General features: G+C 38.8%; 2 long non-coding RNA genes and 4 gene segments (V, D, J or C); 4 read left to right on the top strand and 2 right to left on the bottom strand.

The window, feature by feature from the left end:
• Nucleotides 1-26,797: 26,797 nt before the first annotated feature.
• LOC139364348 (uncharacterized) lies at nt 26,798-130,983 on the bottom strand. Its single transcript, XR_011626024.1, has 3 exons — nt 130,545-130,983; nt 127,591-127,798; nt 26,798-28,063 (listed from the first exon to the last, which is right to left on the bottom strand). It is a non-coding gene; the product is annotated as an uncharacterized lncRNA (long non-coding RNA).
• LOC105499655 (T cell receptor alpha variable 26-2-like) lies at nt 28,756-30,903 on the top strand. The segment is given in 2 exon segments: nt 28,756-29,325; nt 29,785-30,903. Coding segments are annotated over 2 exon segments (390 nt in total).
• Nucleotides 51,746-52,545, top strand: LOC105499641 (T cell receptor alpha variable 36/delta variable 7-like). The segment is given in 2 exon segments: nt 51,746-51,971; nt 52,125-52,545. Coding segments are annotated over 2 exon segments (405 nt in total).
• LOC105499642 (T cell receptor alpha variable 38-1-like) lies at nt 68,705-72,597 on the top strand. The segment is given in 2 exon segments: nt 68,705-68,825; nt 69,062-72,597. Coding segments are annotated over 2 exon segments (363 nt in total).
• LOC105499643 (uncharacterized) lies at nt 85,676-91,612 on the bottom strand. Its single transcript, XR_011626023.1, has 3 exons — nt 91,453-91,612; nt 88,021-88,173; nt 85,676-87,317 (listed from the first exon to the last, which is right to left on the bottom strand). It is a non-coding gene; the product is annotated as an uncharacterized lncRNA (long non-coding RNA).
• Nucleotides 113,198-113,909, top strand: LOC105499645 (T cell receptor alpha variable 40-like). The segment is given in 2 exon segments: nt 113,198-113,290; nt 113,401-113,909. Coding segments are annotated over 2 exon segments (480 nt in total).
• Nucleotides 130,984-134,949: the final 3,966 nt, after the last annotated feature.

Raw genomic sequence — 134,949 nt, 5'->3', positions numbered from 1 at the left:
AACCTGCGTCTTCACAGGAGGAATGGGCGTGCTCCTGGGGGCATCACTGCTGATTCTGTGGCTTCAGCCAGACTGTGAGTTGCGCATGGGAGGTTTGAATATAGTAGGAAAAGCTACAAGGAACACAGTAAGGCTGGGAGCTAATTGGAGAAGTTTTGTTTTGTTTTCCAAATCATGATGGTTTCCTGTGGGGACATTAAAAATAAAACTGAAAATCTGTTATTCTCTTTCCAAACAGGGGTAAATAGTCAACAGAAGAATGATGACCAGCAAGTTAAGCAAAATCCACCATCCCTGAGTGTCCAGGAAGGAGGAATTTCTATTCTGAACTGTGACTATACTAACAGCATGTTTGATTATTTCGTATGGTACAAAAAATACCCTGCTGAAGGTCCTACATTCCTGATATCTATACGTTCCGTTAAGGATAAAAATGAAGAGGGAAGATTCACAGTCTTCTTAAACAAAAGTGCCAAGCACCTCTCTCTGCACATTGGGGCCTCCCAGCCTGGAGACTCTGCAGTGTACCTCTGTGCAGCAAGCGCACAGTGCTCTCCAGGCACCTGCAGCCCATACTCAAACCTGCTTTGGGGACTCAGACTGGGAGGCACACAGACTCTCTTCCATTTACACACGGCAGTGTGAGAAATTATGCTTTGAAGTAAGTGAGGCAAGTTGAGCTTAAAGAAAGACTGATACATGACAAGCCTTACAAATAAGAAAGTTCCCTGAGTTTTAGAGTGTTTAAGAGTCTAACCACTCTCCTTTTCTACTTTCAGAAAGAGGTTGCTGATTTAGCTAAAGCATAAATCTCTGGTGATGCTTTGTTTGTGCTAGCTTCTGGAATGAGGGTGCCCAGTCTCCCTTGTATACTAGGGGGCAAGAATGTGTGTTTGGAAAGGGAAAACCAAGATCACACTGTAGATTCTTTCAGTGATGAACGTTTCCTGAGATGTCGTTTCTTTTAGTTTTTCTCAGTGTACAGGCATTTCTGAGCAAAGAATTGCATATGTGAATACTAACCTATGTATATCTGCATATCTATAAATATTTCTATATGTAGCATAACCATCAGTATCTATATTAAGTTAAACATTCGTTCTTGTTGATGTCTCCAATGCTAAATCATTACCACATGGATCACACTAGCCTCCTCCCCTTGCTTATCCATAAATTCCCATTACAGGGGTGCACAGCCTGGCTCTCACTGTTAACAAAAAGTTATTCAGTAATACTTGTTACAACATGGTGAGGCAGAATTTATTTAGGACCACCATGATAGGTACAGAGACCACTGCAACAGGACTTTGCAGTGAGGGAGAGGAATCGAACTCAACTCCGAATACAGCATAAACAAGTGGAGATTTCTAGCCAAGGGGCAGATTAGGGGTCAGTGAATGGGAAACTACTAAGAGGAAACATCAGAACCAAGGGATATTCTGGCTAGACTGGCCAAACATGATTCTTGCTGAAGACAGGTCAGGGTAATCAGACATCAATCACCTGGGGGATGAAAGAGAATGAGGAACCCAGTTAGATACGGAGTGTAATCAGATATCAAGCGGAGGATGGCCCGGGCAGCAGGGGAGGGTGTGGTTCTTGCTAAACTGACCTGGAAGGATTCTTGTTAAAGACTAGATTTTACAAGAAAATGCAGAGATGAGCTTAGGAGAAACTTCAAAAGCCTGACTAAAGTTTGGTCAAGCAAATAATTTTTGTCATCACCACCCACTATTCATTTACATCATAGTCCAATTCCATTAAACATGTACAGTGGTATCAGAATTGTTACTTGTAGCTCCATGAGAAAGAATTTTATCACTTAAAGCACATTGCTGTATAATGGTAATAATGTCTAGATTATGTTGAACTTCTATTATTCCACCTGTTTTGTATGTATTACATTAACTAATTCTCCTAATAATTATTTAAGACAACTATTAGAATAATCCATGTTGTAGTAGAGAAAACAGGCTGTGGGAGTTCAGGGGTTTGCTCAGTATCACTAACTTTGTGAGAAAATAGAGTTCATGGTCACTCATGCTCCAAACCACCAAGTATGGGCCCGTCTTACAGAAGCTATTAACAAGTCATGCTTTTGAAACGCTAGCAATTTCTAAAATTCTTTTCTTTCTTTTCTTTTCTTTTCTTTTTTTCTTTTTTCTTTTTTTTTTTTTTGAGACAGAGTTTCGCTCTGTCCTCCAGACTGGAGTGCAGTGGCGCAATCTCGGCTCACTGCAAGCTCCGCCTCCCGGGTTCACACCTTTCTCCTGCCTCTGCCTCCCGAGTAGCTGGGACTACAGGCGCCCGCCACCGCGCCGGCTAAATTTTTGTATTTTTAGTAGAGACGGGGTTTCACCGTGTTAGCCAGGATGGTCTCGATCTCCTGACCTCGTGATCCGCCAGCCTCGGCCTCCCAAAGTGCTGGGATTATAGGAGTGAGCCACCGCGCCCGGCCTAATTTTTAAAATTCTTAGCATGCATTTCTTCATCATTGACCTAGAGAAGAGTGTGATTATCACTCGTAGAAAATTAAAAACTGAAATTATGGTTTTATATGTATATTGCATTTGTAGGTAAATGATTAGAACTTGTTCCTCATTGGCTGATTTTCTGAAGCTGAAGATCTTTACAGTGAGAAGATACAGAAATTCAGGATGCTTCCCAAGAAGCATGCAGAAGCCTCTGTAAGTCTCATCACTTATGGCTTAATCTGAACAGTGACTTGAGGAAGTGATTTCAGGAATGCTGAAGACATTTTTGATCAGAATAGGAGTGATGCATAGCTTGACTTAGCTTGGTTCATCTAGGGATCCTCATGGGGTTGGTTTAACTATGAGGTAAAATCTATAGGTTGATTAATTCTCTCATATTTAATTTTATATTCCTGAACATGGATGTAAAGCTAACTCAGTGTGAATTAGATTTATTACCCCTCCATATCCGGGAGCACCAATATCACATGCGGTATTTTTTCTGTTGTTTTTATGGCTTATATTGGTATAGGCAGGAAAAATTCCAAGATCCTTTTCGTAATGCATGTAGATGAGAATGAAAAGCAGGAAGGAATATTAAACATCACTCTTCATACTTAGGGTGTTCCATGCACATCTCGGGTTCCCACTCTAGAGCCTCAGCTACTCTGAATGGATAGTCTGCTGTGCATATTCATTGCTCACAGGCATCCAGAGCCTGTTCCCAAATTCAGAGCTGTAGCCACAGATCCCAGCAAAAGTGCAGGCACATGACAGTTGCTGCTGTCTTCTAGCAGGGTGTAGAGAAATGTAGCTATGATGAATCATTTCATTTCAGTTTCAAAAAATATGGAAATTCAGGTGAATAATCAGTCCAGTTACTATACATCCCTGCTCTTAACAAAACTATTTCAAATACCTTAAGACAATAAATCAGTTTTTCTTATTTTCAGATATATTTAACATGATTTATAAATTATTGAAATCCATTATAAATTTCTGTTACAATGGACATTTTTCACTCTAACTGCTGTTACATTTACCCCATTTCACGTCTTGCATAATGGGGAGGGAATATATTAATGCTGTTTTTATCCTTCTAAAGCAACATAGAATCATACCAGAAAAAGGCACACTGCATCCAATGTCATCCCTGCCTTTTTGTTCAAGCTCTTCAGGCTGCTTCAACTTCCACATTTCATTCATTCCTACAGCTATCTATTTATATTCTTTTCTTATCTAGTATATTTGGGAAACAGCATTGGAAAAAGCTACTTTCTAGCATTTTTCTAGCCATAAGTGTGTTATATCTTCTAGAGCAAGTGAATCAACTTCTTAACATTTTATATCAGGACCTTCATCTGTAATGCAAGGACAATGATTTCCAGCTAACATTGTTCTCAAGTTTTATTCATCTTCCTCAATTAGCAATTGTTAACTGGGTGCCTGCTGAGTTCTGCATAAATGTTGCATGCTGGGAAAAAAAGAGCTATGGAAAAATACATAATATCTTCTTTCACTAAATGTGTAATCTAATTAGTTATGTAGGCAACTAATCAAACAGAGTAAAGTGAAATGAGGCCAACCTTGGGAAAGCAAAGGGAGGTATGAAGGCATATGGAAAGTCCCACCTCCATCTTAGCCTTAGAGTTGAGTCAGGGGCAGCCTGGAGTATGTCTTGCCTATGCTGAGACCTAAAGAGTTAGTAGGAGTCAATCAAGTTTAAAGACAGAGAAGGTAAAGAAGATAGAAACAGCATGCACAAGGCGACACAGAACATAATGAGCCTGAGGACTAAAAGCCAGAATGACGCTATAATTAAAATCATATATGTCATAAAATGTTCAAACTACTACTGCAAATTAGTTGTACCTTAATTCTCAGTTTTATAAATGAGTAACCATAATATTTGTGGGGTTACCAAATATGTTTTCTATTTACTTGAGATTTTACTTAATAAGGTTATTCATTTGATACCTAATATGTGTCTTAGACTCGAAAACAATAGATGCAAATGAGAAGAATAAGGCATTGTTTCTGCCTTCAGAGAACATGTAATATTGCAGAGTATATTATAATATCGTATAATAAAAGCTATCATAGGAGAAGCATAGAATATGACCATCTAACAGTGGCATTTAACTTGGAAACTTGAATGTAAGGGAAAACCACCTATGGGAGGTAGTATCTAAGTTAAGATTTGTAAAACAGTTAGCCAAAAATGGAGTCAGAGAAAGGGTATCATAGAAAAAGATACATAGAATGTACAAAGACATGAAGTCAATATTTAGTTTAAGAGGATGACATTAAACTAATTCAGAATGGCCAGAGCATACAACTCACAATGTATATCGGTAAATATAAAACTAAAGCAATAAGCAGAAACCACTTTGTGAAAATAATTAAAAGCCATTATGAGATGTTTGTATATTACATTATCTTGAAGACAATGATGAGCACTCGAAGAAATCTGCACAAATAAATAGTATCATGAAATGTCACCATTTGAAATATTACTCTGAGTTCACATACTTATATATTATATCCATGTGCGGGTATCTATAGAAAATATATATGTAAAGTAAAAAATACATATATAATAAATTTTCCCTTGATACTTCCTTTTTCTCTTAATTCTGAAGTAATTCTTTCTGTAAAACAGTATATGGATAGGCCCTTCTTATAGCAAGAAAAAAGCCTATCCTGGATGAAAACTTACTCAAGAAAAGCCAAAATCCACAGTTTAATCAACATTCCTCAGTCTGGCCACAGGGGAGAGCTGTTTAAAAAGTATTCTAGACAGATGCATTTAGCTCTGTGCAGTTAAACTGTTGTGATGTGTCTCTGATTGGTTGCCCCCAAAGTTACAATATCCTGGAAACAATTACAACAGACCTTATTCTGAGTTCAAAGCAACTCCTACTAAGGAAGCCCATTCAGAAGCTGACTGGACATTCTGGCAGGCCGAGGATGGAGACTCTCCTGAAAGTGCTTTCAAGCATCTTGTTGTGCCAGTTGACCTGTGAGTACACGATTCAGTCTGGGAGAGGTTGTGATATGACACCATCTTCATGACAATAGCTTTCTGTCTTGGGAAGGGCCCTTTTAAGAACCAGACCTAAGAAGCAAGGAAAATGTACTGTAATTATGTGGTGATGCTTAATGTTTTAAATAAGGAAGGAAGGAAGAAAATCACCCTTCCCTTCATGAGACTGAGCGTCTCATTCTATTGTCTTTCTGATCAGGGGTGAGAAGCCAACAACCAGTGCAGAGTCCTCAAGCCGTGATCCTCCAAGAAGGGGAAGATGCTATCATCAACTGCAATTCCTCAAAGGCTTTATATTCTGTACTCTGGTACAGGCAGAAGCATGGTGAAGCACCCATCTTCCTGATGATATTACTGAAAGGTGGAGAACAGAAGAGTCATGACAAAATAGTCGCTACGTTTAATGAAAAAAAGCAGCAAAGCTCCCTGTACCTTATGGCTTCCCAGCTCAGTTACTCCGGAACCTACTTCTGTGGTGCAGAGACACAGTGATACCCAGGCCTCCAAGACCTGTACTCTAACCTAAAGCTGAGCCACAGGTGCTCACCTAGCACAGATGCTCACCACAGGAGTATGGGGAACTTACCAGAAGGCTCATCCATGATAAAAGAGAAACCTAAAGGAAATTCAGTTGCTTCAATATATAACACAAAAAGCAAGCCATGGCCTTGAGATCATATCTAATTTGGCATTGTTTTCTTGATAATTATTTAATTGCTTGGTAATTATATGACAGATAACTTAGATTCAGAGAAAATTACATAGATTTCAGTTTCAAAAACCAGAGTGAATTACTATTTGACTGAAGCTACACATATAAACTCCTTTTGGATTTCTGCATTCCTATCTGAAAGTGAAAAGTAACCTCTCTTTCTTCTCCTAGGTACCCATAGCTTGTCAATAGAAAGACAGCAAAAAAAAAAAAAAATGTGTCTGGTTCTTTCTTGGACATGAGGATTGTACACGGTAAGTATTTAGATTGTTAATCTTGTTACTTATCTGGAAAGGCCACTAGCAGTATTTTTTCCAAGGTTTTAAATATCTGTTTTGGGGAAATAGCATTTAGAAGTACTTCGATTTTATATTGGCCTTGACTTCTCTTCTCATTGTGCTTTATTCTGATTGATTCTTACTAGTTTGCCCAATGGTCAAGATCCTTCCTTAATTGTTCCCTTACATCAACCCAGCACAACACTTCATGTAGGAAACACTCAACAAGTTTTGATTGATTCATATATTGATAAGAATTGAGAATGGCCAGGTGTGGTGGCTCATGCCTATAATCTCAGCACTTTGGAAGGCTGAAGCGGGTGGATCACTTGAGGCCAGGAGTTCAAGACCAGCTTGACTAACATGGCGAAATCCTAACTCTACTAAAAATACAAAAATTAGCCAGTCATGGTGACACACACCTGTAATTCCAGCTACTTGAGAGATTGAGGCATGAGAATCACTTGAACCTGGGAGGTGGAGGTTGCAGTGAGCCAAGATCACACCACTGCACTCCGGCCTGGGTGACAGAGTGAGACCCTGTCTGAAAAAAAAAAGAAAAAGAAAAAGAAAGAAAAAACAGACGAAATAATCACACACAGAATTCCTTCCATAAGATGAGTTTTCCACAAACATTCTACAGCTTGCTTGAATCTTTAGTCTTGTCCTATCAGTCTACCCTAGAACAAGAATTTAATTTTTCAACTTTCTATATTCATTTAGTTTTATCCATCATTTTTTTAATCAAAAAATTTTAAAATTAATTTTTAAAACCTTAATTTAAAAAATTAATTTAAAAAGATCTCTATGCTGGGAAAAAATTACTTTCTCTTTAACAGAAGCCAGATTCCCATGCCTTCTTAGAAGCTTTTTATCAAAAACACAAACAACTTTATACACTTTGCCTATAGAATTGTTTCTCTTATAGCTAGTAGTTTGTTGTTGTTGTTTGGTTTTGTTTTGTCTTGTTTTGTTTTTGAGGCGGAGTTTTGCTCTTGTCGCCCAGACTGCAGTCCAGTGACGCAATCTCAGCTCACTGCAACCTCCGCCTCCTGGGTTCAAGCAATTCTCCTGCCTGAGCCTCCTAAGCAACTGGGATTACAGGCACACACCACCACACCTGGCTAATTTTTTGTATTTTTAGTAGAGATGGGGTCTTGCCATGTTGGGCAGGCTGGTCTTGAACTCCTGACCTCAGGTGATCCACCCACCTCAGCTTCCCAAAGTAATGGGATTACAGGTGTGAGCCACCGTGGCTCGCCATAGCTAGTATAATTACATATATTAATTGTAATGTTACTTCTTAGTAACTCTTATTCTTAGTGAAAAACTGAGGAAGTAAGTAACTAATTAAGCACCAGATACAGAGTCCAAAGGACAATCCCTGGAGCCAGGCTTCACTATATCTTAAAGGCCCAAATCCAAAAACATAGTTTATAGACAAGTTAAGTGTCAAAAATTGTCATAAAAACACATTTTATTATCTTAAAACATCTAGCAGAGATAATATCTGAACAATAGTCCTATGGACGCAGACAAAATGTCTAAATTCTGAAGAGGTTTCTATTTTATTTCACCAATAATTTTTAAATTGCCTTTATGTGTTAAAGATTACTAAAGTCACATGAACTTGAAGGTGTTTGAGTTAAGGTTTCTATTTTTCTCATAAAATATTTAAGTGCTTACTTTTTCTGTAAGCCAATTAATTAGAGCTCTTTCACACATTTTGATAGTGAAACATCACATACACATAACACATATAAATATATAGACACGCAGACACACAGACAGAAGCAGATCTTATAGAACTATATGATTTATTTACCAGTTTTAAGTAGTTGTTTTTATTCACTGTTCCAATTACCTATTTTATTGCTCTAGGCAACTGTTAGCTAGGCAACCCTAAATTTGCATTTCTAAAGTGATAACTCTCAGGTGAAACGAGATAGAGGATTTGCATCTCAAAATATAGAGAGAGACAGGGAATTTAAGCTTTTTAAAGTTGGTTATGTTAGAGGAAGATTGAAAACATGGATGCCAAGATAACACAAAATTATATAAATTTATCATAGGCTTTTATAAGGTGACCAATTTCATTTAGATAGGTGCTTTTAATTTAGTCTCTTTTTTCTATCTGGACCATTGAATTCAAAGCATAACTCACACTAAATCTTGGATCGCCCAAAAGAGGTAAACGCCATGGGGATTAGGACATGCCATGTTCTCACTGTGCATTTCGCTGCAAATACATTCCCCCTGAGGCTGGTGGGCAACCCATTGCCAATCAGCCCCCTCTGTGATCAGCCCATTCCCGAGCCATTATACACACCAAAGGCAAGTTTTTCACAATAAAAAGAAATATCGAGTAACTCCAGAAGCAAAAATTTCTGGTAGTGCAATGCAAAGGAGAGCAGAGTTTTACATCTGAAAGCACCCTGTCCATTTTCAACTCTTGGGATTCCCTGAAAGAAAAAAAAAGCAGTTTCTGCCATAAATGAGTCTGTGGCACCTTTTCTGTTTTTTCTTAAGGAATCCTAGGCTGTTAGAGTTGTTTATTTTGTTTGTTTGTTTGTTTTTGTCTTCTTATGTGGCACTGAGGGTGGCAAGAAGAAGGAAAGGGCAATGGAAACAGAGAGACAGAGGGAGTGCACACGACTAGCAGGGCTTTAAGAAGAAATTCAGTTGCCTGAGAAATTTTTACAGAGAGAGAGAACAGAGGCCTTAAATCAGTAAGTAAATACATACAGAGCCTAAATATCAGTTTTAATTAAGTCAACTTTTGACTATACAGCCCTTTAAAGAAATCCTTTCAAATCTCTTATTATCAGATTTTAGCTGGGACAAATAGTTGATATTTCTGACTTTTGAACTTATTTACCAAAAGATATCCCCCCAAGTGCCTCAACCAAGGTTATTACATAACCATGGGTACACAAGCTGTCTCCAAAGAGTTGGCAAGTATTTTTTAACAAGATCCAGAATTACCCCAAAGATGGCTCAGCGAAGGAAAGTTTCATTACCAATAAATGGGGTATAACCCATATTTCTGTCAGGCCATGTTTTTAGAGTCTTACCTTCTCAGTTGACCATCTACACACTAAGGGAGGAGACCACCCCTCATATTGTCTTATGCCCAATTTCTGCCTCCAAAGAAAGAAGAAATAAAAACTAAAAGGCAGAAATGAAATCCACAAGCAGACAGCCCAGTGCCACACCCTGGGCCTGGTAGTTAAAGATCGACCCCTGACCTAATCGGTTATGTTATCTACAGATTACAGACATTGTATACAGAAGCACTGTGAAAATCCCTGTCCTGTTCTGTTCCATTCTAATTACCGGTGCATGCAGCCCCCAGTCACGTTGTTATGCCCAGACCGTTTATTCCCCGAAGAAGACCACCAGAGTCCAGAGTCAAAGCTAAGCAGCAAGGATCTTTATTACAGGTTCGAACCTGGAACTCTCCCTCGCTCGTGAAACGAGACGGGCAGGAGAGCTCCCCCACTGATCTCGGAGCAGTGTTATATAGTCTAAGAAAAGTGGGCATAGAGTTATTATACAAATCAGATATATGATTGGCTAGTGTTTGAACAAGGCGATTTGGCTAACTATGATTGGTTCCCGCCATTTCTGATATTTTGGTTCAAACTTTGAGGCGGGAGAGCAGGTTTATGGCAGCAAGAGTTTATCTTACTTAAACACATCTTGTGACCTTGCCTCAGAACTTACAAAATCTCTGGTATGTGCAAAACAAAATCTCTGGTACGTGCAGAAAACCAGGTACTCACAGAACTTACGAAATCTCTGGTATGTGCAAAGATTAGAGAGCAGAACAAGGGTGTAGCGGGTGGGGGGCGGGTACACATCTATCTTTGTGTCCTTTCAACGTACCCCCTGCTTGCTCAATCGATCACGACCCTCTCACACAGACTCCCTTAGAGTTGTGAGCCCTTAAAAGGGAGAGGAATTGCTCAGGGGAGCTGGGTTGTTGAGTCTTACCGAAGCTCCCAGCTGAATAAAGTCCTTCCTTCTTTAACTCAGTGTCTGAGGGATTTTGTCTACGGCTTGTCCTGCTACACATACAAAAGCCCCAAAGCCTCATGCACCCCCAAAAGATGAAAAAAGACAGGAAACATAAAGCTAAGGAAGTGGGAAAGATCAATAATAAATTTCATATTCATGAAATTTACCAGAAGATGCCAATGGGAAGATTATTTTCCTCATTTATCAGCAAACAGATGCAATAACCAATGCAACACAGAGTCAATATTCAGTGAGCTTCCAGAAAGCAACTAAAACTATTCAGCTTTTCATATCATCGTCTGAGACAACAGAAATATGTTGCAGAGTCTTCTGGCTGTGATGATGATATGAAAAGCTGAATAGTTTTAGAACCCACTGTGAAGAAAATGTTAGAAGAGCCTTACAAAAAGGTCAGAACTCAACCTGAGACAATTGCCTATTCCCACATTCTCAGGAAAAACTCACAAACCTAACCCAGGCATTTGTTAGCAGCTGGTGGTTAGGGTGTGTAAGATAAGACCCAGAAAGGAAGTCATTTAGTTCATTCCAGGAAGCACACCCTCACAACTGCCTTAGAAACCATACAGGACCACATGTAAAGGCCATACTGCTCGGATAACACCACATCTCTATTTCTTCCCATGGAGTATGCCATTTTAAAAAGCAACATGTGAAACATGGAATTTTAAAGCTATAATTGATTGTACAGGACTTTATATCTGCTCAACTAAGTCTCTTGAGGAGAACAGCATGGAAGACACTAGGAAAAAAAAAACATGCATACAAAATAAAGATTTTTATGGCAGGATCCTTAAAGACTGGCCAGAGAGATGCAATCTTGGTGAGACTAGTACTTTGGACTATGTAGAACAGCAGCCTATTCTGGATCAGATGCATTTTTCTATCTCCTTGGCTAAACTTCACTCTAATCCTTGGCAACTCCAGCTTGGCTTATCATGCTTTTTGATTCTCATGTTCCTTGCAGCTGGATCTGCTAGTTGGGTCTTCCCTACAGTCACATGCCTATCACAAGATTTGGTTAACCACAACAGAGAAAGGAGATATGTGGGGAGACACTGCTACAGATGCTAGGATCTGTAGTTAATCTTGTAGCCACCTAATTCATGGAAACTCCAGAAATGAGACTGTAGCTTCTAAATCCCCTATTTATTTATTCAGTCCCCAAACTCAGTTGTTTTGGTCGAGCACATAAGACTAGTCTTCTGACTCTGATGAATCATTTTTCTTCCCTACAGATTTTCCTAAAAATCCCTCCTGTGAATCCTCTGCTAAGGATGCTAAGTGAACCCTATCTCATATGGCTGCAGGCCTGACACAGTGCCTAAGCCTTAACCTTCCTCTTCTCTTAATTCTGTGCTCTCAGTTAAGGTTTTGACAACTTGCCAGAACCAAAACAGGAATACACAAAGTATCTGCTCTTTCTTGATTGTTACCTATTTTAGAGCAAACTGGACATTCCTCCTCTAACATTTTATCGATCTGAATTCAAAATAAGATTGCCATACTTGGATTCTTACTCTCATTGGTTCAGTCAATCACGTGTTCATTCAGGAAAAGAAAATATGTCCTATGCAAAGCTCTTCAGTTGCTTCTAATTGTTTCAAGAGAAACATCCAAGTTCTCTTGGATGGATTAAAAAATGTTTCTCCCCATATGTTTTTATTAAAACCAAGGTAGAAAAAATGTGGAGACTGCTCTGTAGATATTCATAATATCCATAAACTCATCTTCAAAATCTATTAAGAGCTCAGAGGAAACCCATCTGAACCAAAGTAAATTGTAATTATATGATTCCTCAGCCTTGCTACCTTCCTTGGGATTTCTCCTTATTGAGTCCAAATTTACTACCAAGACTCATAACTTAACTGAAGCCACAGAATCAATAACTCAGGCACTTGCCAATTCTTCCATCAACATAAGCCCAATAAAGACTCTAGTCTCTATGAGACTTTTAACAATTAAATATAAAATTGTCTCAACATTTTTTAAGAAAAGACCTTACTCTTCTTTTAAAAGAAAATGGGAGGGAAAACAGTACAACAGAAGGGACAACAATGCCCTCCTTCTCAGACTGAATAGGAAGGAGGCATTTCAATTATGATCTGTGATTTACAATGATATTATGATTTGCAATGCTTCTTATGGTTCAGAGAGAATACTGACAAAGGTCTTGCACTTCTGATGCCAATATTTCAATTTTAGATGCAATGGAAGATTGCCAGAGTTCACATTCCTGCTAGAAAAGAGTGTTGCTTCTACCTCAATAAGTAAAGCTGGATAAATAGAAAAAGTATAACTTTGCTTTAACCCATCAGAGACCTGAGATTACAGGGCAAACAAGTAGGCTGGATTCCAAGTAGGAAAGGCTTGGAAACAAGTAGGAAAAGGAAACAAGTAGGAAAAGGCTCCTTCAAGGGGAGACAGACAGCTTATGGACTGGCACAACTTCAGCAGAGCATAGAAAAAGAAATGTTGTCTGCCACACAAGCAAGAAAAAGAAACTGGGTAAAAGATTGAGTGAGAGCTATCATCAAAATATAGAACTGCTGGGAGTTGCAGACACAGAAGGAGTTTACATTCACTGGTAGGGCCATTTCACAGATGTTGGAAGAAGTAATTAGGGGCAGGGTGGGACACAGAGAGAGCCCCAGCAAAAGTGTAGGCTTACAAGACATGATCGGCAAGCACTGCAGGAAAGCACAAATCCCAGGATTCTTGCTTAAATCAGTCTCTTGCAGGAGGAAAAGCTTTAAGCTGTTGGGGATGGGGCTAAAGAGCTGACAGCACGTTCTGTCATCCCCCAGAGCACAGGTTAAGATCCACAACAGCAAAAAAAAAGAGTCAAGGAAAAAACAAACAACTTCTACCTTTGGGTAAGAGACAGGAAACCATTCTGAGCTGAAGACCCTGTAACAATACCATTCTAATTTTGCTACCTGTAAGAAAGAAGCAGAAAATTCTCTCACACAACACCCACAGAGAAACACGGCAGTGTTTGGCTGCCACAGGGAGGAAAGGTATGAATGCTGAGAAAACCCTAAATCCAAGATCCAAGCACATGGGGCCAGTCTAAGATTGAAGCTGAACCAAGGCAATAGAGAAGTCCACCTACCCACACAGTGAGTCTAGTGAGTCACACAGTGACTCTACTAAATAACAAGCAACGGCAATCTATTGCTAGAGGAGTGAGGGGTGAGGAACAGAAAGAGAGATCCTCTTTGTGCTGCAGGAATTCAGGGACAGCTAAAAGTTGAGGTAGAGTACTCTAAAAAATAGAGACTCGACCATCCTGGCTAACACGGTGAAACCCCGTCTCTATTAAGAAATACAAAAAACTAGCCGGGCGAGGTGGCGGGCGCCTGTAGTCCCAGCTACTAGGGAGGCTGAGGCCGGAGAATGGCGGGAACCCGGGAGGCGGAGCTTGCAGTGAGCTGAGATCCGGCCACTGCACTCCAGCCTGGGTGACAGAGCGAGACTCCGTCTCAAAAAAAAAAAAAAAAAAAAAAAAAAAAAATAGAGACTCATAAATCAATAGCAATTCAAGAAGCCAGATTTTAAGTGGCTCACAAAGCAGTAAGAACGTTTTGGGAAAACTTTTATACTTAAGGATAGTATTCCAGACCTTCTATTTTCAGATACTTCTACTTCCTACTTTCTATTCCTGGAGACAACATGGTTGGATACCACTATCAGAGCCATATTAGGCTGAGTGAACCACCATTGTGACTTGCATTATATTATTTTCTCTCAATTCTTTATCTCTGTGGAGCCTTACCTTAAAAGATGTTCATTCATATACTTTCATTCACTAGGTATAATTATAAGGAAGCTGATAAAAAGGGACATTTCTTATTAGTCTTTTGTTTATCTAAGATTTGTTGTAGGTTCTGATACATTAGCAGAATAATATAATCAAACTTTGATTTGTTTATCAGATCTATCTAGGTTCATATGCTGCCTCTTTGTGTTCTTTAAGTTCTTCTAGTCTTTGAGGATTAAATGAAAGAATTGATATAAAATTAAAAGCACAGTGGTTGGCATGTGGTAGGCACTAATAAGCCACTAATAACAGATCTTGAAATACGTCATATCCTTTCATTGCTGCATTACCACGTTGACTTTATAACAGGGAAAAAAGTAAATATTATTGCACAGACTCCAAGAGACTCTGGATTGGGACTCGAGTGCATCACATTTTTCACTTGCAACGTACATTGCTGAAATCTAGACACCCCAAACTTCCTGCATCTGCTTAGGCTTTTCAATCATGGAAGACCACTGCACTCTGGCAGGAAAAATATCCAGATGCCTAACTTGGAAAATAAACTAAATGAGGCCATCTTGGGAAATGGCGTATAGTTCTTTGGGGGGCAGCTTTATATTTACACTGTCTTCCGATATGTTGAATAAAAGTAGTTTAAATGAGACATCTGCTTTAGTATTTGGCATATTGATATAGGTGAGCTCTTACACTATCAAAGTATATTGGAAAGGATATGACAAAGAATATGCTGCTAAAATCCCTGAAACTCATTCACACTTAAAACTGGTTGATTTCAATAATAAATTTCAGGCATCTCAGGAACCGATTTCCTCAAAAGTATGATTTATAGCCATCTGATTGTGAAGGCATGAACATCCTCATTCTTTGACATTAAAGGAGAAACTTGGCGATTAGAGGGAGATGCATGGGCTTGATTCTAGCCAGTAAATGGTTCAGGCAGAGACACTGACATTAATCTGGAACTCTTTATATTGGAAAACACAAGCCAAGAAAGAAGATGCAAATATTTTTGCCATAACAATGCTGGTGTTATGATTTCACAAGAAGTAGGTGTGAATATGTTTTACTAATGAAAAAAAACATTCATTCCTCAGACTACAATGATTGGACTATCAAAGGGAAATTAGCTTTTTAAGTACTAAGTTGTATGTTTTCATGTACAACATACACAAGTCCTGGTTGTAGCTTTACTGATACAGAGAAAACAAACTGAAATTGAAGCACTGACAATTTTCACCTATCCTCTACTTTTTTCATGGCAGCAGAGCTCACCCTGCCTTGCAAAGTTGTTAATAGTTAAAGCAAACAAAGATCCCATTGATATCTAATATATGTGCAAGACATTAAAAAGGGACTTTGATCTGAGCTTTATCATCCTATAGAATGGAGTGCTATGTCCTGAAGTACAATGGAGCCAGTATACCAAATATCATGAGCTTAAGAACCAATAAAGATTGAAAAAAAATGAGAGACAAAGAAACAAAAATTGTGATGTGTGATGGATTCTATTGGTCTATCCATTGAAACCTTGCTGTATCAGGATACCTTTTAAATTTATACTGTTCAGAACACATATTGAAACTGTCAGTAAAAAAGATCTCTGTACTCTTCCAACAGAGTCCAGTGTATATTTGGTACAAAAATAAAACATGTAAGGTTGTATTCCATTCTTTTGAATGGAAGCTCAGATTAAAGTCCCTTTTAATGTCTTGCACATACATTAGATATCAATGGAATCTTTCTGCCAGCCAGCAGATAATTCCCCAATGTGGATGAAACCTGTTTTAAATAGTACTTCTACTTCAGCAACTAGTTACTAAAAATCTCTTTGGGAAAAAGTCAGGCACATAATTGTGATGTGATGGATTTCCTTGTCTCCCAATTTTTTCCCTACTTATTGGTTCTTAAACCGATGACATTTGGTATAACAGCTCCATGGTACTTCAGGACCATGGACATCAATCCTTTCTACAGGATAATAAAGCTCAGATTAAATAAAGTCTTTTTAAATGTCTTGCACATATATCAGGTATCAATGGTATCTTTCTGCCAGTTAGCAGATAATTCCTCAATGTGGATGAAACCTGTTTTAAATAGTACTTCTACTTGAGCCTGAGAGGCGGAGGTTGCAGTAAGCCGAGATGACACCACTGCACTCCAGTCTGGGTGACAAAGTGAGACTCAGTCTCAAAAAAATAAAAAATAAATAGCACCCCTACTTCACAAAGTAGTTATTAAAATCTCTTTGGGACAAAACTAGGCACACTGCTCTAAATACTTCATGAAATAATAATTTTTCCAATGCCTTTCTGAGTCAAGTGTTCCTGGTGTTACTAGATACTTGGTCAATTCTGCACAAATTTACCTAATTTACATCCTAAAATGCTCTACTTTTTCTTTCCAATAGCCATCAATTATGCCCCAATGTTTTTTAAATACATCTATTGATAATATCAAGGAACTGGATGAGGAACTCTAATATTAAGTCTGCATGCCAATTCATCTAATTACTCAGTAGAGGGAAGTCTTCCAATTGAACTTCATTGTGTGCCTGCTTTTGCGCTTCTTTTATTTAAGCATTTTGAATATATGAGACTACTTTAGCCCTTCTACTCCATTCTCATTTCCTTTTCATCCAGTTAAACTTATTGAGAGCCTAAAATAGAAAATTCAACACAGGCAGTCCTAAATTTCCGAAAGAAGATTTGCAACTAATAGTAGAACAGAGAAGCAATAATTTTATTTATTTATTTATTTATTTTAGACAGTCTCGCAGTATTACCTGAACTGGAGTACAATGCCACAATCTCGGCTCACTGTAACCTCCACCTCCCAGGTTCAAGCGAGTCTCCTGCTTCAACCTCCCAAGTAGCTGGGATTACAGAAGCCCACCACCACGCCTGGCTTATTTTTTGTTTGTTTTTTTTTAGCAGAGATGGGGTTTCACTATGTTGACCAGACTGGTCTCAAACTCCTGATCTTGTGATCTGCCCACCTTAGCCTCACAATGTGTTGGGATTACAGGCATGAGCCACTGCGCCCAGCTGGAAGAAACAATCTTTATAATGTTTCTTAGGAACACCACCTGGGCTGGGCGTGGTGGCTCACACCTGTAATCGCAGCCTTTTAGGAGGCTGAAGTGGGTGGATCACTTGAGGTCAGGAGTTCAAAACCAGCCTGGCCAATATGGCAAAACCCTGTCTCTACTAAAAAGAAAATACAAAAATTAGCCAGGTGCGGTGGTACATGCCTGTAATCTCAGCTACTTGGCAGGCTGAGGTAGGAGACTCACTTGAACCCAGGAAGTGGAGGTTGCGGTGAGCTGAGATCATGCTACTTCACTCCATCCACCCTGGGCAACAAGCAAAACTCAAAAAAAAAAAACAAAAAAACAAACAAAAAAAAACACCATCTGTAAGACAAGGTTGACCAGAAACAGAATAATCCAAGGTTGGCTAACATAGCCAAACTCTCCTAAGCCATGAGATCTGCCTCTGTCTCATTCATTGGTGCCTAGCTGCTAGAGTTTGGTGATAAAAATGAAATCAAAGGCTATACATTATTTATTTTCTTTGACTATGAGTTTATCTTTCCTGCCAGATCCAAAATGTCTAATAAAATGAGAGACTCAGTCAGTCTAGACTCGAACCAGGAAGACTCTCCAAAATCCAAATGAGTAACTCTAATGGTCTCTCTGAAGACTCTGCACTGTTGCTTCTTTAAACATAAACATTAAAATAGAAATTTGCATCTCTAATAAAATATTTGTCTTTCTCTCCAAGGCTTTCTTGAGAGTGAATCTGGAGTGACCATTTTGTGGTAACAGACCATCATTTGGGGCTATTATTTAAGCACCAGTTCCCTCATATTTGTGCTGTCAGTCATTTACTCAAACTTTTCCATTCAGTATGTTTTAACTTAAGACTCAGAAGAACATGTTCATGGTAAGAACTTTCTCAGTGGGTCTGAAGCTTAGCTCCAACACTGCTTGTCTTAGAATAGAGACTTCGTCTTACTAGGACACCAAAGAAGACTGTTACTACATGGCAAGAATATCTACTTGCTTCTTTATTTAAAAAAAATGCAGAAGGCATCAATGGATAACATTCTCTGTGTTTTCATTTGAGTCTAGTAGTCTTCTGTTCTTACTTTGTACTGTCAGGCTTTTTTTTTTAACCTTATATCTACCTTAAACCCTATAAAGGACTACTACAGAACAGAAACTTTAAATGCAAGATCCATAACTTAATCACCAGAAATAGAAACTTTATGACTTTCTACTAATTTCCTACTTGTGAAGTAAGATGTTCTAAGGGATAGGCAGACATGCCAGCTCTCCTTCTAAAGACAGAACGTATGAGCGTTGTACACGTTGCCTTGGCAATTAGAGGTCTGCACACAAGATGGCAGCACTTCATTTTCACATGCAGGGAAGTGGAATGTTCAACTCTGCTGGGCAGAGCATAGCTTGTCTCCTATTGGCTTATAGCCAGGTTAAGAAAGAGCAAGAACACGCTGAGAATAGACTATGTTCTCCTTTCCAGATAGTGTAGATCATTGATGATTCTAATGGCAAGAAGAATGGAAAAGCCCCTGGGAGCCTTATTCAAATTCAGCTGAACCGTAAGTGCAGGGCTTCTGGAGGGGTCCATCACAAGTCTGGGGAAGGAGGGAGGGTCATTTTAGTACTCCCCAAGTTTCCTGCAGATACTCTGCAAAGAAAATGTACGTTCAGAAAATGACCCAGTAACCCATTGTCCTTGTTTCAATGGTGATGAGTGGCCAAGAAAAGGATGTGATACAGAGTTATTCAAATCTACATGTCTAGGACAGAGAAATGGCCATTGTCAATGACAGCTATACAGATGGGGCTTTGAATTATTTCTGTTGGTACAAGAAGAAAACAGGGAAGACCCTACTCTCCTAATGGAGATTTGTTCAAATGTGGATAGAAAACAGGACAGAAGGCTCACAGTACTGTTGAATAAAAATGCTAAACATGTCTCCCTGCATATTACCGCCAACCAACCAGGAGACTCATTCCTGTACACAGAACTCTTCAGGCACCTGCAACCTGTACTCAAACCTGCAGCTGGGAGTCCAGTCACATTCTTTGTCTTTGAACAGGTTTTGGGTTAGAATGGTTTACCATAATGTGCTTGTCTCTAAATTGAAATGAATGCAGAACTCTAATAATTGTGATCACAAAATCATTACTCTTAAAGTAACTCAGAATGAGTTAGTATAATTTGTACTAACTCCAATGTATTCAAGAGGAGAAGTAGTGTTGTTTTAAATAGATATGTAAATAATAAAGATAACCTCATTGGAATATCTGACGTTCTTTCATTGAGATCTTACACTTCCATAATAAAACAAAGACATCTAAAACTCTTCTGGGTGGCAATCTGCTGGCCTTCAGGAAAAAAAAAAAACTATTCATTTTTGAAAAAACGTATTTTAAAATCATCACACACTCATTATTTATTATAAGCATTTTCATTCTAGGTGTGTCTGCATATGCCTTAATTCATAGCAACTTAACATATCAAGTGTATTTATCATATAACATTTATGTCCATTCTCCTGTGTACATCCACCTTCAGAGTATTGGTATTCAGTCATAAAAGCTATAATTCAAATATCCACCAGAAGAATTCCTGCAAAGATTTTCATCTTGCAACTGTTCTACATTCAGAAAATATTTACCACTGCCTACTGTGTGCCAGACATTGTTCTTGGTGTAGAGGATTGAGCAGGATGAACAGAAAGGAATGACAAAATTTTTTTCTATTCTCCCTCTCTCCTCCAATGGATGTCTACTCACTAGAAATTAACTGGGGAAATGTTTTGATGACAGTGTATATCCCAGAGATCAATGACACAACCTAGGAGTTTTAGGATTTTCCCCAAATGCACCAATTCCTTCATACCTCATAGGTCTGTATATACAGTAGCAACAGTGTGATCTTTCTCTTTTTTCCAATGTTCCTTCAAGAAAGGAAGATAATAGTTATTTTAGTCAAACTGTTCAAAATAGAGAAAAAAACCTACCAACTCCCACATGAGGCAAAAAACATAAATAAAATCTGTAGAGTTAAGAGTAGTGAGGCTGGGCACTGTGACTCACGCCTGTAATCCTACAATTTTGGGAGGCCGAGGCGAGTAGATCACTTGAGGTCAGGAGTTTGAGACCAACCTTCCCAACATGGTGCAACCCCATCTCTACTAAAAATACAAAAATTAGCTGGGCGTGGTGGTGTGGGCCTGTAATCTCAGCTACTCAGGAGGCTGAGGCTGCAGAATCGCTTGAATCTGGGAGGCAGAGGTTGCAGTGAGTTGAGATCGTGCGACTGCACTCCAGACTGGGTGACAGTGCAAGATTCCATCTCAAAAAAAAAAAAAAAAAAGAGAAAGTATTTTTCATATAAATTATTCTCGGATTTTTGAATAGGTAATAAGTACACATGGTGTACAATAAAAATTATACAAAAGGATACATAGTGAAAAGTAACTTTTTTCTTTACCTCTATCCACACTATCCCCAACAGCCTAGTATAACCACTGTTACACTGAAATTTTCTTTGAACATTATACATATATATATGGTATATGTATATATGTATATATTAAAATGACATATGTATATATGCTTATGGGTATATTATAACATATATATTAATGGTAGCATACCATCCACACTGTTCTCTTACCATGCTTTCTTACTTAAACTACATCATGGGAAACCATCATTGTCAGTACATGAAGACAGCTACCTTATTATTTTTAATCTAAATTTTCAAACACACACAAACTAGGAAAAATTGTATAATGAGCTCCCTTGTGTCTGTCATTCAGCTTTAACAACTATCAACTGGCTATATCCTTCTCTTTAAAGTTTCAAATTTTGCCATTGTGTGACTATACCACATTTTATTTAGTCAATCTCTTGTTGATGGACACAGATTGTGTTCAAATTATTAGTTTTGTTTGAACTGTAGCATAGTTTATGTACAGTAAGGTACACAGATCTTAAGAGTACAGTTCAATGAGTTTTGACAAATGTATATGTCCATTCAACCATCACCGAAACTAAAATATAGAACGTTTCCCATAATCCTGAAAACTCTCTCATGTTTCCCCCCAGACAACGCTTCCCCTAAAGTAAGAATTGTTCTTATTTACATAAAACTGTAGAATAGTTCTGCTTGTTCTATTTTGATAAATTGAGATATAATTCACATAGCATACAATCCATGCTTTTGAAGTGTACCATTCAATTATTTTTAATATTGTTACAAATCTGTGCAACCATCACAACTAATTCCAAAACTTTATCATCACTTGCCAAAAAAAAATACATACCTATTATAAATCACTTTCATCCCATCCTCACCACATCAGCCCCTAACAATGCCTTAATCTGCTTTCTGTCTCTATAGCCTATCCTAGATATTTCATACAAATGGAATTGTACAATATGTGACCTATCTTGTCACATATTGTATCATTCACATATTCACATATTTTACTGACTTTTTCACTTACCATAATGATTTCAAGGCTGAATATTTGTGACCAAGTTTTTGTGTGGACATACGTTTTTAGTACTTTGGGTATATGCATACAAATGGAATTGTGGGTCATATAATAATTGTATGTTTAACTTTCTGAGGAACTGGCAAACTATTATTCAGTGTGGCTTCACTATTTTACATTACTGTCAGTAGTATGGGAGGATCCCAATTTTTCCACATTCTCATTTGTTATTGTCTGTCTTTTTAATTATAACGATCTTAGTAGGCATAAAGTAGTATCCCTCTGTGGTTTTCACTTGCATTTCCCTGATGACTAATAAGGTTAAGCATATCTTCACATGCTTAATGGCCATTTGTGTACCTGCTTTAGAAAATGTCTACTCAAGTATTTGGGCTGTTTTAATTGGGTTGTCTTCTTATTGTTGAGTTGAAAGAATTCTTTATATGTTCTGGATACCAGACTTTTACGAGACATATGGTTTGCAAATAGATGCTCCCATTCTATAGATTATGTTTTTTTGCTTCTTAATAGTGTCTTTTGAATGGAAGAGTTATAAATTTTGATGAAGTCTAATTTATCTATTTTTTCTTTAGTTGCTGGTGCTTTATATGTCATATTTTTAAAAACCTTGCCTAATTCAAGGTCACAGATAGTTATATCTATGTTTTCTAAGAGTTTTATAGTTTCAGTTTGTACACTGAGTTATTGCTCCACTTCAAGTTAATCTTTGAATATGGTGAGAAGTAGGGATGCAAGTTCATTCTTTTGCATGTGAATAATAAGACATTTGGAGTCCCCAACCAAACGAAAGTTGGGTAGCTATACTAGTATCAGATAAAATTGACACTAAACCAGGAATTACTACTAGAGACACAGAGCAACACATCAAAATGATTAAGACTACAATATACCAAGAACAAATTCTATTTTTATATACACCTAATGGCATAACTTCAAAATATTTCAAACATAAATCAGTAGAGTTGACCAGTAGAATTAAATTGGTAGAATTTATTGATTAAAAGATCAATAAATAATTTTCCAACCATCGTGTCAGGCATTAACACACATCTCTAAGTAGAAACATATTGAAATTATGACCAACACAACTAATATCCTTTACCTCACATATATAGATTGAATACTTTACCTTAAAAGAACAGAATACACATAGAATATTTAGCAAAATTGACTAAATTCTGAAACATAAAGTAAGCCTTAATCAATTTCAAAGAACTTAAATCATTCAGAATAGTCATAGTCTCTGACCATATGATATGAAGCAAAAATTCAATAACAAAAAGATTATTAAACTTTATTCATGTGCCTTGCTAGATATAAGGTTAATTTTTCAAATGTATTGCCACAGAAAAACACCAAGACAAAACAGAGATTTGGGGTAGGGTATATTTTTCAGTCTCTGAATAGAGCAATGTAGCATACTACTTGCAAACTTTATTTCCTATTTGGAGGCAGAAACATTGAACATCTCCAGGGACTGTGCACTAAGGCACTCAGAGAATCATTTGGTTTCCAGGCTTGAGTGAAGAAGCAAATTTCAACCATAAGAAGAAATTCTATCATGCCCTGCCCTGGCCTGCTGTGGGCATTCGTGGTCCCCTTTGGGTTCAATACATATGTGCGGCCCCAAACGTGGGACTGCAGTTTCCTCGAGAGTGGAGCTGCACAAATTGGAACTGGTGGAGTATTAAGTAAGAGGTAAGGGAAGTGGGGAAATGAAACACTATTTAATTATTTTATTTGTCCTTTTGCCATAAATTAATCTAGTCCTCATGACCCATCTGAGACATTTAAGGGAAGCAACTCTGTTTTCTCCTTTTTCCCATAGGATCCAGCATGGCTGAGAAAGTAACCCAAGTTCAGACCACAGTAACTACGCAGAAAGGAGTAGCTGTGACCTCTGACTGCATGTATGAAACCAGATGGAATACGTACACTTTACACTGGCACAAGCAACCTCCCAGTGAAGAGATGGTTTTCCTTATTCATCAGGGTTATTCTAAGTCAAATGCAAAGCAGCATTGTTACTCTGTGAACTTTGAGAAAAAGAAAAGATTCGTCAACCTCGCCATCAATTACTTAAAACTGACTCAGCCAATTACTTCTGTGCTCTCAGGAATCCCACAGAAGTAGAAATGACAGTGGAAGATTAAAAAAAAAAAACCTTAGCACTCCATAAAGGAAGCCACCTGCTCAGGAGCTTAGGGAAAATGCATGAACCACAGACAGGAAGAAGGCACATTAGCGGCACAGTTGAGACCTTATAATGTAAACATTCCTCTGTAAAAAATGTTTCCTTATTGAGTTTGTATCTCAAGCAGCATTCTTTCTTGAGATTTCCAAGTATTACGTTTCTATCTTGGGTTAAAGTAAATCACAAAGTGTATTAGTCAGGGTTCTCTAGAGGAACAGAACTAATAGGAGAGTTGTATGTTTGAAGGGGAGTTTATTAAGGAGTATTGACTCACACAATCAAAAGGTGAAGTCTCACAATAGGCTGTCTGCAAGCTGAGGAGCAACAAAGCTAGTCGGCGTACCAAACCCTCAAAAGTAGGGAAGCCGACAGTCCAGCCTTCCATCTGTGGTCGAAGGTCCGAGAGCTCCGGGCAAACCACTGCTGTCAGTCCAAGAGCCCAAAAGCTGAAGAACTTGGATTCTGATGTTTGAGGGCAAGAAGCATCCTGCATGGGAGAAAGATGAAGGCCAAAAGACTTAGCCAGTGAAGTCCTTCCACATTCCTCTGTCTGCTTTTATCCTAGCCGAGCTGGCAACTGATTACATGGTGCCCACCCAGATGAAGGGTGGGTCGGCCTTTCCCAGTGCAGACTCAAATATTAATCTCCTGTGGCAACACCCTCACAGACACACCCAGGAACAATACTTTGCATCCCTCAATCCAATCAAGTTGACACTCAATATTAACCATCACACAAAGTGCTTTTTGAAATTGTTCCTGAACAATAAATAAGATTAAATGAAGCTATATATTTCATGAAATTCAGAAGCAGTTTGCTGATTCTCATCTTAAACTGTTGGATTTTCAGATTTGAAATAGCACTAAAAATCATTTTACCTTCCAATTTCAGGTTGATTTTGGCAGTTTTTATAACTATTATTTTATTTATTTATATATTTTATATATAAACAAGTTTCATAAATACATAAATTTATTTTATATATTTTAATACATAAATACATGGTTTTTATTGTAATCAGATAAATAAGAAGGCAATTAATGTTTTGAAAGAAATGAATGACCAAAAGAAGTTTTGACTAGAACAAACTATGATTGTTAGAGATACAAAATAATTCTTGGGTGCTTCATAAGCCCAGCAGAAGGTGGGCTGAGAAACCAATTTATCCACCAAGGCAGGCATATTCCTTAATATGTGGTCAAAGGAGATAATAGAAAAAGAATATTACGGAGGACTGAGCCAGAGAATGTAAAAAACAATGGGCAAAATAACTCCCTGTGTAGACTGCAATCAGAGTCACATCAAAGCAGGGTAGGGGTCTTCATAATAATCCAAGATGAACTAGGTATGTGCAGAAAATAAATAACAGTTTCTGTAACCCACTGAGATTTTGGAGTTGATTATTGTAGCAGAATAACCTAGTCACTCAACTTAATCTAAATACAGAGAAAAAAATGAGAAAATGCTTTCCCAATTTATTTTACAAGGCCAGCATGATTTTGATACTAAACCTGAATAAAGAAGTATTTTTGAAAAAATTGTTATGGGATAATCTCACTCAATGAACATAAATTCAAAAATTCTAAACAAACTATTAGTAAAAATAATTAGCAGCTTATAAAAAAACAACATATCACAAGCAAGTTGGGTTTTATATAATATTTATTTAACATCTTAAATGAATTAAAGTAATAATTCTCATTAATAAAAACATGATTTAATAATCTCAACAGTTACATAAAAGTTTTTAATAAAAATTAAATATTCATTCATAATAAAGAGATAAATTTATGGCAAATTGGGAATAGAAAAAAAAGTCCTCATTCTGGTAAATTATATGTATTACAACAAAGCAGACAGGAAACTTAATGAAAAATGTTGAATGCTTTATTTCAAGAAAGCCAAAAAAACACTATCCCTATTAAAAAAGTATACTGAGGGTCCTAACCAGTATTTAAGGAAAATAAAGAAATAAAAGTTTTAACAATTAGAAACGAGACTATAAATAACATTAGCCACAGATGGCATGACTGTGATATATACAATTCCAAATCATTTGCAAATATATATTACATTGATGAGTTTAGCTATGTAGTATTAAAAATTACATTTTATGTTCAAGCAACCAGAAAATTTAAATGAACTTTTAAAAACTATCCTTAAAATAGGTGGGGATGGGCTGGGCATGAAGGGTTACACCTGTAATCCCAGCACTTTGGGAGGCCAAGGTGGGTGGATCACGTGAGGTCAGGAGTTCAAGACCAGCCTGGCCAATATGGTGAAACCCCATCTCTACTAAAATTACAAAAATTAGCCAGGCATGATGGCACATGTCTGTAATTCTCTCCTACTCAGGTGGCTGAGGCTGGAGAATCTCTTGAACCTGGCAGGCAGAGGCTACAGAGATTACATAGCCGAGATTACGCCACTGCACTCCAGCCTAAGAGACAGAGCAAGACTCCCTCTCAAAACATAAAATTAAAAAAATAGGTGGGGATGATTAATGGGGCAAAAAAAATACAAAGAACGAATAGGACCTATCATCTGATAGCACAACAGGGTGTCTATAGTTAATAATCTAATTATATATTTTTAAATCACTAAAAGAGTACAGCTGGATTATTTGTAACACAAAAGATAAATGCTTGAGGGGATGGTATCCCATTCTCCATGGTGTAAACTTTTTTTTTTTAAAAACAGTCTCACTGCATCACCCAGGCTGGAGTGCAGTGGCGCCACCTTGGCTCACTGCAACCTTCGTCTCCCAGGTTCAAGTGATTCTGGGGCCTCAGTCCCCTGAGTAGCTGAGATTACAGGCAAATGCCACCATGCCCGGGTAATTTTGTATTTTTAGTAGAGACAGGGTTTCATCATGTTGGCAGGCAGGTCTTGAACTCTGACCTCAAGTGATCCTCATGCCTCAGCCTCCCAAAGTGCTAGGATTACAGGCGTGAGGCACATGCCCAGCCTCTAAGATGTAATTATGCATTGCATGCCTATATCAAGACACCTCAGGTACCCCATAAATATATACACCTACAATGTACCCATAAAAATTAAAATAAAAAAATAACATGTATATATCCTTAAAATATATCTTTGTTTTTGTTACATTTGCTTTTGGGTTCTTGGTCATGAAGTCTTTGCCTAAGCCAGTGTCTAGAAGGGTTTTTCTGATGGTATCTTCTAGAATTTTTATGGTTTTATGTCTTAGATTTAAGTCCTTGATTCATCTTGAGTTGATTTTTATATAAGGTGAGAGATGAGGATCCAGTTTCATTCTTCTACATGTGGCTAGCCAATTATCCCAGAACCATTTGTTGAATAGGGTCCCCTTCCCTCACACTATGTTTTTATTTGGTTTGTCAAAGATCAGTTGGCTGTAAGTATATGGCTTCATTTCTGGGTTCTCTATTCTGTTCCATTGGTCTAGGTGCCTATTTTTATACTAGTACCATGCTGCTTTGGTGACTATGGCATCATAGTATAGCCTGAAGTCGGGTAATGTGATGCTTCCAGATTTGTTCTTTTTGCTTCGTCTTGCTTTGGCAATGTGGGCTCTTATTTGGTTCCTTATGAATTTTAGGAAATAATTCTAAAACCCCAAAGTGACTGAAAATAATTTGATCTTTCTTAGAGAATTATGGTAGGAAGCTTTTTGCTGAGCCTCATCACTAGAGGGAGGTAGCACATCCAAAATAATCTATCTTTAGACCTGAAACACAAACCCTGAAAGATTACTAACTGACTAGGTTCCTAGTTCTATTTAAGAGTTGACATATACAGTCACAAGAGGGAGCTGTTACAGCTGCAAATCCAAGCTCCATCCAGGGTGAGAGAGGTTGTCATTGAGTTGTATAAGGAATTTATGTTCATTCTCTTTGTCACCTTATGCTTTATTATCTCTTTTTGAGTGTGTGCACAGCTTCGAAGTCATGGTGAGCCCCTTCACAAATGTAGAGCAGAAGTGACCCTGAATGGGAAAAACAGAGAAGTGATTGATACATAGCTCAATTTTAAACGGTGAAATATTTTTCACTATAATGGACTGACAAGCTTAGTTATTGTAGCAGAGATAATGAGTAATTTTAATTTTATTCCTTCCCATTTCTTTAATAAGCATTTTTGAAAATAACTAGAAAAACCCCTTCATAGTTACTTCTACCTCTCTTATCAAATGGCATCATTTGATTTCCCTCTCCAAACCTCTTCCCATTTCTTCCTTTCTCCTCAGTGTCCTCGATGTATGCCACTCCTAGGCATCATGAAGATGAGAAAGCATGTGTTAAAGAGGAGTTCAGGTGGCATAGAAATAGGGACCACTCAAGCCATTGGCTCCTGTCTCAAAACCAGAGGCACAGGCAATGTCTATCTAGAAGACACTTAGGACATTATTCCAGGAGCCAGTGTGGGAGACCTGAGTACCAGGAAACTTGGTTTTTAACCTGAGTTCTAACTTTATTCTTTCCTTTCACACTTAGCACAACAATATGATACAATTATGAAATTACTTTTGTTATATATGTTGCAAATAACTTCTTTCATTGTGTCATTTGATTTTCAATTTTGCTTATGGTAATTTTTTTTTTTTTTACCAGAAAGAAGTTTCTAACTGTTGAAATTAAATTATATGCTACTGCTTCTAAGACTTACTCACCATGAAGATGTGGATAGAAATGCTCTTCTTTCCCTTACAGCACAGGGCTCACATAGACTTCTTGGAATAAAGGGTATTTCTTACCAGCTCAGTGGGTTGTCAAACCACCAATTAATGGTGGATTTTGTCTTTACCAAAATAAGAGATGGGTAATCCCATTGTGAATGGTTTTACTCCTTTAGATGTAGCCTACGTGAGTTCCAACCTTGAAAACGATCTTAATGGAAACTTTCTGAATTAAAGCTAGATTTAGAGAAAATATTCTTCCCCTCTTTTTAAAGTTTTATTTTTTTAATTAACAAATAATAATTGTATTTTATCTTCTTTTAAAATTTATGTTTAAACCTGGGGATGGGCTAGACCTAACCAGGAAGCTGCTCTGTCTTTAGCTGATGATTTCTGGAGAGCACTCAAATTGAAACCTGCCTGGTGTGGGATGTGCGGTGGCTGCTGCTTTGTTGCTTGAGACCTCCCCCGACCTAGGATCAGACTCAGATTCTAAGTTCTGGGGCCTGGAACCTCAGTGTGCACTTGAACAATGAAGTTGGTGACAAGCATTACTGTACTCCTATATTTGGGTAAGTATTCTGGGCCTAAGAAAGGGTAGTTTTGTGGCTAAGGACAAAAGAGAGTTATCTGTTGTCTCCACGTCTTCTGCCATGATTTACCAATTGCTGGAAAGAATTTGTATCTATGTGTTTCTCAAGGGTGTCTGAGCATCAGTGTGAGGAGCTGGTCATATCCACTACTCAGAGAAGATTCCCCAGGTCTCACAGCTCTCAAGCTGTAAGGAGTTTTAGGTTCACTGAGCTCCAGGGTCATGGAAGATGGGAAATTGATTTTTGGCCTTGTGGCTCTGCATAGCTCAGGAACAAATAAATACAAGTAATATTTCTCTTGTCCTGTGCAACACATATAAAAATACCCAAATACGGAGTAGGGCAGGGAGGACAGTTCTGGAGCGGTGGTGAACCTGACCTTCAGATGTACCAAGAGCTGATGATCCAGAGCTAATCTGCTGTTTTTCAACCCCATAGGTATTAGGGGTGATGCTAAGACCACACAGCCAAATTCAATGGAGAGTAACGAAGAAGAGCCTGTACACTTGCCTTGTAACCACTCCACAATCAGTGGAACTGATTACATACACTGGTATCGACAACGTCCCTCCCAGGGTCCAGAGTATGTGATTCATGGTCTTACAAGTAATAACAACAGAATGGCCTCTCTGACAATCACTGAAGACAGAAAGTCCAGTACTTTGATCCTGCACCATGCTACCTTGAGAGATGCTGCTGTGTACTACTGCATCTTGAGAGACCACAGTGGGACAGATGGGGCTGCAGCTGTGCAATATCTCCCTGGTGGTGAAAGGGAAGGCATCTAATGAGGCCACTGCACAAGAAGGAGCAGAAGTTTAACAGAGGAAGAAGAAAATTTAAAGAAGAAAAGGGAAAAGAAGTAAAGAGGAGGTGGTAAGGAAATCAATGAGAGGATTAAAGGAATGAAGAAACTGAGAAAGAATAGCTAAGAAGTCTTGAAGAAAGGACTGAGAAGCTTGGCGAAGAAATGAAGAATCACAATTGGAATTCTGCAAAGAAGAAGAAAGGAAATAAGAATTTTCCAGGACCCTTTCTTTTAATCAACTCTTGCTTTCCATGTAGAACTCACTATAAAAGATGAGAACCATCATCTGGTTGTCCCAAAGCGTTTCTTCATCTAACCCCAGGGAAGTGCCTGGGCTTTGAATATTATATTAGTCCTTCCAACCTCTCAATAATTGAAATGAATTTCAGAAATTGACTCATTTGCCCTTACGAAAAATTTGAAGTTTTATTTGTTACTCATCCATAGCACATACTCTTGGGATACAGATAATTTCTGGAAGGAAACAAGAAAGTGGTCGATATGTGAATATTGATTTCACCTTTTAAATCTATGTTGAAATATCTCTATTATTACACAAAAATACACAAATTTTTTTCATTGTAAAAGATTCAAACTATTAAGTATGTGAAGTAAAACCTTAAAGACCCAAACTGACTGTCTCCATCTCCATCCCATTTTCTCTTCAATTCCTACAATAAACCATTTTGACAACTTGGAGTGTGTCCTGATGATCATACTTCTTTTCATTTACATGGATACTCACATAAATATCTACCCAATTTTATTACATAAATTGGATCATACCATGTGTATTTGTCTGCAACTTGCTTTTATTTTTATTTAAAAATGGTTTTTTGAGGTGTGTTCATACCAAGATACGTGTGTATGCATGTGTGTACAAACTGGCCTTATTCTTTTCAATATCTACAAATATTCACAGTATGGTTGTATAATAATTTTACTTACCTCACCTATATCATCGCTACATATATAAATATATATGACGTGTGTGTGTGTGTGTGTGTGTGTGTGTGTGTGTGTGTGTACATATTTCTCATAGATTCCTAGAAGTGGAATTACTGGATCAAAAGATATGCCTATTTTATATTTTTAGGATATTGAAAAGTCGCATTCCAAAATGGCTTTAACAATCTAACCCAAGCAGGAACATGGCAAAAATGTCTACTCTCACCGTTTCTATTCAACATTATCCTAGAGAATCTAACCAATGCAATGAGACAAAAAGAAAAAGGAAACTAGGCTTTACCTATTACAGATTTGTGAATTTTTCTTTTTTGGAGGATGGAGAATGAGGTTGGTGTGCTATTTGAATTTTGCCCACAGAGCTAATCTGGTATTTGCCTTTACTTTGGATACTTCTGTTCAATTTGTTTTCAAAAAATTGGAAGCTTTTTTGGAATAATTTCAAGAGTCATTCCACATAACTTCTCCTAATAATGTTATGAGTAAATAGTAATTAATATATTCACCCAACAAATTAAATCTTTAATCTGTGCCAAATCCTATGTTGTACAATGAATAACATGGGCTTTGGAAACTGCCTTCAAATATGGGAAGAACAAAATACCACGGAAAACAAAAGGAATATAATAATTGAGAAAACAACACAGAAATAATTCTAAAAGCTCCAAAGTGACTGAAAATAATTCCATCTTTCTTACAGAATTGTGGTAGGAAGCTCTTTGCTGAGCCTTGTCCCTAGAGGGAGATAGCACATCCAAAATAATCTGTCTTTAGACCGGAAACACAAAACCCTGAAAGATTGCTAACTGACTTGGTAAAGGAAACCATATTTAACTTTTTAAAACGTAACTATCATTTTGCAAACAATAGAATTGTCTGTGTAGCAAATCCTATAGACAAAAAAACTACTGTAACCAATAAATGAGTTAGACAAAATTGCAAGATACAAGCTCAATATACAAAATAATGCTGCTTCTATACAGTAACACTAAACAAGCAGAATTGAAATTTATATATATATGCACATATATGCATAAAAAACTTTTAACAAAATTTTAGCAGACTGACTCTAACAATATATAAAAAGGATAATACATAATAATGAAGTGGGGTTCATCTCAAGAATGCAATTTATATGAATATAAATTTCAATTCTGGGCCAGGCACCATGGCTCATGCCTGTAATCTTGGCACTTTGGGAGGCTGAGGCAGGCAGATAGCTTGAGGCCAGGAATTCAAGACTAGCGTGGCCAACATGGCAAAACCCTCTCTCTACTAAAAATAAAAAATTAGCTGGGTGTGATGGCACACACCTGTAATCCCAGCTACTCAGGAGGCTGAGGCACGGGAATCACTGGAACCTGGGAGGCAGAGGTTGCAGTGAACTAAGATTACACCACTGCACCCCAGCCTGGGCAACAGAGTAAGACTCTGTCTCAAATAAATAAATAAATAAATTTCAATTATGGTGTGTGTGTGTGTATGTGTATGAATACATTTGACAAAAGATGTCTAAGGCCTGTACACTAAAAGACACAAAAAAATTCTGAGATAAATTTAAGAATTAAATAAATAGAAAGAGTTATTGTGTTTGTGAATTAGAAGACTCATTAAGATTCTTTCCAAATTGACCTATAGATTCAATGTCATTCCAATCAAAATCCCAACAGAAATTTTCATAGAAATTGACAAGTGGGTCTAAGATTTATATGAAAATACCAAGGGACTATAATAGCAAAAAAAAAAATTCTTAAAAAAAAAACAAATTGAGGAACTTACACTACTGATATTAATACTTTTATAGTTACAATAATCAAGAGACTATGATAGTGATATAAAGATAGACAAATAGAACATTGGAACACAATAAAGGGTCCAATAGTAAGCCAACACATACATAGTTGATTTTCAACAAAAATACCACAGCAATTTGTTATGAACTGAATATTTGTGTTCTTCCCTGCAAATTCATGTGTTGAAATCCTAACCCCCAGTGTGATGGTATTAGGAAGTAGGTTTTTGAGGAGGTGATCAGGTCATAAAAGTGTAGCCCTCTTGAATGGTATTAGTTCCCTTGTAAAAGAGACCCTAGAGAACTTTCTTGTTCTTTCTGTCACGTGAGGACACCACAAGAAGACTGCCATCTATGAACCAGGAAGCAGGCCCTCACCAGACATGAGATCTTCCAGCACCTTGATCTTGGACTTCCCAGCCTCCAGAACCATGAGAAATAAATTTCCATTGTTTTAGTCACATAGTCTATGGTATTTTGTTATGGCAGCCCAAGCTAACAAATACAATCTCAAAATAAATATGCTGAAAGGAATCAGATGACAGAAAGCAGATACTGTATGTTTACATAAAACTCTAGAAAATCTATAGTAAGAGAAGGCAGACTAGAGATTGCCTGGGATTGAATAGGCCTTAGGATGATATATTGGAAAGGTATACAGAAAGGATTAACAAGGAACACAAGGAACAGAGACACAAGGAAACTTTGGGGAGTGGTGCATATGTTCTTTATTTTGTTTGTGATGATGATTTCACATTTGTATGACCATGTCAAAAATTATCATATTGGACCTTGAAAACATATGTAATTTACTATATGCAACGTGTACCTCAGAAAAGTAGTTTTTAAGAAGGCTCAAAACAAAAGCAGGCAGAGATAAATATTGAAAAATAATCACTCTGTATTATAGAGAGCAGAATTTTTTACTTTCTTTTAATTATGAAGGGCAAACTTTCTCAAGCATGTGAGGGTAACATATGTTATGAGATTATATTTTCTTTATCTCATAAGTGGCATATTTTATGGCAATAAATAGATCTATGTCATATATAAGTTAACTCCAGAAAACCTGTCCATTATTCGCATTTCTCAGTCTGGTCAAAGAGTGGCAGTGTTAAAAAAGTGTTTGAGTAAGATCGTACAGTGCTGAGCAAACAGGAATCCAGGTATGGCTTCTGATTGGTGTCATCTCCTGCACCAATGAGCAAAGTAACTTCTGCTGGGGAAGCCCATTCAGTAAAATCTGATTTAACTGTGTTTTCTAAGTAGCCAAGGGATGGAGACTGTTCTGCAAGTACTCCTAGGGATATTGGGGTTCCAAGCAGCCCGTGAGTATGTGGTTAGTCTGGGAGAATTGTGGGATGATGACAGCATCCTGAGGGCAAGAGTCGAGTCATCCTCCAACCTGGGAAGGCCTTTTTGAGAGCCAGATATATGTTAAAAAAAAATGACAATACTTGGTTTTAATGTGACAATTTTGCTTCCTAGGGGGCATGGGGAGGGGGGGAGAAAAATCATCCCTACCATGACCATGAAAATTTTGTGAGGGCCTTCTGTATTTTCTTTACATTGTCTTTTTGAACAGGGGTCACTAGCCAAGAACTGGAGCAGAGTCCTCAGTCCTTGATCGTCCAAGAGGGAAAGAATCTCACCATAAACTGCACATCATCAAAGACATTATATGGCTTACACTGGTACAAGCAAAAGTATGGTGAAGGTCTTATCTTCTTGATGATGCTACAGCAAGGTGGGGAAGAGAAAAGTCATGAAAAAATAACTGCCAAGTTGGATGAGAAAAAGCAGCAAAGTTTCCTGCATATCACAGCCTCCCAGCCCAGCCATGCAGGCATCTACCTCTGTGGAGGAGACGCACAGTGATCTTCAGGCCTCTCTCAGCTGTCTTGAAACCTGCAGCTGGGCCGCATATGCTCTTCTGACATGGGGCTCCTGAGATGTGGGTGGGACCTTTGCCAAGACATGAAGCCTCAGAACATTGCAATTGTCTTATTGGAAAAAAAAGGGGGAGGAGAGTAGGAATGATACAAGGGGGAACTATATCACTAATCCCAAATTTAATTTGACTTTATTGTCTGGTAGTTATGTTACTTTTTAGTAGGAACATCAAATTAGAACAAGAATGGCATGAATTTCAGTGATTTATGCAAGAACTACTCACGAATATTGTGTCCCTGTTGTGCCAAGGAACTTCTTTCCCTTTGCTATTTACCCACCTTGTTAATAAAAAGAAATTGTGCATTGTTTGACAGATTCTTTGTCACATATTAACATTGTACCAAGAGTATTAGAATACCCATACTGAGGAGTCATGGGCAGTAGTTTTTTTCTAAGTTAGTAGTATAGATATGGAAAAAGACAAATGTTTAGATAGATAAATAGGTGATAGATTATAGGTAGCCAGATTATTAGATAGATAGATAGATAGATAGATAGATAGATAGATAGATAGATAGATAGATAATAGGTAGATTAGATAGATAGAGTGAGCTAGAGAGAGGGGAATATATTAATAAATATCTAATGCAGTCTTAGACTGGCCTCCACTTCTCTTCTCATTGTGCTTTTATTCATATTCTATTCTCAGTATTCTTCTGGCCACTCCAAATTATCATCTTAAAGAATGTTTCCCAGTTGTACCAGTATGAAGTGGAGAAGATCTTACCTTCATCATCCACTCCACATTAGACTAATGCTGGCCTAACGTGGGTTTTTAGAAGTATTAAACTGATACTGAATAACCGATAAGATCATAGGTTAGAGAGAAATAATTCACATGTTTCTTAAACGCTATGTGATATTGACCAATAACTTTAACCTTCCAAGTCTCTATTTTCCTTCTGTAAAGATGATACAATCATATTATTTCATTCATATGTTCTTGTCAGGATGAAGTAAGGTTATAGATTACATACATTAAGTATCTGGTATATTACAAGCCCTCAATATTTGAAATAGCATTTTTACTATTAATCAAACAATGATAATCTCAAGTAAGTCAAAATTCTTAGATAAAAGTAGGGAAGTTGATCAACATGATACGGCTCCAACCTAACTAGGAGATGTTCTATTCTTTAAATTTAGAAAAGAAAGGAGGAATATAATGGTCTCCTGTCATCAGAAACTGCCTAGTGACCTGGTTTCAAAAGAAATTTCACGTAAAATGGGAATGATCATTTATGTTGGCCAAAGTCAGGGAAGATTTTTAAAAATCAAGTCGAATCAGATTATTTTCTGTTTTAAAGAAATGTTACCTATACCGCCCACTGAGAGAAAAGTTTGCTAAAATAACCAGGAAAGAGAGAAAAGAGAGAAGCCCGTGAAAGAAAATGTTTGGCAAAGTAGAGGATAAGAGGAAAAGTAGGCAGGAAAGAAGAACATAAGTTTCTGATTTTCATGAAATGTTCCGAGTAAAGTGACACTTACCTGTGTGTGTAAATATGCATGTACATACACAAATCTCAAACTAAAGAGTGTACATATTTGCATTTTAACCTAAAATCAAATTTTTCTAATTGGGAAATAATATAAAAATATTGTCTCCAATAGAATGCTAAGAATATTAAGGATTGAAAGTATAAAGATAAATAGTCATAAGGATGTTTAAAGATTAACCTGCCATGTCGCACAAGACTGGTAAACCAATGTTATCAGGAGAAAGACACAGTTAAATTCACAGCAGCGTCTTAGGTCAGCCTAAGCAAATACGTTATATGACATGCAACTTACCCTTCTCCTCTTTCTTTCTCCCCCATCAAAAGCCAATTTCCTATTCTATAATCCACCTTTTCCAGTGATTCTGCTTCAGAATGTCTAACAAACTGAACAAGGCTGAGCTCCGGACGTTGGTTTTGATTCTGGGCAGCAAAAATTTCCCTACGGGACAAGATGCCAGCATGACTTTTCCTAGTGTGCAATGAGCAGGACCAGCTCTGTCTGCCTCCTTAGGGATAGCCCCTGATAGGAACGCTGGGATTGAGTAAGTGGAAAGAGTGAATGATTAGAAGAAAGAGGGCAGGACCCAAGTTTTTTTTACCTCCTGACTTGAGTGTACGGTTTAGTTCCTTTTCGAACAACTCTTGGCAATTCCATTATAAATCAGGTGGAAGAATTAGTCTAGTTTTTGTTTGTTTATAGGGCCTAACATGTCCCAGAAAGCCAGTTAATTCTAATCAGCACTATCTGGACAGTAAGGGAGATTGTGAACTCAGTTTTCTTACAGGACATAGGTATTATAATTATTATTGTGGTAAAAATGGCCTCCTAGCAGGAAGATAATTTTTTTGTGCGCTTTGGGAATCGCCCAAAAGTTTTCCACTGCAAAAACCAATGAAATAAGGAACAGATATTTTCTAAATCTTCAGTAAGTGGCTAAATCTATCAAGCTTATCTATTCACCCCCATAGTGAGAATACCTTGCAATATGTGTTTGTGCTATTCTTATAGATACCACAGTCAGAAAAAAAAAGGGGGATGGATTAAAATATGCAGAAAAAAATTGCCACATTCTGTGCTAATTTTAACCCCATATAAATGCTGTCTTATAAGTAGATCTATTAAATAGGGCCATCCATAGCCACAGCCTTTCATATTTTAAGTAAATATCATAACATAAGATTTTCATCAGAACACTTGTCTCCAATTTCTAGAGCCTTTTGTTACTCTTGCCACTACCTTAGTAAGACTTTAGTGTGCCAGATATAAGCCTGCTAGATTTAAGTCAAATAATTATTTATTCTTATGCCCACTTCTCAACCGTGTTGATCAAATTCATAAAAGAAATCTTAGCCTTAAATTCCTTACTTCACTTCCTTGTCTTCACTTCCTCTGGAACCTAGTCTATTATGCTGCAGCCTTGACAACTTGCCAAGACAAAAAGTTGAGAGTTACAATAGTAGGAGGAAGAGCTACAGAGAATAAACAGAATGAGAAAGTATAAAATATGATTAAATTTAGTTCCAGAAAGAGAGGAGAGAGGTGAATGAAGCAGAAATATATGAAAAGATAATGAACAGTTTTTAAAAAAGGGACGAAAGACATCAATTCACACTTCAAGAAGACAAAAGCATTCCTGGGCAATTTATATAAAAAGAAGTGTGGTGTGTGTGTATGTGTGCATGTGTGTGTGTGTGTGTGTGTGTTCAGAGTAAAACAGCAGAGAATCTTAAATCAAGAAAAAAAAATCTTAAAAATCAGAGGGGGAGGGAGAAAAAAGACTGTCTTCAGGGAAGTCAATTGAGAGCTGACTTCTCAAAAATAACCGTGGAAACCAATTGAGACTGGAATTACATTTCCAATGTGCAGAGAGAAAATAACTAACATCAAATTTCGTATAAAACAGAGCAATTCTTTAAAATAAGAAATGAAAGCATTTAAGAGAAAATCTGCAGAATTTAACAGTATATTTTCTCTAAAGGAAACTCCACAAGTAGATGGAAAGGATGAGGGCCTGGATTATACCTCACCTACCACCTGTGTAGTTGTGCTCAAAGGACAGAACCTCTTTGGGATGGTTTCTAAATTTCAAAATAAAGATGATGTATTCTCAGCTAGTCTCACTGTATTTTATTAATTGAAACACCACATGTGAAACAGAAGACTGTAATGCAAATGTAAAGAGATTCATTACTAAAACCTTAGGCCAAGCTTTGGATGTTCTTAAAAGGGCAATGGCAGGAATGAGAATGGGGAAAATGATCTATCGTCAGTGAGTTGTAGGACTTAGAGAAAGCCTCAAGGGCTGCCATGTGTTTTATCGTGTCCTGAGAAATAGGTTTACAAATATTAGCACCTCCTTACTGTGCTGGATAATTCTATTCTGATTCCTCCAGCAGTTTGTGAGACCCCCTATGTGTAGAGTGGGTATGTAAAGGGGAAACAAAGGGTTTTCCACTCTCAACAACCACATGCCTCACCTGTTCTTGCTGCCTGCAAGCTGCAGCCACATCCAGTTGGCTCTCACCTCCCAAATAGCTTCAAAGAGAAGCAAATCATATTCAACAGATTTTGTGGCAGAACTCATCCTGCAGACTTTTTTAAAAACGTGTTTTATCTGCCTTTGATAAAAGTTCTGAACCCAGGGCCAGTTTCCATGGTAGCCGAATTTGGACATATGAAAAAATCTGCCTTTAGTCTCTTGCCATTCCTTCACCATTGCCTCCCACCTATTCTACTGCTCCTGCTTTTTACCCATCCCCTAGTAGTATTCTGTGACCTTTTAATACTCTGTTAGCCTGCCCAAAGCCTGATATTTCTAGTCACTGAATTGCTGTCCAGAATCTTCTCCTACACTGTTAAGTAGATATATATCTCTCCACTCAATCTCTAAAATAAAGTGGTTTATAGCCTAACTTATATCTCAATGTAATGTTCTAGGTTAGGTCTCCCTGGACTGTTTGTATTTGAAAAAGAGATGTTAGAGGAGATTCCAAGAAAGTCTCCTCAAAGATACATTCTCAGTTATGGTGACAGTAGGATAGAAAAGATGTTTTTATTGTAAAATATTGTTTCCCACACTTCTCAGCCATAGTGTAGGCTGCCAGTGTTTGGTCAGTTCCCATCAGCAGGGACGCAGGCAACATACTGTCAGCAATTCTTTTTTTTTTTTTTTTTTGAGATGGAGTCACGCTCTGTCACCAGGCTGGAGTGCAGTGGTGCGATCTTGGCTCACTGCAATCTCCGCCTCCTGGGTTCAAGCCATTCTCCTGCCTCAGCCACCTGAGTAACTGGGATTACAGTCATGTGCCACCACATTCTGCTAATTTTGTATTTTTAATAGAGACAGGGTTTCACCATGTTGGCCAGGATGGTCTCAATCTCCATGTCAGCAGTTTTTAAAACATATGTTTTTATTCCAATTCATGTAGAAAGATAACATAATTCAGAGGAAAAATTAAAGATTCTATTGCCTGACAATACATAGAATAATATTCTATTAACTATACCTTGTCTATGTTTAGATACACAAAGACTTACCGTTGTTACAATTACCTACAGTATTCAGTACAATAACATCCTGTGCAGGTTTCTAGCCCAGGAGCAATAGGCTACATCACATAGCCTATCGTGTAGCAGACTATACCATCTACACCAGTACTCCCTTATAATGTTTGCACAATGTCAAAATTGCCTAATGATGGATTTCTCAGAACTCCTGCAGTTGAGCAAGGCATTACTATATCAGCAAAACTTCTACATGAAAGAATAGGCAGAGGAACTAGTGTGTCTAAGAAAACATGAAAATTGAACTGTCTCAGAGGCAGCATAGTCAAAACAGTAACGGTGTGTAATCTTAGGTATCACTCAAATACTAGTCCTCCAACCTCCAAACTGGATAACGTTGGACATGTGACTGAACTTAGATTCATCTAAAAAATGAATAACATCTATTGCCTAAAGTGGTAAAGAATCCCATATACTATGGGACTTAGGATTGTTTAGGATTGCTAAGGATCGCTTTGGCTATTCAAGCTCTTTTTTGGTTCCATGTTAATTTTAGAACTGTTTTTTCAAATTCTGTAAAACTGATGCTGGTAATTTGATAGGAATTACATTGTATCTGTATATTGCTTTGAGTAGTAATTTTAATGATATTGATTGTTCCAATCCGTGAACATGAAATTTTTTTTATTTGTTGTATCATCCGTGATTCCTTTCATCAGTGCTTTGCAGTTCTCCTTGTAGAACTTTCATCTCTTTGGTTAAATGTATTTTAAGTATTTTATTATTTGTATGTGTGAATATCATAAACGGGATTGAGTTTTTGATTTTTTTCTTAGCTTGGTTGTTATTGGTGTATAGAAATGCTACTAATTTTTGTATGTTGATTTTGTATCCTGAAAGTTTACTGAAGTCATTTATCAAGTCTAAGCATCTTTCAGAAGACACGTTAGGGTTTTCTAGGTATAAGATCATGTCATCAGTAAATAGATATATAATTTTAGTTTCTCTTTTTTAATTTGGATGCAATTTATTTCTTTCTCTTGCCTGATTGCTCTGCCTAGGACTTCTGGTAATATGTTGAATAGAAGTGGTGAGAGTGGGCATCCTTGTCTTGTTCCTGTTCTTAGAGGGAATGCTTTCAAATTTTCCGCATTGGGTATGATGTCATGGATGGCTCTTATTTGTCACAGTTGTTTTTTTTTTTTTGAGATATGTTCCTTTGATGCCTAGTTTGTTTAGGGTTTCTATCATAAAAGGATGTCAGTTTTTATTGGATGCTTTTTCTGCATCTATTGAGATGATCACATGGTTTTTGTTTTTAATTTTGTTTACATGGTGAATCACATTTATTGATTTGCATATTTTGAACATAGACCAATGGAACAAAATAGAGAGCCCAGAAATAAAACCATATACCTACAACCAACTGATCTTTGACAAAGTCAACAAAAATACACAATGAGGAAAGGACATCCAATTCAATAAATGGTGCTGGAAAAACTGGATAGCCATATATGGAAGAATAAAACTGGACTGGATGCATATCTCTCACCATATTAAAAAATTAAGTCCAGATAAAATAAAGACTTACATGGAAGACCTGAAACTACAAAAATCCTGGAAGAAAAACTAGGAAAAATTCTTCTGAACATTAGCCTAGGCAAAAAAATTATGACAAGATCTCAAAAGCAAATGCAACAGAAGCAAAAATAGACAAGCAGGACTTAATTAAACTAAATAGCTTCTAAACAGCAAAAGAAATAATCAACAGTATAAACAGACAACCTACAGGATGAGAGAAAATGTTTTCAAACTATCAACCAACAAAGGACTAATATCCTGAATCTATAAAAAACTCAGACAACTCAACAAGAAAAAAACAAATAACCCCATTAAAAAATGGGCAAGGGACATGAACAGACATTTCTCATAAGAAGACACACAAGCAAGCAAAAAGCATGTGAGAAAATGCTCAGCATCACTAATCATCAGAGAAATGTACATCAAAACCACAATGAGACGCCATCTCACACCAGTCAACATGGCTATTATTAAAAAGTCAAAACACAAACAGATGTTGGCAAGAATATAGAAAAAAAAAGAGAATGCTTATACACTTTTGGTGGGAATGTAAATTAGTACAACATCTATGGAAAACAGTATGGAGATTTCTCAAAGGACTACAAATAGAACTAACATTCGACCCAGCAACACCACTACTACCCAAAAGAAACAAAATTGTCATATCGAAAAGACATCTGCTCTTGTATATTTATCACAGCACTATTTACAATAGTAAAGTAATGAAATCAACCTAAGTGTCCATCAGTGTAAGATTGGATAAAGAAAATGTGGTGTATATACACCGTGGACTACTACACAGCTATAAAAAAGAATAAAACCATGTCTCTTGCAGCAAGATGGATGGAGCTGGAGGCCAGTATCCTAAGTGGAATAACTCAGAAACAGAAAATAATATACTGCATGGTCTCACTTATAACTGGGAGCTAAACAATGGGTACACACGGACATACAGAGTGAAATAACAGACAGTGGAGATTCCAAAAGGGGGAATGATGGGAGGGTTGAAAATTTACCTGTTCAGTACAGTGCTCACCATTCAGGTACACTAGAAGCCCAAACCTCACCATTATGCAATATATCCATGTAACAAACCCATACACGAATGCCCTGCCTCTTAATAATAGTAATGATAAAGATTAAAATTATATGCTTGCCTAAGGCACTTACAATGAACAGGGTTTGCAGGACTGGAAGGTGCTCTGTGTAATTCAGGAAGTGAGTAAGGGGTCAGTGAATATAAAAGCCTAGGACAATATTATACACTGCTGTAGACTTTATGAACACTATATACTTAGGCTATAGTAAATTTATTTAACAATAATTTCATTTTCTCAAGAATAAATTAACCTTACCTTACTGTAGCTTTTTTTACTTCATAAAATTTTAATTTTTTTAACTTTTTGTCTCTTTCATAATAACTTGAAACACAAACACATTGTACAGCTATACAAAAGGATTTTCTTTTTTATATCCTTATTTATATCCTTTTTAATATCCTTATTATTTTTCTCTATTTCTAATTTTTTTCTATTATTTAAACTTCTACACTAAAAACTAAGACACAAACACACATATTAGCATAGGTCTTCACAGAGTCAGGATCACCAGTATCAACGTTTTCCACCTGCACATCTTGTCCCACCGGAAGGTCTTCAGGGGCAATAACATGCATCAGCTGTCATCTCCTATGATAGCAACGTCTTTTTCTGGAATATCTCGTGAAGGACCTACCTGAGGCTGTTTTACAGTTCAGTTCTTTATAAGTAGAAAGAATATACTCTAAAATAACTATTAAAAGTATAGTATAGTAAACACACAAACAGGTATTACCGTTTATTATTATCATCAAGCACTATGAACTACACAAAATTGTATGTACTATACTTTTATATGATCAGCAGTGCAGTATGTTTGTTTACACCAACAACACCACAGACATGTGCGCAATGAATTTGTGCTACAATTTTACGATGGCTCTAATGTCACTAGGTGATGGCAATTTTTCAGCTCCATTATAATCTTATGGGAGTACTGTCGTGAATTGTTGATGGAAATATCCTTATATGGTGCGTGACTGTATAATAAAACCTGTTCCAGTTTGGACCATTGGCCAGAGACACCAACAGACACAATGTAATCAAGATGTAGACCCCAATGTCAGCCTTCTAGACACAGATGAAACAACACCCAACTTAGCTCAAGAACACTTTCTAAAAGCAGGAGGCTCCGGTTCATCAATCTGTGGGAACAAGGAGAACCACAGTAAGTGCAGAGGAAAATCATTATCTCTGAACTTGTCAGAAGAAAAAACCCATGAAGGATTGCTTTTGAGAACTTGAATTCTGGGGAAGGCCACTGGAGGCCACAGCCACTCCAGAAATATGGAGGCCACTACTTCCCAACCTGTGGTGAGTCCACATCTCCACTCACTTCCTGTCAGTAGGTGTCACTTGAACAAATTTTCTCACATCCTGGCCAGTCACCTGGAACCTGGAGGCAGGTCTTGCTTTGCACACACCTCTGTCAAAATGCGTATCAGACAATTACGTTATGGACTGAATGTCTTAGGTGTTACGGAGTAAGTGTTATGGAGTGAATATTTCTGGATCCTCCAAAGCGCACTCTCTCTTTCTCTCTCTCTCACACACACACATATATACCCCAAGGAAAGGCCATGTGATATCTTAATTTTTAACTTCCAGCCTCCAGAACTGTGAGTTAACAAATTTCTCTTCGTTAAGTCACCCAGTGAGTGGTATATTGTTATGGCAGCCCAAGTAGACTAATACACTAGGTTATTCTGCTCCTGACCCAACTTACTGAGCTAGACCTTCTTTGGTCCCCACATCTCTCCCCAGGGACACTGTATGAGGCCTGGAGCTGTGTCAATTTTCCTGTACTCAAAAGTAGTGCCCTCCTGTATTTACTTCTTGTTTGTTTTATTGGAGTTCCTGGTAGGTATCTTCCTTCTCTTTGAACTGTAAATAGAATAATCCTCCTTTTTGAAGTAGGATTTTCTTTCTGAACAAGCTTATTAGAATAATTTCCTACCATTGATCTTCTGGCATGGCAATTTCAATTAAAAGATCATTTGAATAATTATGTTAGAATACACAGCAGCTATATTTCTTAGGTTAGTGTAGTTTGCAAACAAAAGGCATATATGTTTTCCCAGCAACCTCAATGTGTGTGTGTGTGTGTGTGTGTGTGTGTTTTAATTTCCCTACAAATCACTGCTAACAGCCAAGGAAAGTGAGGCTATATTCTTGAAGGTCTGGGAGATATAGTCCCCTGTATGTGTATGACATTTGTTTGAAATCTCATGTACTATATTTAAAATTCATGTTACTTTCTATTATGTAATATATTCTCATTTGTTTCAATACACACAAAATACTGTAAATTGATTATTTAAATGTATGCCATGTTCATCCCAGAGCTTAATGTCACCCTTTATACATTCATACACTACTACTTAGCTTATTCTTCTTAAGGAGAGAGAAATGTATTGCCAGTATTCTCAATAGGGACACTTTCAAGGCTGAGACAGCAGGGCTCATGAAGAACTGGAACAATATAAACCATTGCTGAGACTGTAATAGCAACCATAATGACCACAAGGAGGCAACAGATCTAACGGTAATGGAAAAACACAACCTTTAGAAATTGGTGAGCCCAGCCTGTAATCCCAGCACTTTGGGAGGCCGAGACGGGTGGATCACGAGGTCAGGAGATTGAGACCATCCTGGCTAACACGGTGAAACCCCGTCTCTACTAAAAAATACAAAAAATTAGCGGGGCGAGGTGGCGGGCACCTGTAATCCCAGCTACTCGGGAGGCTGAGGCAGGAGAATGGCCTAAACCCGGGAGGCGGAGCTTGCAGTGAGCTGAGATCTGGCCACTGCTCTCCAGCCTGGGCGACAGAGCAAGACTCCATCTCAAAAAAAAAAAAAAAAAAAAAGAAATCAGTGAGCCCCTGTCATCTCTGTGCCTCCCAAGTGCCATTAAGAGAATATAGAATTAATGCATTTTTTATCAGAATTAAAGTGTTTTGCTGTTTTTTTTTTCCCCAAAAATAAGTGATTTTATTTTTATTTGGTAGAGAGCAGCAATTCATTTTAGGTAACATGCCACCACATAATAGGAATAGAGAAGGTAAGAAAGGTAAATATACACACAGAAGTAAGTCATGGGTAAACCTAAACAACTAAGAAAATAATTAGCAATGAAATTAAAAGGAGAAAAATGCCCAGGGAAGCAGAAATAGATTTTCCTGCTCTCCTACGTCTAAAGAACACAATGAGATAACAAAACACAAACACTAGTAGATGGCAGAAGCTATTTACCTAAATCAGGATTGAAGCTAGGAGGCATAGCTTAGGCACTCGGTCCAGATCCCAGGCATTTGAAACTCCAAGTTGCAGAATCAATTTTAATCTTAAAAACCAAACTTCTTCGAAATTCCATTCTGTAAAAGTGAGATTGGCTACTATTCAGTTTTATTCGCTTCTTAAAGAAAAGTCAGAATGTTCCTACCACTGTGTTGATAAGCAAAGGTAACATTGCCTCCATCAGGGGCTTTTTCTCTTTTATTTATGTCTCTGCCTTTTATGTTAAGGGATTCTTTTTAATGTCTAATGATCCTGGGATGCTCATTGAAACTTAGTAGGATATAAATCTGAGATTCAAGCAAAGAAAAATAGCTCCAGTTTCTATTTTTAAATACTTCTTCACTTCACTCTCGACTAAGCCTGACAGCCCAGAATTTCATGTTATTTATTCAATATCTTCAGAAAAATAGTCTTTTTTCCACAAAAGTGGTTGGAAAGGAGTGGACACCTGACTATTCCAGGTGAAATGGGAAATCTGAGAGTATAACCGCACTTTATTCAATTGTACTTTGTGTTTTCTGTATAAAGTCTCCTACTCCTACCCTCTCTCTGATCTTCTGAGGTACCAGGTATCCTCCTTACTGAGACTTTTGGTGCACCTTCGTTTCTGTTGGCATTTGCCTCTGTGGGCCCTTAGAATTTGTCTTTCTTCAGTTCATTTAAGTCAGTCACCACTTGTTCATTCACTTGCATTTTCCAAAACATCTCCCATGCTGTTATCCTTTGCCTGTTCTATGTGTCCTTTGGGGTTCATAACTTTTAAAAACAATTTTACTCTCATGTCAGTAGGTACTCAGAAAGGAACAGAGAAGTATGTTTCCAATTCACCATACTTAATTATCAGTCTAGCTTTCACTGATATTTCAGAGCAATCACAAGGTGCCCAGGGGCAGAGTTCCCATCTGTCTTGTTCACGTCTCTATATTTCTCTAATATATGGTGAATACTCATTAAGTGTGTTCATCAAGTGAAAGGGAGAAATAGGAAGAAACTGAAAAACTGGCATGAAAGGACAAAAATTTAGCATTTCACCACAGGGGGGCAGTGTCTCTATTCATAGCTAACCTTCAAGGTTAGCTCAAAACCCTGGGAAAACATCTGATAAGAGATCCGATTGGCTGATATCTGGAACAGAGATTTAAATTTCATGGTAGTGTTTTTAGTGTCACTCTAAGCTCAAGGGAGTTTCTTGAAGCAAAAAAAAACCATTCAGGAAATAATTCTTTGCTGATAAGGATGCTCCTTGAACGTTTATTAATAATCTTGTGGATGCAGCTGACATGTGAGTCTTGGGAGTTTCTGACTCTTCCTTAGCGAATTCTAAAGGGGAGGAAATTCTGTGAGAACAGGTGAGGCTTTATCGGAGACTATGAAAAGAGGACTACAGAAGGAAAAAAGCTAGAGAAGGAGGAAGGAAAGGAAAGACATGGATGCAGGGCTGGGAAGTTTGGGGATAGAGCGTCCAACACAGCTCTGAAAAAGGTGATCTAAAGATAACCTTAACCACTTTCTTTTCTCTTTCTAAACAGGGGTCAGTGGTCAACAGCTGAATCAGAGTCCTCAGTCATTGTCTGTCCAGGAAAGAGAGGATGTCTCCATGAACTGCACTTCTTCAAGCACATTTAACACCTTTCTATGGTACAAGCAGGACCCTGGGGAAGGTCCTGTCCTCTTGATGGCCTTATTTAAGCCTGGTGAATTGACCTCAAATGGGAGACTGTCTGCTCAGTTTGGTATAACCAGAAAGGACAGCTTCCTGAATATCTCAGCGTCCGTGCCTAGTGATGTAGGCACCTACTTCTGTGCCGGGCAACACAGTGCTCCCCAAGCACCTGCAGCCTGTACTCAAACTTGCAGCTGGAACTCCAGTCTCTATGCTGTCTTCAGATCTTAGTCCTCTTGGCACGAAATGTGATTATGCATGCCACCTTTGCCCCTGTCATTCCATTACTACAAACTCTCCTTTATCCAAGGATTCGTCCTCCAAAGATTGTGCTCTTTGCTTGATAAACTTGCCCCTCTGAATTCATTTTTAGTGTATGTAACAGATTTTCTTAGTTATTTCTGCCATGATATGAGGAGAATTGATCAATACACAAATACAGTAGAAGATTTTAGTAAGTTTCTCTTTTAAAATGGATGATATCAATAAAGTAAAAATGAGAGTCCAGAAATAAATCCATAAATCTATGGCCAATTTATTGCAACAAGACCATTCAATGGGAAAAGAATAGTCTTTTCAACAAGTGACGCTGGGACCACTGGATAGCCACCATTTGATCTCTACCTCACACATGTACAAAAGTTAACTCAAATGGATTAAAGACCTAAATGTAAGATCTAGAAGTACAAACACTTAGATGAAAACATAGTTGTAAATCTTGGTGACCTTGAACTATGCAACAATCTCTTACATACAACACCAAAAAAAGCAACCAAAGGAAAAATAGATAAATTGGGCTTTATCAAAATTAAAATCTTTGTGCATCAAAATTCACAAAATTTTCCACAAAGGAAAATGAAAAGATAACCCACATAATAGAAGAATATATTTGCAAGTCAAGTATATCTGATAAGGATTTAATATCAAGAATATATATTTTAAACTCTTACAACTTACCAATAAGATAAATGCCAATTTTAAAACGGTCAAATGATTTAAACTGTCATTGCTCCAAAGAAGACACACAAATGGTCAAAAAGTATGTAAAAAGATGCTCAACATTATTATTCATTGGGAAAATGCAAATTAAACTAAAATGAGCTGCCACGTCACACCCACTAGGATGTTCATAATTTTTTAATAAGGAAGAAGAAAATAGAGAAATGGAAGATTCTAAGTGTTGGTAAGGATGGGGGAAATTGGAATCGTCATCCACCGCTGGTAGGAATGTAAAATAGTACAGACATATTAGAAAATAGTTTGGCAGTTTCTCAAATGACTAAACACAGAGTTACCATTTGACCCAGCAATTACAGTCCTAGATATCTAATTAAGAGGTCGAACATGTGATTTATTTCATTGGACAGAACCACATCATATGGCCAGCACTAATTGCAAGGGAGGTTGAGAAAGGGAACATTTAATTTGTCTAGCCTCTAAAAAAGAGATGAGCATGAAAGATATCGATTGCGGATAAGTGTTGGTTTAACTATCCAAAAACATCTGCCACATCATACAAGGTCCTCATTCCCCAGAAGAGACTCTGATGATACATCTTGATATTCTTATTACTGTTATTATCCTAACAGCATGTGCCAAAGGAAGCTGAAGTCTGTTAAGAGCTCTACAGAGCTGTTCAAATGTAGTATTGGTTTTGCTCCAAAAAATACACTGTAGGTTTTCTTCCTTGCAAATGTTCTGCGGGAAATCAGTATCTCTCAAGAGGCATCAGCTGATGTTTCAGAGGAAAGATGGTCCACTGCCCCTGACAGTGATATGGGCAGTTCCAGGCAGTTCTTAAAGCTAGCCGCTTTAATGTCTCACAGAGATCATCATGTTCTTAAACGTCAATACGGAATTCACTTCCCTCTCCCTAAGAAGCAGTCCCCTGAAGACCCAGCACAATATTTCCATGGGTCCCACATGTGCATATGACATAGCCCTCAAAATCCTAGGAATGTTTTAATTGAGGTAATACTTTTACAGCTATTTATAGGATCTCCAGTACTATTCTTTTCTCAGGAACTTAAAAAATGGGTATTAGCTAACCATGGATAACCATGTTTTCTTCTCCCTTCCCCATTCCTGTTCAGCTGTGTGTAGGCAAATCTACCATCCCAACTTTCTCGGTGTTGAAGCCATGGTTTATTTTATAGCAGGCTTTCTATTTTATGTTATTTTTAACTTTTATTTCAGGTTCAGGAGTACATATGCAAGCTTGTTATGTAGGTAACCTGCATGCCACGGGGGTTTGGTGTACGGATTATTTCGTCACCCAGGTAATAAGGACAGTACCTGATAGGTTTTTCAATACTCACCTTCCTCCCACCCTTCATCCTCAAGAAAGCCTGGGTGTCTGTTGTTCCCTTCTTTGTGTCCATGTGTACTCAATGTTTAGCTCCCACATATAAGTGAGAACATGTGATATTTGGTTTTCTTTCCTGTGTTAATTTGTTTAGAATAATGGCCTTCAGCTCCATCCATGTTGCTGCAAAGGACACGATCTCATTCTTTCTCATGGCTGTGTAGCATTCCATGGTGTATATGTATCATATTTTCTTCATCCAGTCTACCATTGTTGGGCATTTAGGTTGACTCCGTGTTTCATTAATGTGAATAATGCTGCGATGAACATAGGTGTGCATGTGTCTTTCTGGTAGAAAATTTATATTCCTTTAGGTTTATACCCAATAATGAGATTGCTGGGTCAAATAATAATTCTACAGAAGGCTTTCAAATTGTGGGCTAGTATTGAAGGTAAAGATTGCTTTATTCATTTCTGTATGCTCCTCTGTTCCTGGCACAAACAAGACAGTCAATTAAAAATGTTTACATGAGAGGCCGGGCTCAGTGACTCACACCTGTAATCCCAGCACTTTGGGAGGCCAAGGCAGGCAGATCACAAGGTCAAGAGTTCGAGACCATCCTGGCCAACATGGTGAAACCCCGTCTCTATTAAAAATACAAAAAAAAAAAAAATTAGCCGGGCGTGATGATGCACACCTGTAGTCCCAGCTACTTGGAAGACAGGAGAATCACTTGAATCCAGGAGGCAGAGGTTGTAGTGAGTCGAGATCACACCACTGCACTCCAGCCTGGTGACAGAGTGAGACTCTGTCTCAAAAAAAAAAAGTTATACATGAATTAAGGGGCAAGATGCTAATTAATTCTCACATCTGTGCCTCTGTGCCACCCAGAAATGCAGAAGGGGGCTTATAACCAAAAAACTGTGGGTAAAATTATCTGACCTTCATGGGGACAGTATAAACTATATTCATAAGCAGTAATAGAACATGGCATTATTTACTTTATTGTGGTGTTGTCACATCATCAATCTCTTACTTCATGTTTCCGGATTTTGTTTCTTGTTTAAGATCTAGAGAATTAGGCCACATTATCATTGTCTCAAAAAAGTAGTCTTGGAAACCAAGTGATCCATCACTTCATCTCAACTGGGCAATTCAGCTTTTCTGGAACGCAAATATGTTTGTCTTCACCTTGAGATATGAACTTTCTAATTAGTAATTCTTTTTCTTAGTGATCATAAAGAAATTACTAGTCTTCCTAGACTTGAACAATGCCTACATAGATAATATGTATTTTACTAAAAATAGACATTCCTAGACAATGACAAGAAAACTATGTAATAACATTTATGGAATGGAATGCAACCAAATCTATACTCCAAGTATATTAGCGAAGGCCAAACTATTCTAACAAATATATACCAAACGTTCAGAGGCTTAATGAACAAAGTTTGTCTTTCTTGTGAAAATCTGGAGCAGATATTGCAGGTCAGCAGATGACTCTGTCTTACATGATCTTTGAGGAACTGAGGTTATTCTAATTTGGGGACTCTGCTATTTCTCATAGACTTACCATCATATGCAGGGTCATGGCCTGGCTATGCCAGGTTTCAGTAAGCAAGGAGATGAAAGAGTGGGTATGGAGCAGGCATGACCACTCGCTTAAGAATCCTGGACAAGAAATAATAGAATTACTGACTCCTAGGATTATGGACAGCTTTGGGTAGCCTGTCCTTTCATGGTGAGACAATTTCAGAAGTATCTACTGTCATTCATAAAACATGTGGACACTAATTTTCAGCTATTCTGCACCAGCTCACAAGATGGCGGTGTTCTATTTTGAATGACTCCCATGGGTGATTGAGTGGGAGGGATTTGAATTTAAATAGAACCAAATGACACTTTTTTTAATGGTTGGCTGAATCACCAAACTGCTATTTCCCTTTTTCTGAGTGTGTGTCTGTGTCTATGTGTGTGTATGTGTGTGTGCATGCGCACGCACACAGGCAGACGCCAGGGGTAGAGTGTGATGGTTCAAAAAGAAAAGGAAATGCTTAAGGTAGTGAATCACGTTTTGCCCAGGAAAACACACTTGATAATTGAAGGATGATGAAGTGTTCACAGGCTTTACTAGCGATCTTTTGGCTTCTACTGAGCTGTAAGTAGGGTTACTACAAAGGGTCAGGGGCAACCAGGAAATCTGAGGATTGATCCTCAGAAGACTAAGAGGGTAAAGTAGACTTCATTCTGACTTATTGTCTGGGAGCCCTATGGTTCTAACGGTGAATAATAATCACATTTTTCTACACAGGGGTGAGCAGTGAAGACAAGGTGATGCAAAACCCTCTATCTCTGGTTGTCCACGAGGGAGACACTGTAACTCTCAACTGCAGTTATGAAGTGGTTAACTTTCGAAGCCTACTATGGTACAAGCAGGAAAAGAAAGCTCCCATATTTCTATTTACGCTAACTTCAAGTGGAATTGAAAAGAAGTCAGGAAGACTAAGTAGCATATTAGACAAGAAAGACCTTTTCAGCATCCTGAACATCACAGCCACCCAGACCAGAGACTCGGCTGTCTACCTCTGTGCTGTGGAGGCACAGTGCTCCCTAGTCACCTGCAGCCTGTACTCAAATTCTACAGCTGAAGCTCTGCAACTGTAAGATGGAGAACTTGCTATATTGAGCAAGCCCTCAAAAATAAACTATAAGGAAAAGCAGTTATTGGTCAAGATCCTTGTGCCCATGTTGACAACTACTTTTGCAGTTTACTGAATCCTAACTCAGAGTCATATTATTGCATTCACTCCCTTCTCTGTGAGTTTTCTATGGGATTCAGCATAGCTAATATTTCTAGAAGGTCACTCAGGATACTAACTCCATTGCCACACCTTTATGCCCTGTGATAGAAAGCAAACCCTTTTACCAGGATTGTACAGGCAACTGATATGTGCGCTACACATTAGGGAATCTGCCTAACAGCTATGGATGTTTTAGCTTCCTTCCCAGAACAGATACATTTGTAGGTAAAGTTCTGCCTATAACATTTTTTACTGGACCTACTGGCAAAGAACAAAGGGTAAGAGCAAGCAGGTATCATTACTTGATTAAAACAAAAGCTTTGCATTCTCAATTGCATTATTCTTACTCACTATCTTCATTCTAGGATTGTTGCCTATTCTGGGTACTTCATTAAAGTGGTGATAGAATTTTTTCAAGATATTACACATTAATTTGTATACTTAGACCCTTAAGTAGCCTACCAAAAGAAACAAGTTGGCTGAAGTAAGTTATGTGAAGCTAACATAAACTTAGCCTACTTATGTTGTGATACACTCTTTCAATGAATTATGTAATCATATATATGGTATTTACAAAGAGCTTGCAATGGAAGCTACTGTTTATTGAAAGCAAGTATTACGTGCCTTGTATTTTGCAAATATCACCTCATTGAATTCTCAAAATAACTCTGATGGATCATCAATATTACTTTCTGTTAACATATTAGGAAATGCAGACTCAGAAAGATTAAGTCCCCGTCCCCATCCCCTACCCCAGACAAATACCTATAACAGAATCTGAAATCAGGTCTACCTGACTCCAAACTATACTTTCTCTATGACATGCCCCCAATGTTAAACACCACCGAGGAAAAAATTTACCCACAGTGTGACCACAATTATGTACAAAAAAATGTACACGCAATACTGAAATAGCGTGTTTAACATGTAAATAAAATAGCATTTACAATAACATGTGAATAAAGTAACTCCAAATGTTTGAAACAGTATTAGTTATCTCCGAATACTGGACTTAATACTGTTCATTGTTTTGCTCCTTTATAATATTCTTTATTTTTCAAATTATCTACTATGAACTCAATACTATTATTATTTCAGAAAGAAAAATATACATTTTGGCTGGGCGCGGTGGCTCAAGCCTGTAATCCCAGCACTTTGGGAGGCTGAGACGGGTGGGTCACGAGGTCAGGAGATTGAGACCATCCTGGCTAACATGGTGAAACCTCGTCTCTACTAAAAATACAAAAAACTAGCCGGGGGGGAGGTGGCGGGCGCCTGTAGTCCCAGCTACTCGGGAGGCTGAGGCAGGAGAATGGCCTAAACCTGGGAGGCGGAGCTTGTAGTGAGCTGAGATCCGGCCACTGTACTCCAGCCTGGGCAGCAGAGCAAGACTCCGTCTCAAAAAAAAAAAAAAAAAAAAAAAGGGCCGGGCACGGTGGATCAAGCCTGTAATCCCAGCACTTTGGGAGGCTGAGACGGGCGGATCACGAGGTCAGGAGATCGAGACCATCCTGGCTAATCCGGTGAAACCCCGTCTCTACTAAAAAATACAAAAACTAGCCGGGTGAGGTGGCGGGCGCCTGTAGTCCCAGCTACTCAGGAGGCTGAGGCAGGAGAATGGCGTAAACCCAGGAGGCAGAGCTTGCAGTGAGCTGAGATCCGGCCACTGCACTCCAGCCTGGGCGACAGAGCCAGACTCCGTCTCAAAAATAAATAAATAAATAAATAAATAAATAAATAAATAAATAAAAAGATGGCCGAATAGGAACAGCTCCAGTCTCCAACTCCCAGCACGAGAGACACAGAAGACAGGTGATTTCTGCATTTTCAACTGAGGTACTGGGTTTATCTCACTAGGGAGTGCCTGACAATCAGTGCTGGTCAGCTGCTGCAGCCCGACTAGCCAGAACTGAAGCAGGGCGAGGCATCGCCTTGCCTGGGAAGCGCAAGGGGAAAGGGAATCCCTTTCCTAGCCAGGGGAACTGAGACACACAACACCTGGAAAATCGGGTAACTCCCACCCCAATACTGCGCTCTACCAAAGATCTTAGCAAATGGGTACACCAGGAGACTATATCCCACACCCGGCCGGGAGGGTCCCACGCCCACAGAGCAGAAACTCTACAAGCCAGAAGAGAGTGGGGGCCGATATTCAACATTCTTAAAGAAAAGAATTTTCAACCCAGAATTTCATATCCAGCCAAACTAAGTTTCATAAGTGAAGGAGAAATAAAATCCTTTACAGATAAGCAAATGCTTAGAGATTTTGTCACCACCAGGCCTGCCTTACAAGAGACCCTGAAGGAAGCACTAAACATGGAAAGGAACAACCGGTACCAGCCATTGCAAAAACATACCAAAATGTAAAGACCATCAAGGCTAGGAAGAAACTGCATCAACTAACGAGCAAAATAACCAGTTAATATCATAATGGCAGGATCAAGTTCACACATAGCAATATTAACCTTAAATGTAAATGGACTAAATGCTCCAATTAAAAGACACAGACTGGCAAACTGGATAAAGGGTCAAGACCCATCAGTCTGCTGTATTCAGGAGACCCATCTCACATGCAGAGACATACATAGACTCAAAATAAAGGGATGGAGGAAGGTCTACCAAGCAAATGGAGAACAAAAAAAAGCAGGAGTTGCAATCCCAGTCTCTGATAAAACGGACTTTAAACCATCAAAGATCAAAAGAGACAAAGAAGGCCATTACATAATGGTAAAGGGATCAATTCAACAGGAAGAGCTAACTATCCTAAATATATATGCACCCAATACAGGAGCACCCAGATTCATCAAGCAAGTCCTTAAAGACTTACAAAGAGACTTAGACTCCCATACAATAATAATGGGAGACTTCAACACTCCACTGTCAACATTAGACAGATCAACGAGACAGAAAGTTAACAAGGATATCCAGGAATTGAACTCATCTCTGCAGCAAGCAGACCTAATAGACATCTATAGAACTCTCCACCCCAAATCAACAGAATATACATTCTTCTCAGCACCACATCGTACTTACTCCAAAATCGACCACGTAATTGGAAGTAAAGCACTCCTCAGCAAATGTACAAGAACAGAAATTATAACAAACTGTCTCTCAGACCACAGTGCAATCAAACTAGAGCTCAGGACTAAGAAACTCAATCAAAACCGCTCAACTACATGGAAACTGAACAACCTGCTCCTGAATGACTACTGGGTACATAACGAAATGAAGGCAGAAATAAAGATGTTCTTTGAAACCAATGAGAACAAAGATACAACATACCAGAATCTATGGGACACATTTAAAGCAGTGTGTAGAGGGAAATTTATAGCACTAAATGCCAACAAGAGAAAGCAGGAAAGATCGAAAATTGACACTCTAACATCGCAATTAAAAGAACTAGAGAAGCAAGAGCAAACACATTCGAAAGCTAGCAGAAGGCAAGAAATAACTAAGATCAGAGCAGAACTGAAGGAGATAGAGACACAAAAAACTCTCCAAAAAATCAATGAATCCAGGAGTTGGTTTTTTGAAAAGATCAACAAAATTGACAGACCACTAGCAAGACTAATAAAGAAGAAAAGAGAGAAGAATCAAATCGACGCAATTAAAAATGATAAAGGGGATATCACCACCGACCGCACAGAAATACAAACTACCATCAGAGAATACTATAAACACCTCTACGCAAATAAACTGGAAAATCTAGAAGAAATGGATAATTTCCTGGATGCTTACACTCTTCCAAGACTAAACCAGGAAGAAGTTGAATCCCTGAATAGACCAATAGCAGGCTCTGAAATTGAGGCAATAATTAATAGCCTACCAACCAAAAAAAGTCCAGGACCAGATGGATTCACAGCCGAATTCTACCAGAGGTACAAGGAGGAGTTGGTACCATTCCTTCTGAAACTATTCCAATCAATAGAAAAAGAGGGAATCCTCCCTAACTCATTTTATGAGGCCAACATCATCCTGATACCAAAGCCTGGCAGAGACACAACAAAAAAAGAGAATTTTAGACCAATATCCCTGATGAACATCGATGCAAAAAATCCTCAATAAAATACTGGCAAACCGGATTCAGCAACACATCAAAAAGCTTATCCACCATGATCAAGTGGGCTTCATCCCTGGGATGCAAGGCTGGTTCAACATTCGCAAATCAATAAACATAATCCAGCATATAAACAGAACCAAAGACAAGAACCACATGATTATCTCAATAGATGCAGAAAAGGCTTTTGACAAAATTCAACAGCCCTTCATGCTAAAAACGCTCAATAAATTCGGTATTGATGGAACGTACCTCAAAATAATAAGAGCTATTTATGACAAACCCACAGCCAATATCATACTGAATGGGCAAAAACTGGAAAAATTCCCTTTGAAAACTGGCACAAGACAGGGATGCCCTCTCTCACCACTCCTATTCAACATAGTGTTGGAAGTTCTGGCTAGGGCAATTAGGCAAGAGAAAGAAATCAAGGGTATTCAGTTAGGAAAAGAAGAAGTCAAACTGTCCCTGTTTGCAGATGACATGATTGTATATTTAGAAAACCCCATTGTCTCAGCCCAAAATCTCCTTAAGCTGATAAGCAACTTCAGCAAAGTCTCAGGATACAAAATTAATGTGCAAAAATCACAAGCATTCTTATACACCAGTAACAGACAAACAGAGAGCCAAATCAGGAATGAACTTCCATTCACAATTGCTTCAAAGAGAATAAAATACCTAGGAATCCAACTTACAAGGGATGTAAAGGACCTCTTCAAGGAGAACTACAAACCACTGCTCAGTGAAATAAAAGAGGACACAAACAAATGGAAGAACATACCATGCTCATGGATAGGAAGAATCAATATCGTGAAAATGGCCATACTGCCCAAGGTAATTTATAGATTCAATGCCATCCCCATCAAGCTACCAATGAGTTTCTTCACAGAATTGGAAAAAACTGCTTTAAAGTTCATATGGAACCAAAAAAGAGCCCGCATCTCCAAGACAATCCTAAGTCAAAAGAACAAAGCTGGAGGCATCACGCTACCTGACTTCAAACTATACTACAAGGCTACAGTAACCAAAACAGCATGGTACTGGTACCAAAACAGAGATATAGACCAATGGAACAGAACAGAGTCCTCAGAAATAATACCACACATCTACAGCCATCTGATCTTTGACAAACCTGAGAGAAACAAGAAATGGGGAAAGGATTCCCTATTTAATAAATGGTGCTGGGAAAATTGGCTAGCCATAAGTAGAAAGCTGAAACTGGATCCTTTCCTTACTCCTTATACGAAAATTAATTCAAGATGGATTAGAGACTTAAATGTTAGACCTAATACCATAAAAACCCTAGAGGAAAACCTAGGTAGTACCATTCAGGACATAGGCATGGGCAAAGACTTCATGTCTAAAACACCAAAAGCAATGGCAGCAAAAGCCAAAATTGACAAATGGGATCTAATTAAACTAAAGAGCTTCTGCACAGCAAAAGAAACTACCATCAGAGTGAACAGGCAACCTACAGAATGGGAGAAAATTTTTGCAATCTACTCATCTGACCAAGGGCTAATATCCAGAACCTACAAAGAACTCAAACAAATTTACAAGAAGAAAACAAACAACCCCATCAAAAAGTGGGCAAAGGATATGAACAGACAGTTCTCAAAAGAAGACATTCATACAGCCAACAGACACATGAAAAAATGCTCATCATCACTGGCCATCAGAGAAATGCAAATCAAAACCACAATGAGATACCATCTCACACCAGTTAGAATGGCGATCATTAAAAAGTCAGGAAACAACAGGTGCTGGAGAGGATGTGGAGAAATAGGAACACTTTTACACTGTTGGTGGGATTGTAAACTAGTTCAACCATTATGGAAAACAGTATGGCGATTCCTCAAGGATCTAGAACTAGATGTACCATATGACCCAGCCATCCCATTACTGGGTATATACCCAAAGGATTATAAATTATGCTGCTATAAAGACACATGCACACGTATGTTTATTGCAGCACTATTCACAATAGCAAAGACTTGGAATCAACCCAAATGTCCATCAGTGACAGATTGGATTAAGAAAATGTGGCACATATACACCATGGAATACTATGCAGCCATCAAAAAGGATGAGTTTGTGTCCTTTGTAGAGACATGGATGCAGCTGGAAACCATCATTCTTAGCAAACTATCACAAGAACAGAAAACCAAACACCGCATGTTCTCACTCATAGGTGGGAACTGAACAATGAGATCACTTGGACTCAGAAAGGGGAACATCACACACCGGGGCCTATCATGGGGGGGGGGGAGGGATTGCACTGGGAGTTATACCTGATGTAAATGACGAGTTGATGGGTGCAGCATACCAACATGGCACAAGTATACATATGTAACAAACCTGCACATTATGCACATGTACCCTACAACTTAAAGTATAATAATAATGAATAAATTTAAAAAAAAAAAAAGAATGTTACATGATGGGTTCCAGTGACAACCCAGTCATTTCATAATTCTAATTCTAAAGTAGATAGATGGATACGGTAAGGAACCTTACATTGAGGCTGTCATCGGTTGAAATATATTCCTGTTTTGCAATATTTCTTGCTTAGTTGTTACGGGCTCTCCCTCAGACTATAGAAGCTAATAAATTGTCTCTTTATTTGGCACCTTGGGAAATTTTTTTTTTAGCACCCTGGACCAATGCACCATTCCGGATGGTTGAGATGTACACTTTTTCTTTAAGGGGTAGGAGGTAAGGGTGATGTTGGAAAGAGAAATGGGAAAGAAGCAGCAGCATGACATTTGGACCCTCAAGCATGTTCTAGAGCAGGCTGGTTTTAAGAAAGTCCTCATTTGCCTCAAGTTTAATGACTCTGGGCCTAAATGGGACAGGATCACAATCACATTTGTCCCCAGCAAAGTCATATCTAGATGGCATACGAGTTGTCCCTGTTAGAACAATGACTTACTGGAAAGTCATTTCCCACCACTGATTTGAGCACCACTGTTATTATCATACATGAATTTCCATATACAATTAGGCCATATTACAGATTTGCTATTCCATTTAACTGATCTGTCTGCCTACCCTTAATTTTCACTTAAGAATTTTCTTTCTCTTTCTTTTCAGTTTTGTGCAATAGAAAATGTGCTCTTTTCTTCTACATTTTCTTTTAACTGTTTTTTGTTTTGGCATAGGAATGACAGGAATTTTTTTAATGTTTATATTGTAGTCAGTCTTTTGGTAGTGGTCTTTGTTCTCTTTTAGGTTTTCTGATGTCCAGTCATTTTATCTATTTACATGCAGATGATGTTTTATCTCTTTCTTTACAATTCTTATGCTTCTAATTGTTTCTCTGGGCTGACTGCATTAGCAAGTAGCTTCAACACAATGTCAGATAGCAGTAGTGGTAATGAGCATCTTTTTCCTTCACCTACTTTAATAGGAAAGCCTCTAGCACTTTCCCATAAGTTGGTGCTGGTTTGGGGTTATGGTGTATGCAAGTTTTATGTGATATGTTAAATAATTAGTTATTAGTTTTTTGTGTTTATTTTTTTGAGACGGAGTCTCGCTCTGTCGCCCAGGCTGGAGTGCAGTGGCACGATCTTGGCTCACTGCCAGCTCCGCCTCCCGGGTTCACGCCATTCTCCTGCCTTAGCCTCCCAAGTAGCTGGGACTACAGGCGCCCGCCACCTCGCCCAGCTAGTTTTTTGTATTTTTGTAGAGACGGGGTTTCACCATGTTAGCCAGGATGGTCTCGATCTCCTGACCTCGTGATCCGCCCGTCTCGGCCTCCCAAAGTGCTGGGATTACAGGCTTGAGCCACCGCACCCGGCCTAGTTATTAGTTTTTATTTTTCATTGTTTAACATGAATCTGTGTTGTATTTTGTCAAATTCCTTTTCTGCATCAATAAAGATAATCACACGATTTTTCTTCTTAGCTCTTGTATCAGTTATTAAGCTACTAACTCGTACCTATAAATGCTTAGCTCCTATACCTCGTTTCTAGAGTAGTGACTGCTGATGTCAATCATGCACTGCCCCCTAGAGCTAGTTGACTTTTTAGGTGTGTTTTTCTTATCTCTCCAACTTGATAATTAGCATATTTTATTTTGTACATTTTATTAAACGTCTCCACAGGGTTAAGTGAATTTGTTGAGGTAGCGACACTCAATATTTATTGTTTACCTGCCACAACCCCTGTCCATCATTGCTCAGGAAAATCGTTAATCATCTATAGCTAGATATATACCTGCTGGTACCTACCTAGAATGTTGAAATCACATACCTGAGATAGGAGAGAAGAAAAATTTCAAGGGGAACTCTCATGTAAATGCTACTTCTTCCAAGCAACTAAAACAGCTCCTCTATTCTTTCCAGGAAAAAAATCCCCTTCTTTGAGGACATTCCTGGTAAGTATCCTCATCAATAGAAAAAAAAAAAATTTACAAAGAAAACCAGAGGTTTTGCTAGCATTTCTGTGGTTTCAGACTTAATGTGATGTGGGGATGCTCTGATTGGGAAAAAGAATGATCAGAAGGTTTCTAGGGAAGCGCACCAGTTTACAAATAGCCAGGTTCTCCAGTGACCACCTCATGTGTCTACTGTTTTCTTCTCAAGCAGAAATGTGAAGACAGGAGAAGGTAGAGTCCAGTCTTACCCAAACCCTGCATGTCCAGGAGAAAGCTGACTCTAGTCTAAGCTACAAAAAAAGGAAAAAAGAGTCTCCTTGTTTTACATAATTTCATACACAAAATAATGGAAGAGTAATATCCACAATTAACATCAAAGATCTCCTTATTCTTCACAGACTCAGTGTAGAGGCTCAGTTACTTATCTCATGACCACAGAAAAAAATGAAGGAAGAAAAGAATGAGGACAGATTTGCCAGAGCCAGGGCTTTACCCAAGAAATATAGCTGAGAAACTGTGGGAGGGTAATAAGTAGGCACCTAGGCTCTGCAGGATGAGAACTGGATGCAAAGAACAATTGAGAGCTTTCTTCCCTATCCTCTCCTCATCTTGAGTCGCTAGTCATTGCTGCAAGTACAGGAGAACATAAAACAGAGTTTCAGAAAACTAATATGTAAAACGCGAGAAATTACTAGTGTGCATGGGTGCCCAGAGCTAAATATAAAGCACTCGGATATTTGCAAAAGCACTAGCATGCTCAGAGTTAACCAGTTACTAGACTGCTTTCTCACACCTGAAAACATCCTAAAAGAAAGAATTTTCCTCCTTTGTCTTTTTAGTGGCAATTTGGAAAAGGTCTAACCCTTTTAACTTATTTAGAGCTGTTGAGATTGAGACATATAATACAGTTCTGGTAAGAAAATAATCAATTAAGGGAAATAATCAGATATTCTCTCAACCTATTCCTAATCCCCTCAGAATGTACGACAGTGCCATAGAGGCAAAGAGCCTGCATGTTTCTTTAAAGGTGAGGGGAGTGAGGGAGTTTCAGGTGTTAAGGATTTTCACACAGTCATAACTGAGGAAGCTTTCCTTTTAACACTGTTTGCTTTCTTTCCTTTTGTTTGCTCTTCACCTCTCTGTATGTTTTGTCTACCTTTCATTCAACATAATGAGTTACTTTATATAAAGAGGGAAATGAAAAAACAATTTTTTTGTGTTCAGACCATCTGGGGGCAGTGCTTCCTTTGACAGAGGCACTGCCAGAAAGGGAACAGCAGGAGGGCATTCAACGAAGTGTTTGATGTAACAGTGAGGTTTTGATTGTAAAAAGAGAATGAAGATTCCCCAACGGCTAGCCAATCAAAAGAACCAGAACACTCTAGAATAGTGAACTAGGCCGAGTGAACACGGTCAATTCCAGGTCTCCAAACTGAATCCACAGAGGCTCCAGGAAAAGGAAGGAATGGAAACTCCACTGAGCACTCTGCTGGTGCTCCTGTGTGTGCAGCTGACCCATGAGTCAGGGGAGCCGTGAGGAGGGGAGGAATCACGCAAGCAACAGAAAGTGGAGGCGGCCGGGGCATTGAAATCTAGAAGGATCCCAGGGACAATCTTGGGTCTACTCTCGGGAATGTGCAACTAATAATGAAACTGATGAACAAACAAACAAACTGTATATATGAAAATGTTTCATTCCTCCTGAGCAGGGTCAAATGGACAACTGCCAGTGGAACAGAATCCTCCTTCCCTGAAAGTCAAGGAAAGCGACAGCGTCACACTGAACTGCAGTTACAGAGACAGCGCCTCAGATTTCCTCCAGTGGGTCAGGCAGGATCCTGAGGAAGGCCTCATTTCCCTGATACAAATGCTACCAACTGTGAGAGAGAAGAGCAGTGGAAGATTCACAGCCAGGCTTAAAAAAGGAGATGAGCACTTTTCCCTGCACATACAGGATTCCCAGCTCCATGACTCAACCACTTTTGTACAGCAAGCACACAGTGTCCACAGTCACCTGTACCCTGTACCTAAAGCTAGCTGAGGGGCCGGGCACACCTCCTTTTATAAGGGCACTGGGGCACTGACTATAACTGCTGTATATAAAGGGAAATATAAGGGACTGTTTTATAACACAATATCAAACATTTCATTCGAAGACCATGTGAGGAGGGATAGTGTTTTCAAATACGATCTAAAGTATTTTGTTTCTCAGTGTGAGGCCCTTCCTTTGCGAAAACTAGTCCAAAAACTAGAGGCTAAATATCAAAAAGGAGAGAGCACTAAAGAACAAAGAAAGAACAGGGTAAAATTCTTGTCTTTGAGCTTCTTTGTAAACTTTTACAAAGATGGAGAAAATACAAAATCTTGAAAGCCGTGACCATCAAATTCAGTAGTGAAAGAAAAGATATTTTGACATGCCAAAAAGATTGGCTTAGAAGATCAAGTACCAAAATCTGAGGGAAAATGATACAAAGGGTTTAAAGGAAAAGAGAACACAACGTGGTAGAAAAGCTGTCTTCTCCTTAAAAGGGATAAAATGTCAACCAGCTAGCTAGAAAGGAAGTCAATGATGTGAGGAGAGGTCATAAACAGTGAGTCCAGCATCCTACTCTTTTCTAGGGTCAGAGCCCTGAGCAGGTAGGGTGGGAGGAGGGTGAATCACATTTAGCAATGATTCTGAACTGAAGGAACAGTGAATTTTGGCCAAAACTGTTTTGATCATTGTTTCTTATATCAATACTCACAAGAAAACACCCATTACAGAGGAAGCATTGGACAACCATGTGGACAAGATGGTCGGTCCAAAGCATATCAGCCAGCCAGCCAGCCAGAGAATGTGTGTCCTTGTCAATTTCTTGAACAATAGACCCATGAACAGATTAGCTGAGGTGACAGAATTGAGTTTCTTTATAAGCGCAGAAGCATGGGTTTTCTCCCACCAAGAAAAATTTAGCTACTTCTGTTGCTGTTGCAGGACTTTTCCTTAGTTCAAAGACAGGGTTCTTTGTCCCATGGCCACGAAAATTCAGGCTCACAGACAATTTGAATGGTGAGTAAGACACGGTTTTATTAGGTGAAGAGGAAGAAAAGGGGGAAACAGGGACTCTCACAAGGCCAGAGTCCCTGCTAGAGCACTTCCCACCTAGCAGGTCGAATTCCAGCTTCCACACAGGAAGAGGAGGAGCCTGGCTCCTCCCCACTGCAAAGGATGACAACTTCTGTGACTCCACCCCACTGCACAGGCCGCTTGGAATTTCTCCAGGGACCCTCTCCCACCTGGCTGTCTCATTGCCAAATGTCCACCCTGTCAGCAGTAAATACAACACTGAGCCTTCGATGTGGAATCATCCCTCAAAGGAACCAACCACACACTAGTTGGCAAGTTGATTACATTGGACCACTTCCACCCTGGAGATATCAGGAATTTTTTTTTTATTAATACATATTCTGGGTATGAATTTGTGGTCTCCTCTAAAGTGCCACACATAGTTGCATAAACTGAGGGTTCAGAGTGTCTCATTGATCATTCTGATCATCAAGGGATTTCACATCCCTTGCATCAACAGACCCACTTTATATCAAGGGCATGTGACAGTAGTCATGTCATATAGCATATAGCTTCATCATATAGCATTAGCCATGAACCACTAGCCTGATAGAACTTTGGAATGACCACTTAAGGGCCCAGCTAAAGCACCAGCATACGGACAGCACACTGAGGGGCTGAAAAGTTATTCTTCAAGATAGCGTTGTGTCCCTGTTACATAAAATACATGGACCTGGGTACCAAGGGGTGGAAGTAGGACTATCAGCCCATCAACCACTACTTTTAGTAACCCACTTTTGTGCTTCCTGTTCTTATAACTATAGGTTCTGCTGGACTAGGGATTCTGGTTCCCTTTGAGGGGGAAAAGGGAGGATGCTGCTTCTACAAGGGAAACAGAAAGGTTTTTACCAAACCCAAGGTAATATATACTACCTCATAATTTGGGGATCTTCATGGCAGTCCTGGAGGCCAAAAACGGAGTTACTACTGTGTCAGGGACAGTTGATCCTGATTATCATGAAGTTAACCCCACAGCAGAACTGGGGAAATACGTCTACAACTCAGGGAATTCACTGGGATGACTTTTAGCACTTTCATGTCAGTGATTATTATAAATAGGCAACTGTAGCAACTACAGCCTGACAAGAGCAGACTAACCAGGGGCTTATACCCCTCAGTGATGAAGGTCTAGGTTACCTCCCTGGAAAAGAAATCTAGAGCAGTAGAAGAAAATGTTAGCTGAAGGTGAGGAGAATCAAGAATAAGTAGTATAGAAGGTAGATAGAGGAGATAATAAATATGAATTGCAGACATGGAACCAACTATAGCAAGCATAACTTGTCCCAGTAACCCTCTTGTTGTCAACAACAACAACAATAGCAGCAACAACAACAAAAACTAGTGATCTGTATGGATTTAACACAGAGCACAAGTGGATCTGAGCAAGACAAGGAGTGAACTGTATAGATACTGTTGGTTCCCTACCAATATCTCCTAGGCAGTCATGCCAACACACTGGACACCACTTGCTGAAAATCCCAGCAACCCTGAAGACGACTTTGACTTTCTGGCCATGAATGTGGAGGGTGTGGAGAACAAGCCAGAAATGCAAAAGAGTTAATGCTACAAAAGCAGTTCTTAATCAGTGATAGACAGTGAGTTTAGGCACGATTACTCCAGTTTCTTCATGACTCATTTGGCATAGCTCCAAAGAGTATGCTATGCTGTCTCTTGGAGTTATTGTGACAGGTAGTTAGACAGGCATGAATGGGGCACAAGAAGACTCTCCCCTCCACCCACCAGGAATCATCAGGTGATGGTTTGGCAGTTATCACATTGCCTCTCTAAAAATGATAATTGGCAGCAAATTATCACTGGCAACTTGCCCAACAGATAAAGACACTTGAGATTGGTAATCGGCTTCCAATAAAATCTCAGGAATTGGCCGAGTGAACCCAGCATGCACATTAAGAGACAAAACAGCGGAGTATGACCTTCTAGGGGCACTCCACCAGAAAAAGGAAGAAAGCCTCAGATGGGCATGCGTACAACTTCCTAAACATACTGCTCACGCCCACTTCCCAAGCAGGAAGGAGAGCACTGCACATGTGGGAGGGCAGCCACCCTAAGGGAAGAATCATGGGAAAGGGGTGCAAGATGCTGGAGGTAGGTCAGCATATAAAATCTTAGGATTAAGGTTAAAGGCTGCACTTGTCCTTCAAGTTGTCCACTTGGGTCTCTTCCAAGCGTACTTTCCTTTCTCTCCTGCTCTAAAGCTTTTTAATAAAATTCCACTCCTGTTCTGAAACTTGCCTTGGTCTCTCCTTCTGCCTTATGTCCCTCAGTCAAATTCTTTCTTCTAAGGAGGCAAGAATTGAGGTTGCTGCAGACCCATATGGATTCACCACCAGTAACTCAGAACCTTCTACCCCTAACATTATCCAGCTGCAGTAAGCTGCAATTGCCCATAGTGGTAACTGTCTTGATGGCACATTCTGTATTGGCTTCCTTCCTTCCCTGATTTACCTCCTACCCATGTTTTGCCAACAAAAAGAGTTAAACTCTGTAAAATAGTTAACGAGATTGATTCTGAGCCAAATATGAGTGACCATGGCCTGTGACACAGCCCTCAGGAGGTCCCGAGAACATGTGAAAGGTGGTCGCAGTGCAGCTTGGCTTATACATTTTAGGGAGACATGGGACTTCAATCAAATACATTTCAAAAATACATTGGTTCTATCCAGGAAGGCGGGACAACTCAAAGCAAGAGGCAGTGGGGTTAGTGGGAGTGAGGGGCTTCTAGTTTATAGGTAGATTTAAAAATTTTTTGGTTGACAATTGGTTGAGTTTATCTAAAGACCTGGGATTAATAGGAAATGTCTGGATTGTGATAAGAGGTTGTAGAGACCAAAGTTTTATCAGGCAGATGAAGCCTCCAAGTAGCAAGTTTCAGAGAGAATGGATTGTAAATGCTTCTTATCAGACTTAAGGTCTGTGTTGATGTTAATGCCAAAGAGGTATGATGAAGCATGTCTGACCGCCACTTCCCATTCTGGCCTGAACCAATCTCTCAAGTTGAATTTTAAGAGAGCCCTGGCCAAGAAGGAAGTCTACTCAGATGGTTGCGGGGGCCGGGGAGCCTTCGAATTTTATTTTTGGACTACAGTTTCCTAGAATCACCTACAATAAACTATTTACACACAAATTACTGTGTTGAAGCTGACTTTTAGGGATCCAAAAACGAGATACAGGAATTCAAATCATGAGACAAGGGTGAAGATTATCTAGAAGAAATGTTGGTGCCCCTTCTCTTATTGCTACCAAGCTGAGCTTTGCAGCACCAGGGATTTTAGCAGCCTCATTCAGGACAGGTCCCAGTGCTTACAACTCCTGAAGCATCTCTCTGAGTGGGGAAACTCAGCCATCTACCTCTGTGACAGAGAACTCATGCTCCTCAGACAGCACGCAATACATAACAGGGCCCCCATTCATATGCCCAGTTTGGGGACCCCAACTCAGGAATTACATAAGGATCCCTAACACTCTCTCTGGAAATGCAAAATTCTAAAGAATCAGAGCAAGGTATTTAAAAAGTGTTTTTTTCACAATATTTTTTCATAATGGAATGAAAATGATGAGAGCAATTCTTGATATAAATACAAATTAAACTGAGGCAATTTAGTGCTGATGAGAACTTCTGCAATAGTTATTTCAGAGCTTCTTGATATAGCATAAACAAGGTGGTTTTGTTTGTTTGTTTGTTTGCATTTGTTTGTTTTTTGAGATGGAGCTTCACTCCTGTCGCCCAGGCCGGAGTGCAATGGCACAATCTCAGCTCACTGCAACCTTTGCCTCTGGAGTTCAAGAGATTTTCTGGCCTCAGCCTCCCAAGTAGCTGGGATTACAGGCAAGTACTACCATGCCCAGCTAATTTTTGTATTTTTAATAGAGATGGAGTTTTACCATGTTGCCCAGGATGGTCTCAAACTCCTGACCTCAAGTGATCCGCCCACCTCGGCCTCCCAAAGTGCTGGGATTACAGGTGTGAGCCACCATCTGGCCAACAAGGTTTTTTTTTAATCCATGTAAAATGTGAGCACAATTAGACACTACATATTCTGCTTTTACTTATCTCTGAATTTAGTCGATGCTCTTTTCAGCCACAAGCATATACCTTTTTTCTCATTATTTTAAGAAATTGTAAAAATGTAAAAAATTGAATATAAACAGGCATATTCTTATCACCCAAAATTAAGTGTTCATATTTCATAAGATTTGCTTTGTAAGTTTTATTTTTTTTAAATAAGAAGAAAAATAAAATCACAGTTTGCCATTTGTTGTGAACGGAGTCAGAGGTTTCTGCCCACCCTTCCGGGTCAGGCTCTCCTCTCCAAGATTAGGTCTTATTAAAAACAAATTTGCCAGCTCCATTTTCTCTTTATTTTTCTACTAAGCTAGCTAAAAGCACTCCAGAAACATTTTTTATTTTCATTTGAAATTATAACCAGAGGCCTATTTTCTGAGAGACCAAAAAGTATTCAGAAACATTTCCCTCCTTGAAACCTAGTCACCCACCCACCTATCATAGCATTTCCTGCCCTGAAGGAGAATTCTCACCAAGCACAGAGGAGAACCCAGATCAGAGCAGAAGACTTTTCACTCTACAGGGGAGCGCTGCCAGCATGACACGTGTTAGCTTGCTGTGGGCAGTTGTGGTCTCCACCTGTCTCGGTAAGGAAGATGTAGGTCTTTCTTTATAAAGGCATCTAATGGGGCTGTGAAGCAGGAGGGATTAACAGAACAGCGACTGCATTGCCTCTTAGAGCCCAGCTACCTGGAGGCAGAAATATGCTCCCTGAGGCTGGAATCACAAAGAAAGGTGTGTGGGAATGGCAATCAGCTTGTGAGTCTGTTTCTCTCTCCCACATGATATCCCAGTGAAGTCCTTTCTCTCCTCTTTCCCACAGAATCCGGCATGGCCCAGACAGTCACTCAGTCTCAACCAGAGATGTCTGTGCAGGAGGCAGAGACCGTGATCCTGAGCTGCACATATGACACCAGTGAGAGTAATTATTATTTGTTCTGGTACAAGCAGCCTCCCAGCAGGCAGATGATTCTCATTATTCGCCAAGAAGCTTATAAGCAACAGAATGCAACGGAGAACCGCTTCTCTGTGAACTTCCAGAAAGCAGCCAAATCCTTCAGTCTCAAGATCTCAGACTCACAGCTGGGGGACGCCGCGATGTATTTCTGTGCTTTCATGAAGCACACAATGAGATGAGCAGCAGGGAGAGGCTTACAGAAACCTCAGACCTCAGCATCTGTGCAAAGGTCATAGGGTGCAAGGGAGGTGGTGGGGTAATAGGTATAGAAAATCACTGACTTCTCTTGGAAATAAAAGCTTCTCCTATTTCTTCTCCTATAAGAAACTCAGAGAGATGGCTGTCTGCAAGCTTCAATCCTTAAAGTAACAGTACAGATAATGACGTGTGCAGTGCATTCCAGTTTGACAAAGTGCTTTCACTAAGGTACTTATTACAGGTCAGATTTCCTAAGCATTTTCTCTGTCCAGAAAATTTTTATAATTTGCCTGGGCACTCTTACCTCCAGGAATTTTAAGTCTTTTCCATTGTTAATTGTTGCTTGTTCTTTTATTTGTCCATCTAATCCAAAGCTGCATCTCCTCAGAACAAGGCACCCATTTTAGAACGCAACGGGTGTGACAATGGTGGCATAACCAGGAAGGGGACCAGCTGGGCCCACCACAGACTTAAGAGATGACCTAGGTCCACCTGCAGTAGAACCTAGAAGAATGATGAAAAGGCTTTAAAATGCTCCGTTGAAGGGCCAGCTCATGGGCAACACCTCAGTGATTGGAATGCTACGTTTCAGAAAATGATAATATTCGTTAAACCACTGGCTGATACATGGTATTGTGGCAAAAGTTTAGAAACCAAGAAATAGACATAGAATAGAGTCTTCTCATATCACTCCCTATAACTCATTTTCAGAATTTGTGTTTCCCTTTCCCACAACCCTAGGTTCTCCTAGATCAGAGGTCCTAGTTCCCAAGGAAGGATGCTCCCTTCAGGGATTTAGTAACCTGCAGCTATGGCTGCCACGTTTAGGTCACTCTGAACTCTCTGTGCCAACAGCCCAGCAGGCAAAGAGAGGAGCTATTAGACTGGAAGGGGTAATTGACCCTAATTATCATGAAGCACCAGGTTGTTGTGACTCAAGGAGGGTGAGGAGGAATGTGGCTATAATGTAAATATTTCACACTGGTGTCTGCTGATGTTTCCATGCCCAATACAAGCAGCAAGCAACAGTTCTTGTAGCAACAAGACCTGAAAAGGGCAACGTGACCAAGAACTGAGATTCTTCAGCAATGAAGTTTTAAAGAACAGAAGCTCATGTCATGCAACCTTCCCGTATTAAGAGCATTAGAGAGATTGTAGTCAGAGGCAACCTTGAAGACACAGTGACACAATGGAAATAATGTAGGGCAAGCATGCATCTGAGCAGTGCAAAGAAAGGACTGTAACTGATATCATATGTGCCTTGTTCTCCCATCCAAATGTCTCTCTGATTTTAGCTAGAGTTGTGGTAGACAATCACACTCACCTCATGCTGGTAACATCCAGCATTAAGCATACTCTATGTTTTGTTTTGTTTTGTTTTATTTTGTTGCTTTCTACCCCAAGGCCTTCTCTAATGTCTCAGGAGATCTCTTAGTTTAAGGGCAAGCACAGCCTGAAATTATAGGGACACTACCACCCCTGTTGGCAAACACCAACCAATGGGGAAAAACAGCCAGGGGATAAACGGACTAGCTTTGTGTCCTTTAAGTAGACAATTCTGAGAGGCAACCTGTATGCTTCTTGGGAGATCCTATCAGAACCAAGTCCCACTTGAGTCAGGTATTGCTCGACCCAATTTCTTCTTTTATAGCTTATTTTTATAGATCAAGGGAGTACAAGTGCCACTTATGATACATGGATATATTGTGCAGTGGTGAAGTATGGGGTTTCAGTGTAACCATCACCTGAATAGTGTACATGGTACTCAATAGGTGCTTTCTCATTCCTCATTCTCCTCCCACACTCCCACCTTTTCGAGCCTCCAATGTCTGTTATCTTTGTCCATGTCTATGCATTATTTAGCTCCCATTTATAAGTAAGAATATGTAGTATTTAAATTTCTGTTTCTGAGTTACTTCACTTAAGATAATGGCCTCCAGTTCCATCCATGTTGCCATAAAAGACATGATTTTATTCTTTTTATGGCTGAGTAGAATTCCATGGTGTGTGTGTGTGACATTTCCTTTATTTAATCATCCATTGATGGACACTTAGGTTGATTTCATATCGTTTCTGTTGTGAATAGTGCTGTGATCAACATAACAGTGAAGTTATATTTTTGATATAATAATTTCTTTGGGGGAGGGGTAGATACCCAGTAGTGAAATGCTGGGTTGAAGAGTAGTTTTATTTTTAGTTCTTTGAGAAATCCCCATACTGTTTTCCATAGAGGTTGTACTGATTTACATTCCCACCAACAGTGAATTAGTGTTCCCTTTTCTCTGCATGCTTACCAAACATCTGTTGTTTTCTGACTTCCTAATGATTGTCATTCTAACTGATGTGAGATGGTATCTCATTGTGGTTTTAATTTGCATTTATCTGATGATTCCTGGTGTTGAGCATTTTCTCATGCTTGCTGACCATTTGTATGTCTTCTTTTGAGAAAAGTCTGTTCATGTCCTTTGCACACTTTTCAATGGGCTTATTTGTTTCTTGCTTGTTGAGTTGTGTGAGTTCCTTGTAGATTCTGGATATTAGTCCTTTGTTGGATCCATGGTTTGCAAATATTTTCTCTCATTCTGTAGGTTGTCTATTTACTCTGTTGATTATATATTTTGTGATGCAGAAGCTATTTAGTTTAAGTCCCATTAGTCTATTTTTTGTTTTCCTGCATTTGTTTTAAGTTCTCAGTCGGAAATTCTTTGCCTAAGCCAAGATCCAGAGGAGTTTTTCCTAGGTTCTCTTACAGAATTTTTATAGTTTCAGGTTTTATATTTCAACCTTTAATCCATCTTGACTTACTTTTTGTACATAGTAAGAGAAACAGATCCAGTTTCATTCTTCTGTGTGTGGCTAATTTTCCCAGCACTATTTATTGAATAGGGTGTCCTTTCCCCAGTGTATGTCTTTGTCTACTTTGTCAAAGATCAGTTAGTTGTAGGTATGTGGCTTTATTTCTGGATTCCATAATCTGTTCCATTGATCTGTGAGTCTATTTTTAATACCAATACGATGCTATATTGGTACTATAGCCTTGTAGTATCATTTCAAGTCAGGTGATATGATGCATCCAGATTTTTCTTTTTTTTTTTTTTTTTTTTTTTTTTTTTGAGACGGAGTCTCACTCTGTCGCCCAGGCTGGAGTGCAGTGGCCAGATCTCAGCTCACTGCAAGCTCCACCTCCCGGGTTCACGCCATTCTCCTGCCTCAGCCTCCGGAGTAGCTGGGACTACAGGCGCCCGCCACCTCGCCCGGCTAGTTTTTTGTATTTTTTAGTAGAGACGGGGTTTCACCGGATTAGCCAGGATGGTCTCGATCTCCTGACCTTGTGATCCGCCCGTCTCGGCCTCCCAAAGTGCTGGGATTACAGGCTTGAGCCACCGCGCCCGGCTGCATCAAGATTTTTCTTTTTGCTTAGGATTGCTTTGGCATTCAGGCTCTTTTTTTGTTTCATATTAATTTTAGCATTTTTTCCTAATTCTGTGAAAAGTAATGTTGGTATTTTGATAGGAATTGCATGGAATCTACATACGGCTTTAGGCAATATGGTCATTTTAATAATATTGCTTTTTCCAGTTCATAAGCATGAGATGTTTTTTCATTTATTTGGGTCATCCACAATTTCTTTCATCAGTGTTTTGTAGTTTTTCTAGTAGAGATCTTTTACTTTTTTGTTTAAGTGTATTTCTAGGTATTATTTTGTGGTTATGATAAATGGGATTATTTTGTGGCTATTATAAATTTGGTTTGCAGCTTGGTTGTTACTGATGTATAGAAATGTTACTTATTTTGTACATTGATTTTGTATCTTGAAACTTTACTAAATTCACTTATCAAATCTGGGAGTCTTTTGGAGGAGCCTTGAGGGTTTTCTAGGTATAAGACATATCATCAGCAAACAGATAATTTGACTTTTTATTTTCCAGTTTGGATGCCTTTTATTTCTTTCTCTTGCCAGTTGCTTTGGCTAGGAGTTCCAGCACTATTTTGAATAAAAGTGGTGAGAGTGGGCATCCTGCTTTACCCATTTTCTCACTCCTGCTTCCTGAGATCACTTCCTAAATAAACTACTTTCACCCAAGTTAGTTTCAGGCTCTGTTTTGGGAGGAAATCAAACTAATACAAGGAATCTTTGGAAATCCAAAGATTCTTTGAAAATTTAACAAAGAAAGAACAGAGGAGAGTTCAAGGTGAACCTTACTGGGCTGAGCTAATAAAGGCAAGTGAGTGCTTGAGTGAGTAATTGTAAAAAATAGATGTCACATTTTTTTCAAAAGATGATGAGGCAAATCGCATTTGCTAAACTCCCATCTCTGCAGATATGTGATTATGTCTTTTCAGTGTTCAAAAACTTTACTTTCCAAGTTTTAGCTCTTTCAACTGTCTCTCATTTCCCCTCCCCAAATTTTCTGACCCTTTACTATTTAAACTTCGTTCCTAGTTATTCCCAAAATATGTCTCTCTTCTAGTCAGTTTATTACCCTTACTGGCTCATAAGCACTTAAAGCTCATTGCTACCTCTAGCATTTCTCTACTGGTTGTTCCACCCACCCAAATTTCTCTTTTATGTATATTTCTGACTGCTTAAACCATATGAATCTTACAACCACCATCAGAAATCTCTCTTCCCTCCAAGATTTCTTCTCCAATAATCAAAGAATCCTTTAATTCCTTCTCTTCCAAATGTCATACAGTACCAACTGTGAACCAAACAATCCAACTCTTACTGACATACCTTCTTGAGGCGTTTGCTGTTGTTTCAAGGTACTCATCTTTCCTCCCCAAATACATTATATTCTCTATGCAGATAGAGTTTGCCTTGTACCCTTCATAATTCCTCACTGCTCCTAGCACAGTATTAAGCACATAATAAGTGCTGATAAGGCACAAATATTATGCTTAAAGTTTAAATTATAATCATGCTATATTTCTGAAAGAATATCAAGGCAAAAGGTTTCTCTGAGGATGTAAGATGTGATAGAAGGTAGAATTTAAGAAAGCAATGATAAAGGAAAGGACAGATACAATTTAAACATCCAAGTATTTTGATTTAGTGGAAACATAAATCTGAAACTCGTAAAAAGATTACTTCTAGAATACATTTCTTACTAAACCAAGATCTTTCCACACAGAGAAGTCCTAGAAACTGCCTCTGTAATTATCTCTTTGACCTGAAGAGGGCACTGTTTGCTGCTGTTTATAGCAGTTATTTACAAAAAACCGATCTCATTTTGAAGAATCTGCTATTCCTAATACATACGAAATAACTAGAACAAATCCTATGTTGTCTGTAGAGACTAGGTCAGATTTCCACATCCTGGAATCAAATTTTCCACCAGTTTAGAAAGGTCAAACCATGGAGGAGCTTTTAGGAACTGTATTTGTGATCTGGTGGCTTTGGCCTGGATGAGAGCTGAGTGAATTCATGTCATCAAGAACACAGAGGACTCAGAAGGTTCTGAGAACTAGTCTCTACATTTTACAGAAGGGATTCAAAAAGTAAATAAAATATTTAATTCACCCTTTATTTAACTTACCCTTAATTCATCTTTTTAAGAAAATTTGCTATCAAGAAAGAGGAAAGCTCTTCCTGACCAACTGTCCAGAAAGACAGAACCAGTCTCTGTTCTCCAGAGAGACAGAACCAATAGGATGAATATATAGATATATGAGAGGGGATTTATTAGAAGAATTGGCTCATGCAATTATGGAGGCTGAGAAGTCCCGTGACAAACTGTCTGCAAACTAGAGAACCTGGGGTGCTGGCAGTAGGGTGGCTAGCCCAAATCCAAAAGCCTGAGAACCCAGGGGGCCACTGGCACAAGTCCTGGAGTCCATAGGCCACAGATCCCAGAGTTCTTGTGTCTAAGGGCAAGAGAAAAAGAGCGTATCCCAGCTCCAGGGGAGAGAGAGAACAAGCTGCTTTTCCTAGGTTTCTGTTCTACCCAGGGCCCTAGCAGACTGGATGCCCACACTGAAGATGGATCTTCCCCACATATTCCATTAAGACTCACAAGCTAATGTCCTCTGGAAACACCCTCACAAACATACCCAAAAATAATGCTTTACCAGTTCTCTAGGTATTCCTTAATTCCGTCAAGTTGACACCTAAAATTAACTATCACCCCATCCACGAAGGAAAGATGTTTTATCATCTACTATAATTATCTGAACAGTGTTTCAGATCCATGGGTATAGAATGAAAAAGATCTAGAACAAGTCTAATGCCTTTGTTTCTGTTCTTGTTAACTAGGGTTTTGTAGTGCAAGGGAAGATAAGCAGCCTCCTTCAGTGCTAGTACCAGCTCCACCTCTCCCTGAACCCCAAGACCACCCAGTCGAGGGACTTAGCCATCTACTTCTGTGCTGCAGGGAACCTACATGCCCCTGAAAGCACCTAAATGCACCACCCCCTCCACCCTGCATTGGGATCTCCACTCAGGGGTTAGTAAACCATCTTCATCACCTCCTCTGACCAAACGAATATTGTAAATGAATATAACAAATCAGAGAAAATCTTGTTTAAAAGACTTTTAAAACATTTTTTGTTCACTGTATTTTCAGATAAGGAATTCACAGTCACAAGAACCGTAACCATGAGCTATCTGAGGTGATTAGGACTGGGCACCCTGAGTGTTCTTTCATCAAGATCCACTCATCTAAGAGGGGCTGTCTCAATAATTGGAGCGGCTTCTCCCACTTGTGCCATTAATTGCTGATGTGCCTCGGTTTTTGAATCTGTAACAATTCTCCCATGAGAACGTGAGAGTAGGTGTGTGATACTCACATATTTTTCTCCTGGTTTTCACTGTTTATAGTCTAACTAGCTAACTCCAGTAGGGTTGATATCCCAAGGAAGCACAGTAGAATTTCCCAGACTGCCCAGAAGGGGTTCTGCTTCCACAAACAGGCAGCCTTCTGCCCACCCCACCCATATTTGCCCACTTACAAGTTCTTTTATATACATCGCTTTATTTGGTCTTCAATGTTCAATAACTTGATTAACTGTGGAGGCTGGGAACTGATTGGATGATAAATACAAGATACTAAAGTTCTTATTGCATAGGCCCCAGAGGGTCACAAAAAAAGATAGATCTTGTCTAAAGCGGCAAGATCTATCTATGGCCACACCACCCTGAATATGCCCAATCTCATCTGAAATGGCAAGATCCATTGCAGCATTGGAGTCCCCAGTCAGCATTGCAATGGCAGGCCCAGTGAGCCCAGGCAAGAGGCAGAAAACGTTCACTCTTGAGACCCTAATTAGTGAACTCATAGCTGCAGCTGACCTGAGACTGGGAGAGAAGACAGCCCAACCATCTAGAGTTTCCTACACAGACTAGAGAGTGGTGGCACATGCCTGTAGTCCCAGCTACTTGGAAGGCTGTGGTGGGAGCATCACTTGAGCCCAGGAGGTTGAGGCTACATAGTTGTGCCACTGCACTCCAGCCTGGGCGACAGAGTGAGACCCTGTCTCAAAAGGAAAAACAAAAAGGACCAGAGAGGAGAAGGGGGTAAATTGTAAAGTAATAGCATATTTACCAATTTCCTGTGAATTTGTCCAGAAAATAGTAGGTAGTGCAGAAATTTAACACCAAGCAAACAAGAGACCACTGCAGAAGAACTCGACATGCTGTACTTTAAGAAGTCCTCTGGAGTTAAGAACATCTGTGGCAGAATGCCCGCTGTTAATACCATTTCCAAGTGGAAATAATAAATGGGAAGGGAGAGTTAAGACCACTGCTCCCTATACAGCTTTTAATTTAGTCTTTCAGTCTCCTTCTTGTTTTACAGGGGGAAAAGTTTACATAAAGCTGAACTATAGAGAAGTCTTATCTAAGATTGGATGGCACAAATTCAATAGGGAGAGAGAATTAATGCAAATGAAACGAGTAGTTCTCTGTATTGTGAGTTTTCATTTTTGCTCTGTTGTCTCTTCTACAAAATGAAGACTAATTCCTGACCTTTCCTCCCTCAAAGAAGAATGTGTGCATGAGGAAAAATCAGGTGCCAAGGAAAAGCTGTCAGATGTGCAACACAGAATGTTCCCAAATGAATTTTATGTTAATTGTTCTGAGTCTTCCTTCACAAAGTCATTAACAGAAGCACACAAAAGCCCTTGCCACCAGTATTGTAGAGCTTCTTGACACAGCCAAAATCAGATATTCTTTTTTTAAAAAAGAAAGTCTTCAGCAAATTACAGTATAATTAGATATCAAAATTCTGGTTTCAATTTTCTGTAGACTATCTGAATGTTATTGTTGTTGTCATTATTTTTCATCATTTCTCAAAGTATTAAAATACAATTTGGTCAAACAATTACATAACCAATACCTGTGTTATCATAACCCAGAAACAATTTTCTGATATTGGCTTCAAGACAGAGGAGGGAGAGAAAAAAAGGAAAGAAGGAAGGAAAATAAAGGAAAAAAGAGGAGTAAGGGGAAGGGAAGGAGAAAGGGTAGACGGGAAGGAAAGAGAGAGAGAGAAAGTGGAAAGACAACAAAAGCTTATAGAGAAAACTGAAGTCACAACATCAGCTTGGCCTGTCTTTTCCCCACCCATCTCATTCTCCTTTCCAAATTATGTCTTTAAAAAACAATTTATCAGCTCCCTTTCCTCTTCATTTTCATTCCCAAATAAATTACAGTTCCGACAACATCTTTTTTTCATTAGACATTATAGTCAAAGTTTTATTTTCTGAAGCAAAAGACAAAAAGTGTCAAGGAGCTTTCCCTAAGGGAGACATCATAAACAGCCCACCTGACATCCCATTTCCTGTTCTAAAGCAGCTACAGCACCAGTACAGCTGATACTCAAGGTTCAGATCAGAAGAGGAGGCTTCTCACCCGGCAGCAGGAACCTGTGAGCATGGCATGCCCCGGCTTCCTGTGAGCACTTGTGATCTCCACCTGTCTTGGTAAGGAAGGCACATGTATTTACCTTAACTAGTATTCAATAGAACAGAGAAGTGGGAAGAAAGATTAATCGTGCAGAAATCTAATCTCCTCATTGGGCCCAGATATTAGAGGCAAGAAAGTTGATGGATTTTGTCAGAGGTTTGGATCAAGAGGTAGAAAGCTGGGTTGCAATGGGAACAGGCTTGTGAGTCTGTTTCTCTCTTCCACATGATATCCCAGTGAAGTCCTTTCTCTCCTCTTTCCCACAGAATCCGGCATGGCCCAGACAGTCACTCAGTCTCAACCAGAGATGTCTGTGCAGGAGGCAGAGACCGTGACCCTGAGCTGCACATACGACACCAGTGACAGTGATTATTATTTGTTCTGGTACAAGCAGCCTCCCAGCAGGCAGATGATTCTCATTATTCGCCAAGAAGCTTATAAGCAACAGAATGCAACAGAGAATCGTTTCTCTGTGAACTTCCAGAAAGCAACCAAATCCTTCAGTCTCAAGATCTCAGACTCACAGCTGGGGGACGCCGCGATGTATTTCTGTGCTTATAGGGCGCACAATGAAATAAGCAACAGGGAGAGGCTTACAGAAACCTCAGACCTCAGCATCTGTGTAAAGGTCAGGGGGAAGTGTTCAGGGTTATAGGAACACAAAGAGGAAATAATTGTCTTCACTAAAGGAAAAAAAAAATGTATCTGACTATAGGAAACACAGAGGGGATGTCTATCAGCTGTAATTTTTGAAATAGTAATAAAATAATGAATCCACACATGCTTTATAGATTTTCAAAATACCTTCATGTGTTAATTCATTAAACCTGCACAAGCCCGTGTGTTACATAGGTCAGATAACATATTCTAAGCATCACTGCTATCCAGAGAATCTTAGAGCTTGACCTAAAGCTCTATTCTTTTAGAATTATGTATTTTTGCTTTATTATTTTAATTACTATCTGTCTGTACATCACATGATCATATCAAAGTCAATATATCCAAAAGGCCAGGCGCGGTGGCTCAAGCCTGTAATCCCAGCACTTTGGGAGGCCGAGACGGGCGGATCATGAGGTTAGGAGATTGAGACCATCCTGGCTAACACAGTGAAACCCCGTCTCTACTAAAAAATACAAAAAACTAGCCGGGCGTGGTTGCGGGCGCCTGTAGTCCCAGCTACTCGGGAGGCTGAGGCAGGAGAATGGCGTAAACCAGGGAGGTGGAGCTTGTAGTGAGCTGAGATCTGGCCACTGCACTCCAGCCTGGGCAACAGAGAGAGACTCCATCTCAAAAAAATAAATAAATAAATATATATATATATATATATCCAAAACTGAATTTCTTACCATCTCCACAAGCCTTTATTTTTTCTTCTTTTTTTCCTCCTCAGCCTTGCTCAAGATTCAGGAACACAATAAAAGTTTGCTATTCCTGTGTTTCCAGTTTGGGGAATTTCTTCACCCTCGACTTTCCAGCCTGGGCTATCAGATTTTTATGCATACCTTATTACTTTCTAATTATAAAATGGTGCAAAAAAACCACTACATCATGTCAGACTCACTGTTTCCCATCCATCCATCATTCTTTCTGACTTTAACCTGGCTTCATCCTGTATTTCTTAACGTTCTTTAAAGCATCATTTGTCTTGACATAAGAAAGTAAGGAAAGAAAGCAAACAATTGTCAAGTAGGATTTCATGTACTGCTAGTACTCACCAGCAAATGCTAAAAAAAATTAAAAAATAAAAATAAAAAAGGAAGTTAACTTCTGGTAATGCTATAATTGCTTCTGGTAAGGCAGTCTAGCAGGTGGTGACAATTTAGATAAACCTGGTCTAACAGTAAGGCCAAGCAGCTGCCATGGTCCAAGTCACCACACCTATGTCTTCTGAGACTTGGGAGAATTCTCAGAATTGGGAGATGCCTGGACCGTGAGAGGATTCTCCCTTATGCTAAGGGAAAAATTAAAATAAATGAAAAAAATAATGCCAACATTTCTTTTTATGCCCACAATTCCCCCAATATATCTCCTTCACTATTAAGCCTCTTGTGGAGCATTTTATTCCATCTGCTCACTGTGGGTGGTGAGAGGCAGTTTGGAATGACAAACTGCTGAAATAATTAAGTTCAATAAGCAGGCTGCAGAGTTTAGGTTGGGGGTCTGTTTGGAATGAGTGGTGAGAGCGACTGGATGTGGGAGAGGCTAAGGGGAGGCCAAGACCAAACTGCGGAATCATAATTCAGATTGCTGAGTCATTTCCCAAACACAACAGCTTCTGTAACGCCACACCCTAGCCCAGCTCGGCACCTAGGCTTCTACTTGTCTGGAAAAGTAGGGTAGGCACCAATCAAAATAAAACCTTTCTCTCACACAAGGAAGACACCTTCAGGCTATTCAGGTTTTGCCCTCCCTTTTACCCCTGAGGCCCATCAGTCACGCAGACTTAGATTCAGGCTAGTTACCAAGTTTCATATCTAAACTCATTTCTTTCCATCCTTGCTTCTAGTGCTTTCATGCAGCTCCTCTCATTTGAATTAATAAATAATCATTCATCTACTCTGTCTACCTTCAATTGCGTCCCCTTTTAATTTGGTTTAGCTGTGTCCCCACTCAAATCTCAACTTGAATTGTATCTCCCAGAATTCCCACATGTTGTGGGAGGGAACCAGGGGGAGGTAATTGAAACACCGGGGCTGTTCTTTCCCATGCTATTCTCGTGATAGTGAATTAAGTCTCACAAGATCTGATGGGTTTATCAGGGGTTTCTGCTTTTGCTTCTTCCTCATTTTTCTCTTGCCGCCGCCATGTAAGAAATGCCTTTCACCTCCCACCATGATTCTGAGGCCTCCCCAGCCACGTGTAACTGTAAATCCAATTAAACCTCTTTTTCTTCCCAGTCTTGGGTATGTCTTTATCAGCAGCATGAAAACAGACTAAAATACACCCTTCAAACATTGCTTCACATAGCTGCCTGAGTGAGCATCCTATAATAAAAATCAGATCATGTACACATACCTCTGCCTCAATAAAGCCTCATTTCCCACAGAAAGGCCCTGATTATTTAGAATATAGGTCCGTCAAAGCAGAGGCCACCACTGTATTTCCAGCACTTACTATGCCTGATAGGGTAAATGGTCAGGGTCATCTATTCATGGATTAATTAGGCTGTCCCCTGCTTAGCAACTTTGCCTCATTTGTTGCTATATTCCCATCTCCCAACACCATACACGCTCAACCTCTCAGCAAATGAAATTGTTTCCTACATCTATGCCTTTGCCAGCATTGTCCCCTCAGCATGGAATGCCCATCCCCAACTAACCACTTGCCTATTATTTGAAAGGTTCGCAAGCCTCCTCTCTTCTCTGAATCCTTGTCCTGACCCTCTTGCACCGGTAGAACTGATCACTTTCTCCTTTATCTCCTAACTGAAACCCTAAGCATATTTCTAATGTGGCAAATCTAACACTTCATGGTGTTTATAGGTATTTTTCACTGTCTCCTCACTAAAATGCAAACTGTTAGTTACCAAGGACACAGTTTTACTCATTTCAATAGCAACTGTGCTTACAACAATCTTTAATTCACAGAAATGATTTTTTAAAGTTTTTTGAATGAAGGTAATTAATTGATGGGCATTTTCCTCATTAAACATTGTAGAGTAAAAATGGATAAATTTTCTATTTTGCTATCTCCTCTATAGTTGTGTCAACTCAGAATTCTGAGCTAACTCATAGGACTGTATGGCATGTCAAAAATTAATAGTAACAACAGTATCATGCTGATAATAAAAACATTAGTAGTAGCTAACAATTATTGAGTATCTATATGCACCCCATATTCTGAGAGGTGCATGACATGCCTTATATCATTTAGTATTCCCAACAAATCCATGCTGTAGCTACTATTGATATTCTAATTTTATGTGAAGAATTAATATAAGTTCAAAGAGGCCAAAATGCCTAGAATCACACAATGTATGACACCTTAACCACTGGACTTTTTGCCTTCTCAAAGGGTGGCAAACTGCTATAGCATCTCAGTCTTATTAATGTAACAGACACATAGAACATAAGAAAGAAATTCATGAAGACAGTGCTGTATGCCATACATGCACTTGTAGTCCTCACTTTTTCTAGAGTAGTAATTGCAAGATGAGACTTATTTCAATTATCTTTATTAATAGAAGTTAAATGTAAAAATGACACTATTACCATTATTGTTTACATAGGAAATTTGTGCCTTTTTAACATTAGTTTGTAATTATTTGACTTGGGATTACACAATATTTTAAACTTCTTCAGTGCATTTTTCAATAGCGTTTAGGTTTAAAAATGCAGTCTTTGGCAGGGGCATTAATAAATGTTTCAAATGTCATTTTGTATAACTCTATGAAGAATACAAGAGTTTAGAAGAAATCTCTAACCTTCCCAAGTTATCCAAATTTCCAAGTTATCATAGGAAAATCCTTCCTTTGTAACTTTTTAAACTTTTTTGTATATGGTTGGGTGTTTCTATGAAATCTGCTTTTCCATTTTTTTGCTTCAGTGAAAAACTAATATATTGTGAAAATGCTCCCATATAAACAAGCAGTTTTTCTATAGCATGAGTTTTCCATGGCTATATTATATTTTTGAAATATACTTCATTTTACTCAATAACTTGAGGGTTTTTTGTTTTGTTTTGTTTTGTTTTGTTTTGTTTTCAGATGGAATCTCACTCTGTCACCCAGGCTGGAGTGCAGTGGCGCAATCTTAGCTCACTGCAACCTCTGCCTCCCAGGTTCAGGCAATTCTCCTGCCTCAGCCTCCCGAGTAGCAGGGATGATTACAGGTGCGCACCACCCTGCACAGCTAATTTTTGAATTTTTAGTGGGGGTTTCCTTGTGTTGGCCAGGCTGGTCTCAAACTGCTGACCTCAATTGATCCGCCTACCTCGACCTCCTAAAGTGCTGGGTTTGCAGGCATGAGCCTCTGCGCCCGGCCTAACTTGAGTTATTGATCGAGTAAATCAACAAATACAGTAAGCATGATAAGTACATTGTTTCCAAACTGGAGCTATTATAAGTAAAACTGTAATTTTAAAAAGATGCTTGTACATAGAATAGTATGCAAGTAAGAGAGAGCCCAGATCAAAGTAACTGAAGCAAAACAAAACAAAACAAAAATCTGTTGGCTAATAAAACTGAAAAATCTGGGTTAACTACTTTAGGAAGGACTGGACTAAATGCTCAAATCATATCACCACAGCATGTCTCCATCGTTTAGCTCTTGTTTATATTGGCTTTACTCTGAAGCAAGCTCAGGCCCACGTGATGGCAAAGATGGCCACCAGGAGCCTCAGACTTGTGTACTACTGTGTTAGTTTCCTCCTGCTGCTGTAACAAATTACCACAAAAATGGTGGCTTAAACAATATTACTTTATTATCCTACAGTTTGGGAGCTCATAAGTCTCAGTGCACTAACACAAAGGTGTTGGCAGGGCTATGTTCCTTCTATAGGCTCTAGGGGAGACTGAGTGAAACGCTGAGCTTCCCCAGCTTCTAGAGGCTGCTGCATCCCTTGGCTCATGGACCTCTTCCATCTTCAAAACTAGAAATCACAGCACTGTGACCTCTACCACCGTTGTCACATCTCCTGTCACCTTCATGGACCGCCTGAGCCTTGACCCTTGAGATTACATTGCGATCCGCCAGATATTCCAGAATAGTCTTCTCATCTCAAGATTCTTGGTGAATCCCATTTTCTGAATCACATTTTCAAGAAAATTTGCCACATAAGGTAACATATTCACAGGTTCTGGGGATAGGTGGTGGACATTGCTATAGACCAAATGTTTGCATCCCTCAAAATTTGTATGTTGAACTCCTAATCCCCAAGGTAATGGTATTAAGAGAAAGGACCTCGGAGAGGTGATTAGGTCATGACGGTGGAGTTCTCATGAGCGAGATTAGTGCTTTTATAAAAGAGGCCCCAGAGAGCTGCCTTGCTCTTTCCACCATGTGAGAGCACAGCAAGAAGGCACCATCTATGAACCAGGAAACGGCCCTCACCAGACACTGAATCTGCTGCTATCTTGATCTCGGATTTCCCAGCCTTAATTGTGAGAAATAAATGTTGGTTGTTAAAGCCACCCAGTCTATGGTGTTTGGGGTATAACAGCCCCAATGGATGAGACAGACATCTTTGGAGAGCTATTACTGTCTTTACCAGACCTGCCAAATTAACAACTCCAGCAGAAGAAAGAAGCTTCTTTTGTGATAATTCCAGAAAATGTCATGGGCTGACTTTGCTTAGACTAATTTCTTCAGATTTAGGAAACAGGCAGAGGTGGTTCCTCAAGGCAAAGCCAAGATGCTACTAGAAGAGGAATGAATAACGGATACATAAAAATAACAGATGACCCCAATGCTATTAATTTCTTTCAAACTCCTTTTTGCCATCAGAAAGCAGTAATAAACTCACATACCAATTCCAATAAAATAATTTTTTAAATCGCCCAAACTTACCTTTCAACATAGCAAGCAAAAAGCCATGAATAAAATTGCTTCACCAAGATGTGGAAGCTCTGTTGACCAGAAATTCAGCATAGATAGTTATTCAAGATAATTTCAATGTGTTCAGCAGATAAAGGGACAAGTAAGAACTCTTTAATGGCAACTTTAGCTGAGGGATGTGTTAAATTGTATATTTGGTAGACTGAAACTAAAGAATAAAAAAAGAGACAGCTTGATATAACTTTCTATGCCAAACCCAATGTTATACTCTAAATCTAAAACTCCAGAAAAAGTTTGAAAGCAACAAATATGAAGTCAGGAAAATCATTCTAAATTAGGTATAATCTTGAGCAACTATTTAGGTATAATCTTGAGCATTTCAGCTGTAGGTGAAAGTCTTATTTAATCAGCTCACATAGATTCTCACATGCTATGAATAATAGTTCATTTGGATATCTCTTAAAATCAAGGAGGGATAAAGACAGGAAGGAAGAAAGCTGGCAGGTAGTAAGAGCCAAAGTAAAGATATTATTTTGATTAAAATATACTCATTGTTGAGGTATCCACAAATATTTGAGAACACATTGAAGAAGTAAGACAGGTCAGAAAATATAAGTCTATGATCAGCACTTAGCAAAAACAGTTGAAGAGAAAGAAAGAGCAAACAAAAAATTGCTTAAAGCAACACAGATATTCAAAGATAAAGAATTAAAGCCGAAATAAATGTGACAGAAATGGAATGGAAGGAAAATGAGGATAAATATTTAAAAAGTTATGAAACATTGGCAAAAATAGCTGAAGAATGCAGAATAAAATGTCCCAGAAAACATTTATCAAAGGGTTATATTTTATTAGCATTCAGTAGTCACAAGGCAAGAAATATTATGATAGCTATAAATAAATACATGAGAATGTTTAAGGTTTTATGATGATCGCGGCTTTACTGTTCAATATATATTAAATAAACCACAAGTTATCTATAATACAGTTCTGAATAAAATTTAGGAAAAGTAGAGTCAAGTGCTTCAATATAGAAAAATACAGAAATAATTAACCATAATGCAGACAAAAGGACACCCAGTTGTAGAGAGCACTACAAGCATTGAAATATTCAGAATATTATTTGATTAAAAAAATAAACTTATGTAAAGATACCCTAAGCAATGCCAAAGATACACACACACACACACACACACACACACACACACACAGATACACACAACACACACACGCTATATATAGGAAGGAAGAAAGTTTCTTTATTGGGGACACAGTTTACACATTACCTCATGTTTCTATGAGATGCTATAAGAAAAATTCTCTTAAGATTTACTACATGGATAATATATTTATATAGTATCTGTGTGTATGTATAGCAAACTCTAATATATATATATGGATATATTACAGTCTTATAGACTATGAGAGTGAGAGTAAGAGAGAGAGAGAGAAGTGTATACCTACTTCCTCTCAAAAAGGCCATATTCTGGCAACTCCCTTACTCCCCATTCCCTACTATCCAATTTGATCTAGCCTTAGATTTCCCAGGAGGTTCTTTTCCAGAAAAATGCCTGTAGCTATAAAGTAATCTTCATCTTGGCTGTTTCAAATTTCAATGCAGGATTCCTATTGAGCCAATACCTTACCATTTTCTTTCCTTCGTGGAATTGTGCTTTGTCATGATGCAATAAGTTTTCTATTAAGTATATCATAAACAACAGTCTTACAGAATTCATCACTGGACATACTATAGCTTCTTTATTGGGGACACAGTTTACATATTACCTCATGTTTCTATGAGACGCTATAAGAACAATTTCTCTTAAGATTTACTGCATGGATAATTTGTACCTATACTTGTAGTTTGTTTTTATCATATGGATGAGGTAATTATCAAAGGACTGATTGTTTTCCTTCTTTACACTGACTGTGAATAAGTTCAGAGCCAATGTTAGCTTAACTCCAACTATAGAGGCTGATTTCATGTATTTTGATTCCAAATCTAATTCAAGGTTTATGTTCCTGCCCTTATTTTTTTTCTTGATTTTCATATTTCTTTGCTGTTGTTTTTGTAGATTTTTCTGTGCTGTATACTTTTTTTCAAAGATAATTAAAACAGTTTGTGAATTCAGCGGGGTAGATAAATGAATGAGGCAGACAGAAAGGAAATGTACATGGTGGGGTAACAAACTTACATAATATGTAGATGCATATAAAAAGACATATGAAGAAAACAATTTCTCTAATATATCTAATCCTCCTTATGAACGATCCCATCCACCAAATAGTCAAGAAACTTAAATTTTATAAATTGCAATTAACAATGTCTCATTTTATTCAGGTTTAAAGAGTTCCTTTCACTTTAAATATTCAGTCCATTTAAGTTCAATTCCGTGTTAGGGCTGATGTAAAGTCTCTCTTAGATGACTCGGTCTCTTTAGGTGATATGTTTGGAATTCCACCACCTTACCCTTTTCTTTCCATGATGAAATTTAGGTGATAAGGGGAGACAGTAGAGTGTCACCTGAGGCAAAAAAAAAAAAAAAAAAAAAAAGGCTTAAATCCATGCATTGCCTTCTGGATCTTTTGGTCTGAGCAGCTGAGCAGCCAATCTACTCTGTTCCCTGTGTAGGTACCTATTTATGTATGGATTGTCCCACCCGGACTTTTGGGATTATGTGTTGACACCACTGCTGAAGCCAATTGCTTCAGCTGCTTGACTCCATCTCAAAGAGCCTCATCATGGGCACTTCTTTGTCCTTAGCCCAGGACTTTGCCAGGTCACTAGCCCTCTCAACTCTCTGCATCTACTTCCCGGACCCCTGGGGACTTCTGGATTCCCTGCACCTGTAAACAGACCACGGGGATTCTAGAAAGTAGCCTCTGAACTCACGTAGCCAGCCCTTGATTTTTCTCCAGGGCCATCTTCCCACACCATAAGTGAGACTTCCCCCAATACTTATCTAAATGCTTCTAGCCTTTCCTAACCCAATCAGTGTAGCAGACCAGGGGAAAGACCAGAGTCCTGACACCTAAGTTCCTTGTTCTGCCTCCATTTTTCTTTATCCTCTAGGACCCAAAACACTGACCTCCCTCTCTGTCCTGCACTTTCCTGTCAAACTTATGTAAAACTCTGTGATCAAGTCCAGCTGGCCTTATATATATAATATCATAAAGAATATAATAAATAATTAAGAAAAAAGTGTTACACCTGAAAAAAACCTTACTTTTAAGCCAGTTCTCTTGTTAAGTAATCAAAAATCCAAATTTAGATGTCAGAGCTGAATATTAATTCTATTTCCATTCCTCTCAGAATAATCTAATCTCTCCCCACTCAAGACAGATAGATTCCTCAGAAGAATATAGATAAGGTTATGTATCTGAAAATGTAAAGGAGAAAAGAATATTAATACATTTCAAAAATATAATCTCACTTACAAGTAGAGGGAGCAAATATTTTATGTCTCCAAGAGCACACATGGGAAAATCACCATAGATACTTTCAAAGAAAGTAAAAGACTGCCAAAATCATAAGAAATTAAGAAAATGAAGAAAAAGACAAGCCACAGACTGGGAGAAAATATTTGCAAAACACATATGTATTTTTTTAAGTGGTATCCAAAATGTACAAAGTATTCTTAAAACTCAACAATAAGCCGGGCATGGTGGCTCACGCCTGTAATCCCAGCACTTTGCTAGGCCAAGGTAGGCAAATCTCCTGAGGTCAGGAGTTTGAGACCAGTCTGGCCAACATGGCAAAACCCTGTCTCTACTAAAAATAGAAAAATTAGCCAGGCATGGTGGTGGTAGCCTGTAATCCCAGCTACTCGGGAGGCTGAGGCAGGAGAATCACTTGAAGCTGGGAGGTGGAGGTTGCAGTGAGCTGAGATTGGCCCATTGCACTCCAGCCTGGGCAACAGAGCAAGACTCCATCTCAAAAAATAAATAAATAAAATAAAATAAAACCCAACAATAAGAACACTTAAAACCCAATGAAAAAAATAGGCAAAGATCTGAACAGACACCTCACCAAACAAATTATATAGATGGTAAATAAGCACATGAAAAGATGCTTAACATCAAATATTATTAGGGAATTGCACATTAAAACAGTGACATATCACTACATGCCTATCAGAACGGCTAAAGTCCAAAACACTGAAACCATCAAATTTTGGTGAGGATATGGAGCAACAGGAACCCTTATTCATTGCTGGTAGAAATGCCACTTTGGAAGATAGTTCGGCAGTTACTCATAAAACTAAACGTTCTCTTAAGATATGATCCAGCAATCATGCTCCTTAATTTTAACTCAAGTGAGTTGAAAACTTTTGTCCCCATAAAAATCTGCATGAAAATGTTTGAAGCAGCTTTATTTATAATTGCTAAATCTTGAAATCAACCAAGATGTCCTTCAATAAGTGAATGTATCAACAAACTATGGTATATCCATACAATGAAATATTATTCAGTGATAAAAAGACATGACCAGGCCGGGTGCAGTGGCTCACGCCTGTAATCCCAGCACTTTGGGAGGCCAAGGCGGGCCGATCACCTGAGGTCAGGAGTTCGAGATCAGCCTGGGCAACATAGTGAAACCCCATCTCTACTAAAAATACAAAATCAGCCGGGTGTGGTGGCACATTCCTGTAATCCCAGCTACTCGGGAGGCTAAGGCAGGAGAATCACTTGAACCTGGGAGGCAGTGGATGAGGTGAGCCGAGATCGTGCCATTGCACTCCAGCCTAGGCAGCAAGAGTAAATCTCCATCTCACCAAAAAAAAAAAAAAAAAAAAAAAAAAAGACATGACCACAAAAGACGTGGAGGAAACTTACCTGTATATTGCTAAGTGAAAGAAGCCAATCTGAAGACTGTATACTATATCGTTCCAACTATAAAACATTCTGGACAAAAACAAAACTATGGGGAGAGTATGCTGATCAGTGGTTGCCAAAGGTTTTGCAGGGAAGAAAGAAGGATGATAAATAGAACACAGGGAATTTTTAGACCAATGAAGCCATTCTGTACAATACTATAAGAGTTATGAGTGGATTATGTCATTACATACTTGTCAAAACTCATCTAATGTATAACATAAAGAGCAAAGTCTAATGTAAATTATGGGCTTTAGTTAATATATTAATATTGGCTTATCAATTGTAACACAAGTATGACATTAATGTAAGATATCGATAATAAGGGAAATGAGGAGGATGAGGGTTGAGGGGGTGTATAAGAGCTCTATATTTCCACTCAGTACTAATACATCACATGCTAGTCTTAATCTTTTTTTTTTTTTTTAGGTGGAGTCTCACTCTGTTGCCCAGACTGGAGTGCAGTGGCACAATCTCAGTTCACTGCAAGCTCTGCCACCTCCCAGGTTCACGCCATTCTCCTGCCTCAGCCTCCTGAGTAGCTGGGACTACAGGCGCCTGCCACTATGCCCGGCTAATTTTTTGTATTTTTAGTAGAGATGGGGTTTCACCGTGTTAGCCAGGATGGTCTTGATCTCCTGACCTCATGATCCGCCCACCTCGGCCTCCCGAAGTGCTGGGATTACAAGCGTGAGTCATCGTGCCTGGCCAGCTATTCTTAATCTTAAAAAAGAAAATATATTCTAGCTACTGTATTTCACAATGCTATGATCATTCCTTGTCTTACTTAGTCCATTAAGGCTGCCATAACAATCATAGACTAGGTAGCTTATGAATTACAGAAATTTATTCTCAGTGTGGAGGCTGGGAAGCCCCAGGTCAAGACACCAATGGATTTGGTATCTGGTAAAGGCCCATTTCCTGGCTCATAAGTGACATTTTCTCAAGGCACCAATCTTATTGATGAGGGCTTTGCCCTCATGACATAGTCACTGCCCAATGGCACCACCTCCTAATGGCAATTAGGTTTCAACATTGAATTCCAAGGGGGAAGACAAACATTAAGGTTGCAGCAGTCCTTTCCTCTCTATCAAATCCCTGCTTATCCATCTAGATCCTTAGCAAATACAACTTAGACTATATAGCCCATAATGATCTACTTGACTAATCAACTCACATATGACTTCTTGACTCTGCCATATGGGCGACTTTTTAAAATATTGACTTATATTTCTATTTAATCATGTACAGGTTTATATGTGTCAATATTCAGAACCATGATTTACACACATAGAAACATATAAATTAAGCCATCATCATCACTTCCAATCATACACACACATGTTCATATACAGCATCCAATAAAGCATCCTATTTAAATTTGGTAATAAATAAATATTTACTACTTGAAAGATCAACTGACTAAAGAAAATAATGTATTCCAATTCATCCACTTTCCCAAAGGAGGGTTCTACACAACAATCACTAGTGTGTGCCTTTGGTCACAGTTTTAAGTAACAGCAAACAGTGAAAAACAAACAGAAAATGTCAGGCTGCTCTCATTTGCACTCCTGCTTCAGATATAAATGCTTTCAATTATTCTTCTAGCAAACCACATTGCAAATACCTAAAATTTCCTTTTGCCAGTTAGAGGTAAACTCAGTCTCCAATTTCTATCCATAGAAGAATTAAAGCAATTCTATTTGCATCCAGTGTGACCGAAGGCTGCCTTTCTCAAAAGATACCTATGTGGCCTCAGTAATCCAGATAAAAGGCTCACTCACTCAGTGTGGCTGCTGTACTTCTTGCCTCTTGTCTGTATAATCTACTGAAATTAGGTACCACAGCACTTTCTCTCCAACAAATCCATGGAAAGTAAGAAAAGATGTTGAACTACTCCAGGACTCCCAAATTCAGGTTCAAATTTTCTTTCATCATAGAAGTAGAAACTTCTGGTGAAACACGGTAATAGCTCAGCAGGAAGTCAGCACAAACCTCTAAAGGCAAAGCAGGAGGCCTGAGCCCTCCCCTCTCTCCCTCCATCATAAGGAGCCCTGCTGTGGAGACTTCCATGGGGACAAGAGAGGAGAAATCATTTTGCTACTCAGATCCCAGGACTGAGTAACATAGGAATGGAGGACCCAAAAATTTGAGTAAAATTCCTAGACCTTGGTTTCTGAAACTATCCTGACTCTAAGATTAAGCAACTTCTCTTCTTCCATTTCTTCTTATAAATCTCTCCTTGGGGAACTTTCCTGGGTGGATAAAACCTATCGAAGAGGGGAAACAGTTGTGGAGATTAAAGTTAGAAGAAAAAAAAAGTCTTTTTTTTTGTTTGTTTAATCCTATTTTCTCATTATTTATCTGAGGTAATCAAGATCCAGAGAAGTCCCTCCCTTGCCCTACATGGAATAGCAGGGGATTCCACAAGGATTCTGTTCTTGCACTGACTCCCACCCCCAGTCTGTGTCTGCACTTCATACCAATCACTAAATATGTTATTAAATAGGAGGGTAAAAGTTGTGAATATCACCCTGGTCTAGATGGAAGCACACAATATACACAATACCATACTATAACAGATATTCTACTAGATATGAGAGAGTCGATACAGGCTAATGAAGAAACGAGAGGAAAAGATGAAAAAATTGACATCTAGAAGTATTCATGGCCGGGCGCAGTGGCTCAGGCCTGTAACCCCAGCACTTTGGGAGGCCGAGGTGGGCGGATCACGAGGTCAAGAGATCGAGACCATCCTGGCTAACACGGTGAAACTCCGTCTCTACTAAAAATACAAAAAAATTAGCCGGGCGTGGTGGCGGGCGCCTGTAGTCCCAGCTTCTGGGGAGGCTGAGGCAGGAGAATGGCGTGAACCCGGGAGGCGGCGGAGCTTGCAGTGAGCGAGATCGCACCACTGCACTCCAGCCTGAGCGACAGAGCAGGACTCCATCTCAAAAAAAAAAAAAGAAGTATTCATAGAATAAAAATCTAATAGGTAAGTAGGCATGAGTTAATCTGATCTTTCCTGTACCCCAAATTATTTTTCTGCCCCAGTGTCTAGGCTAGAATGTCTACTTCCTGCTCCTGCGCCTATAGTAATCTTAGTCTTTGTCTGAGAACTTGGTCAAACCAGAACCTTTAGGTACTGTGACCATCAGTTAATCCCTATGGATATTTTGCCCTAGTAATATTCTGGGCTAACATTTGTAGACTGCTTTGATTATTAACAAAACCAACAACGTGGAGCTTTAATACACTCTCTAACTTGAATTCTTTGTCTTGTCTCCTTTACAACTGCATTCTCTCTGTGACATCAGGAATCGGCATTTTCCATCAAATACAGCAAACTTTAAACTCCTTTTTGACAGGAGGAAACACTTTCTGCTTAATGAAGGGGATGAAGCAGGTAACCCAGAGAGTATCTGCCACACCCGCCTCCTCTACAGTAGCTCAGAATTGCACTGTTTGATTATTTCTTGCCCATGTCCCTTGTTCCATCTTGGTTCATCCAAATTCAGGTCTAGGAGGAAACATTGAAGGAGCTATGTGAATTTCAACAGGACTGATACTTTCCACCAAAGGCTATAGGAGACACAGATTTAAAGAGTGACTAGGGGATTAAACATAAGCATATATTGACAGTAATTCCTGCATTGTCATCAAAGTGTGCTCATGTTTGTAGGCCAACTCTTAATGGTATTCAGACGTTGAAAAACTGTAAAACCTTCATGAATTTTTAAGATAACTTCTAAAATATGTTAGTATTAGTTTAAATGTTTAAATAGCTACAAAAGTTGTAAATTCCACTGTAATATAAACATTGACATTTTCAAATAAAACTCGTAGAATAGCTTTTAAACATATCCAGTGAAACCTTAATACCAAAGTGACTTGATACCCATCAACACCCAGTTAAAATTCACAACAAGCTCCTCATTGACAATCGAAGACCTTATATTGCTCTTTTCTTTCCTTGGAATCATATTTCCATTCAACTTCTCCTGCAGAACTTAATTTTAGTATATTTTTGTTTAAAGGCTTTTGTTGATCACCCAAAATGTCTGCAACAAAATCATGTATAAAATTGAAATTGCTTTTAAATTTTCTCTGACCATACTGCTCTAATTGCTAAAAATTACCTTTCTAGATTGAGTTATAAATATAATTATTGTTGATGTACCCTTGATTAAAACAACAAAAATATATTTCAATTTTAGTACATTTTAAACTTAAAGGTGAAAATTGTTTGGAAATGCATTTATTAAGAACATGCCTGGGGTCATATTTGTGGTTAATTAAAGGAGGTTTCCTTGACACCAATATATTGTCCCTTTGTTTAATGTTCCAGAGATGTTTAAACTGCAAGGCATTGCTGCAAAAGGAGATTCCTTCTTGAATAAGGTTGGGAAAAAGCAATTGTGAAATCTGAGATAGGAAACGAGAACCACAGTCAAGTTCTTGAACAGATCACTTTTAGGAAAGATTACATACAGAAATTGAAGATCTGGAAATTGATTCCCTTAAAATACATAACTGTTCCCTAGTTTGACAATCACTGCATTAGATTGCTCTCCACATTACTGGTTCATTCTCAGCCAGACTTCACGAAGCGGTGAGGTTTGAGGAAAATCAGCAAGAGATTTTAATGACAGAGCCTTGAGTTTCAATAAACCTGATAAATTTCCTAAAACCTATTTGACATTTCTGGCTTGAAAGAATAGCTCCTGATGAATTAGAAAATTATGGGATATTGAGTTCTTGCATGACACAAAGTCATTTAAACATATATCTTTATCTTGGGAAAGACAGTTTAAATGTCATGGCCATTTATTAATAATACTGTGAAAAAAAGTTATCCCAATCCTGGAAAAAAGAAAAATGATGATTGCTAGTCTTTTTTTTCTCTATCTGCAAGAGCATTTTCAAGTAAGCACTTATCTGGCATTCTTGGGGATTGTAACTTTCTTGTCAGAGCATATTTACCTAGCAATCTATAACTGAGAAAAGGCTCACATAGTTTACATTCCTGTGGGTTGGAGGTTAATCTACAGAAATGGAAGAGTTTTGAGTTCATAGCCTGGAAAAAAAATTAACCCCAGATTATAGTGTCAACCCTAACAGCATTTTATTTTGCTGTCTATACAGTTATGTCTTTTTCCTGTAAACATTTGTGAAATTAGCTTTTTTAAGTTAATGATTAAGAATAGTAATAAAATGTGAACACAGGCTCCCTCCCTATTTGCATTATTATTATTATTTATTTTTTAGCACATTTAAGGCCATCCTGGCACTAAGTCAGAAAACTACTTCCTGATACCTAAACTATAAAATCCTTGTTTCATATACATCTGAATTAGGCAAAAATGTAGCTGCCTATTATTTATTTAATTTGATGTCTTAATATGTAAAGATTTTCTTTTCAGAAGAAATCTAATGGACCAGATGTCTTGAAACACTACTAATTATTTTTCAGTAGTATGAATATAGCCATGAAGGCAAAAGAAGGTAGATGATCAATTCATGTTAAGAGTTTCAAATTCCATGGACTAATTTATATCTTTCTCCACAACCACCTGGCACATTCTGGCTTTGAACAGATGCTTTACAAAAACATAATCTGTGGACATGGAGATCTTGCATAAAGCAAATTCTCTCTAATCCACAGCTTCACTGAGGGGTTTCGGTTTTCTAGGACAGAGTGACTGCTGGAGATGAAGAGATTCTATCAAATGTCAGTATAAAATTGTCTCTTACTTAAAATGCCCTCATTGATGTTATCCTGATACCCTTACTACAGAAGTTTATCATGATTCATCTAGGAGATACCAGAGAGTTCACTAGCCAATTCAAGAGCATGACTTCTCAAAATTCTCCACGTTTTCCTCCTTCCCTCCTAGCTACTACCACCTTCTCTCCTAGCTACTACCACTTTCTCCTGCCTTTGAAGGCTACAGCTTCTCTGCCAATTTCTTGAATTCTGGGGTTCCTAAGCCCTCTTCTACACTATCCACAGATTCTAGGCAATCTCACTGGCTCCTGAACATCAAATACCATTTAACTGCTCTAGACTGACAAATCTGTATCTCTAGCCAAGATTCTCCTTGGCACAGACACACTATTGAGCTCCCTATCTCATCACCCCATAGGTCCACCTTCTCTGTGTTCCCATCCTAGTAAACGAAGCCATCAGTGTCTCCAACATATTCTCCTTAGTCTAGCCAGAGTTATTATTTAAAAATACAAGTGCAATCAGTTTGCTCTCTTGCTTAAAACTAATCAGTGACTTCCAGTTTCCCAAAGGATGGAATCCCGAATCATTACCAAGGCTCACAAAGCCTTTCTTTCTCTAGCTTATTGCTCTGGTCTCATCTTTCATCTTTATTCTTCACCCATCTTGGACTGTGTGCTTAATATCTCCTGTTTACTTCCAGGTCCTCTCTCCATCCTTCTGCACCCTGCTCTGTGCCCCAGGTGAATGACCTGTAGGGATTATATCAATAAGCAATCTTGTCTTTTGGTTTCCAATAGGTTTTGGCCCAAGGGGAGCACACACAGAGAACAGAGAAAATAAGGAAATTAAGGTCAGGCTATATATTCCTCCAGCTTCCTCCCTCTGGGGCTGACACAGATTGACATTAACTCATAATCAGCTCCTTACGGTGGCCCCTCCAAACAGCCTGTGTATCTCCAGGTTTTAGTAATACTCCCTCCCTTCCATTCAAGGCCCAGAGTGATGCCAGTCCCAGGTTATAGCACTCTCTTTTATATGTTCCCTACTCCCTGCTTATATTTTTATAACTAGAGTCACATTTCTCAAATTACACAATTTCAGTATGCCATAAGTTTCCTACCAGATCCCTGATTGATACTGTCTGCTTTCAGATCCTAAAAGGTGTCAACTTCGGCTTAAATGTTACTTACTTCAGGAGGCCTCTTCTAGCCATCTTGACTTGGATGTAACCACCTGCTAAATTTCCCACAGTACCCTGTCCATCTCCTGACAGAATATCCTTCACACTTAGTGGCAATCATTGAATGAGTATTAGTGTCACCTTCTTTAAACAACAAACAATACTGTGTCAGAAAAATATAAAGCAAAATTTGTTGGAAATACAAAAATAACTTGATAACATATTCATTTATGGGACACTTTAATATCTATATCTCAGAGAGAGAAAGAGAGAGAAGATGATGGAAAAAAACTTTGTATTAAACATATAGCTACAGAACATTTACCAAAAAATGAGCGTACGATATGACTCAAAAAAAAATAGGAAAGAATCTATAAGCCACATTGTCTGAACCTAATGCAATAAAGCTAGAAACTAATAATTAAAAGATACCAAATAAATGAGTAGAAAGAGAATTAACCACTTATAATAGTCTAAAACATTTTCAGGTCAAAGAACTAAGAGTTAAAATTACATGCCATTAAAAATTAACACTAATAATGGTACTACATTAAAAAACTATATATTTGTTCAAAGCAATATTCACAAGAAAATGTATCCATCTATTAATAAAAAGTAAAACAAAGGAGCCAAATCTGGCAATTCAATAAATTAAAAAAAAAATGAGCAAAATAAGCCAAAACAGAGAAGACGAAAGTTTAATGATAAAAGCAGGAATTAATTTAATTGCAAAGCAATAATTAGAATGTACAAATAAAGACAATATTTCTGGCAAACCTGATAATAAAAAAGAAAACACAAATGTGCAATGTTAAGAATGCAAAAGGTGCTATAACCCCACACAAAAAAAGCAATTTTTCAAATCACCAGTTAATGCCTTGTATAAATAGATCTTGATGAAATGGGTGGTGTTTAGAAATATGTAACTTTTTAATTTAAACTTCTCTACTTCCTAAAAATTTATACTATTTTACAATTCCAAAGTCAATATCAAATTGTAAAGAAAAAAATCCTGAATTCTGCCTCTTCTTCCTTCTTCACATATACAGCAAATAAATACTACATATATACCACCTACTAGGTCTCGACTCTCCTATGTTTTCATCATTAAAGAAAAAACCATATTGCATTCCTACTATGTGCCAATCATTGCACTACATACTGGGAAATCAAAAATGACTACGAGAAATTCCCTGCCTTCAGGGAGTTCATAATCTAGTGGGAGAAACAGATAGGTGTACACACTGATTATAACACTGTGTGGTACCCGTGATAATGCATAATGATGATAGATGTCTTTACTGAGTTTCTGCTAAGTGTCAAGTACCTTCCATTCAGCTGAGATCTTGTCCTTTACCTCTAACTCTTACCAGGGCATTTTCACTTAATATTTCATTATCATCTCAATTTCAAAACACTTTCCATACTCAGATGCTTCTCCAATTTCCCAGTTTATGTAAATGGCACCACATCCTCTTTTTATTCAGGCTTGAACCTTTTGAGTTTACAGTCAGGTACCAATGATTGTCAGTTTTTCCTTTGAAGTGCTATTGGATATATACTTTGCTTAGAATTCCCATGCCCACCACCTTATTCAAGTCCTTAGATTGTTCCCACCCAGTTGAAAGGGGTGTCCTCCTTCCTCTTCATTATTGAAGTATCTTTCTTGCTCTTCTCCCCTATCCTACCAGCTCCCAACCACCCTCTGACCCTGTGCACCATTGCCACACCCTTCTTTTTAAGATATCTTTTCATCATATCCCTCCACTATTCACAATCTTACAACAGTTTCTATTTTCTCATAAATATAAGCCATTTTAAGTAGCTTTCAGTGACTTCCATTATCTGCTCCTCATTTCACCAATTTATCCTCATTCCCAGACACTATTACCCAGACTGTTTTCTCTGTTAGCTGGATCATTCTTCACACTTTCTCAAAAACATGTCATCCTTACTCCTACCTCTCTATATTTCCTGAAATAGCCTTTAGTGCTCTCTCTCTCTCTATTTAAACATTATGTATTTTTTAGTCCTCAGCTCCTCCAAAGAGATTGTACTAAATTGCTATAGCCTTTCATAATTTCCCTCTCTTTTGACCTCACATACAGCACATATATTAAAAAGAAAATGCACCCAGTGCTATGCTGCTGTACAAAGCAGTGTAGTGCTTTGCACTGCTCACTTTAACTCCATGCACATTATTTTAATCTTTCTAACTAACTTACAACTCCATTAAGGCCAACACTAGATACTGTGGAATTATTTAATACCCCTACCCACCCCATCATTTATCACATTACTTGATATTGGTGGGTACTTGCTGGGTACATTTGAACATAAAGTCTTTTATTTCTTAATGTCTTTCATTTTCTCAAGTGTTCTTAAAGGCAAAAAGCAATGTTGGATGGTTTTATCAGTTATGCACAGTTCACGCAGGAAAAGAGATTTCAGTGGGACCTTGCTTAAGACAGTAGAGAATTTAGTTTAGGATTTAACAGGTCTAGAAATTAATGTAGAAAGCTGTCTCACAAAGGTCTATTATCCAGAATATATAAGGAACTTAAATAATTGAACAAGCAAAAAACAAATAACTCCATTTAAAAATGGGCAAAAGACATAAACAGACATTTCTCAAAATAATACACACAAGAGGCCAACCAACATATGTAAAAATGCTCAACATCACTAATCATCAGAGAAATCAAAACCACAATGAGATACCATCTCACACTAGTCAGAATGGCTATTAAAAAGTCAAAAACAACAGATGCTTGCAAGGCTGTGGAGAGAAGGGAACACTTACACACTGTTGATGGGAAGGTAAATTAGTTCAGCCACTGTGAAAAGTAGTTTGGAGATCTCACAAAGAACTTAAAACACACCTACCATTCAACCCAGCAATCCCATTACAGTGTAGATATCCAAAAGAAATCAAATAGTTCTACCCCAAAAAGACACATATACTTCTATGTTTATTGCAGCACTATTTACAACAGCAAAGAAATGAAATCAACTTAGGTGCCCAGCAATGGTGAATTGGATTTTTTAAATGTGGTGCTACATATACGCTATGTCATACTATGCAGTCATAAAAAGAACGAAACCATGTCCTTTGCAGCAGCGTGAATGGAGCTGGAGGCCATTATCCTAAGCAAATTAATGCGGGGACAGAAAAACAAATACCCTGTGTTCTCACTTATAAGTGGGAGCTAAACATTGGGTAAACATGGACATAAACATGGCAACAATAGAAATTGGAGACTACTAGAGGAAGAAGGAAGGGAGTGGAGCAAGGGCTGAAATACTAACTTTTAGGCACTATGCTCGCTGTATTAGTTCCTTTTCATGCTGCTGATAAAAACATGCTCAAGACTGGGTAATTTATAGAGAAAAAGAGGTTTAGTGGACTAACACTTCCATGTGGCTGCGGAGGCCTCACAATCATGGCAGAAGGTAAAAGATACATCTTAAATGGTGGCAGGCAAGAGAAAAATGAGCGCCAAGGGAACGTGGAAGCCCCATCTGAAAGTGGAAACCATCAGATCTCATGAGACTTTTTCACTACCAGGAGAACAGTATGGCTGAAACTGCCCCTGTGATTCAATTATCTCTCACTGGGTCTCTCCCACAACACATGGGAATTACAGTAGCTACAATTCAAGATATTTGGGTGGGGACACAGCCAAACCATATCACTCACTATCCGGGTGATGGCATCATTGGTGCCCCAATCCTCAGCATCATGCAATATACCCAGATAACAAACCTGCACTTTTTTACCCCCTGAATCTAAAATAAAAGTTGAAGGGAAAAAAAGAAAGCTGTCCGACATTGATTGCAGTGAGTATAATGGGTGACAAATTACTGCCCCCAACCTGTAGCCTCCAAATCCTAACAGAAATCTGTTACATACATACAGAGAAGAACGGGATTGAGCATTAGCTCAGTAATCAGGTGGGCTGAATCCCAACTCCGTCCCTTTCCAGCTGCATATCATAAACTTATTGTTTGACCTCTGTAAGCCTGTAAAATCTGTAAGCCTGTAAGATCTGTAAAATCGGCCGGGCGCGGTGGCTCAAGCCTGTAATCCCAGCACTTTGGGAGGCCGAGGCGGGCGGATCACAAGGTCAGGAGATCGAGACCACAGTGAAACCCCGTCTCTACTAAAAATACAAAAAATTAGCCGGGCGCGGTGGCGGGCGCCTGTAGTCCCAGCTACTCAGGAGGCTGAGGCAGGAGAATGGCGGGAACCCGGGAGGCGGAGCTTGCAGTGAGCCGAGATCACGCCACTGCACTCCAGCCTGGGCAACAGCGTGAGACTCCGTCTCAAAAAAAAAAAAAAAAAAAAAAAAAAAGATCTGTAAAATCCAGATATTGTGAGAATTAAATGAGATTATGCACTCACTTAGCATAGTGCCTGGCATAGAGTACAGCTCAATACATGTTAGTTATTGTTATCATCTTTTGTCCTTTCTTCCACAACTTTGTGTAAGAAGTGTCTGAGGAACTGAAGAAAATGTGATGTGTTCAACATGGTACAGAAAAGGTACACCATGTGCAGAGGGTCAAGGTGAGTCATAGACTAACCCGGTTCACAGGAGTAGCTACTCGGGTTAGATGAGTCCTAAAGAAATAAAAGCCTTCCTTCCCTCCCACTCTCCCTCCGTCAATAGTCCACAGAGATGAGATAATGCAACTGTGGTGGGCATCTACCATTTTGTTCACTTAGAATAGCAACTTATTCCGGGTAAAATATAAATTCTAACCATGTATTATGAATGGAGACTGCTATCTTACCTATGAATGGAATGATGAATGACCCAGAGGTGGATGCCTGACCCAGCTGAACCAATCATATTATGTGTACACCACTCTAGTCACAAATTGGCCCCTGGAGGGGAACCTGGCTCAGATTGAAGCAATCAAAGCCTTACCTCAATATTTTTAAATCTGGGATCAGAAAGGAGCCTCAGCACTTCTTTGGTGGCTACACTGTGAGATGAATCTCAACCAGAAAATATTTACAAACATGCCTCCTGCTTCGTGCTGGAATCTGGTCTGAGGAATGAAACTAAGACACAGAATGAAAAGTCTTGAAGGATTAAGTTCCCTGGCACCCTGGATGCCTGAAGTTCAGTTACACTTCTGCTCTTGCCAAGGTTATTGGAGTCAATGCATTTCTCTTATTGCCTAAGCTCATTTGAGTTACATTTCTGTCACTTGTAAAATTTCCTCACTGAATCAATCAATGTTTCAACGAGATGTGAAAGAGTTAATTTACCAGGAAATTTTTAGGAACACCTTGCTGGCTTACAAGAAGCATCAATTCTAATTACTTTCTCAGGAATTTCTCTAAGTATCCTGAAGAGGGCACTGTTTCCATTCATAACTTCTGTCCAAACCAACCCCCACTCTTTTTTTTTTTTTAAATTTTTCTTTTTCTTTCTTTTTTCTCTCTTTTTTTTTTTTTTTATGAAAGGGAGGGACTGCAGGATATGATTCTAATTGGTTGGAACATCTTTTGAAATCGTGTTTCTGTAGAGAAAAAAAAATTACTATATTTGGATAGCCCTGGCCAGCTTTCAAGTTTCCTAAATCTGAGTCTTCAGTGAACTGGACAGAAAAAAAAAAAAAAAAAAATGAAGAAGCTACTAGCAGTGATTCTGTGGCTTCAACTAGACTGTGAGCTGGGGGTTCATTGAAAAGGGAGCCATGGGAGGAAAGGAATTGTCCATACAATGTTTGGGGGTAGAGACAAGATTCAATGCAACTCATTTGGGTTCCCTGGGGAGGAACAGGATTATTGGGGTAACCAGCAAATGCCTCCTCCTGAAATGTTCTCTTTGGACAGGGTTAAGTGGAGAGCTGAAAGTGGGACAAAACCCTCTGTTCCTGAGCACGCAGGAGGGAGAAAACTATACCATCTACTGCAATTATTCAACCGCTTCAGACAGACTGTATTGGTACAGGCAGGATCCTGGGAAAAGTCTGGAATCTCTGTTTGTGTTGCTGTCAAATGGAGCAGTGAAGCAGGAGGGACGATTAATGGCCTCACTTGACACCAAAGCCCGTCTCAGCAGCCTGCATATCACAGCCGCCCTGCAAGACCTCTCTGCCACCTACTTCTGCGCCGTGGACACACAGTGCTCCCCCGACGCCGCTAGTCTGTACCCAAACCTGCAGCTGGTGGGCCCACTCCTGCTGCAGGAACTATGACTGTGAGGCTTCCTTCACTGTCTGCGCATTTCTTTCTGCAAGGAAAATTCTGAAATGGGTGAAAAAAGATGCTGTTTTATTTTCTTAACTGTGGAACATTTTTAAAAAGGAAAATGTATTCAAGCTGAGGGTAGAATCCTAAACATGTATTTCCTGAGACTATGAGGTCTCATCCTTTACTGCCTCACAGTCAGAATTTGTTAGTCTTCCATTACGGAATGATTGTACATGTAGTGCAACTGTCACAAATAATTCCTATGAAATATGGAATTATTATTTGTTTTATATATGAATGTAACATATGGCATTTACCAATGAAAGAAAGAAAGAATAAATGTTTTATAAAAGAATGTCATATTTAGTCCGGCGTGGAAGCCAGCGCCTGTAGTCCCAGCTACTCGGGAGGCTGAGGCAGGAGAATGGCGTGAACTCGGGAGGCGGAGCTCATAGTGAGTGGAGATTGCGCCACTGCACTCCAGCCTGGGTGACAGAGCGAGACTCTGTCTCAAAAAATAAATAAATAAATAAATAAATAAATAAATAAATAAATAAATAAATAATGTTCGCGGCCAGGCGCGGTGGCTCAAGCCTGTAATCCCAGCACTTTGGGAGGCCGAGACGGGCGGATCACGAGGTCAGGAGATCGAGACCATCCTGGCTAACACGATGAAACCCCGTCTCTACTAAAAAATACAAAAAAAAAAAAAATTAGCCGGGCGACGTGGCCGGCTCCTGTAGTCCCAGCTACTCCGGAGGCTGAGGCAAGAGAATGGCGGGAACCCGGGAGGCGGAGCTTGCGGTGAGCCGAGATTGCGCCACTGCACACCAGCCTGGGCGACAGAGTGAGACTCCGTCTCAAAAAAAAAAAAAAAAAAAAGTTCGATGTGAAGTTCCTTACCTAGCGTTTCCTGCTAAAATATTGACTACAGTAGTCAGATAATATCCATGTGATCTAAGTACCTGTTTATCTCAAAGTGTGGCGAATCTCTGGGAAATGTATCCTTTGGCTGGATTTACTCCAAAACTATCTGAGTGTCCTTGCCAATCAGAAGAACATCATATTTTTCCTATATTATTTGCCAGTTTCCTCTTCTCCTCCCTCCATTTTTTTTTGTAATTGTTTTGCTACACTGTAGAACTTATATTAAACTTTATTTCCCATTGCAGATTAGATTAGAATGAATTTCACTTCCAGGAAAATTGTCTTATAAGAAATCCCCAATTTGAATGTTATAAAAAATAACTGAAAATAACTTTTCCTGTCCCACTAAAGAGATAAACTAGTCAGTACCTTCAGATATCAATTGCATCACATTTTCACGCCAAAATTCTAGAAAAATAATAAACTTGATTCAGTCAGGCTTTTAAGCGACAATATTTCAGAAATTATCATTACAATGTAAAGGCTGACCTTAACATTTCAACATTTGGACCCTCCTAAGGAAAATCACCTTAAAACCATTTAAAAACTAAAAATACTTATATCTCTAAATTGCCCCTAGAGTCTTACAAGCAAATCAACTTCTGCAGCAATTTGTTGGCAGATTATGAAAAGTCAGCCACAGCAGTGTACAGACCGAAAGCTCCTGCTACCCCTCAGAGCCTCCAGCAGGGACTATAATAACTTCCACATTTAGATAAAATAAAATTTGGCATGAAAAACTGACTAGTTCCATCATCCTTTGAGTCAAGCAGAGGCTTCACTCTGACCGAGTAGGCTGAAAAAACTTTGACTTTGTATTTATAAATACTCATAACATATCTTAAATTTCAAGTTTCTTGACCTGTTACCAAAGCAAGTTTCCTTGTCAATGGCTGATTGTCAGGAAATTTTTATTTTGCATTGATGATCTTATTTGTTGTGTTGTTACATAATCAGACAACAGGATGTTACGTCAGATTTTCTATAACCTTTCTGGAGCATTTAACAGCATGTCTTCACATACTCATTTTCATGCTGAAAACAGTTTCACAAGGAAACCATTCATGACAGGGAAAAAATATTGCTCAGTCCAATCTAATTAACTGAAGGAACAATATCCACTTAAGTCCCCAAATCTCTTCCTTCTTAGAGAGAACTCTTGGATTCTGAAGATGAACTTTTATATCTTTTTCAGATCAAGAATATAAACTAACCCTAAAACAAATGAATAGAACTGAGAATTTCATTAATTTGATCTTTAGAACATAAAAACTAAGTTCTTTCCACTTTGCCTTCCCAATTTTCCTGACTCCTTCCCAACTTATGAGTATATAGATTTTTTGCTTTCTTTTCCTAGAATCACTTACTGTCACTGAAAATATATCATTAAACCTTATTCTTGAAGAAACAATACATACATTCAAAATTGAACCAGCTGATTTTAAGGGTGTGAGGGTGTAGTAAGAAAATATTATCAAAGGTGACAATCTCCAACATATTAGAGCGTGCTAAACCAAATACGTTGTTCCCCGAGTTGGACCTTTAGGAATGTTTCTGGTGACTCTAAGCTTCCGGCACTTGCTGTCCATGACCAGAGCTTCTACTAACAAGAAGTTCCATAAAATACTTGGACCCATCATAATCAGATACACCAGTTGCCAAGTCCACTTACCACAGAGATTAGAAAAGGAGACATTTTTCTGAATTGTGCTATTTATGTCCCAGAAAAGGCATTTGAGACGAATAATTCTCCTTTGAGTATTTCTTTCACCCTGTCTCATACGTTTTGCTGTGAACTAGTCTCTTTTTCACTGCTTTTAATACAGTTGGTTACTTTTTCTTTTAATAGTGTGTCTGCTTCAAGGCTTATCTATAAGTTGTTTCTTAATATCAAAAGAATTAACATTTTTTATTTTTACTAAATTATGATCAGAGAATGCACCTCTATGAGCTGTACTTTTTTAAAACTTTCATTAAGATTTACTTGAAGCCCAAGTACATAATCATAATAATTATATTCGAAAGCTATGAATTTATGTATGTATGTGTGTCTATATATTCAACTTTTTTGATCATATCATTAAATCTTTCTATGTCCTTGTTTTTGTTTTCTAAAATCTGTCACATTCTGAAAAAGACTATTGAAATCTTTCACTTATTTTGTCAAGTTTTGCAAATTGCTTTTGCTTTATTTATCTAGCTGCAATGTTTTTGGTGTATATGGTTTATGACTTACATCTCTTCAGATAGTCTTTTTAGCATTAGTAATGTCCAAGAAATTATTCATTTCTTCTAGATTTTCATCATTATATAAAGTCCTTCATCCTGTGTGGTACAGTCTGATATTTTTTCCTCAATATCCATTCTGCTGTCTTCCCCTCTTTTACTCTGCCCCAGAATAAAATCTGTGTTGCCCAGATCTCCTTACAGCTAAGTATTTGCATGAACTAAGTTCTGTTCAATGAAATCTAAGTGTACATGTCAGATGCACCTTCTAGGAATTTCTCTAAGACTCAGCATGCACGCTCTTCCATCTTTCCCAGCTACCTTGCCTCCCATCTCCTTTCCTGCTGGACTTGTTGATCCTCTGAGATTCAAGCACATCCTTCACTTAGTCTATGCACTATATACCTTCCTCAATGAGGTCCCTGTGGCAGGGACATGGTTCTCATTTTCCAGCTACTTTCCATGAGCTCCCTCAAGCCAGCAAATATTTTTAGAAGATATTTTTAGAAGACAACATTTTAAAAGACCATAGTGTCCTTTCTACTCTACTGTGTCTGCAATATGTTGCAATAGAACATTTCACAAAGCTAGATCTTCTCAGAGCTCCGGATGGGAAGCAGGCAAAAGCTCTTTTTGCAGTGGACAGTCAACCTATCTTGTGGTTTCTACCATCTGCCTTACTAGCTCAGGGTTTTAGACAGGATTTGTGACTTTTAAAAACTGCCTTGAAACCTCAGGCTCTGCTCGACATATAAATTCTCAAAAAGAAAAATTACCAAGTACCTGGCTCTTGCAACTCAAAATAATGCCTTATTTCAGGATACCTTTTCCTCCTAAGACTTTTTAAGTCCATTTTGAATACAAAATCAATAATTTGACCCTTTGATCTCACTGGATCCTTTCACAATCTCACTTTACTGGACCAATAAGATTCATCCTCAAAATTTATGGCAAGAGATTTAAAAGGGAAAAAAAAATGGATTTCAAAGAAGGAAACTATCATATTTGAAACTGTTAGTCCACTCCATTTAGATTCAGAGATTCTAATAATGTAATAGTGTGAACACCAGATGTGGTATCTAAAAGAATTCCTGAGTATTCAAACTCTTCTATTATGAGCTCTATACCCTTAGGGAAGTTTCATAATGTATTTAAGTCTACTTTTCTCATAAAAAATATGGAAAAATTAATAACCACTTTCTAAAGTTTATATGACATTTAAAATGAGATGGTGTATATGTAAAGTAAACAGCACACATACTGGATCTTCTAGAACAGTGTTTACTAGAGAAAATTCATAAAGACAAGAGAAAGAGCAGGTGTGTGGTTTCCCCAGGGGCAGCACGCACCCTACATTCTGAAACAGCACACAGCAATGTAGCATGGCCAATGTGAGACCCTAAGAAAGAGAACCCAGTCTTGAGCCATGGAACTTTAAGGCCGCATTACTGGGGAAGCACTAGGCCTTACTGTAGTATGTGGGCTGGGCTCCAAACTATATGATTATAGCAAAATCAAGGAAATCTGCAGCCTCCAGTCCTGATCTGCCACCTCAGCTCTCTTACAAAATTTACTGCCTGAAGCTCTAGTCTGGGTCTCTATTAGGAGAGCCAGTTCCTTCTCTGGAAGGTCACCCTGCAGGGAGTCCATTACCCTTACCTCTCAGTGTGTGAAATTCACTAGCACAGAGCCTGGCATGTAGTTGGTATAAATGTGGAATGAATGCGTGCAGCCATGGAGGACAATGTCTTCAGTCCCTTTGTAATGCAGAAAGTGTGCTTGTTCTCAGATCAAATAATTAACTTATTCAACAAGTGTTTGTGGGTATCTACTAGGTACCAGGCTCTCTTCTAGATACTTGAGCTATCTGCTTTTAAAAAATGCACAAAGATAATCAGATTTTATAGAAAATACATTCTAGTAAGCATTAACCATAATAAGTAAATTACTATATGGTTTATGACTTATATCTCTTCAGAGAGTCTCTTTAGCATTAATATATTCTGCATTAAAATATATAAGAAGATAAGTCTATGGAGACAAGAATCAGAGCAAGTTAGGAGATAGGGAATTCTGGAGGGGGCCACAGAAGGGTGGTTCCCTTGTAATTTTAGGTAAAGTGTCAGAGCAGGCTCACTGGAAGGATAACATTTGAGCAAAATTGAAGATGAGAGAGTGAATCTTGCATATATTTGGGTCAAGTTTTCCAAGCAGAGTCCAGTCCTAAATTAGGAAATGCCTAACATGTTCTAGAACTAGGTGGAATGAGAAGCCATAGGAAGACTTTGAGAAAGGAGTGATATAATCTGACTTCCATGTAAAAGTCTCACTCTGGCTGCTGTGCTGAGAATAGACTGCAGGTCGTCAAGATGAAAGTGAGGAAGATTGTTGTATTAACATCAGAACCGAAGATAATCTGGTGTTACTCTGAGCACAGAGGCTTCTTCCACCAGAAAAGCTCCTTGAAGAGCAGCTATTGTTACTGCTCCTGCTGATGGAAAAGGGGCTAAAGACATATCTGATAGCCTTTCTGTAGATCTGTTGACTGCAGGTGACCTGTGAGTTTAGGGGCAAATGACAGGAAGGAGTCTTAATTTCAGACACAAAAAGGTCTGTTGTGAAAGCATCTTCCAGAAGGCAATATTTGTGCTTTCTTCTGTTGTGTAAGACTCCCTACTCAAATCTAGGCATTTTAAGGACCTTAGAAAATTGTGCTATGGTGATAAAGGTAATGGAAGTCAGAGCAGAGGGAAAATAAAAATCCACATGCCTCTGTGAAAGCCTATGTAATAAAGATCTCTGCTGTCTCATCGATCTGAACAGGGTGGAATAATCAAAAAATGGACAAGAACGCTCAGTCCCTGAGCTACCAGGAGACATAGGCCTTTAGCGGGACTGCCTATGTAATTTACGGGACCCAGTACAAAATGAAAATGCAAAACTTCCTAAGAATTTGAAGACTGCAACAGCGGAGCATTAAAACATGAGTTCTATGAGACTGTACAGGTTTCATACTGAAGCTGGCCCTGATCATTAGTTTGGAATGCCATCACTCAAACAAATTATTCAGATATCGATGTTACAGGCAGGAGTATGGGAAAGACCTTACATTAATTTGATAACAATTCAACCTAGTGGCATACAGAGTGAGGGCAAATTAACTGAGTAGCTTGGTGTAGAAAAGAAGCACCTCACCTCCTCAAATTACCTCTGAGATGGTGAGATGTCCTGTTCTTTCGACATCTACATATATAAACTCTTCACCTAGGACCATAGCAGTGGCAGAGATCCAGATGCTTGGAGGGATCTATTTGCACAGGAAAAACTATGCATAAAGATGTTAATAGTCAAACCAAATAAGGGGTTGAGTTGTACCGTGAGCTTTTTTTACAACTTCAAAGTGGGAAACATTTATTGCCCTTACTCATGGAGCTGTCTAGAGAGTAACTTTGTACTCTCCTGAACATTTCAGAGTTCTACCCTCATTAGAGAAACTGTACTATTACTATTTTATTTTGAAAATATTTTTTAAAATGGGGGTCTCACTGTGTTGTTCAGGCTGACCTCAAACTCTTGAGCTCCAGCTGTCCTCCTGCCTCAGCCTCCAGAGCTGGGACTCCAGGTATGCACCACCCCACCCAGCCACTGCGTCACTATTAAAAATCATTTAGCATAGCCAGGCTGAGTGCGGTGGCTCATGCCTATAATCCCAGCACTTTGGGAGGCCAAGGTGGGTGGATCACCTGAGGTCAGGAGTTCAAGACCAGTCTGACCAATATGGTGAAACCCCGTCTCTACTAAAAAAAAAAATTAGCCTGGCATGGTGGCACCCACCTGAAATCCCAGCTACTCAGAAGGCTAGGGCAGGAGAATTGTTTGAACCCAGGAGGCGGAGGTTGCAGTGAGCCGAGATCACACCACTGCACTCTAGTCTGGGCAACAGAGTGAGACTCCGTCTTAGAAGAAAAAAAAAAATCATTTAGCATAGCCAATCTGGGGCTTTCTGCTGAGATCCTTTGTTGACTTCTCTTCTAAGGCAAAAAGCAGGGATATAAGGAAGTAACACTTCAAAAGATGGATGTTCTAGTTGAATTCCTAGGCTCTGAAATCAAATACTTAATTCACTTATTGACTGATTAATTTATCCAACAAATATTAAACTTGACAGACCCTTATACTGTCTGGAGTCTAGTAAATAACTATTGAATAAGCTGTAAACAGACAGTCAAGTCCTGTGGACTCAGAGAATAAAGAGGCAGATCAGATATTGAATCCTGGCTTCACCACTTTTGAGCAGTGTGACCTGGAGCAATTTGTTTATCCTCTCTGATCATCAATTTCCTCATCTATAAAATGGGAACAATAATATTAACGCCTACTTTTCACAGTCATGTGGATTAATGTATGCAAAGCCTCTGGTTCATCACTCAGCACTCAGTAAATATTAGCTATCATCGTCATCATCACTAATTTCTATTGATTTAACTAGACACCGAAAGGGCAGCATGTGTCTCACAAGTCAGAGCTTCCCTCTTCTAACCACTAATTCAAAAAGAATTCTAAGTAATACTTAGAGTTCACTCCTTAGCCCAAAACAGGATGGCATTGTGTTGTGCTTTGTTTTCTTTCTTCCTCCAGTGCAGAAACACTTGTGTGTTTTGGCTCATTAAAGATTTAAAAGATTCCTACACGTAGTCATGCCAAGTACTTGTATATACCTCTAAGAACCCAGTAGGTCTAGTGATCCTAGAGTCTCACATCTGAAAGAGGAACCAGTACTAAAAGACAAACTTCCCAAAATCTAAAGAAGGGAAGTGCAATCAATGGTATGAGGTAGAAGCCTCAGTCCTGGGAGAGACAGCCCATGCAAGCCAGGAGAGATCATGGGTTCTCCACAGTCGCCAGCACTGGAACAGCCATGATCAGTGCCTCCACTTCAATGCTTGCGAGATTGTTACTCTCTGGTGAGCAAAATGACAGTTTAAAATTGTGACTGTTTTATAATTTCTCTTATTTCTCATTTTATTACTTAGAGTCAATGTCGTTTCCATTCATTCTAATGAAAACCTTGGCTTTCCAGGAAGAACCACTAGAGACTCAGTGACCTAGACACAGGGATATGTGACCCTTTCTTCAGGGGCACACCGGACATTGAACTGTACATACAAAATGGGTAGGTACCTGCCTCTTGTTGTATGTCAAATATCCCAAGGAGATATCAAAATGCCTTGTCTCTGAGGCATCATGATAAATGAAAAGGAAGATTACAAAGATTTCAGGCCCATTAGGTTAAGATTAAAACCTCTTTCCACTTGCAGAAAACCTCTATCCAAGCACTAGGCGAAGCACATGAGCCTGCATCTTTGAAATGGTGAAAGGAAAGATTTGTCAAAACCTTGCCCATATCTGTCCTCTAATTATAGCTCACTGATCAAAACTATAAGCTTAGTAATGTAACGAAGGAAAGTTCTTTGACGTCAGTTATTTAAAATATGTACAATGTGATTTTCTGATAATACCTTTGTATTTAAAATGTAAATTACCCTTAAAATTAAAATAAATCAATAACTGTTTTAGTCCATTTTGTGCTGCTATAATAGAATACCTGAGAATGTGTAATTTATGAAGAACAGAGACTTATTTCTTACAGTTTTGGAAGATGGGAAATCAAAGATCCTGGGGCCTGCATCTGGGGAGGGCCTTCTTGCTGCACCATACTATGGCCAAAGGCAGAGGGCAAGAGAGTGCGTGCAAGGAGACACAGGTAAAGTGCCAAACTCATTCTTTTATCAGGAACCCGCTCCCAAGGTATCTAACCCACTCCCGTGATAATGTCACTAATCTATTCATGAGGACAGAGCTCTCATGAGCTTTTAAAGGTCCCGCCTCTCAACACTGTTGCATTGGGGATTAAATTTCCAACATGTGAACTTTGGGGGACACATTCAAACCATAACAATAATAAAACATTAATATTCCTGGGGAAAATGAGCAGTTCACAAAAAGTAGCACAAATGGACACTTTATAAAGAGGTATACAAATTCTCTAGTCATCAAAGAAACATAAAAAACAATGTGATTCATTTTTTCCAGCTATCAAAATAGTGGTTACTGACACACACACACACACACACACACACACACACACACATATCATGAAATTTTTTTTTTCTGTTACTCCAAGAACCTCCTCTGGCACCATGAGTCTTGAGCCATTTATTATATAACCAGAAATAAAGACTGCAAATACTCAGATGTAAGCCAAGCCACTTCTAGTCTAAGTGCAAGATTGAATATTTGAAGTGAAATATTTCCATTTCTGAGAAACCAGATAAAATTATGCCAGGACTGAGGAAGAAAAAAAGAGAAAAAAACAAACAGTCAAAAAAAAAAACAAACAAAAAAAAAACAAAAACAAAGCTAAGTAGACTTTGCAAAATGACTTCCATTGAATTGCACCATCATTATCAAATAGATCTTCAAGACCAGACAAAAAAGGAATAAGTGTCCCCTCAGCACTACCCTTTTCTAGAAGAGACAACCAAAAATATCTTGATTCACTACCGTTTTCAGTAAAAAATTTTGCAAATGTGAAAAATGGTAATAACAGGACCAATCAAACAACAGACAGTCCTGAGAGGTTACTGCTCTTTTACTGTAATGCTAAACTTTGAAATGTGAATGCTAAGTCTTTGTTAACACAATTATAATAATAATTACATTTTAGATAGAATTTCATATTTATTCTTGTATTTTTGAAGTTAATTCTATTTTTCGATATTCAGATTCAGCTTTAGCTTCGCCCAGATATTGACTTTAACACCTCACCATTGGGCATTTGGTCACAATGTGTGTTCAGTGCACCATGTTCTAAGGAAATAATTAGATGTATGAAGAGGGTTTATGTAAGCATAGATTTATCACAATATTGCTTATAAAAACTGAAAATATTAAAACAACTGTCTAAAATACTGACATGTTGTGATGTCTAAGTTCTAGTGACAATTATTCTCCCTTAGAATAAGTGTTGTAGAGGTAACAGACTTAGGAGCGTGGTGAGTCCCCTTTGCACAAAAAGACCACCTCACACCCAACATGACTCTTAAGAATGAGGACAGTAGTGAGGACACAGAGCAGAACATTGAGAGGCAGATAACGTCTCATAACCTTTCATTAATTTGTCACGTGGGGGTGCTATTCATCAATGAAATCATAATTTATGCATGAATTCTGAGTACAACTGTGAATCATTTTGTATCCTCACTTCAACAGTGATGCCGTCTGGTAGGCCAGAGACACTAACAATGAACTTCTCTCTGGACTTTCCAATTCTAATCTTAATGTTTGGTAAGTACATTTTATTAAAATTGTTTCATTATTTCAAAATTATAAAAACCTTCACCAAAAGATACAGCTCTGGCTAAACCCATATAACCAGTACTTTTTCCCCCCTACAGGAGAAACCGGCAGCAATTCAGTCAAACAGACAGGCCAAATAACCATCTTGGAGGGAGCATCTGTGACTATGAACTGCACATACACATCCGCGGGGTACCCTACCCTTTTCTGGTATGTCCAATACCCCAACAAACCTCTGCAGCTTCTTCAGAGACAGACGATGGAAAACAGCAAAAACTTTGGAGTCGGAAATATTAAAGACAAAAACTCCCCCATTGTGAAATACTCGGTGCAGGTATCAGACTCAGCCGTGTACTGCTGTCTTCTGAGAGACACTGTGCTAAAAGCACAGGGGAACTATACAAAAACCTCAGTGGCCCAGAGGAAGTATGTAGTGAGGCTGGAAAACCCAGGTTGTAGAGCCTTGTTCTCTGTCTCACAGACAGTCCTGTTAAGACATTATTAGAAGATAAAGAAAATCAAAATCAGATGTAATTGCCTCTAATTCCAGGGCATAGGGGTTTCTTTGACAGAAAATGGGGTCAGGGAAGAGGGTCTCAGATAATATCCTTGCTCTCAATTAGGTCAGTTCTCTCTTGTCCTTCAGGCTTTCTTGCATGATGTGTAGGAATTAGAATATAATGACTTGGATGTCAGTCCTGGCTCTACTACTTATTAGCTATGCAAATTTGGCCAAGTTAATTGATGTCTCAGAGCTTTAGTTTTTTTCATCTGTGAAGTAGAAATAAAAATAATCACACAAATTTAAGATGGAGATAAAGTGGAAAAAAGGTAGATTAGAAGGGGCAGATTATTACTCAAAGCATTACTGGAACTTGCAAGGCCCACCATAGCAGTTCTGCTCTCTCATGGCAATCTGTCTGCCTAGTGCTGACCATCCTAATAGGGCTTGGCATGCCCACTGCTTTGTCATACCACACCACACCCCATGCCCAGCCCCAGGCCATTATGATCAACATATCGTCTTTTCTCTCACAGGCTCCTACTCACACCACACACAAAAATTAACTCAAAGTGGGTCATAGACCTACATGTAAAAACTAAAATTGTAAAACTCTTAGAAGAAAACACAGGAGTAAATTTTCATGATCCTGGGTTAAGCAATGATTTCTTAGATGCAACACCAAAAGCACAAGCAATAAAATAGAACATTGATAAGTTGGACTTCAACAAAATTAAACTTGTTTATGCTTCAAAGGACACCATCAAGAAAATGAAATGATAACCCACAGAATGGGAGAAAACATTTGCAAATCATATGTACTATGGACCTGATGATAAGGGACTTATATTTAGAATATATAAGGAACTTTTACAACTCAATAATAGAAATATAACTCAAGCAGTGAGCAAAAGATTTAAATAGACATTTCTTCAACAAAGATACAAGAATGTCTAATACGCATATGAAAAGGTACTCATTATTAGTCATTAGACAAATGCAAATCAAAATCACAAGATACTGCTTTGCACTGAGTAAAAGGCTATGACTTTTTTTTTTTTGAGACGGAGTGTTGCTCTGTTGCCCGCCCTGGAGTGCAGTGGCCGGATCTCAGCTCACTGCAAGCTCCGCCTCCCAGGTTTACGCCATTCTCCTGCCTCAGTCTCCCGTGTAGCTGGGACTACAGTCGCCCACCACCTCGCCCAGCTAGTTTGTTTTTTTGTTTGTTTGTTTGCTTTTGTATTTTTTAGTAGAGACGGGGTTTCACTGTGTTAGCCAGGATGGTCTTGATCTCCTGACTTCATGATCCGCCCGTCTTGGCCTCCCAAAGTGCTGGGATTATAGGCTTGAGCCACTGCGCCCGGCCAAGGCTATGACTTTTTATAAAGGACAATAACAAGTCTTATCAAGGATGTGAGAAATTAGAACCCTCATACATTGCTGGTGGGGACGTAAAATGATGCTATCACTTTGGCAAACAGTTTGGCAGCACCTCAAAATGTGAAACATAGAATTACCATATGACCCAGCAATTCCAGCCCTATGTATCTACCCACAATACATATGTCCACACAAAAACCTGTGCATGAATGTTCATAACAGCATTGTTTATGGTAGCCAAAAGGGTAAGTAATCCAAATGGATAAACCAGATATGGTATCTCTATACAATGGAATATTATTCAGCCATAAAAAAGATTAAAGTACTAACACCTACTACAACATGATGAATCTTGAAAACATTATGCTAAGTGGAAAAATCCAGATACAAAATGTCCATATTGTATATTTCATTTATATGAAATTCCAAGAATAGGCAAATCCAAAGTCAGAAAGCAGGTAGGTGGCTGCCAGAGCTGGAAGAAGTGGGGAGTGGGGAGGAACTACTTAAGAGATGTGTGGGGTTTCTTTTTTTTTTTTTTTTTAAATTTATTTATTATTATTATACTTTAAGTTGTAGGGTACATGTGCATAACGTGCAGGTTTGTTACATATGTATACTTGTGCCATGTTGGTGTGCTGCACCCATCAACTCGTCATTTACATCAGGTATAACTCCCAGTGCAATCCCTCCCCCCTCCCCCCTCCCCATGATAGGCCCCGGTGTGTGATGTTCCCCTTCCTGAGTCCAAGTGATCTCATTGTTCAGTTCCCACCTATGAGTGAGAACATGCGGTGTTTGGTTTTCTGTTCTTGCTATAGTTTGCTCAGAGTGGGGTTTCTTTTGGGGAAAATATTCTGAACTAGATAGTGGTGTTGCACAACATTGTGAATATACTAAAAGCTACCGCATTATATACTCTAAAGTGATAAAAAGTATGAATTTTATGTTTTGTGCTTACCTCAATAAAAAAGAAGACAACCAAATAATCTAGATGTGATTATTAATGGAACAAGAAGCTCTAAAAAAATTAAATTCTTACTATTCCATTGCAAACAATTCCAATAAGTATATGAAATATGGAGCCACCTGATAAAACCTATAGCAGTACGGGAAGGTATACTAACTCAGATTTTAACTAAAATTTATAAAAATGTTGACTGACACAAAGACAAAGGAGAATAGCAAAGATGGCATGAACCTTTAAGGAAATCATTAAAAAGTGGAAACTTTTTAATGAAAAAAGTTAAAGATTAAAGAAAATGTGAAGTGGAACATAAAAAGCATTTTAGAACAGTTTGGAGAAATGAAGATGGTAGGGTGGGGAGGAAGCTTAATTTACATATCAAGGAAAACAGAACAATTTGGCAGAGAATAAAGAAGAGGTAGAGCACTTCGACTCCTGGTTTCATCCTCTATTCTTCATCAAATATAATAATTTTGGGTTGGGAGCAGTGGCTCATGCCTGTAATCCCAGCACTTGAGAGGTTGAGGCAGGCGGATCACCTGAGGTCAGGAGTTCAAGACCAGCCTGGCCAATGTGGCAAAAAAACCCATCTCTACTAAAAATACACAAATTAGCTGCGGGCAGCAGTGGACACCTGTAATCCCAGCTACTCTGGAGGCTGAGGCAGGAGAATTGCTTGAATCTGGGAGGCGGAAGTTGCAGTGAGCCAAGATCATGCCATTGCACTCCAGCCTGGGCAACAAGAGCAAAACTCCATCTCAAAAAAAAATAAGAAAAAAAAAAGTATAATTTTCAAACTGGAGATGAAGAAATGAAAAATTATGACAGATGAAAAGATACTAAGAGAGAACTTAGATGCTTTCAAAATAATCAAGTCTTCTGGGTCATTTAAACTAATCCCCAACATACGAAAAGAGTTTGCAGACATGGTTGGCAAGGCGTTGGGTGAATTTTTTGAAAACCTATGGGGAATGAAGGAAATCCCCAACACATGAACACAGAAATAGTGGATTGATCCCCAGCAAAATTCTAGAGCAGATTATTAACAGATAATATGTGGGCTCTTAGAAAATAATGCAGTGATCAGTACCAAGCCAGAATGAGCTCACTAAAGACATTTTTAAAACAAGCCTGCTAAATTCAAAGGACTTCCATGGACTTTAAATGTGTCAAATATTTGCAAGACATATAATAATTTGGTTTTCACTCTATCAATGGGAAAAATATATATATATTATCATTTGTTGAGTGTTGTGTTTGCCACAGGCCCTATTGTACTATAGATGTAATAAGAACTAACATTTATTTATCAAGGGCTTAATGTGCATGAAGTGTTGTTCTAAGTGCTTTGCATACATTAATTCATTTAATCTTCACTACAACCTCATGAAGTAGGTGCAATCTTTATTAAAGATAAGGAAACTATCTTTAATACAGAAGAATTAACTAACTTGCCCAAGAACACAGAGTTAGTAAGGGAAGACCTGGCATACAAATACAGGTTGACACGCCCAAAGCCTTCATTCTTAAATTCTATACTTTGTTAACTCCCAATGTTATCTGTAATTCCCACCACAAAACTACAAGTTTTGTATTGTTATCCCCATTTTATGAATAAGGAGGCTGAGGATTGGAGTACTGAATAGAAAAATCCAGTAGAATCTAGTAAGTAGTAAGACTAAGGCTCAAACCCTAAGTTCATTTGAATCTAGACCGTATCCTCTATTCACTTCGCCATTCTACATAATGCTAGACTTGGTGAATCCTCAGCTGAAAGAATGGCCGTATATAAATATACAATTTAGAAAAATGTCCCTATTGTTACACCTCATGTTTTATCCTTCACTCTGACCTGTTCACATTGATCTTATGTAAATTCACACAAGGTATGCCCATGCCCATTAAATGTACAAATAGCAAATTTTGAGATTGGTATATGATGATGATGACCTAATGATGTCCAGCTAATATGTTTATTTACAGCATACATTAAAGATTGAAAATCATCTGAACAAACTGGAAAGATAAACTGAAACTGCCAACATAGAATTTAATGGAGATAACTATATATTTATACGGTAGTTTTATAAAATGAGTTGTAATGTCTGGAAGAAGGAATCCTAAATTTTTAGTATTTGTTGTTTAATGCACTCAAAGTAATTAAGGAAAAGATTTTCGGAAAGGATATTAGAAAGTCTCATAAAATCAATTTGTGAAAAATACAGCTAGGGCTCACAGAAAGAAGAAAATCACCAATTGGCTTTCTGAATCTTTCTGAATCTACTTTTCTCTGAATGTATAATCTGTTCTCCTCCTGGGAAATCAGATTCCGATGTAAACCTGTCATATTCTACTCCACAACAACTTCAGTTTGAACATACCCAGCTCTGTTTGCTAAGAGATGAGTCTGCTTTGAATCCCACAGGGCTTTAAAGCTCTAGTTACACTAACTGCTGTTTCTGTACCTCTCGTTCAAATTAATGAGCATAGTATCTACCCAGATCCAACAAGCTATTGCCAGAAAAAGGAGGTTACTTGGTACAAGCATGACCTCTATGTCATCTCTTTAGAAAGGAATCCCCAAAGTGGAAAAGGACTACAAGCTCGAAATAATTCACCAATGTGATAAAACAACTGAAATTATCATAGATAACAATAAAATGAGTGGAAACCAGATGAGTACAGTAATGCCCTGACAGGGCAACAATATTTGAATCACATTTGAAGAGACATGAACAAACTGTAGCAAGTCTAAAAAAAAGATAAAACTAATAAAGTAGTCTGAAATAATACCATGTGCAGAAAGAAACAAGGATGTCACATAAAGAAACCAGAGATATTTATAAGGACCCCTTTACAAAAAAGAACAGATCTGGCCTTCAGTTTTCAAAAGATATAGTGTGAAATGCGGCTACTCTACTTGATCTATCATAGCTGGCTGAAGTCAAACAATCATCAGGTTTCTGTTCCCCCACATTACCCCCACCTTACTTCTAGGACTCCTAGTAGGAGGATGCTAAGTTTGGTTCTCTATCTGTATTGTGGGTGAGAGGGCTGTTTGTTTGTTTGTTTGTTTGTTTGTTTTAGAGACAGGATCTTGCTCTGTTGCCCAGACTGGAGTGGAGTAACATGATCATATCTCACTGTATCCCCAAACTCCTGGGCTCAAGTATTTGACCTGCATAATAAATGTCTATGCCTCATGCCACTAGGTGGCAATGTGGGTGTTACATTTAAAAGATCAGGGATGGTTCACTTTGCAGGTAAAACTGTAAATGTTCTTAAGTGTGCATTTCTGCTGCTTCTGATGGACTAAGAATCCGCTTGGATTTCTAAAGTAAATGTAGAGACGTTTTAAAAATAGAAGACTCCTTTGTCCAACTAACATATATTCCAAAATCCTCCAACAGAGACCTGTGTGAGCTTCAGCTGCCATAATCATGGTGAAGATCCGGCAATTTTTGTTGGCTATTTTGTGGCTTCAGCTAAGCTGTAAGTTGGGGAGTTTCAGGACATGAGATATTTTACAAACTTCTGGGGAGGGGAAAGAAGGGATTCCAAGTGGCTAATCTGGAGTGCCCTCCTGAAAATGTGTAAATAAATGTGTATAAATGTTTCAACAATTGTAATATTCTGTATCTGATGATGTCTTTGAGAACAGGTGTAAGTGCCGCCAAAAATGAAGTGGAGCAGAGTCCTCAGGACCTGACTGCCCAGGAAGGAGAATTTATCACAATCAACTGCAGTTACTCAATAGGAATAAATTCCTTACACTGGCTGCAACAGCATCCAGGAGGAGGCATTGTTTCTTTGTTTATGCTGAGCTCAGAGAAGAAGAAGAATGGAAGATTAATTGCCACAATAAACATACAGGAAAGGCACAGCTCCCTGCACATCACAGCCTCCCAGCCCAGAGACTCTGCCATCTACATCTGTGCTGTGAGACACAGTGCTCTCCAGGCACCTGGAGCCCGTACCTAAACTCTAAAGCGGAGGCATCATTTCTTACTCCTGTCTTTCAGACTTGTCTGTCTCTATCCTTGGTCAGATGATGTCAAATTTTTAAGTTTTTAAAATATAATATTCTCCCCTTCTAGACCATCTCTCTTCTCTACAGCATCATCACCAAGTATATTAACCAGACGATATGTGATTTTTACCTTGGAAGTAAAATATACAGGGTATAAAAATCCCGATTCTGCTACTTATTAACTGGATGATCTTGATCAAGTTACTTAACTTCTCTGTGCCTCAGTTTTCCCTCAACTATAAAAAGGAAACACTGTTAACCATAGTACCTAACCCCAATTCTGGGGATTACATGAGGTAATATACACAAAGTGCTTGACACATTTCCTGGCACATAGTTAGTGTTACATAAAGGGTATCAATTATTGGTATTAGTTGTAGATGCAGCATGAGTTTGCTGATACTCATTATGGGTTAATACCACAAATCATTGAAGAAGTATGTGGAATATAAATAATAAGCACCTTAGAATAATTTTAGTTTTCAGATTCTTTCCTAATGATGTCCAGCACTTGGACTTTTTAATAGTGTTGAGAAAAACAGAGAGTAGCTGTAGAAAACATAATAGAAGGATGACTCTATGGTTTGGTTTGTGGTGTGGAAATGAAAGACTGGTAAGAGATGCTTCTGGAGAAGCTCAGTGACTTCTTTAGAAAAAAGGCCAGGTTCTAAGTTTTCATGTGGAGATCTCTAATGGAAACTTGCATTTGTGGAAATTCATGAAGCAGAATATCAAACCCAGTGTATCTAAATCAATGGTTCTTTATATCCCCCAAGGATTCTTTTCATTATTATTCCCAATCCCAGTGGAATTCTTATATCAAAACAAGTTTTATGATTATAATTGTTCTTATTACTCAACAACATTAATCATATATATTAAATTATAGCTACATTCTTTTTTATTTTTTTATTTTTATTTTATTTTATTATTTTTTTTTTGAGACGGAGTCTGGCTCTGTTGCCCAGGCTGGAGTGCAGTGGCCGGATCTCAGCTCACTGCAAGCCCCGCCTCCCGGGTTCACGCCATTCTCCTTCCTCAGCCTCCCGAGTAGCTGGGAGTACAGGCACCCGCCACCTCGCCCGGCTAATTTTTTTTGTATTTTAGTAGAGACGGGGTTTCACCGTGTTAGCCAGGATGGTCTCGATCTCCTGACCTCGTGATCCACCTGTCTTGGCCTCCCAAAGTGCTGGGATTACAGGCTTGAGCCACCGCACCCAGCCTACATTCTTTTTTTAAATCAAAGGTTCTTTAAATCAAAATACTACCTGCACATATCTAAAAAGCCGATAGTATTATAAAGATCTGTTCCTTCCTTAGCCCATGCTCTACCCCCACCTTCCAATTCAAATCCATTCTAGCAATTTCTGATTAATATGTATATACTCTTGATTTATCATTTTTAAGCATTATCTATTGACTTCCTTCTATGGCAGCATGCCACTACTCTCACCTCAACATACTTATATATATCATAAGCTGGGGTTAAATAGACAGTCAATGCATATATGATTATGACCACATAAATATTGCCACTGTCTAACCAAAATGACAACTATATTTCCTTTCTGGTACAATGTATTTTCTTAGTTAATAATTACATTTTTTTTTCATTTATTCTATGTCAATGTCCTATTTTTTCCAAGTTCTTCAACACAGTCTTAAAAATATTTATTAATAATTCCTCTCAAATGCTTCGAGCACCTTAATTTCTTTTTTTTCCCCTCAAGATTCCCTTTCCCTTGACCTCCATTGATTTCCCTATGTGAACTGATTGCTCTATAAGCCTAAATGTGATTCTAGACATTTTAGCACCACTCCCCCAAGTTGGCTTTTTTGCATTTTGGATCTCATATCTTCTTTTTCCAAAGACAAATAGTAGAGAGAGAAAAGGGAGAGGAAGAAGAAGGAGAAAGAGAAAGGAGAAAGAAACACTCTTGGGCTCACTTTTGAACAATGGGAGAAATAAATGAATAAATGGTTCCAGCCTCCCCCATGCCCTGCAGTATTGGGGGAAACCAGCCCCCGATATTTCACCTAGGTTCTTTTCTATTTCCCTAAGCATCAGCTGGTCTGAGAAATAAAGGGAAAGAGTATAAAAGAGAGAAATGTTAAATCTGGGTGTCTGGGGGAGACATCACATGTCGGCAGGTTCTGTGATGCCCCCTGAGCCGTAAAACCGGCAAGTTTTTATTAGCAATTTTCAAAAGGGAGGGAGTACACAAACAGGGTGCGGGTCACAGAGATCACATGCTTCAAGGGTGACAAAAGATCACAAGGCAGAAGGTCAGGGTGAAACTAGAATCACTAATGAACTTCCATGTCCCGCTGTGCACACATTGTCAGGGTTCAAGAGCAGAGAACCTGTCTGACTAGAATTCGCCAGGCTGGAATTTCCTAATCCTAGCAAGCCTGGGGGTGCTGTAGGAGACTAGGGCGTGTTTCATCCCTATCTACATCTGCATAAAGCCAGACACTCCCAGGGCAGTCATTTTAGAGGCCCTGCCCTGGGAATGCATTCTTTTCCCAGGGCTGTTAATTATTAATATTCCTTACTGGGGAAAGAATTCAGTGATATTTCTCTTACCCGTTTTTGGTAATAAGAGAAATATAGCTCTGTCCTATCCGGCCCACAGGCAGCCAGACTTTAAGGTTATCTCCCTTGTTCCCTGAAAATTGCTGTTATCCTGTTCTTAAGGTGCCTGGATTTCATATTATTCAAACACACATGCTCTACAAACAATTTGTGCAGTTAACGCAATCATCACAGAGTCCTGAGGCAACATACATCCTCCACTTATGAAGATGATGGGATTAAGAGATTAAAGTAAAGACAGGCATAGGAAATCACAAGAGTATTGATTGGGGAAGTGATAAATGTTCATGAAATCTTCACGATTTATGTTCAGAGACTGCAGTAAAGACAGGCGTAAGAAATTATAAAAGTATTAATTTGGGGAACTAATAAATGTCCATGAAATTTTCACAATGTGTTCTTCTGCCATGGTTTCAGTCAGTCCCTCTGTTTGGGGTCCCTGACTTCCCGCAACACTGCATGAGGAAAAGTCTGAGGCATATTTCAAAAGGCTCTTCAGAAGGTCATGTCAGGATCAGGCATCAGTCATGCACATGGTGGCCAGCTGCATTATGCACCATTGCATTGGCTTTCTTCACTACCCAAATCTACTCCCTTGATCCCTCACTCCTGCTCCATGAGATCACTTCCCAAAAATGCCCTGCATGCAAACCTTTATCTCAGACTCATCTTTTAAGGGAATATAAGCTAAGACATGCCTTTTCTCCCTATGAACAGACAGGACACGGAGCCAGAAGACACAACATTGCCCGTCTGCTCTCAGTAGTGCCTTATCCCCTTCAAAAGCCCTAGATACTGGCCTATGTAGCTGTCCCAGTGACTACTGACCACAGCTTCTCTGTTGGTGATACAAGTTCCTAGCTTCCTGTTTTTAAGAAGTACTGGACACACCTGTGTTGCTTTCCTGAAAGAAAGAGTGCTGAGATTGGAGGGTTCAAGTGGAATTACAGGGTGAGACAGAGAGAAGATACAGGAGATGCTGGCCCTAAAAGAGAGGGAAAACAAAACAAAACAAAAACCTGTTCTTATGAAAAAAAATAAAGTCTTGTTCATCTGAAAGTCCACTGGTCTTTCCTGAAAGTGAAGGCATTTTTCCATTGAATAAATGCACAAGTAAAAATCAATAAAACATAAATATGGATAAAAGTTTCCTCATAGATTTGATGAGATTATTCAGAGACAGAATTCTTGGTCTCAATTTTCTCAGCATCCTCAGAGTTTACTGTGTGGACACTATGATCACAGAAAGAATATCAGGTGCCAAAGCTAGCAATTCAAGTTGTTTCTGGTAGAAGTCAATGCCCTCCTGTAATCAAATGAATGAACTAGTAGAAACCACTGCCTTGGTCAGTTTCCCCTCTCCTGTATCTGGCCTTCAGCACCTCAGTAGGTGCTTAGAGAGCACTTACCAGGCACCAGCTCCCAGTCGGTATGGGAACCATTAAAACTCTCTCCAGAGAAACTCAGTCTGGCCCAATGTTTCTGACTTCAAGCCTCATTTCCATGAATCAGACAGCTGGTGAAATTGATAGACCACAAACTCCATGAGGGCAGGAACCACGTCTTGGTCATTACAGTGCCCCTAGTGCTTAGCATAGTGCCTGGAGTCAGGAGTGTTCTCAATGATTTACGCTGCTTTGTCATCTGCTCTGATAATGAGAGTTTCTCGATGTCAAGGGCTGTGTTTTGTTCATTTTTGTATCTACAAAGGGATTAGCACTGTATTTAACAATAGTAGAAACTGAAGAAAAAATTGTGTGAAATTACATTTCTTCTTTGTCATCAGAAGTAACTTAGTCTTGCTGACTTTCTTTCTATGCCCTTGCGTGTTGCCTCTTTGTTTGCTTACTTGATTTTTTTGCCTCACTGAGAATGTAAGGTCTGTGAGGACATTGGCTTGCGTTTCTTCATCCCTGATATTTCTTTTGTAACCAGCCCAATTCTGATATCTAGAAGGAGGCCAACAAGTGGTTTTTGGAAGAATAAGTGAATATTCTTCAGTTATTCAAGTGGGCTGGGTACTTGCAACGGCTAATATTGCAAAGCTGCAATTCTAGGCACTATCAGTACGTGTTTTAACTAACACATTATGTGGATTATTTAAAAACTTGAGGTATATGATAATATAGTACTGATTTGTATTTTTACAAAGTCATATTTTAAAGCTCCATTCTTAGCTCAGAGCTGAGCCATTAAAATAATGTGAGACGTTACATTAAAATAATGTGAGACAGCAAGAATGCTAAAGCTTGATACTAAACCTATTCAGTAATGTGGAATAGAATTTGAGATCAGGAAAGAGGTGGTCCCACAACTGGGAATTAAAATCAAAATGGTGTTGAGCAGGTAAAGCTGCATGTCCAAACGAACTTGATGGCAAAACTTGAATCTGCCAGAAATTTTCTGCTAGATTTACTGCAGATCCTGCCAGATTCAAGCCAAACATAGAAAGATAAGCAGAAAACCTCCTTCATCACTGCCTGTGGAAGGATGTTGAATCCAAGAGACAAGTAGAGAAAGACTCTTATAGATTAGGACCCATTAATATACACTGACTTGGCAAACTGAGACCCAGACGCAAGTACAGACCACAGGACCACCAGATGATTTGCTCCCTTGGATCCTACTGGTGGCAAAAGCTGCCCCCAGCGTCCACTTCCACTGTACAGGAAACTACTTCATAGGACCTGAAAATTATATGGCAATATACATCAAAGAGTCCTTGCACTCTGACCCTGTAATTTCACTTCTAGAAATTTCTCCTTTCTTAATAAAACAATCCAATATATACAAAGATTTGTTTTTTTAAATGTTGGTGAGAGCTTTATTTAAATAAGTGCAGAAGGAAAAGAAACACCAATTCTAACAAAGTAGTTGATTTAAAAACCAGGGGCACATTTGTCTAATGAGTATAACCACTAAAAATCATTTTATCTAAACTTCTGCTTCCAGCCACGCTGAAGTAACAGGGACCAGATTTACCCTTCCACTTGAAACAACAGCAACCGAGAAAGCTCCAGACAAATTACACAAAGCAACAATTTCCAAAACACGGTACACTAAGCAATAAATGACCATGATCCTGAAAGATGGGAAACAAATGAGGCGAGTCCCAACATTACAATAACTTATTGCCTTGAGAGAGTTTCTAGGCCACAGCACAAAGAAGGAAAACTGAGGCAGAACCTAGTAGGTTCCCTGAGTTGAGGCAACAGAGCTGAGACAGAGAAGACTAAGGCAGCTAAAGTTCATAAGACAGAATATGCGAGAGGAGAGAGGGCCACAGAGAGGACCTAGAGATCTGCCAAGGGTGCCCTCAAGTATTCAGCAGAACGCTCATCTGCACAAGCGTGTGGAAACTACCCAAGGGTGAGTGGTGGTGGCAGGGAAGAACCATTCAAAAGGATTAAAGGAAAGAGGGTCTCTTCAAGTATGTCTAGGATTTAGAAGAGAGTTTATTGCTTAGCCATATATTTCTTAATACTTTAATTAATATTTCATACATTTCATTTTCTCTGGCTCTAGTCACTTATCATTGTTGTTCATTTTCAAACAAAGAATCATTTCATATATTGAGGAAACAGCCCTATCTGGCTTAGCTAAAGAGTAAAGGCAAGAGGCTAGGTGCGGTGGCTCACATCTGTAATTCTGGCACTTTGAGAAGCCGAGGCGGGCTGCTTACCTGAGGTCAGGAATTTGAGACCAGCTCGGCCAACATGATGAAACCCTGTCTCTACTAAAAATACAAAAAATTAGCTGGGTGTGGTGGCACATGCCTGTAATTGCAGCTACTCGGCTGAGGCAAGAGGTTGAGGCAAGAGAATCACTTGAACCCGGGAGGCAGAGGTTGCAGTGAGTGGAGATTGCACCACTGCACTCCAGCCTGAGTGACAGAGCAAGACTTTGTCTCAAAAAAAAAAAGTCAAGACAAGAATAAGTATTACCCATATGGCATGACCAAAGTTTTTGGTAAACTTAGGGTTTTTTTTTTTTTCTGTTATCAGTAATACAATTACTCTTAAAAACTAGTTTTTATTTCTCATTCCTGAACTCACTTACATGTAATGTCAAAGTATGATAAATTCAAACTATGCTGACACCTGTAAGAATGTGGCTATGTATGATATAAAGTCTTTATACTTTCATCAACTTCAAACCTCAGTTCTGCTGTTATAATGATAAAGTTCATTTCACTATCTCTTGTGGCCATTTAAATACTTTCACATATTTACTATCATTTTTCATCTTCTAAGGCTGAGGACTTGTAATTCTTAAGAATATTTCTGTTATCTCTATAATTACTGTTGTGTCTCTCCAGGCATTCTTTTTTAGTGAACAACTGTCATTAATGGCTTCCAGAAAGGATTCAAACACCATCTCTACATTTATCATTCCAAGTGCTGTGACAACTGCCTTGCCAACTACATTTTCCAGGCTCCCTTGCAGCTACAGTGCAGACCTGTATTCAGCCAAGTCTTTGATTGGGAGATGACCACCTGAGGACCAGGCTAGGCAGGGGCATCCCTTTTCTTGGTTTAGGGGCAGTGGAGGCCACGTGGTCTGGGTTAGGCAGCAGCAGCATCTTTTTGATTGGGCCAAGAGCACTAACTTCCTGTTTGGGCCTGTTTGGCTGCATATTCTGTTGCTGGCAGGACTGGAGGCAGCTGTCATAGGGATAGGACTGCAGCCTTCTTACAAGGCTGATGGATGGGTGGTTCTGGGCATCACTCCTGGATCGAGCCTAGAATCTTTTTCTCCAGTCTGTCCAATGATTCTGTGAGCCTTTTGCCTCCCCAAATCCTGATCTTCTTACCCGAGGTAAAGCGATTTCCTTTCTTTCTTGTCCCTTAGCACACAGGCATCTTACAGTGTTTAGTCTGGGACCCACCACAGCTTTCATTCCAGCATCCTTCAAGCTGAGTATCAGACCTGGTTAACTTTTTCACTGCAGTACACTTGGCTCATTTCAATGAGGATGAGTTCATGTTTATAGTGATTTCTGGTTCCTTTGCTTGGAAATCCTAAAAGATAGAAAAGAGCCTCCAGTTGCTGCAGACACAGGCATGAGATATACTGAAAACTCTCCAAAAGTGTCTCTTGGAATGTTTCTTCATTACTTCACTACGTTTCTTTCTAACCTTCAGAGCTAGTAAGGACCTTCAGTTAAAAGAGCCATTAAATTTCTAGTTTAGTTAAGAAACATTTTCCTCAATTTGTGGGAGTGGGGAAGCAGTGCAGACTAAACTTACAGCTCACATCATATTGTTGTTACCAGTTCAAATCGAATCACAGTTTTCAGTCGCTTAGTTAACATTTATCCTTCTTTAAATCTTGATGAAATGTCTCTTCCTCAATGAACACTTCTCTGCCTCTCAACCTAAATTTGTTCCCCTTGTGTTACTGTTTTAAAGAACCCTATAATTTCTATGTATTTCTGTGTGAATATTTGTATAATATCTGTCCTTCCTATTAACCTCTAAGTTCCACTAAATACTCTGTGTTCAGAATAGTGCCTGGCACAAAGGAGTATGACAAATAGTGATGAATGAATGAATCTGAACCATCAGGCATGTATCTTACTTTGTGTTGGGCTCTCCCTCAAGTATAGATGTTCCTAGTGACAATCCCATTAATTCAAACACTGACCAGAGAGGATTGAAAACATATGAAGCAGTGCTTTTGGAACTGAGGCTGGAACTGAGGCTGTAGTCCAATATGAGTGGAGATAAAAAATGAAGACTTTAAAAGGAGAAGTCACATAAAAGCAGGTATCAACATGGAAAACTGCGGAGGATGTTTGTATACACAGTGGGCACAGCAGCAACCATCATCACCAAACTTGAGGTTCCAGGCTGAGGTGACAGATCAGAGTGAGCCAGGCACTGTGGGACAATGGGAACACTTAGATTCCCAACACTGGAATTTGCTGATTCTTCTACTAACATTTAGTAAGAAATTTAGCCTTACCCAAAGTCAGGTCCAGTCTTTGTCCCAGTTCCTGTGAGACAACCTCTGAAGGCTTAGAATTTCCTGAATTGTTGGCATGTCTTTGTAATTGATGGTGGGGTCCTTGGACCACACTTAATAGTTTCTGCTATTAAGATGACTCATTGTGGGGCTGGCTATATTCAGTGGTCTCAGGATGGGGGCTGGCCATGCCAGAAAGACCAACCATATAACCTAGGGTGGAGGGTTTGAGTCACAACCTAGAGACTGAGTTCAACCACACAGGCTATCAGTCATCCAGTATAAAGAAGTCCCAATAAAAACTCTGGACACCAAAGCTCAGTTGAGTTTTCCAGACTGGCAATATTCCATGGGTATTGTCATGCCTTGATGCTGGGACGGTAACTCATCCCTGAGGACAATGGAAGTTTCACATTTGGAACCCTACCAGACTCTGCCCTATGCATCTCATCCCTTGGCTGTTTTTAATGTATCTTTTCTCTGTAATAAATGAATCACAAGTATACTAGGTTTCAATGAGTTCTATCAGTCTTTCTAGTGAATTATAGAACCTGCTTTAGAAAATACCCAACCTTGCCAGTAGTGAGAGTGGTCGTGCATGAACTTATCTCCCCTTTGTAGTTGAGTCCTAGTTCCTTGCAGTTGGGGGTAGAAGTCTTATGTAGATTTAGTCTGGAGGTCTATGCCCTTAACCTTGCTGCTTGGTTAACTCTGGGTAGCTACATTTTGTATTGAGCAACTCTATATGAGTAAAAGAAGTTTTGTTCATATAATGCCTAAACAGCTAATCAAGTATATAAGAAAGTTTTTTAAAAGTTAAAAGTAGGTAAGTGAACTGGTAATAAAGTAGGCAAATCACAAGGTAATTAAATGCCTATGTTTCAATGCTTACATGTGTTGCTTAGAACATATGTGTATGTGAGATCATCACGTTAAAATATTTCTAACACGAGGACTGGCAACACCTAACAATAATGATAATTAGTACTTGTCTAGTTCTTACTACTAACTGGTTTCTGTTCTGAATGTTCTACATGTATTAACTCATTTAATTCTCATAACAACTCTGGTTATTAGCCAGGTTTGTAGAAGCTGAGGCACAAGGAGGTTAAATACTTTGCCCTATGGCACACTCCCAAAATTTGAATCCAAACCATGTAACTCCATAGCTCATGCTCTTAACCAATGCCCCATACAACTTCCCAGAAGGCAATCACTTGAAATTTCTTTCTGATCTTATAGAAAGGTGTTAGTAGACTGGTTATCTTAATTAACATCCAATCCTAATTATCTTTGTAGCAAAGTAATATTTTTATATAAACATGTCAGAGGCATTTGAACCAGAGCAACTCCATCTTGAATAGGACCTGGGTAAAATGAAGCTGAGGCCTACTGGGCTGCATTCCCAGGAGGCTAAGCCATTCTTGGTCACAGGATGAGATAGGAGGTTGGCACAAAATATAGGTAATAAAGACCTTGCTGATAAAACAGGTTGCAGTAAAGAAGCCTGCTAAAACCCACCAAAATCAAGATGGCGACAAGAGTGACCTCTGGTTGTCCTCATTGCTACACTTCCACCAGCGCCATGACAGGTTACAAATGCTATGGCAATGTCAGGAAGTTACCCTATCTAAAAAGGGGAGGCATGAATAATCTACCCCTTGTTTAGCATATAATCAAGAAATAACCACAAAAATGGGCAATCAGCAGCCCTCAAGGATGCTATGCCTATGGAGTAGCCATCCTCTTATTCCTCTACTTTCCTAATAAACTTGCTTTCACTTTACTCTGTGGACTCACCCTGAATTCTTTCTTGTGTGAGATCCAAGAACCCCCTCTTGGGGTCTGGATTAGAACCCCTTTCCAGTAACAAAGAGATGTATATTTTATTTCTGATAATACATTTTTGCTTTGTTATCCCTCTCATGTTAGGCCAGCAGCTCAAGTCCTGGTCTTCTTCCTGTATTGGAAAAGGGAGTTCACAATAAACACAAAAGAAGAAAGGATAAATTTGAAAATTCCTCCAGAGACAATAGAATGGAAAAAAAAAGGGGGGGTTTTGAGTTTGGGTTATGACTTTTGAGTTTAAAAATAAATCTGTGCCTCAAAAAGTTCTCTTAGAATATATGTGAATACAAAACCCAATTATGCAACCCTAGATTTAATGCAAATTTCTTAGTTTCTGGGAATTTCTGGGGTGGTGGAGACAAAGCAAGGAAGTAAGACATCGGTGAAGATCTCTGTGCCCATCTCCATACACCCTGCCAGCAGTGGGGTGGGAGGAGGTAATGTTTAGCCCCCAAATAGGATGTTAGGAATCTGAAACTAAAGGAGATTGACAACTAATTCCTCTTAGAAAGCCTGAGTGGCAACATCCTGCAAGTTTCCACCAGGGCAGAGACAGCTGTGCAGTAGTACCAATAAGCCCAGAGAGCCCAAGACAGCCTGATTCTGTCAGATCGGAATTAGAGTAGTTGAATTTTTACATGCACACAAAAAGCACAGAAATTAACAGAGAGAGACTTAATGGACCTGGATGGGTGTCAATATTATAATAAAAAGGATGCAGAGCATTAGATTAATAGCCAGAGATCTACAGAGACTCAGACATCAGGACATTAGAAACAATAATGTCCCAGACTGGACCCTAAGCACTGCACCCCAACAGATGCCAGTACGGGCCAGGTGTCCCCAACTAATGCCAGACCACCATTTAAGGCCTCTACATTTCACCCCAACGATGGCGAGGAGGAAACCTGAACTGATGGAGGACATCCTGAATTGACTTAGAAAGTCATGATTTTACTGAGAAAACCCTGTATTTACTTAAAGCAAGCTTTCTGACACCAGGCAAAGTGGTTACTAGAGTTAGAAATTAAGCTGTTATGGAAAATAAAGCTGTCCTGGATTGAACATCTGAGTAAATTATAAAACATTTACCTGCTACATCTCTACTCACCAGATAGCGATGCTCAACCATTCATCTGCCCCTACACAAATGACAAATGACATTCACGTTTATTACATATCCCCTCAGGCCTAACTAGGGCTGTGTGCTGTTTCCAAGACCAAAACGTCACAACTGAAAACCACTCACCTGAATATTTACCATAAGAAATAGCTTGGATTAGTATGGAACTTGGTGTAACCCTCAAATATAGGAGTTTGTCACTAGAGGTACCAGAGGACCACTTTCTCTGTTAGGGGACCTTGACGACAGTATATTACAATGAAGGCAGTGATTGGCAAACAGCAGCTTCAAATAGGCATGCAAACAAACATTGAGAAACAGTAAGCACATAAGATAACTCATTTAGACACTTTTATATGCAGCATGTATAGAACTTAAAATAACATTCCCAAGTTAAACTGAAACCATTACTATGTAAATGCCACAGCCAAGTCAAATGAAATAGTAAATACCAGCCTTGCAAATTGATCTCCCTCAAGGGCACTCAAAAGAGTTAGACTGCCTGCTGCTCTCTTAAAAAATGTCCTCCTCTCTATCAATCATTTCTGTTCTGACATCAAACCCATTGACCAGCATATGTTTTGGAATTTCTGAACAATTGACTTTCAAGGACTCACATTCATTCTGCACTTTCTTAGAAACCTCATAGGAGCCACTGTTGCCAATAAAATAAAACACACACACACACACAAACATTATAAATCTAACCCCAAAATGGGATTGCTTCAAAAGAGAATGGACACCCCCACTCCCTACGTTGTTTGTACACATCTGTGTTGATTCTCTCAGTGAATTGGCCCATGCAAGCAGGAGATCATCAATCAGCAGGTGTCACCAAGCGCAAGTCAGAATTGCTCCACAGAAAAATTGAGTCTTTTTTTATTCCCTATTGTCACCTACTAAAATGTAAGTTGCTTGTTGATCTCATCACACTGAGTTATGTTTCAGTGAAGTGTTGAAAAGGCCCAGCCTGCACATATTCTTGAAATTTCGAAATAATGGCTCAGTGAACAGATGTATACTTTCTCCCAACAGCTCTTTGTGGAAATGAATTTTTTATGAGCCCAAAGTATCTTTGATTCATTCCTGATTAAAAGTCAAGTTAAAACTAAACACCATATACTTTTTGAAAGACATTTTAGGAAGTATTGACACAAGGACTTTTGAGACTGAAAATCATGGGTTAACAATAAATCTTTGTTTGGTGAAACAAAAGAACAGTACAGGTGAGAGGTAAAAAGCACAGGCTCCAGGGCCAGACTCCCTGGGTTCAGATTCTTCACATTTCAGCTGTGTGACCTTGAACAAACTACTCCAGTTAATCACAACTTCAGTCTTTTTTAGAAAATGGGATATTAAATAATGGCTACTCCATAGGGTTGCCATAGAGGAAAATACAAGGTAGTATTTACATGTACATAAAACAGTGCCTGGCACAGAGCCAGTGTTCAATTAGCGCTAGCTATTTTTTGGATACAGGTAGATAAAAGAAGCATTTAATGAATAGTTACACGCCCATTAACATAAAATGTAAGCCACATCCATATGCTGTAGCTTATGGTGACAAAGTTTTCTGCTCGCCTATTAACTAAAAGGAGAGAAAAGCTTCTCTATAATATTGAAAATGTTATCCTAATGGTTCCAAAGGACTGTTTTCTGGGAATGTTTGCTGCAGAAACCTCACTGGTTAGATGTTTGTTGGAGCACACTGTGATTATTCATTGTCATTGCAAACTGTGTTTACCACGGGAGGCTGTTCTGACTCACCACTTTGTGACTCACCAATTAGTAAACAGCTAAATGTCGCATTGCTGATTTAGGTGTAATTTACTCTGTCAGTATAAAAGGACTCTGCAGATTCTACTAAAATTGAGAACATAGCTAAAGGCATTCTTCATTGTAAAAATGAATTTTAGAAAACAAGATGACTCTAACAGTTACTTTAAAATACAATGCAATATGTCTATTTTAAATGACAACACTATCTCCTGTCTGACAGCATTCAACTTACTTTCAGATTTATTCGGTGTTTTCTCAACTTCACAAGCACTTGAAAATCCATAAAGGAGGGAAATACGTCTTGTTTCATTTTCAATAGTTATATCAAGGATACTTTTTTAAAGTTCGTATTTACCATGTTTTCAACAAGTAACTCTTAACCATACTCTCAAGAGTACGATCGTGATGATAGGTAAAAGTCAGGATCACTCCCTTTTCATCTTTACCTGTGTAGAGCAATGTAACTTGCCCTTTTCCCAAACTCTCTGACTCCATGAGGGATGAGACACAGAGGGTGTGGCTGAGGGCTCATAGGCCTGAGACTCCTTGACTGGTGTCCTGTGGCCTGCAGTCCAGGGCTTGCAAGTGATCAAACAGGGAAGCAGAAATGAGGGAGGCACAGTGCTACGAGCAGGCCTGTGTTTTCACTGGGAATGGTGGTTAGCAGATGCTCAGATGTGTCCCTTCTCCCTCACACTCACCTTTGGCTTGGTTCTTAACTCCTGCCCACCCCTCCCTAAACCCTTTGTGAAGGTCCAGAAGAACTCACAAAGAACTGAGCGAGTCACAGACACCCAGCAGTCTCCAGAGAGGCCTCTGTGCATGAAGCCTTCCCCAGAAGGATGCCCACTTTTCCTACCTGGCCTGGAAACTCAAAATGGGCACGAAAACTGAAGACTGTGAGAGAGGGTCAGGTTACAGGCCAGAAACTAACAATAAGATTGATGTTCAAATAGCTGAATTCTTGATTCTTTTCCTGAGATCCACTCCTCATTTTCAGTCTTGCGGTAAACCTCAGTGAGGGGCGTTTTGTCTTGTGTTCTATCTATTGGTGAATGGATCCCAACCTTTCTGAATATGGGGACGTACTTTTTAAAGCCAAAAATTTTGCAGATAGTAATGGATTTTTAACATCCATTGATTAACAAAGTGCTATGAATACAGTAACACTTTTAAATAAATGTGCTTTCAGTTTTTTTTAACTAAACATAATACATGCATGTATTATTTAAACTTATCACAGTGCCTGGCACTGTGAAAGCACTCAACAAATATTAGCTATAATTACTGCTATTGCTGTCGTTTACTCAATCTATTGGTAATGCCTGGTATACATGTGGATTCTTAGAGTCCTTATAGAGCACAGCAACCCATAAACTATACTAGGCTCTAAATCTTCTCGCCCAGGAACTTTATCCGATGCATACTTCACCAGCAACAGCAGCATTTAGCACT

Source organism: Macaca nemestrina, chromosome 7, assembly GCF_043159975.1.
Source record: "Macaca nemestrina isolate mMacNem1 chromosome 7, mMacNem.hap1, whole genome shotgun sequence".
Classification (NCBI taxonomy): domain Eukaryota; kingdom Metazoa; phylum Chordata; class Mammalia; order Primates; family Cercopithecidae; genus Macaca; species Macaca nemestrina.
This window is presented reverse-complemented; position numbering and strand designations above follow the sequence as displayed.